Raw genomic sequence first — 144,179 nt, 5'->3', positions numbered from 1 at the left:
TCATAAATGGTGTTGAATTTTGTCGAAAGCTTTCTCTGCATCTATTGAGATGATCATATGGTTTTTCTCCTTCAATTTGTTAATATGGTGTATCACATTATTGATTTGCATTTATTAAAGAATCCTTGCATTCCTGGGATAAACCCCACTTGATCATGGTGTATGATCCTTTTAATGTGTTGTTGGATTCTGTTTGCTAGTATTTTATTGAGGATTTTTGCATCTATGTTTATCAGTGATATTGGCCTGTAGTTTTCTTTCTTTGTGACATCTTTGTCTGGTTTTGGTATCAGGGTGATGGTGGCCTCGTAGAATGAGTTTGGGAGTGTTCCTCCCTCTGCAATATTTTGGAAGAGTTTGAGAAGGATAGGTATTAGCTCTTCTCTAAATGTTTGATAGAATTGACCTGTGAAGCCATGTGGTCTTGGGCTTTTGTTTGTTGGAAGATTTTTAATCACAGTTTCCATTGCAGTGCTTGTGATTCATCTGTTCATATTTTCTATTTCTTCCTGGTTCAGTCTTGGAAGGTTGTGCATTTCTAAGAATTTGTCCATTTCTTCCAGGTTGTCCATTTTATTGGCATAGAGTTGCTTGTAGTAATCTCTCATGATCCTTTCTATTTCTGCAGTGTCAGTTGTTACTTCTCCTTTTTCATTTCTGATTCTATTGATTTGAGTTTTCTCCCTTTTTTTCTTGATGAGTCTGGCTAAGGGTTTATCAATTTTGTTTATCTTCTCAAAGAACCAGCTTTTAGTTTTATTGATCTTTGCTATTGTTTCCTTCATTTCTTTTTCATTTATTTGTGATATGATGTTTATGATATCTTTCCTTCTGCTAACTTTGGGGTTTTTTTGTTCTTCTTTCTCTAATTGCTTTAGGTGTAACGTTAGGTTGTTTATTTGAGATGTTTCTTGTTTCTTAAGGTAGGATTGTATTGCTATAAACTTCCCTCTTAGAACTGCTTTTGCTGCATCCCATAGGTTTTGGGTCGTCGTGTTTTCATTGCCATTTGTTTCTATGTATGTTTTGATTTCCTCTTTGATTTATTCAATGATCTCTTGGTTATTAAGTAGTGTATTGTTTAGCCTCCATGTTTTTGTATTTTTTACAGATTTTTTCCTGCAATTGATATCTAGTCTCAGAGCGTTGTGGTCTGAAAAGACACTTGATATGATTTCAATTTTCTTAAATTTACCAAGGCTTGATTTGTGACCCAAGATATGATCTATCCTGGAGAATGTTCCATGAGCACTTGAGAAGAAGGTGTATTCTGTTGTATTTGGATGGAATGTCCTATAAATATCAATTAAGTCCATCTTGTTTAATGTATTATTTAAAGCTTGTGTTTCCTTATTTATTTTCACTTTGGATGATCTGTCCATTGGTGAAAGTGTTAACGTCCCCTAGTATGATTGTATTACTGTCGATTTCCCATTTTATGGCTGTTAGTGTTTGCCTTATGTACTGAGGTGCTCCTATGTCAGGTGCATAAATATTTACAATTGTTATATCTTCTTGGATTGATCCCTTGATCATTATGTAGTGTCCTTCTTTGTCTCTTGTAATAGTCTTCGTTTTAAAGTCTATTTTGTCTGATATGAGAATTGCTACTCCAGCTTTCTTTTGATTTCCATTTGCATGGAATATCTTTTTCCATCCCCTCACTTTCAGTCCCTATGTGTCTCTAAGTCTGAAGTGGGTCTCTTGGAGACAGCATATATATTCATCTTGTTTTTGTATCCATTCAGCCAGTCTATGTCTTTTGGTTGGAGCATTTAATCTATTTACATTTAAGGTAATTATTGATATGTATGTTCCTATTACCATTTTCTTAATTGTTTTGGATTTGTTATTGTGGGTCTTTCCTTCTCTTGTGTTTCCTGCCTAGAGAAGTTCCTTTAGCATTTGTTGTAAAGGCTGGTTTGGTGGTGCTGAATTCTCTTAGCTTTTGCTTGTCTCTAAAGGTTTTAATTTCTCCATTGAATCTGAATGAGATCCTTGCTGGGTAGAGTAATCTTGGTTTTAGGTTTTTCTCCTTCATCGTTTTAAATATGTCCTGCCGCTGCCTTCTGGCTTGCAGAGTTTCTGCTGAAAGATCAGCTGTTAACTTTATGGGGATTCCCTTGTATGTTATTTGTTGTTTTTCCCTTGCTGCTTTTAATATTTTTTCTTTGTATTTAATTTTTGATAGTTTGGTTAATATGTGTCTTGGCGTGTTTCTCCTTGTATTTATCCTGTATGGGAATCTCTGTGCTTCCTGGACTTGATTAACTATTTCCTTTCCCATATTAGGGAAATTTTCAACTATAATCTCTTCAAATATTTTTTCAGTCCCTTTCTTTTTCTCTTCTTCTTCTGGGACCCCTATAATTTGAATGTTGGTGCGTTTAATGTTGTCCCAGAATTCTCTGAGACTGTCCCCAATCTTTTTCATTCTTTTCTCTTTTCTTCTGCTCTGTAGTAGTTATTTCCACTATTTTATCTTCCAGGTCACTTATCCATTCTTCTGCCTCAGTTATTCTGCTATTGATCCCTTCTAGAGAGTTTTTAATTTCATTTATTGTGTTGTTCATCACTGTTTGTTTGCTGTTTAGTTCTTCTAGGTCCTTGTTAATCGTTTCTTGTATTTTCTCCATTCTATTTGCAAGATTTTGGATCATCTTTACTATCATTATTCTGAATTCTTTCTCAGGTAGACTGCCTATTTCCTCTTCATTTTTTAGGTCTGTTGGGTTTTTACCTTGCTCCTTCATCTGCTGTGTTTCTCTATCTTCTCATTTTGCTTAACTTACTGTGTTTGGGGTCTACTTTTCACAAGCTGCATGTTCGTAGTTCTCATTGTTTTTGGTGTCTGTCCCCAGTGGCTCTGGTTGGTTCAGTGGGTTGGGTAGGCTTCCTGGTGGAGGGGACTAGAGCCTGTGTTCTGGTAGGAGAGGCTGGATCTTGTCTTTCTGGTGGGCAGGTCCACGTCTGGTGGTGTGTTTTGGGGTGTCTGTGGCCTTATTATGATTTTAGGCAACCTCTTTGCTAATGGATGGGGTTGTGTTCCCGTCTTGCTAGTTGTTTGGCGTAGGGTGTCCAGCACTATAGCTTGCTGGTCATTGACTGGAGGTGGGTCTCAGCATTGAGATGGCGTTCTCTGGGAGATTTTTGCCGTTTGATATTACGTGGAGCTGGGAGGTCTCTTGTGGACCAGTGTCCTGAACTTGGCTCTCACACCTCAGAGGCACAGCCCTGTTGCCTGGCTGCAGAACCAAGAGCCTGTCATCCACACGGCTCAGAATAAAAGGGAGAAAAAAAAGAGAGAAAGAAAGATGTAGATAAAATAAAATAAAATAAATTTATTAAAATAAAAAATAATTATTAAGAAAAAAATTTTTAAGTAATAAAAAAAAGAAAGAAAGAAAGAAGAGAGCAACCCAACCAAAAAACAAATTCACCAATGTTAACAAGTGCTAAAAACTATACTAAAAACAAAAACAAAAACAAAACGGACAGACAGAACCCTAGGACAAATGGTAAAAACAAAGCTATACAAACAAAATCACACACAGAAGCATACACATACACACTCACAAAAAGAGAAAAAGGGAAAAATATATATATATCATTGCTCCCAATGTCTACCTCCTCAGTTTGGGATGATTTGTTTGTCTATTCAGGTATTCCACAGATGCAGGGTACATCAAGTTGATTGTGGAGATTTAATCCACTGCTCCTGAGGCTGCTGGGAGAGATTTCCCTTTCTCTTCTTTGTTCGCACAACTCCTGGGGTTCAGCTTTGGATTTGGCCCCTCCTCTGTGTGTGGGTCCCCTGAGGGCGTCTGTTCTTCGCTCAGACAGGACGGGGTTAAAGGAGCAGCTGATTTGGGGGCTCTGGCTCACTCAGGCCGGGGGGAGAGAGGGGTACGGAGTGCAGGGCGAGCCTGTGGCGGCAGAGGCCTGTGTGACATTGCAGCAGCCTGAGGCGTGCCGTGCGTTCTCCCGGGGAAGTTGTCCCTGGATCATGAGACCCTGGCAGTGGCGGGCTGCACAGGCTCCTGGGAGGGGAGGTGTGGAGAGTGACCTGTGCTCGTACACAGGCTTCTTGGTGGCTGCAACAGCAGCCTTAGCGTCCCATGCCTGTCTGTGGGGTCCGTGCTGATAGCCACGGCTCGTGCCCATCTCTGGAGCTCCTTTAAGCAGCGCTCTTAATCCCCTCTCCTTGTGCACCAGGAAACAAAGAGGCAAGAAAATGTCTCTTGCCTCTTGGGCAGCTCCAGACCTTTTCCCGGACTCTCTCCCGGCTAGCTGTGGTGCGCTAGCCCCCCTCAGGCTGTGTTCACGCAGCCAACCCCAGTCCTCTCCCTGGGATCCGACCTCCGAAGCCCGAGCCTCAGCTCCCAGCCACCGCTCGTCCCGGCGGGTGAGCAGACAAGCCTCTCGGACTGGTGAGTGCTTCTCGGCGCCGATCCTCTGTGCGGGAATCTCTCCGCTTTGCCCTCCGCGCCCCTGTGGCTGCGCTCTCCTCCGCGGCTCCGAAGCTTCCCCGCTCTGCTTCCCGCAGTCTCCGCCCGCGAAGGGGCTTCCTAGTGAGTGGAAACCTTTCCTCCTTCATGGCTCCCTCCCACTGGTGCAGGTCCCGTCCCTATTCTTTTGTCTCTGTTTTTTCTTTTTTCTTTTGCCTACCCAGGTACGTGGGGAGTTTCTTGCCTTTTGGGAGGTCTGAGGTCTTCTGCCAGCGTTCAGTAGGTGCTCTGTAGGGGTTGTTCCACATGTAGATGTATTTCTGATGTATTTGTGGGGAGGAAGGTGATCACCGCATCTTATTCTTCCGCCATCTTGAAGCTCCTCCCTGCATATTATTCTTGTTCTTTAAAATATTTTTGGGTTTTTTTTGGTCATTAAATGTCTTCCCACTAGAAATTTGCTCAAAAGGTAAGAATTCTTTCATCCAGAAGAATTAACCCATAGGAATACAGCATTTGCATTCCTTATCTCAATAGACTGATTAAATATACCACGTATAATTTAACAACAAAAAAAAAAGTATAAACTTACTAGAACATTTCTATATGAATGACTAGCTATCTGAGTTATAATGGAGGTTCAAAAAAGAATTCCCAGAGTTTGAAAGTCCTGGATATAGGAAGTTTCATTACTGTGGAAGGTCAAAAGATACAGCCTTGTTTCTAAAATTTCAGCTGGGAAATGTAGTGAAGTACATTTGTGGATATGTGGACCTTCAAAATCTATACAGTATGTTTTCTTTCAGTTCAGAAATTGATGTTTGCATGTTCAAGTTCTACACTTGAAAAAAATTTTTCCAGTTTCAATTGGATTATTTAGCTATCAGGTGTCAGTGTTCTCTCAGCTGACACTCTATGTCCTGAAAAAAATTTATAAAATCATCTTAATATGATCAAGTTACAAATAAGCACACACTGTTGTTGTTTTAAGAACTCTAATGTTTTATAATGATTAATCATTTGTCATGTCAATCCCACCCCCAAATAAATAGTCATTTGGTGCTATTGTCACAAACTGTATTTTTAAAGTCCTTAAGAATGGAAATTTGGAGTCAGAAGAATTCTTTAGTTCTTTTCCCTAAACCTCTAGACTGGGAAACACAAATTCAAATGCCTATGGTGTCTGGGCAGGTCATATAAAAGTGAGATTTGAAGACACAATGAAGACACTGATGGGACTTCTGAAAAATTATAGTAGGTCTGCTCTAAACGGGCAAATGACCCTACTTCAGCTGAATGTTGCCATTCAATTTAATAAAACAAGCAGTTTCCGTGCTGCTGTTTTTTAAGAGAAACCAGAAAACATTATTTTTATTTTGAAATCATGAAATAATTATTGCCTACTTTTTTAAAAAAAGAAATAGCTGTGCAGTCCCAGTTCAATACAACTGCTGTCTACCAGTTTAAAAACTTCTCTAAATGGAACCCTACTGTAAATGTCATCCTCCATAGACACAGTGACAGGACGGGGCATTGACTACTTCATGAAACAGTTCCCTTAACTAACAGTCAACTCTGTCAGAAGTTTTTCCTTACCACAACTCAGAATTCTAAAGTAGAAAGGTCAAAGAATGGTTCAACTCATTCTCTTATTTTAAATGGGAAAACTGAGACTCAGAAAGTTCAACTCCTTCACCCAAAGCCATATAACTATTTAATAAGAGACCCAGGAAAAAAAAGGCAACTAAACCTACCATGTGAGAAATCTCATGGTGGATGCCCTCATATGCGTTATAATATTTCATCCTTAAACAATTCTGTGATGTCGATACTCTTAGCCACATTTTACAAATAGATAAACAGCTTCAGGTCAATTGCCCATTATTACACAGCTACTAAGTAGCAGACTAATGATCCAAACCATGCTCCTTAATTCCCAGCCTAGCTCTTTCCATATTTTGCTACCAATTGTTGCATTAAAAAAAAAAGGTAGATTTCTATCCTATGAGGAATAAAAAATCTCTTTGGTAAAAGCTTCAGATTAGTGTTTTTCGTACTATTTCCCCTTTACTACTCATATTTATTTGTATTTATAGTAGACAGGTGATTTAACGTTGTAAATGGTGGCAGACTTTTGGTTATTTCAATCATTATCTGATAGAATAATTATATTATTCTATCAATACTGATAGAATAGTACTGTAGTACTGATCTTTGGTTAAACCTGAAGAGATAATACTGCTATTTCCTGCTGGGCACAAAGGAGCAATATAGACATTTAAACCTAGTTTCTCCAAAACAGTTAGGCCTCAGAGTGCATTGCTGCCAAATGTCATTTTAGTCACTACAGCACATCCTAGCTGGGACGCACACGCGAGAGCTTCAGCTGACAACAGACACCAGTGGGAATGGGCCCACCAGTGCACAGACAGCTGTTTTCCCTGCATTCAGGAATTACTCATTGATATGACAAAATATACGCAAGGTGAATTGTTCTTTAACACTGTGTGAAGGGTTGTAATCCCTTAGGCTAAATATAGTTAACAAACCTTGGGGGTTGATATCTATTTTTACTAATGGTGCCAATCATCCTAATTAAGCAGATACCAGGTGAAACCAAAATAAGTCTAAAAGAACTAGCATGAAGAACCCAGATTTATGACATACTTAGAACAGGAGTTAAGAATAGAATTTATATGCCAAGGGTAACTAATGTGCTAAAAAACAAATTTTAACACTTCAGTAAATACATTTAGGAAAACTTATCTAAATTTAGTGACCCTACTTACTATATCACACCTCACTACTTATTTCTTTTCTTAGACATAACAATTTGCAATGCTTTATTTTGATGCATGTAAAAAGTCTCTTTTTTCCTGTTAGAATCCAGATGAGATGAAGGCAGAGGCCTTGTCTGCTTTGTTGATCAGAAAGCTTGGCACAGAGTTTAATAAAAAATAATGAATTAATAATGCAAAATGCAACATGGAAGTTGCTCTGGGATAAAGGAATGTTAAGTAATCATTCTTAATCAGAAATAGTTCAGATAGTGATAGATATATCAAAACTGATAAGAAATGAAAATTATCCAGTAAGAAAAACAAAATAATACTCAGAATTTTCAAACAGTTGAAAGAAAAAAAAAAAAAACACAAGAACAATTCAGGAAAGTAAAAAGGAGAAGGAAAAACAAGCAAACTTGCTTTGAAATTAGTTTATTTAAACTTTAAGTGGCAAAGGGTGATGGGAAAGAATAGAGTGAAAAAATTCTGCATTGATCCAGAGTAACTGGGAAGTCAGACAAAGCATGGTAATTGTCAACAGTCATATTAGGCCAGTAGGCTATATTTAATACACTTAATCCTTCACATATTACAGATTCAGAAAGAAGCTACCATACAAAGATAAATCATAATCTATAGTCCAATAGGTAGAGGAAATAGCAAAATTTCTCTTTAAGACCAGCAAATATGTGTATGCATGTTCTAGGTTTTAATTTCTCTTTTTTCAAGTTTTAAATGGTTATACACACTGCTAATTATTTTAACACCTGCCTCCTTAAAATCTTAGGGTGAATTCTAATTAGAGGATGGTTTGAGTACAAGATCCATACACTTCACTGCAAAAGCGCTAACCTAATGTAATATACTATTTCTTACCCAATGTTCCCTTAGTTTTTTCCATCTTTCTTCCAAGGTGATCTTATAAATTTTTTAAAAATTAAATGAAAATAAAAGTTGTTTGAATTGTCAGTCTCCCATCCTACTTTATTTTTTCCATTTTTCTCAAAATAATCTAATTTATTTTTATATCCAAACCCTCCAAATCTTCCAGCAATGTTTTGATGCCTGAATACATTTATCTTCATCATCTCTGTCCCAAAACTTCTCCATCTAATCAATATCTTCATCCTTTTGTAGAAGTAAAACCTCCTTTATCTAGGAGATATTTGGCTTAAGGAAGTAGGCCAGCTAGAAGCAAGACTTTTAAAAAATTAATTAATTAATTAATTTGTATTGGAGTATAGTTGATTTACAATGTTGTGTTAGTTCCAGGTTTACAGCAAAATGATTCAGTTATACATACATGTATATCTATTTTTTTCAGATTCGTTTTCCTTATAGATTATTACAAATTATTGAGTACAGTTCCCTGTGCTATACAGTAGGTCCTTGTTGGTTATCTATTTTATATATAATAGTGTGTATATGTTAATCCCTAATTCCCAATTTATCATCCCCCCTTTCCCCTTGGTAACCATAAGTTTGTTTTCTATGTCTGTGAGTCTGTTTATGTTTTGTATATAAGTTCATTTGTATCATCTTTTTTTTTTAGATTCCACATATAAACAATAACCTATGATATTTTTCTTTCTCCATTTGTCTTATTTCATTTAGTATGATAATCTCTAGGTCCATCCATATTGCTGTAAATGGCATTATTTCATTCTTTTTATGGCTAAATAATACTCCATTGTATAAATATGCCACATCTTCTTTATCCATTCATCTGTTGATGGCAAGCAAGACTTTTGTTACCTCTAGTTCCTAAGGAGCCTGGTACAAAATCCTTTTAAAAAATTCACATTCATTGTCTCCTTGTAAAGCCACGACTAAAGGAAATAGAAAAGCATTAAGTTTTTCCATCTTCTAGCATCTTATTTGATTCATGAGTTATGTGCATGATTTGTATATACAGAAAATGAATATTTATTTAACCTAGATTCTCGATCACTGTTGGCTGTAGTGACAATGAAAATGTACCACAGAGACGTCTACCTGCAGGGACTGTGATTGCAGCTGCTGCACTCTGAAATTCATCATGATGTTTGCACCAGGGAAATGCCTCTCATGGGCTGCTTCCAGCCAGTGCCTTGACACAGCAGTGATACTAAATCATGCCCACTCCTAAAGGACGAATAATCCCTCAGAAGGGCAACTGTGGCTCAAGAACTCTTCATCAGCCTTGCCAAACGGTTTTTAGAATTGCATGGCAGTGTAGGATTCTCCCACTTAACCATCCTTCCCTCTCTCCTTCAGAAGGGTCAGACCTGCATTATGCACTTGCACCTCTCTCAGATGTCCCAGGGTCCTTCTTCCTTGCGCCTCACAAGCCTTTCTCCTAATATATCTCTTGAATGTGTAATCCCACTTGACCTCTGCTCCTTAGGAGACCAGGACTATCACATTGGGCTTCTTCTTTGTGCTGTTAACATCAATATTACGTTGGACATCAATCAAATAAAACACAAATTACATACATTTTTCTCATGTGGAAAATGACTTGTGGATTTCTGGTTAAACATGATGGATACATGGATTTATCTCTGCTCTCTACTGAGCTTCTTCTATGATGGTGGCAGTTGGATTAAAGACAAATAATTAAGACAACTACAGAGTGAATGATACAGTAACAGAAGATGAGAGATGTCAACAAGACTTTGGAAATTAAAAAGTATTTGGGGGAGTGATAAATGAATAGAGTGAAGAAAACAATGTCAAAGAAAAGCATCCTTTTTACTCTAGGTTTCCAACTATAACAGGGAGTTGATAATAGTACCTACTTCTTTATGTTATTTTTTGAAGGAAGTGAGCTAATGCATGTCAATCACTTAGAAATGAGAGCATTTATCTCACTCACAGTAAATATTCAATAAATATTAACTGCTATTAAGCTGTTGTCATTCTATCCAACTCAAAAAATATCTAGTTTCCCTGCCAGAGTAACTGGTATTTAAATAAAACATATAAAGTCTCACGAATTGACGAGGAAAGCACAAGGGAAATAGAGGGTGCGTACATTCTTGGAAGGCTGGGAACTCCATAAGGTGATAATTTAAAACTTGGCATTTTTGCAAATTTTTAATCTAGATCTAGATATGGATATTGATATCCATATCTAGATCTAGATCTATTTCAATTATGCAACAAATGTAGAATTCTAAAAAAAATAATGGTAAGGCAGTAAAATATTTAATTTTCTTTACAAATATGTTAAGCTTTTCAGCAACCAAGGAAAAAACCTGAGAGCTACTACTTCTTGTAAAGAACCTTGTGAGCCATGAGAAAAACAATGTCTGCGGTTTGACTGAGAGGTTGATGTTCATAAAAACATGTTCTGAAAATTTCAAGTCTTCTCATTGACCGTGTTCTACATTCAGGTCCAGGAATTCTTTCCTCTTGTCTGCCTACCTTTACCCCAGACTCCTAAATTTGTTATTCCTGATATCCTGAAATTACCTTCATTTCATCATTGCCCCTATTGTATTACCAGTGATTCCTTAGAGAAACTTCACATTTCGTCTGCTAAATTTGAAGTACAAGAAAAGGAAAGCAGTACTTCATAACTATCAGTGAAGGCAAGGAGAGGTCACAGGCTACATAGGGAGGCGTGTTGATGGGTGGGGGAGGGGCTGAGGCAGTGCTGCAGCAGGGTTGCTCCTTACCAAGCCCATCCCTGGGTTCTCAATCAGACTCAGGTGGACAGGGAAGTATGAAATGGAAAGATGCTTTCTAAAGTTTATGATCTGTTTCCTTATAAATAACCATTTCTGAAATCATTCAAAGTAATAAAAACAGAACTGATATATTTTCTCATCTAGAGGAAAAAACAATGAATGCCATTAGCAATATGTGGTCTGTGCCCAATTATTTGATACCTATAACCTTTCAGGGTAAGAATATTATTCCCTAATTATAAAAATCAAGTGGTTACACGTATATGATCTCTACAATAACCCCAAACTGCTCTTTTTGATTATCCCCAAATCCCTAATTTGGTCAAACACATCCTTCCTGTATAGCCTATGTGGAATTGTGGATTGCCAGCCCACTCAAAAGTCTTTACGGACCTTCTAAGCCACTCTCTTACTCTCCCTTCCCACAAAAGAGGTACAAAATCCTACTGCTTTCATAGCTCTCTACTTTTTGGCTCTTCATGAGAATCAGTAAAATAGTTATGCAAGCGTTTTCGCATGAGCTCATAGGTCACAGTGAGAGCTGTGTAAACTGTGCAAACTGAGCTGTGCAGACTTTGGAAAAATCTGCCGATCTCATCAGGAGACTTGTGATGTATGTATGATAACCAGCACAGATCTTGGCACATACTTGATGTTCAACACATTTTAAGTGAACAAATTAACAAGTTTGATTGGTCTGCCTCACTTCTGCTTTCATCCTACTTTGTGTAATCAATGTCACTGCTCAAATAGTTTCTAAAGCACAAATCTAATTATGGCTCTTCCCTGCTTAATGTCATTCATAAGCTCCCCCATCATCTACTGTCCTGTTTCTCAAATAATGGTATGGCTTAAAATAACCTGCCGACCTGGTAAAATTTCAGAATCCTGAGTTTTAACCAGACCCGCTAAATGAGAATCTTTGGAGTGTAAGTTCCAGGATTTGCATTTTTAACAAACTCTCTAAGGTTATGTTTGCATGCTGAATTATGAGAACTACTGACTCACAGGAAAAATTTAAGCTGGTTAACATGTTTTGTGAGTCACACCATTGTTTAGCCCTTAAATTTCTAGTCCCAACTCCCACATTGCTGATCTGCTCTACTGATTTTATACCAACTGTACTGTACAGTTTTTATTTCTCCAAGCGAATGATGCTCTCTTCCTGTTTTTGAATTTGTTTCTTCTTTTGCCCAGACATTCTTTTTCCTTTTTATACTCATAAAAACTCAAATTTCATAATCCAGCTCAGGTATAATCTCTTTCCCAAAGCTCATCTAGTGTCCTATAAACTGTGATAGAATTGATCACTCCCTCTTATGATACTCCTGCATATTATTATAGCTGCCTGGGATTCTTATAAGGTATTGTAATTTGTTTATATTTCCTCTCCTAGACTTTGAGTGACTTAAGTCCAGGGCCTATGTTGTATTCTTCTCTTTAAACAAATCCCTAATAGACCCAGGACTTTAATACATTTCCCATGGGTATTTGGTGAATGACTACATGCATGCAGTGTTTTTCTTTTCTTTTTTCCTGTCAGAATTGTCTCTGAAACACAAATCTGTTCATGGGGAATTCTTCTTCTAAAATGCTTCTTAAATAATAATGCTTCTTAATCTTCTCATTAAGAAAAGTAGAATCCATATTGAAGAAGATACTGATTTTTACTCCCTAATACACTGGTGTTAACAAATTAGAGATTAAATTAGAAATTAAAACTTTAACGTGGAGAAGCAAAGCAAGATGTGCTAGTCATGTGTTTTCTATTCTTTAAGAGGAAAGCTGCTTAAGCTGCTTCTAAACTAAGATTTAATTTTTAATATGTTGCTCATTTTAAAAAAAACACAAGGTTAATAAGGGAAAGTAATGTTTGTTTATTCATCTATCCTCTTAAACTCTTATACAAAGTACTTCCAACTTCTCTTTACAGAGAAAATATGCCAAATGTTTCAGTACTTTAAGTACCAGATTAGCAACTGCTTTAAGAATTTAGGAGGCACTAATTGACCTGAAAACAGCCCAACATGAGCAGCAGGCGTGGTGCTATGTTTGCTTCAAAATCAAAGTCTTGTTTCCAATGTTTACCTAAAGTAAATATAAAAAAAGCAAATTGAATGGTACCATCACTTGTGTACTAAAGCCATCTCTCATTGAGCCACATTCTCCCTTGGAGCGCACTATTCCTTGGAACCTAGATAAGCGCCCAGTGAGATGGACTAACACTCTGGAGTCACTAGGGTATCATCAAGACGTTTTTGTTGATGTGTGTCTTTGGCACTGGGAAAAATCTGGCTCATCTTGTTAGTAGCAGAAAAAATGTAATGTAAGTGAGCTGCCAGGATAATTAGAGCAGGTGAGCAGTAGACAGAAATAATGCCCTGAAGAGATGAAAGAAAATGCTTAGATTCTTCTTCACCTTATTTCAGTGCTACTAAATGCTATTGGTATCTGTTTGTGTCTGTGCCTCTGTCAATCCTGGGTAACAAATTAAGCATTTAGGGAGACATTAACTCTTCCAAGCCACTTAGAGACTATTTAGTACATTTCTGAGCAGTGCTAATTGACAGAGTTGTAAATGAAAACATCACAAAAATGTGATATTTATCTAACTGATTTAAGAATGTTTGAAATTCACAGGAGAATGGTTCATTGTCATCATTTTTAGATAGAAATGCTATTCCAGATTCCTGTCAGTATTTAATTATTTGAGAACAGTAGCTTCTTGAGTCAGTAGCTTCTTATATTTGGGGAGTTTAGACTAAATACATGTTAAAGGTTTTTAGGCTAAAGAGTTTATTTTCCAAAACCTTAATAGCTCCCAAATCCATATGAATACAATCTAAAAGGTATTTGGTTGGTTTTCCAAGGGAATTGGACTACAATCTATTTAATCAATATTATTTCCAATAATCCTTCTATGTAAAATGAACCAAGGGCTCCACAAAGTCTAGCCTATCAACTCCTCCCTGAATACATTTTATGCATTTGCGTTCCTATATATTTTTGTGTGTATTGCCCTAAACTGGAAAGTTCAATTCCTCTTTTCTAATGAACAGTGAACTCCATACTATCTCTTATGTTTGGCTCAGGGCAACCAGACCAAAAAAAAAAAAAAAAAAAAAAAATCATTTGAACAATGATGCAAAAAAAAAAAAATTAGTACAATGAAACTCTTCTGTAGATACAGTAATAGTGAAAAAATAATGCTATGTATTTGTCAAAACCCATAGAACATTACAGGAAAAAATGTAAACCTTACTACATGCAAATTAAAAAAACTTATTTAGGAGGCTGGGGGGTCCTCTTGCCGAATGTGACAAGATAATTTAACTCTATTATAATTGTATGAAACAACACTGAAGGAGTCAAGGAAAAGATAATGATCTAAGTAACTTTGGAAATGAGTGGAGATTGTAAGATTAAAGGCCCAATGAACTTTATATGAGCACTCTATTCTAGTTGATAAAGTTGTTTCCATTCAGGGTTAACAATTCTGATACCACCACACATGTTTACTAGAATTAAACAGTTAAGTAAATGGATGGCATATATGTATATGGATTGGTATACACTAATGTATTTCCTTGTTCTCAGATATTGATAGAAAGGCTTAGAAGCAAAGACATCCCACTCGCAATGAGCACACCTAGTTCCCAGATATTGCTTTCTCATATCGTTCTCCAATAAAAGGAACTAAAACTCCTTGGAGAAATGGCTGATTGTAGGATAGAATAAGGCAGTATATAAGATGGGCTTAGAATATCTTGTAGTCCAGAAACTAAAGGAGTGCTCAAAAACAATACAAAAATGGTGGTAAGTCAAAGAGAAATTGGCGCCAGCTGATAGAGCCCCCAGTAGCCAAAACTGAAGCAACTCATTCAACAAAATAAGTAGTGTTGAGTTAAAACCCAAAGTATAAAATAAATAAGCATGATTCCATACAGATATAAATCAATGATATAAAAATAAATGTGGGGAAGAAAGACAAATCTACCATCAGAAAAATGTATTTTTAATTATATAGATTCTTTACTTTCAAGGAGGAGGCACATAACTCCCTAGTCATTAGTTGTGGGCCTTACATAGTAAATTCCTTTGATACAGCACAGTATGGAAAAGAATAAAATACAGAAAATTTTACAATGGAGAAACCTGGCAAACAGCATTTCAACAAGAAGATTGAGATCAGCCTCATCAGTTATAAGTAATGTTGATAGTGTATACCCTTGATATGATATGATGAAAATGGCAATTTAACTGGTGTCTTCCTCCCCAAAATCCATATCCAATCATGAGTTAAACATTAGACAAATTCCGATAGGGCACCCTATAAAATACCTGACCAGTACTCCTCAAAACTGTCAAGATCATAAAAATAAGAAAAGTCTGAGACACTGTCACAGCCAAGAGGAGCCTGAGAAAACATGACAATAGAGTGTATGTTGCCTCCAGGATGAGATCCTGGATGAGCACATTGGGGGAAAACTTAGGAAACAGGAATAAACTATTGTCTTTGTGCAAGACACTATTTTAAAATGCCATAAATTAGGTGGTTTAACAACAGAAATTTATTTCTTACAGACTGAAGTCTGGGGAGTCCAAGATCAATCTGACAGAAGATTTAGTGTCTGCTGAGAACTGACTTTCTGGTTCATAGACAGCCTTCTTTTCACCGTGGTCTCACAGAGTAGAAAAGACAAGCTAGCTCTCAGGAATCTCTTTTAAAAGGGCATTAATTCCAATCACAAAGGCACCTTTATGACTTAGTCACCTTCCAAAAGTCCCAACTTTCAGGCTAGAGAAATAACATCAACATTCACAATTTCTAACAAATGACTTACAATACTTGGGAAATTTATAGTGTTAAATATCTACATTAAAAAGTAGAAAGACTTCACACCTCAAGGAAACAAAAAAACTAAGCCCCCAAATTAATAGAAGGAGATAATAAAGATTGCAGCAGAAATAGAGAATAGAAAAACAATAGAAAAAAACCTAATAGTTGCTTTTTGAAAAGATCAACAAAATTGGTAAACCTTTAGCTAAAATAAGAAAAACAAGGGAAAAAGAGAGGAAATGCAGATAAATAAAATTATAAATGAAAGAGGAAATATTACAACTGATACACATAAATAGAAAAATCATAAGAAATTACTATGAACAATTAGCCACAAACAAATTAAGTAAACTAGGAAAAAATGAATAAACTTCTAGAAACATACCTACATAGACAGAATAATAAAGAAAGTCTAAACAGACCAATAATGAGTAAGGAATTGAATCAATAATCAAAAACCTACCAGCGAAAATCTCACTACTAGATATCTTTACCTGTGAATTTCACCAAGTATTTAAAGAAGAACTAACATCAATCCTTCTCAAAGTCTTCCAAAAACTTTAAGAGGAAGGTATACTTCCAAATGTAACTACACCACCTAAAAAAGAAAGGAAGCAAGCAATAAAGTGAAAAAGCAACCTACAGAATGAGAGAAAATATTTACAAACCATATATCTGATAAGGTGTTTGGATCTAAAAATATGTAAGGTACACTTACAACTTAATAGTAAAAAAACCAGTAATCCAATTAAAATTGAGGTAAGAACCTGAATAGACACTTCTCCAAAGGAGACATGCAAATTGCCAGCAGATATATGAAAAAATGCTCAACATCACCTATTATCAGGGAAATGAAAAGTAAAACCACAATGAGATGTTACCTCACATTTGTTAGGATGGCTACTATCAAAAAAAAAAAAAAGTAAACAAAAGAAAAAGGAAGTGTTCCTTCTCGAGGATGTGAAGAAATTGTAACTCTTGTACATTGTTGGTGAGAATGTAAAATGGTGTAGCCACTGTGGAAAACAGTATGGAACTTCTTCAAAAAATTAAAAATAGAACTACTATAAGATTTAGCAATCCTTCTTCTGGTTATATATTCAAAAGAATTGAAATCTGAACCTCAAAGAGATATCTGCATTCTTATGTGCATTGCAGCGTTACTTGCAAAAGCCAAAAATGAAAAGAATCTAAATATTCATTGATGGATGAATGAATAAAGAAAATGTGATACATAAATAAATGGAATATTATTCAGCCTTAAAAAAAAGAAAAAAAATATCTTGCCATATGCGACAACAGGATGAACCTAGAGGACATAATGCTAAGTGAATTTAGCCAGTCACAGAACGACAAATACTACATGATCCTGCTTATATAAGTTATCTAAAATAGACTCACATAAAGAGAGAATAGAATGATGGTTACCTGGGCCTGGGGAGAAGGGGAAATGGGGATTTGTTGTTCAACAGTTATAAAATTTCAGTTATTCATGATAAATAATTTCTAGAGATCTATTGTACAACATAGTACCAATAGTTAATACTGTACTGAACATTCAAAATTTTGTATTAAGAGGGTGAATCTCAAGTTGTCTTCACACACACACAAATCACACACAAACAAACAAATAAACAAACAAATGGGCAGGAGGAGAGTTTTGGAGGTGATGGATATATTTATTATATTGATTGTGCTGATGGTTTATTGACAGGTGAGAGTATATCTTCAAATCCATCAAATAGTATACATTAAATATGTCCAGTTTTTGTGTAACAGTTATATTTCAATAAGGCTGTTTAAAAAATGAGGAATGAACTCACAGCTAAGTACATCTCACTGAAACTTTATAATCTATAAAACAAAGACACTTCTAAATTATTTCTGAAGAAAGAGTGGTTCTCCTACAAAAAATAAGTTTAGATGGAAAAATGACTTCAACATCATCCATGACAAGTGGAGGAACACTTTGAAGTAAAATCTTCAAAGTGCCATATGAACAAAACCTCAAACCTATACTTTAGATCCAGTAGAAGTCTCATTTAACTGAAAGGGGAAATTATTCTGAGAAATACAAGGTATCAGAATGTTTAATTCATTATCCTCTTTGAAAATTCTTATAGAGGGTACTCATATAATTTATCATCCAAACTAGGACACTTCCTAGCATTAATTTTTAATAAGTGATAAATAATTATTAATTAATCAATTAATATTTATAATTTTACTGGTCAAAGGGTAAACTAGGTCTATCCCATGTAAACTCTGGCAAAAGATTGACTTATTTCTGGATACACACTCCTTCAAGGAGAGAAAAATCAAGATAAAAATCTATATGAGGAAAAATTATATGTAAATAGCTTGGTAAAATATTGTTTTCTACAACAGTCTGAGTGCCTAAACATTATATTGTATTTCAGAACTGAAATTCCAGACCATAGTAATGCAGCAGTAACGATGGTGGACAGAAGATGTGGAAACGAGAGGTAGGTGAGTGTGTTTTTGAGTAGTGGTTCCACTTAACTACATTTAATTTCATAAATAATCATTAGAGATACATAAACATAAGAATGACTTTCAGTAAGTTAGGGGAACCACAAGAAAAATTAGAACAGAATGCATGATTTTCATAGCAACAGAATAGTGAACCCATCCAATGAAAGACAGGAAAGGAAAAAAATGAGACAAAAATAATATATTGTATATAGAAGCAAATATGAGGGCAAAAATATGGTATATCACAATCGCTGCAATAAATTGACGAGATATACTATAAAGCCAAAAAAGAAGTCACACACACACACACACACACATATGCACACACATCACATATCTCAGAATATATAAGGCAACAACTGCCAGAGCTGTAAGATAAATAATAATAGAAACAGATAAATAGTAGTTGAGAATTTTAACAAATCCTCAGAAAATATCAGGTAGAAATACACAAAAATATTGAAAAATTTAATAGCTGAATTAATAAATGTCAACTTGAAGTACATCCAAGGACTTTACAACCAAGAGAAGAAAACATTTTTCGAGCACACTTAGAACATTCTCAATAAAATTAGTACATACTAAGCCACAAAGAAAGTTTTAATGTTTCAAATGAATTAAACCATTGCTTTCTAAGTTTTCTGAACATAAAGCAATACAGTTAAGTCAAAAAGAAAGGGTGCCTAGCTGGATTGATGCATATAGACACATATTTACACAAATTCATAGTTTTAATATCATTTTGTGGCCTTCAGTTTAAAAACTACATACCAAAACCATCCTCAATGAAATCAGTTATTGTTCTAACAAATGATTTTAATAATTTTATAACACTTTATTTTATGAGTGTACATTTTAAAACCAATCCTCTGTTATTGAATATTAGGTAGTCTGCCACTTTTTGTATATTAGAAATAACTGAAAAACATGCCTGTATACAAAGCTCTCTAAACATTGCTTGATTTTTTTTTCTTAATGATAATATCCTTGAAGGAATTACCAGGTAATTAGATATGAAATGTTGTTTTTATATTCGTTAAGACTTCTGTAACAAAAATAGTTTATCCCAGTTTGTAATTGTTTTATCATTGCTTCTTATCAATGTCAACAATGATCTTTTTATTACCAGATACAACAGAAACAGACATTGTCCATTCTTACTTTAATTTGAATTCTCAGAACATTTCAAATAATTGACAGTCGAAACACAATTTTCACTGCTTCAGTGACGTTACATGATCCAACTTTTTCTCAGACAATAAAGGGGGCTATTTCTTTGTTTACTTTCCTGAATATTACTTGATTCTTAAATAGTAAGATGCCTCATTGCTCTTTTCCCCATCTCCTCCCCATCACCCTGTGCACGGTATACGTTCTTATATGCTTATAACTCCCAAAGGCACTCTTCCTGCTAGATCCAGCCTGTGAATTCCAAAGTCACAATCCAAGTTTACTTGATTCTTCTACTTTGATGTCTCTAAGCTATGTCAAATTTAATATCTCCAAAATGAAGTTCTCCTCTTTGCCCCGAACTTGCCTCTCACCAGTTTTTCCTTACTAAAGGGCAATCAAATCCACCCAAATACCAAGTTAGGAATAACAGCCATGCTTTATTCCACCCTCTGACCCTCACATCCAATTCAATGACAATTCTGTCCTTTCCGACTCTGCAATATGTTCTAATTCATTTTACTTCTCTCCATCTCTCCTGGTAACACTCTTGTCCAAGCCACAATCAATTATTGGACCATTGCCATAGCCTCTTAACTGCTTTCTCCAGTGACTTTCTCGTACACTCTTCACCAGAGTGATTTTCGAAAAACTGTAATTTACATCATGTCAGTCAACTTTTTAATATCTTGTAAGAGCTTTCCATTAGATTTTGAATACAATCCAAATTCCTTAACATGACCTAGTGACCCAGCTCAACCTTCTTCCTCCAACTTCATCTCTGGCAGCTTCCCCTTTCTCACTGGGCTCCAGCCACAACACTCTCTGTCAGTTCCTAGAACATGCCAATCCATATCGAGCACCAAGGTCTTGCCCTGGCTAGTCATTCCTTTTACCTGGAGTATCCTTCTAGATTTTGGTCTATTAACTTCTTACCTTTCAGACATAACCTAAATAACCCAGTGATGTGATACCTCCCCATTACTTTCTGGATTCCCTGGTAGCACTTGTTTTCTTATCACTTAATACAATTTACTATTATTCTATCTAGCTTTATGTTTGTTTGTTTTGTCTTTTAATTTGCACAATTGTTTGCCTCTTCTTTTACTACAACATAGGGGCAGAAGGGTTTGTATTTACCTTGTTCCTGATTGTGAACAATTATTTACTGTTTACTCTGGTGTATGGCAGAGAATGAATGCTTAAATTATTAAATGTAATTTGACCATATGAAAGACATTTCTGTGGACTTTATAAACAATGATGTATATTTTAAAAATACTTGTCTTATAATTTGATTGTAAAAATTCTTATAAGTAGGATGGCAGGAATATAAATGTTTCATTTTGTTTTTATTCCAATTTTCCTTGAATATTTTCTATATTTATTTTCTTTTAGCTTTACTGAGATTTAATTGACAAATAAAGTAGTAAGATATTTAAAGTGTGTATCATGATGATTTTATATATGTATACATTGTGAAAAGATTCCCGCATCTAATTAATTAACACATCCATCACCTCACGTGTTATACTTTTTATTTATTTGTTGTTTTTGTTTTAGTAAGAGTTCTCTACTCTCTTAGCAAATTTCAATTATACAACACAGTGTTATCAACTATAATCACCATGTTTTACATTAGATCCTCAGACCTAATCTTACAGATCAAAATTTGTTCCCTTTCTATTATGTATTTTCTTTATTCATTTTTAAAAAGCTGACACTCTCATTCATTTTTTAATGCAAAGCTTAAATATTTTTATTATTATTTCTAAAACTTCCAATGGGAATATTTAGAAATTTTAACTTCTCAAGTGGTTTAGAAAACAAAGTAAAAAAATTTTATCTGCATCCTATTTCTTTTATTCAAATATTTTATTTCTTAAAAGTGTATAATTTCCTTATTATGAATCCTGCTTATTTCTTGCTAAATGTATTTTTAGCTACTTTATACTCTTGTTTCAATTGCACATTTTATTTTTACTTCCAAATTAATAATTTAATAACTCTTTTAACATTAATATAACATCTTCAAAGACAGCAAAATTATGCTTTCAGCTCCAAAATCTTCAATTTATTTCTTTAGATTTTGCATGTAAACAAGTATATCAACTGCAAATTATAATATCTCCTTTTCCAGTAGTTTATCTTCTAATCCTTACATTTCTGGTAATATCTCTTACCAGGCCTTGCAAATGGTTTGAATAGGAAAATATCAGTTTACGGACCTTTTCTCTTCAAGCTACATAAATGGTGCTCCATTGTTTTCTCTACTTAAATATTTTAAAGTTGATTTCTGGAGCTAAATTATTTTCAGCATATATAGGTAGTAGTACTACAGATTTTTTTTCTTATCATTAAAATCCAAAATTTGCATCAAAATGTGTTTAAGAATATTGTTAATTTATTTTTGGTAATACTTGATGAACCTTTACAGTTGTGCTTATTCAAAGATCTTCAGCTCAAGAATAGTTGACTTCCTTTTTGTTATATCTTTGTTCATTGTTTATTTCTCAGATCTCCTTTCTAATTTTGAAATATTTTTATATGTATGCTTATATCTATTTTTTATTACTTGTTCTTTTATCATCTCCTTTCTTTACACAGGTCTATAAATTCTGGAGAATATTTTATATTTTCCTTTACTGATTCTAATTATGAAATACCTAAATTATTGGCTCAATTCTAATTTTTAATTTGGCATTGCTATTTTTTATCTCTATCCTGAGTTCAGATACTATATGATTTATGACAATAATTTTATATAAAATATTTTAGTCAAATTTTAATCTAAATGTATTACTAGTTGATACAATTGTCTATGTTAAAAAAAAAAAAGTTGTCTGATACCTGACAGTTCCTTTTTCAAAAAATATAGTATTATTGCATATATCTGGTACCTTTCCTGTATTCATTCCCACAGAATAGTTTATTTTTACTGTGTACCATGATTTAACTTGATCTAAATCCTTAATATTAGGGTTTATTATTCCCAGTGCATGCCTAGGTCACACAAATGCTATTAAACTTTGATATTTATTTATATATATATTATACATATGTATGTATATATAAAATAAATTATATATTTGTTTTTCCACCAAAATTTTAGAAACCTTTATGAAACTGGGTGAGACACAGGTCTATAGTCAGTGGCCATAAGAAATAGGTCCTGAGGCCTGAAGAGTTTAAGTACCATTTAACATAGATCATGTTTAGATTTCTGTTTCCTCACTGGATTACATGAGATGATATTGCCCCCATAGAGTTTTCAAGAAACAAATAAATAGAAGGATAAAATTTTGTCCTTTGAAGTTTTAAAGCAAATTTTAGGTAGGATATAATTTTGAAAATGTAATTGATCAGAATTTTCATTCCTCCCATCACCCATGCCTTGCCACCAATAGAGTAGATAATTTAAGAGGTCTAAAAGATATATTAGAAAATGAATCAAGATTTAGAAGTGGTTAGGGCTTTTGTGAAGTAGCTCTGCTTCCTGCCCACCACCCCAATGTCATGTTTAATTCTTAAGCAGTATGATAGGTGCCAACGACTATTTGAGAAGCCAAGGACACATCAAACTATATTCCTTTCCCCTCTGGATAACTGAGAAGAAATTCAGTCAGTATCACTATGGCTTAGTCGAATAGCGGAATGTCCCAGGATACTGAAGAGGGAACAGAATTGCTTTGAGGAGAGGAACAATTGTTCTAAAGTAGTCACAAAGTTGTAATGAGGGGACTCTGTAGCAGAAGTCACCTAGATCTAAGATGGTAATATTATTTACCAACCAAACTAAGGTACTTTAGGCTAAATCAGAAGTACTATTAGTAATTAAGCTGGTTCAATAGGCATATACTATCTCAAGGAAACCAGGATATATGGTCACTCTCCCTAGACCTACAAGTGGAGAACATAGATTATTTAGTGGGGAAAGATTACTATATCTGCAAGTAAAGTGCAATGAAACATCTCAAGGCACCATAGTTGAATATATAACTGAGACTTTAATCTAGTCTTTTGCTACTCAAAGTCTGGTCCTGCCTACCAGCATAATGGGCAGCTGAGTTGCTTAGAAATACAGTATCTCAGGTCTCAATGCCTAAATGCAAACCCTTGACCCTTATGTTCAACCAGAGGAAGATAACAGGAAGAGCATGAGTCTTAACTAAGTTTTTTTCCCAAATTTTATGAGTTTACTTGAACAGGTAAGATTGATCCAATATAAATGGAGTGTCAAGACAGTAATTAGATTCAGTCAAAAAAATTGGTTTGATTATCTCAGTAATCTTATATGAATTATGTTTGGTATGGTAACTGAGAATGAAGTAGGGCAGTGTCCCCATTTTTCATGATGGAATTAGTTATCTTTGTTTCTTATTTTTGCCTGATGTGTATAGCTAGATCAAATGTAGGCCTGGAACAGGTGCTACCACAGACAATTTCAGAGATGATGGTATATTCCATAACTTTGCTGTTGATCCTCAATCCTTGGAGTTAGAACCGGACTAGTAAAGGTGTATTGGAGTGGGTATCTTCTACCCAACTCCCAAGCAATTCTGAGTAGTGGTTGGTCCATTGACTTTCCCCTTAATCTACTAGTAGCTATACTATACCTAGGAGAAATTCCTCAAATTCCTGCGTGGATGCCTCTGCTTCTTTTGCCAATGCAATGCCACTTCCCTCTCCAGTTTTATCTGCATTTCTGTATTTAGCTCAGACTTAAAGAGAAGGGTAAAATGGACTAATCATTTCTCCTTATAACCCAGACGTCATCATAAATTCTGCTTGGGAAGATATTCCAAATCTAACTGAAATACTATTGTGTTTCCAAGTCACCTTTATCAACACAAAGGAAATGAGCTTGATGGGGGCACATAGAGGACAGATGTGGATTCTATAAGGGGAAAGGGTACAAATATATAACGGGCATAGTAGGCAAAGATACTTTGTCTGAACCATATTTTTGTTGAGTTATCTCTTATCAGGCCAGCTCAGACTCTAGAGAGGTTTTGTGATGATTTTCCCCCAGCACTTATTTATAGAGGCCTTGGTAAACTGCCATACTGAATCTTACTGAAACAGTACTTGAATACAACTGGCCACATAAGGGCAGTTTGAGAAAAAAGTCACAGATTTCTTCTAAGCGTCAAGAAATATATTTCCTATTCGAGATATTTTATAGTAATATTGTGATACATTTGATCACATCAGGAGGTAAGGTGTCTTTCAAATATAAAAGACCTCCTTAAAATGAACCACATGCTATGTAAAGTATTTTGACGCTACATTAGCAAGGCCTGTCTGATGCTGTCAAAACATCCAATATTACTGAAACAGAATGCTTGCAGGAATTATAAGCTTGGATATTAAGTGCTAAGAACACTTCAGTTTAATGAGTAAAAGAATTATCTTGTCACTAAGAGAATAATTTTAAGCCAATAAGCACCATACACTGTACGTCTGAGTGAAAATAATTATTTCCTTTGAGAAAAATCAAAATAGATCCTTTTAAACTGTAACCTGCATTAGATTTTTTCCAAATCCTGCATGGATTTTTAAAATCCTCCCAAAGTAGTCTACAATTTAGCTCTTATACAGTTATAACACAGGTCATTACATTAGCCATCATTTCTGCCAACACATCCATTCAGCAAACTGAAATGAACTTTTTCCTGCCTATCCTAGACAAAATATGTGCTCTTCTGGAACTTTTTAAACAAATTAATTAGAAGTTTAATTCTACAGAGATAAGAATTTAGAGAAATGGAAACTATTGATGAGTCACAAGAGTCTATGTTTATAAGATTATAGCTGTTTCCTGTTATGCACCATCTTGCACGATATATTATCAGCAAGATATATAAGAATCTGGGTTTAAGTGTAACTGCTGAAGGAGATGGGACTAGTTACAAATTGGCAGTACTTCAGTTACTTGATGGTTAGATTTACCAAGGACTACCTTGTGTGAGCCAGTTCTCCCAAGTGTGCACCAAAGTGTAAAGGGAATTCAAGGAACTGTGCCAGGTGATGGTAGAAAAATGCACTTGCCTATACTAATAGAATGTCCTATTTTTATATTAGTAGGCAATATAAAATATTTTTGTTATATTAAAAGTGGGCTTTTACTGTTGGTGTGTATCTTACTTTTGATACCTCGAAAGACAGCAGATATTTCATAAGAGCATTGACCCATATATACATGAATGTCTTCATCTAGGCTCCTGGATTTCCAGCTACCCACTATCCAACTATTCAACGCAATGGGACCTACAGAACTTTCCTTTCAGATGGGAGAATTCAGTTACGGGACACAAGAAGAGTTGTAAAATGAAAGTAGTGTATTTGGTTAAGCACGTGGCAGCCTTAAGAGAAAGACAAAAGCCATGGAGCAGAGATAAATTGCCTGTATTAGACATAAGAATTAGAAAATTAGATCAAGGAGGACGTATGAGAGGCTCTCAGACTATTTTATATATACATTAATCAAGAGAATAAATTGAAAGGGCCTGAATTGAGTAAAAGTAATTGGATAAAGCTGAAGTTTCAGTTGTTGAAAGGAATGAAGATGGTGCTTAGAAATATCCTAAATTTCACTGACCCAAATCTTTTGATAGAAATGGGTAAAGAAAAACTTATTTTGAATATTTTTTAAACAATTATTAAAGTTTTTTTTTTTTTTTTCATGCCTACCTAACAGTCAGCATGACAGTGGTAAGCATCATGTGATTCAGAAGCAGCCCAGTAGGGTTGGGTGCTTTGTTTTGCATCTAAGCGGCCATGTATCCTCAGGCAAGTTACCTATTCATTTGTGCCTCAGTGTTCTCATCTGTAGAAGAAAGATAATTATGCTATCTACCTCAGAGAGTTGTTGGGAGCAAAGTATTTAATCTAAAATGCTTAGATCAATGCCTGGCGTCTAGAAACCATGCAAATAATAATTGGAAATATTAACTGTTATATTCATTGTATGCAATTTGATTTAACTTTAATTATTTTGATATTTAAAGGTAATTTACAGGTAGTGCTAAATGATATATTAAAGAAGTGAAAAAGAGAGAAAAGACTGGCATTTTATTGGACTTTTTATTTTAGATTTCTTTTTGAACACCTTATAAAAAGGCAACATTTGAACAGAGATCTGAAAGGAATAAATAGCAAGCCTGCACATACTTAGAGGAAGAATATTCAAAGGAGAAGAAATATTAGGTAGAAACAGTGAGGACAGAATGTGCTTGGTAAAGTTGAGAACAGAATAAACCAGAAGAATGGTGATAGAAGATGAGGTCTGGAGGGTGAGATAGATCATGTTCAGCCTTTTAGTTCAGGATAGGGAGGTGGAATTTTATTCTTAGTGTGAAAGAAAGCCTTCAGAGTTTCAGGGCATGATAGCAACATGATATTTTAAGAAGATGTCGTGAACTGTTATGTGGAATATATATTGTGATGGGAAATAACAGAAGTAGGAAGAATTATTAGGTAGCTATTGAGTAATCCAGACAAAAAATAATCCATTAGAGTGGAAGAGTGAAAATAATGAGAAGTGGGTCCTATGGGCAACAAAAGGTTGAACAGTAAAAAGAAAATTCCAAGTTAACTTGTTCAAAATTTTTATATCTTAAAATAAGAGAATATTGGGTTGCTATTTTGTGTATGTTCCTAGGTCATCATGAGCCTCAGTGTGGCTGGGATATTGCATTTAAGGATACTTTGTATGAGATGAGACTTGCGAATGACCAGGCCTATGACCTGGGATTCATTTTACACAAACTTTTGAACCAGACATTTTTGAGCAGGTTACTACTCTGGCTTCCCTATTATACAAAAAAATAGTGCTGTAGAGCAATAGTAGAAACACTGGTGAAGTGCAAATAGATTCTGGATACTAGTTAATAGTAATATGCCTATGTTATTAGGTTTTTCGTTTTAGCAAAGAAACCATAGTTATGATGGTAGGCAGAATGATGGCCCCCTCCCCCGAAGCTGTCTACATTCTAATCTCTGGAACCTGTGAATATGTGGTATTACATGGCAAAGGGGAATTAAGGTAGCAGCTGGACTTTGGATTTAAAGTGACTTTAAATTAGGGGGAGTGGCCTGGCTTAACCAGGTGGACCCAATGTAATCACAGGTCTCTTAAATGTGGAGAAGGAAGGGAGGAGAGTTAGTATCACAGTTTGCAGCCTAAGAAAGGTTCGTGGCAGGCAAGGGAAAATTTCCCCCTACCCCTCTTGTGGTTTAGGTTTTTGGGTGCTCAGTTAGTGAAGAATCTAAAGAGAGTTTGGGCTTGGATAGAAAATTAAAGCAGTAACAAGATTTGCTTATACATGCTTCTCCCTCCAAATTCCCTATTCTCTGGCGATAAAGGTATCATTCTACCTTCAGATTCAGGGAGTGCACCTTTCACAGAAGAGATTTATTTCTTGCTTTCAGGGAGACAGAAAGGAGGGTCAGAGAGAGTGTGCCTCTTGCATTGACTGTTTCTTAGGTAACTTTAGTTCAAAATAATTAATATGCCATAGAGGCATATTAATTTTGGGGCCGCCTACCCTGGGCCCGAACATTCGGCTGGTTGTTACTGTCTTTGAAGATGGAAGGGAGCCCTAAACCAAGGAATGCCGGTGTCCTTCCTCTAGAAGCTGGACAAGACAAGAAACTGGATTCTCTCCTAGAGCCTTCAGAAAGGATAAAAGCTCTGCGGACACCTTGAGACCCATTTTGAACTTCTGACCACCGAACTGTAAGTTGATAATTAGTGTTGGTTTGAGCCACTAATTTTGTGGTAATCTGTTGCTAAAGTAATTAGAAACTCATATATAAGATGTTTATATTAGAAGAAGCTGAGTAAAGAGTTTATGGAAATTCTCTGTGATATTCTTGTGACTTTTCTGTAAATATAACATTATTCCAAAATGTTTGAAAAGTTAGTTCTTTCTCTCACTTTCTCACTGATTCTCTCTCTCCCTCATCCCACCCCCATCTTCTTCAGTTCTTAAGTATGTTTTGATTTTGACTTTATGCTTTCCTTAAAAAGGTCTCTCTACTTATCTCCTACAGCATGCTGATATGACATATCATAATCTTCTTTTTTAATATTCTGTTATTCTTAAATGCATTCCCAATCAGCTTGTGTGCTCTCTCTTTCACTATACTATTTCAACCTGTAATTTCTAAAATTGACCTTAATTATTTTCCTAACCTCCATTTTTTTTTTTTTTTTTTTACGTTAACTCTTTCAAAGTCACTGTCATATACTCAATTAAAACAATCTGGAAACCTGACTATCTGGATAATACTTTCTCTCACATGTCCTCAGTATCACAATCCTCACAATGATTCCCCAAATTGCCATATCAATTTCCTTTCTCCATCCCTACACTTAACCTCATAACTGTTCCTAGAGACCCCTATGCCATTTACTTTCAATATCTCTGCGCATCTCTTTGTGTTCTCTTTATCACTGACAGTGTTGCTTTTTAAAACAACTGTTTATGATATTCCGTAACGTTAATCTGCAATGATATTTCACTACCAATAGCAATGTATTCTTTCAGGATCTCATCTTTGCTTTCTGTATACTTTTTTCTTTCTTTCTATATATCCAAACACACTGAACTCCTCTAATCTCCTTGAACATGCCATACTTTAAATACTGCATAATTTTAACATATTTTTTTTACATCTTCTTAGTATATTTCACCACACCTGCATTGTGTTGTTAGTAAAGTAATAATGGTTACAATGATGATGATGTTGAAGAATTGACATTTCCATGTTTTTCTTTTTTTTTTTTTTTTTTTTTTTTTTTTTTTTGTTTCCTTATTTATTTTCATTTTGGATGATCTGTCCATTGGTGTAAGTGAGGTGTTAAAGTCCCCCACTATTATTGTGTTACTGTCGATTTCCTCTTTTATAGCTGTTAGCAGTTGCCTTATGTATTGAGGTGCTCCTATGTTGGGTGCATATATATTTATAATTGTTATATCTTCTTCTTGGATTGATCCCTGGATCATTATGTAGTGTCCTTCCTTGTCTCTTGTAACATTCTTTAATTTAAAGTCTGTTTTATCTGATATGAGTATAGCTACTCCAGCTTTCTTTTGATTTCCATTTGCATGGAATATCTTTTTCCATCCCATCACTTTCAGTCTGAATGTGTCCCTAGGTCTGAAGTGGGTCTCTTGTAGACAGCATATATATGGGTCTTGTTTTTGTATCCATTCAGCCAGTCTATGTCTTTTGGTTGGGGCATTTAATCCATTCACGTTTAAGGTAATTATCGATATGTATGTTCCTATGACCATTTTCTTAATTGTTTTGTGTTTGTTTTTGTAGGTCCTTTTCTTCTCTTGTGTTTCCCACTTAGAGAAGTTCCTTTAGCATTTGTTGTAGAGCTGGTTTGGTGGTGCTGAATTCTCTTAGCTTTTGCTTGTCTGTAAAGCTTTTGATTTCTCCATCAAATCTAAATGAGATCCTTGCCGGGTAGAGTAATCTTGGTTGTAGGTTCTTCCCTTTCATCACTTTAAGTATATCATGCCACTCCCTTCTGGCTTGCAGAGTTTCTGCTGAGAAATCAGCTGTTAACCTTATGGGAGTTCCCTTGTATGTTATTTGTCGTTTTTCCCTTGCTGCTTTCAATAACTTTTCTTTGTCTTTAATTTTTGCCACTTTGATTACTATGTGTCTCGGCGTGTTTCTCCTTGGGTTTATCCTGTATGGGACTCTCTGCGCTTCCTGGACTTGGGTGGCTATTTCCTTTCCCATGTTAGGGAAGTTTTCGACTATAATCTCTTCAAATATTTTCTCTGGTCCTTTCTCTCTCTCTTCTCCTTCTGGGACCCCTATAATGCGAATGTTGTTGCGTTTAATGTTATCCCAGAGGTCTCTTAGGCTGTCTTCATTTCTTTTCATTCTTTTTTCTTTAGTCTGTTCCGCAGCAGTGAATTCCATCATTCTGTCTTCCAGGTCACTTATCCGTTCTTCTGCCTCAGTTATTCTGCTATTGATTCCTTCTAGTGTAGTTTTCATTTCAGTTATTGTATTGGTCATCTCTGTTTGTTTGTTCTTTAATTCTTCTAGGTCTTTGTTAATCATTTCTTGCATCTTCTCAATCTTTGCCTCCATTCTTATTCCGAGGTCCTGGATCATCTTCACTATCATTATTCTGAATTCTTTTTCTGGAAGGTTGCCTATCTCCACTTCATTTAGTTGTTTTTCTGGGGTTTTTTCTTGTTCCTTCATCTGGTACATAGCCCTCTGCCTTTTCATCTTCTCTATCTTTCTGTAACTGTGGTTTTTGGTCCACAGGCTGCAGGATTATAGTTTTTCTTGCTTCTGTTGTCTGCCCTCTGGTGGTTGAGGCTATCTAAGAGGCTTGATGGGAGGCTCTGGTGGTGGGTAGAGCTGCTCCATGTTTTTCGATGGTCTATTTTTCTACAACCTTACACAAATCAGATCAGTTAGCCACAGTTAAGTATCTTGGTGTGTAGTTCTCACATTGCATTGTGATTATTTATGTGTATACTCTCCATTCATCTCTCTATCTCTCAAAGTAGCAACCATGTCTTGTTTATCAGTGCATGCCCAATGACTACAAATAAACTCAATTATCAGCTGTGTGTAGGGTTCATTAAAGGGAGAAAAATTGGCCCAAAGGAGAAAAATTTGAAGCTTGTAACACACTGATTCTCTGTTGATCTGCACATGTCATAGTTTCATCATTTATGTAAAATAGTGTTTTGGATATGACCACATGGTGCCACAGTTTACTAATTTTATGACATATCAGCTGGACCTCATGGAAGATATGTTCTTGTTATAAAAGTCTTTGATGCCCTCCAAGTCGTAGAGGCTTTTGAACTAAGGGCAAATGAAGGGTTCAACTTTTCCATACTTTTGCTTTGCTCCTATTCAAGGCACAGGTGATATTTATCTTATCAGGACACATCTGAACACATTAAAGCTAATGGGAAGACATCATTCAGCTTAATAGATACACACTTACCTAACTCTATACACATTAACCTAACAAAATGCATCTGTAACATATTTATTTATACCTCTTGATGCCTCTCCTGGTGTGAATTCCCACTGCAGAGGCTAAGGCTCTGGTGTAGAGTAGCAGTGTGTGTAAAATGATAGCAATAGGATTTGAAAGGTAGGAACTAATTCAGTTGGTGCTGGTGGTATAATTGAAAGGAAAAACTGAATATGAACAGTGTGAATAAAGGAATCATTTGAGACTCAGGCATGGCTAAGAGGATAGTCTTGTTATTGCTAAAGAATATTAGTCACTAACGCATGTAAGTTATTTGGCTTTGTCTTGTGTTGTACTCAAAATTCTACTTTGTGCTAATATGAAAATACCTGTTAGATACTAAAAAATACTATAAAATTCCTCATTTTATTGTAAAGTAGATGAGGTGTAATGAGCCAACAAATGTACTAAAAAGAACAATGCATGCAAAAAGAGAAAAGTTGGATTTAATTTTGCTTCCCAATTAGCATCTGTATAATTTAGGGAAAGCATCTTATCTGAGACAATTTCTTTAAGTATATCTTTATATATAAATACTTAACATCATTTCATGTGAGAATTAACCTATTAACATCAAAATTATGGACATATATTTGCATTAATATATATTTCATTTTATATATTAAAATCAGTGGCAATAACTTATGTAAGATTTGGCATTACTACTATTGAGATTTAAAAATCATTATATATCTTCCTTTGATACATAGGTTACTCTTAGAAGTTGCTTACATAGTGATTTTATTATGAACCAAACTTAGGTCCTATTGGCTGCACACAGTAAAGTCAATCTACTGACAGCTGGTTGTGGTGAAGGAAAGTGAAGTATTTATTTCAGGGTCCCAAGTAAGGAGTCCAGGCAGCTAGCGCTCAAAACACCCAAACTCCCCTATGGGTTTCATGAAAGCATTTTTAAAGGCAAGGTGAGGGAGGTGATGTCCCAGGGTATGTGATCACCCCATGCACAATCCTCTAATTGATTGATGGTGAGGTAACAGGGCAGTGTCACAGGGGTTAACATTATCAATCCGTAGGGGGCAGTAGGTCTGAAGGCTACATGCTCATGGTCATCAAGTAGTTAATTTCCTCCATTTGGTGGTGGTTTTAGCATCTGTAAAACAACTCAGGAATGTGCATTAGATACTATTATCTAGTTACTTCAGAGAGGAGCTAAAGTAGAGGCTATGGAGGAGGGGTCTGTCCTGGGAAGGCCTCATAGTGTCCTGCTTGGTTAAAATTTCCTTTGTTGTTTTTATTTGAGCAATTAAGAACTATTAATGTATAAACTATAAAGATAAAAATTTTGTTTTTTAACCATATTTACCTACTATATTCATATTCTATTTTAAAAAGTCTTGCTGTTTTATGTCATAAAAAACAATGCATATATAGAAGTCATAAAACAAATTCTGGACTATTTAATATTATAAACAAAGATTGGATTCCCTTTTAATGGGTGATCATTAATTGATATTTTTAAGTTCACAGGACATTAAAGTGATACATTTTGGAAACTTCATTAAGTTGAAGACTAAACAGGCATCAGTCTTTAGGAACAAAATCTAGCACATCTACTTCGTAGGTACATACACAGCATATAAAAGGTATTAGCCTCAAATCTTTTTATCTTGAGGTTGTGTTCATGGCTCATGCCCACAGAAATCTAAAGTGAAAGAAAACACATTTTGGGGTTGTGGCATTTTGTGTGCAAATTATTTTAAACTGGATTCTTCAATAAAACATGCTTGGGAAGAGAAGGTTGGAAAGATTTTTTTTTTAACAACAGAAGTAAATTCAAAAATTGAAATGAGAATAAAAGAGAAGTTATTAAGAGTGTATTGAATACTAAGAGTGTTTTGGTCACATTTTTGCAAGTCAAAATATCTGGCTTTATTTTACCCATTGTAACAATGAGGGATTTGCATTGGAAGACCGTTAGATCCCTTTCCTACTTCATTGTTGCTGATTCTGTGCTTCCATATTCCCTTCCTAAAGTTACAATCTTGTTATGCGTGCTCTGCCTGCCTCCTTTAATGGTTACTATGTGAACATGTGGAGAAAAAGTAAAAGACCTCAGGTACTCAGATTCCAAATAACAACAGCACTTAGCAACTGTTCATTCTCTCTCTTCAGGTCTTGTGCCATGAAAATAGTGGCCTTGGGTCAGGTTAGGAATTTTATTTTTGGTCAGTAACTTCTGTCTTTATTCAGAGTTAACTGTTTTCTATAAAACCAGTTGTCTCTTGACTCCTTTATTACTTTTTTCCCTTTGCTCTAATATAAATGAATGTGTTGCATGGCTAAACATGTCTAGGAATAAAGGATGATAAGGTTTAAAAATAAAATAATCACTTTTCAAACCAATTGCATTGAATAGATATCCATTTAAGGCATCCTTCCTTATGTTCAGAGCATTTCATGAGGTGTTTTAAGGAAGAGGTGATGAGAATCTTTAAAAACTGATTAAAACAGAGCAGAGTAGAATCTCAGATATGGATAGCAGGGGTTTAAAACACTAGTCATTCACCTATTTAGTCGTATTTGTCTTACCAACAAATACATATATAAAAGGTTAAAAGCATTTATATAAGTATAGTAATATAAAACCCCCCAAAGCAAATCAATGACTGAGTTTCACAGTGCTAAAACCACACAACTCAGATTGAGATTTGAACCCATGGGCCAGGACTTGAACCCAGCTGAAACCCAGATGGGGACTTGAATTCCCTGTCTCTTAATTAATATCACACACCTGGTCTCAGGACTTAATGAAGCTCAGGTTCTTGATGTCTCCTCACAGAAAGAATTCAGTGAGAGACAAACTGATAGGTAAGAAGTGGATTTATTTAGAGAGACAAACATTCCATAGATAGAATGTGATCCATCTCAAAAAGCAAGAATGGCCCTGGGAGAAACATGCTCCACAGAGTGCGGGCCATCTCAGAAGGCGAGGGGACCCTAAATGTGGAGTGGTTAATTTTTATATGCTGAGTAATTTCATAGGTTAACAAGTGGGAGGGGTATTCCAACTATTTGGGGGAAGGGACAGAGATTTCCAGGAACTGGGCCACCATCCACCTTTTAGCCTTTTATGGTTAGTCTCAAAACTGTCATGTTGCCCGTGCCGTGTCATTTAGCATACACTTATGTATTACAATGAGCATATAATAAGGCTCAAGGTCTACAGGAAGTCAAATCTTTGCCATCTTGGACCTAGTTAGTTCTAACCAGTTTATGACTATCCTCAAGGGCTATGTCATTCTTTTTAAGGTTGTGCCCTGCCCATTCTCTCCTATTTCAGTTTGACCATTAATATGCTTAGTGACCATATGCTAGTAGGATTATAATAACTTTAATGCCCACATTACATCTAAGATCATAAAAAGCTAGCAAATGATAATGCCATAACTTACTTTGATTGTGAGGGAGTTGAGTCTTAGTATAGGGGATCTAAATTTCATCACTTTCTTCATAGACACTAATATATCTGTAGTTAGCAAAAGCAAGTTAAACAATTTGTACCAATTCTTTTCTATACTTCTAAATATTTAGATAAAAGAAAAAACAGTTCACATGTACTCATAATTTATAATATACATCTTTAGGTTACACTCTTAATGCTGTGTTAAAACTAAGTAGACAGTAAAACAAATCATCCATTTCTAAGATCCCTGCTTTGAATAGGTGCTATAAAAACTGAACAAAAAGAATGAGATACAAAAACCTATATGGCAAGATTTTCTACATAATTGTCTTTTTAAAATTGCAATGTATTTTAATTTGCATAACATAAAATAGTATCTATTATAAAAATATGATTAACTATAATGCACAAAGTATATCCCTTCAGAGGCTTGCTTCATGGCAAAGGAAATGTGTTAAAAATATGAGGCATAATTTCTTAGTAAGCCTAGGGATGTAAAAAAAAAAAAAAAAAAAGAAAGAAAAAGAAAAGGGATAGATCATCTAGAGCAAGCTCCAAAAAGGGAGTAAAATACCCTCTGAATGGTAGCATACTAAAAATCCATGTGTCTTAGAGTAACAATCCTATAACAAATACTTATGTGTGTTATTTTATGTTAGGATAATTTGGCTGTTTAATATGCAGTGGTACCCATACCCACCCCAATCCCCTTCTAAGAAGAAAATAGTCTTCTCAGAGTGCATAGAAACACAGAAAACTGAATTGAGCATTTGTTGGAAGAGATGATAAGAGTTTTTGTGTTCTTCAAATGTATTGTTTAAGAAAAGACATGGCTTCAGGCTCTACTCCTTATTGTAATTCTACAGACCCTAAAGCCCTGGTGTAATGTATCAGACTACAATATAACTAATTATGCTGATGGAGTTCATAACATAATAAATGTCTTATTTTCACTCGGCAAGTAGTCTGTTTGCTGAAATAAGTGGAAGAAAATTAAGATGACTAGAGGGTTTTCACCTCTAATGTTAAAGCATTTGGGATGAGGACATGGAAGCAATCAGAGCAAGCCCTAGTTTGCAAAGATGACCTCAATACTCCTCATTAAAATGCTCACTTCTACTGATTTGAGATGACTGCAGAAATAAATAGAATTTACTATTATGTAGAGGCTAAGTCTTCCCTGGAAAGAGTAGTGAATTTACTGTTTTCCCTGCCCACTCAATCAATACCACTGCAAGTTTTGCTCATACTTAAGAAACTGCATAAAGATTCATGTTTATCTCATAAAAATATAATGATGAGTCAGTTTTATATCCTACATCCTAGTCTTCCTCTGATAATTTAGGTTTATATTTTGGATGAGTGGGGTGAATCACCTCCCATTTGTTCATGTATAAAATAAGGTATCTCTTCTTTTCACCTAATTTTTTGGTGTGTTCTGTGGATCTTTATGAAATTTGATCTTCTCTATATAAATGGAAAGCAGTTCTCTTTCTTTTTGTTAATGTACACTGATTGTTGAGGAGGAAGAAATTTTCTTTTACTCTTCTGGGTTCTCCTGGCAGGTCTAAGAATTAAATTGACGTGAGACAGATTAACAGGAGAAAATCAAACAAGAGTTTAATAACATGTATACACAGGAGAGATCTAGAAAAACTGAGTATCTCAGGAAAATGTCCAGAGCCCTCATCTTAAATACCATCTTCAGCTAAAGACAAAAGAGGATATTGAGGGTAGTGGTTTTGGACTTCAAAGGGGAGGAATGAAATTCACATGGAGATGGAAAAACAAATTTTTGGTAAAAAAAAAAAAAAAAAAAATGTTTACTGGGCCATGCAGAGACAGTGAGACAGAATGGACTCTGATCTCTAGGCCCGGTTACCCCCACTACACCTAGCCCATATTTTTTGCAGAGATCTCTGGTGAGAGCTCTATTCTTGGAACCGGCCCTCCATCTAAGTTCTTTAGGCACCTAAGGAAGAGGTAAAAGTTTCTTCCTTTTGGGTCTTGATTGTTTCAGTGTGAAATAATCCACATGCCTGTTGACTGAAGAAACACACAACCTAAAAGTTGCAAGTTATGTTTTATTCAGGAACCTTACTGAGGACTATAGCCTGGGAGACGGCCTCTCAGATAGCTCTGAGGAATTGTTCCAAAGAGGTAAGGGAGAAGCCAGGGTATATAGGAATTTTTGCTGAAAAAACCAAAACCAAAACAAACATGTCTTCGAACATCAAAAGATTACTGCTAATCCCACAAAAAACAGACATCTCAAGTTAATGATTTAAGTGCTTTTCTATATATGGGAAGGTGCAAGAGTTTGGACTTACTGAAATTACTCCTTAGATAAGCATCTTAACTACCTAGGGCCAGTATCCTCTTTTTCTCCATCCTGAATTCCCCTCAGGGAGCACCATCAGGGGCAACTGCAGTGGCTGATGGCTTGATGGAGGGTGACATTCTATGTTTACAGGAATGGCAGGCAACATTTTTTTTGTATGCATGCCAAAAAGACATTTTGGGATGGCATATATTACTCCCCTACCGCTTATATTAGATCAGGGAAAAAGTAAATCAGATTCAGGAAAAGAATTTTGCTCATCATGCCCATGGTACTTGATATATTCTTTGGAAACTATTAAAAATCTGTATAGGTAGAAACATAGTTTTCATAGGATTTAACTCCTAAGTGTAATATGTATAATATGTAGTTACCTGTCTTTTTTTCTTTTTTTTTTTAAACCATTTTAAACCATGTAGTGGGAGAAAGCAAGGAAGAAAAATGTAACTATGGTTACCTTAATTTTTTGAAGTCAATACTGGCAGTAATATTCTATAAATTCATGTGGAGGAAATATTCTTTACTCAAAAACCCTGTTAGAATTGGAGCCTCCCTATTAGAGGAAAGAATATCAAAACTCAGGAAGCCACTCAATCCACCATGTTCATTTGGGACAAAAGTCTTGTTTAGATCACATAATATGTGAAAAGGCATTGCAAATTCAAGAATATATATATGAGAAAAGACAGAAATGCCATAAGATGCCATTGGGGTAATTTTATAAACTTTAATTTTTGTTGTGGTAAAATTATATATAACATTAAGTTTGTTCCTTTATGCCTAGCTTATTTTATTTAACATAATTGTCTTCAAGGTTAATCCATGTTGTAGCACATGTCAGAATTTCATCCTTTTTAAGGCTGAAAAATATTCCATTGTATATGTAGAGCACATTTTGTTTATCCATTTGTCTGTCAATGGACATTTAGGTTGTTTCTACCTTTTGGCTACTGTTAATAATGTTGCTATGAAAATGGGTGTATAGCTAGCTATCCTAGTCCCTGATTTCAATTCTTTTGGGTATATACACAGAAGTGGAATTACTGAATCATATAATAATTCAACTCAATTTTTTGAGTACCTGCTATAACTGACAATAAAATGATCCCATTTTCTATTCTGGGATAATTATCTGTTATTTTCATAAAATTTTGAATATATGGTTTAAGCCTTCAAATTTAACTATATTAATATGTTAAAAGGAGACAAAGGTGAACCTTTCAAGGCAAATATGTATTTACACGAGGCCAAGCTCAGAAAACTATTATCTGTTAATTTCATAATGATACAGTGAAAATGATTAATACTTAGCTCTTACAATGTAGGTATTGGTTAGATGTTTGTGGTGACCCAGCAGAGGGTTAGACCAACCCCTCACCCAAAATTGGTTTGAAAGTCAAGTCTGATGATGCCACACACACATCAAGAATATGCAAAGGTTTATTGCTCACATGAAGAGATTTTGGGGGGAGGACAAGACTGGTACCCAAACTGGTCGGGAATGTCTTGAGCAAAGAGGTTGGGGTTGGATTAGGAGTTTTTATTGCGGTCAGCAGATGAAGCTGGGCAAGTTTCCAGCTCTTCGGTCAGGGCTTTAGCAATTTGTATTTCCATCTGCACCAAGGGAGGAGGTGGGGCTTACCTATCTTACCCAAATATGGGTCTAGAGGGCAAGGGACAGAGGAGCGACCTAAAATCTGTCAGCAGTCAGACATCAAAAATGGTGTCAGGCTCTCTACTACAGTAGCACTTGTGATTAGGACTTAGAGCATCTATTTTCTCTTCCTAGTTCCAAAATTTATTGGCTATGTGATATTAAAAAGCTGATTAACCTAATTGTGATATTTAAGAGGATTCTAAAAAGACATTTTAAGTTAAAGATCTTAGAATCTTTTGAGGTATTACAATAGTTGATCCCAGGTAGTCTGTGCCCCAGAATCCATGTGCTTAAGCCTTTCATGTGCTGTCTCATGGTACCATCCTTCTCAAACATCATCGATGGCTCAGGCCCAGCTCACACTCCATCCCTTACTATGTGATCTTGAACAGCACCCATAACCTTTTTGTTCCTCAGCTTCTATATCTGTAAAATGAAGTAGTAAGTCCCTACCTGATAGAGTTATTGTGAGTATTAAATGAGTTAATATATGTAAAACACTCTGAACAGTGTCTGGCATGAAGTAAGCAACTTACAAGTGCTAGATTCTTATTTGTACTGAGGTGAAGAAAAAAACAGAGTCCCTTTTTATGAAGATATCATCTTCAAAACAAAGTAAATATTTGTATTTATAATTTCTCAGCAAAGCAGTTCTTCAGTTCAATTTATCTGTATTTTCTTAATATTTTATAATGCATTTAAGTAAACTTAACTCAGAGTAAAAGTTAAGAACTTTATATGCCATCTTAGAGCATCTTTTATATTTTTTCTGGAAGTAAATAAATCATCAAAGAGATCCTATTGGTTCTCTTTATAAATATCACTCATCCCACCCCTTGTTGTTCTGAAGTTGACAGCAGGTTCTTTAAACCTTGCAAATCTCTGTCAAAGTAATAATTACAGGCAAACTGCTTCAATAGTAATTTCAACTCATAGAAGTCCTGGGCCTACTTTTTAAAATGTGAATAACAGGTATTTGCCTTGGAGTTACCTACATTTGTGTCATAACCGGTTCTATCACTTTAATGTCATTGACACAAATTTCCTTTATTTCAAAACACAGATAGGCATTTTCACATTGTAGCAGTCAACACAAGGTTTCCTCCAAGCTTTGAATTTTGTTTTGGGGAGGTGGTTGGACAGTGTAGGGGAGCACAGTTTGCCACCCCAAAATGTCTCTTTGGCATGCGATTGGTTCAAGCTGAAAACAATCTAGATCCAAAAGACTCAGAAAGAAACTTTGACCTTCCCCTTAGCTGCCTGAAAGAATAAAGAGCTCCCTGATTAGAGGTATCACCAGAGATATCTGCGGAGAATAGGGGCTACTCATAGTGGGGGAAACTCAGCAGGGCCTAGAAATCAGTCTACTCAGTATCATTGTCTTTGCATGACCCAATAAATATTTGTTTACCCAAACACTTGCTTTTCCATCTCCATGCGAATTTCCTTCCTCTCCTTTGAAGTCCCAAACCATTATCTCCAACATCCTCTTTAGTCTTTAGCTGAAGATGGTATTTAAGTGAAGGCTTCAACCATTTTGGTGAATTACTCAGTTTTCCTGGGTCTTTCCCATGTCTACATGTTATTAAACTTTTGTTTGATTTTCTCATGTTAACCTAGCTCATGTCGATTTCATTCTTAGACCAGCAAGAAGAATCTAGAAGGGTAGAGGAAAATGGACTTCTCCCCAACAACTGTATATTGGTGACTCCCTTTCCTTCCATTGGTATTTATCAATTACTAAGGATAATCCTTGCTTGAGTTCAAAAATGCAAAGAAGATACAATAGACCTGTAAGCGCTAAAAGACACATATAAGTTTGTGTTGGGCTGCGCCCAGCAGGCCTAGAAAGGCTGTACTTGCCCAGCCTTAAGACTGAAGAAAGAGCCCTGAGTCAGTGACAGCCACACCAGTGGTTTAATGGATAGGGGGATCTTACATGTCGTGGAGCAAAGTCCTGGAGCACCACCCCAATCTTGTGCCGCAGATAGGCGAGCAGGACATGGCAGCAGTCTCCCCTCCCTGGGGGAAGAGAAGATTGCCAGTTGTAGGGGGAATTGATATCTGTTTGGCTCATGGGTTACCAGGGAAACTAGCAGAGGGGCACACCCCTCAATGCCCTTGTGATAAGAACAATCACTAGCTGGGATCTGGGGCAAGTATGTAGGAAGGTCAGTCATGCGAGTAGGGTGTGGGTGAAGCAGGCACTGGTCTAGCAGGGGGTATAGAGAGAGCAAGAGAATGGCTGCCTTGAGTAGCCTGACCATACAGTTTGGTTATTAGAATTACAGTTACAGATCAACTACCTCATGTGCTTATGAAAACCCTCACTGACAGGTGTTGTGTGATACATGAGGTCTCTGTTTAGTCTTCAAAGTTTCTTAAAAGCCCTTTCTCTCTCCTGGAACAATCCCAGTAAAATAAAGTTGTAATCTTGGTGAGATCCTTTTACCTGTCCTCACTTGACTCCACATCCTTAAACTGGGTCCATCCAGAAACATCAGTTAGGAAACGTTTGAAGAGACTTCACTTCTCCCATCAGCGTGCAGAGATAGAATTTTGACTGAAAGTGAACCTGTCTGTAGACAGCGTAGAGGAGTTCTCTTTATTTTTTTTAAAACAATTCCAGTATTACTTTAGGAACCAGAAAACAAAATGCTAACTGTGGACCTTCATGTATTCACTCAACAATGGCTCATTGTAAGTTTACTGAGCATCAGCCCAGCCTAGCCCTCTGTAGACAGAAAAAAAAAAAATGTTGCCTGCCATTCCAGTAACAAAGAATGTTGCCCCCCATCAAGCCCTCAGCCACTGAAGCCACCCCTAATGGTGCACCCTGAGGGAAATTCAGGATGGAGAAAAACAGGATACTGGCCTTAGATAGTTAAACTGCTTATCGAAGGAATAATTTCAATAAGCCCAGACTCTTGCATCGTCCCATACTAGAAAAGCACTAAAGTCATTAACTTGAGATCTCTGTTTTCTGTGATTAGCAGTAACCTTTTGATGTTCAATTACATGTTTTTGTTTATTCCAAGTAAAAACTTCTATATACTCCTCCCTTGCCTCTTTGGAACAGTTCCTCAGAGCTATCTGAGTGGCTGATTCCTGGGCTATTGTCCTCAGTAAGGTACCCAGATAAAACATAACTCTCAGCTTTTAGGTTGTGCATATTTTTTGTTTTTTGTTTTTCCAGTAGGCATCTCTTCTGTACATCTGCTTGTATAATATATTATCCTAAGTAGAGATGTGAAAAATTAGAAAAGTTCCCGAATTGCTAGTATTGTAATTGTTAAATGTAAAGTATAAATACATTTCAGAAATATGCATTTGCATATATCCACATCAACTCTGAAGAATATTTTTATTTTGAATATAATACATACATGGAAATTTATAATATTCTCAAAGCTCCTAGAATTTGAAAGTGACTAAGGATTGGTGAGAAAAATTCCAAATATAATAATGCTTATGTATTCAGTGACAGGAGCATAGCCTACCCTTAGTGGCAAAAATACACATTTATGACTCTTTCATGTTTGCCTGCAGAATTTCTGTATCTTAGAAACAAAGGTTCCCAAAGGATCACCTGGACAGCATTCCAGAAATGCTGATTCCAAAGGTTATTGACAGTGATTCAGTAATCCATGATACAGGGATTGGGGAGTTTGTAAATTAACCTTCCCAAGAGATAATGATGATCATTCAGATCTGGAACTGCAAGTCTAAAAAACATACTCAAGTTAAACGTATAAAGCATGGTGATGAACAGTTCTCAAAGTGCTTTAACATGTGCTCATTATTCACTCCACGCTGATATGGTTATACACCAAAATCGGAGCTAACTTGCTTGTGTACTTCATCTTTACTTTCTGCATCCAAAACATGGAACATGTGATTGGACATATTTACTTGGCCATGACTCTCCCATTTACACTTGTCTTGAAGAGCAAATGAAAAAGCTTTGAATAGTATCTGTGTTCTTTTGGATCAGTCTTTCATACACACACATGAACATAAACAGATATATGTCCACAAACGCAGACACACACAGGTGTGCATTTGTGCACATATGTGTATCTATTCAGAGAGAAAAATCTTCATGTCAGAATGAATGAAAGATTGATTACTCAAAAATATTTATTTATGAAAAAACATTGGTCTAGGAACTCTAGGGATAAAGTAAGGTATAAGAAATACAGGTGGCAAGACTATCAACTTAAATATATCTTAAGAATATCAATTTAGTAATCAGCTTAAATATCAATTTAGTAATCAGCTTAAAATCTCTTCTGTAAGTGCTAAATATTTGGTAGAGTTTAACATGTATTGCAACTAAGAGAAAGAAGAAAACTTGCTAAGGGCAAATAGGTGAGGCTTTTAAATGGCATTTTAATTTGTATCTTAAAAATAGCCAAGGTTTTGTCTGAAACTGGAAACATTTTTAGAGATTCACAAGTTGAGAGGCACAAAAATAGGAAATTCAAATCATTGTTGAGGAGCTTGTAAAACAGTTGGGTTGAAGCAACGCTTCAACTTGTAAAACAGTTGGGTAGTCTGAGGAGGAAAAAATGGAAAGGTAATCTGAGTCCAGACTCAGAATAGAAATGGCTCGATAAATGATTGATAAAGGGGCTGAGAACAGCACATTTTAATAATTTTAAAGGGGGATTAGAGAGGGCAACATTTGAAGGAAAGCAAACGTGAGACATAGTACTTAGCCATAGTAGTGAAGGAGGAGTCAGGGGAAACATGCAGGCTTGGAATAGGGATTATTAGGAGCCCGTTTTCTGTTATCTTTCAAGCATGTTCCTTTTCTTTTTACCAGCTACAATCATTTACCTTTTTTTCTTGTAAGCCCTTAAAAGTTCTGTAAAAAGGCAACAGTCACTCAGACTAAAAGTGGGTCCCAGTGATCTGTGGTGCCACATTTTAGCAATAGTTACTCAGAGAAGTTAGTGTATGAGAATCTCTACCAAGTATCATAGCTAAGGCTGATAGACAGAACTGGAAAGCAAGAGTATACAACTGGGGAAATGATCAAATTTTAATCTGAGAAAATAAAAAGTTAAGGCATAAGTGTCTATAATAACACTACCTACATTTGAGTGATTACTGTATGCCTCCACTATTCAGTTTTGTACTTGTGGTTGCCTTTAATCCTCACAAAAAAAGTATAAATTAAGATAATATAGTTATTCTTCATTTTAGAGATAAGAAAAACCTGTGTTTACAAGGGTTAAGTAATCTGCCTGGCATCTTAGTCTGTTCATGCTACTGTAGCAAGATACCATAGAGTGATTGGCTTATAAACAACAGAAATTTATTTCTCATAGCTCTGGAGGCTGGGAAGTGCAAGATCAAGGCATCAGCAGATTCAGTGTCTGGTATGGAAGCTTCCTGGTTCATAGACAATGGTCTTCTCACATGGTGGGTAAGACAAGAAAGCTCTCTCCGGTGACTAATCTCATTTATGAGGGTTCAATTCTCATGACCTAATCCCCTCCCAGTACTATCACATTGGGGATTGGGCTTCAGCATAAGAACTGGGGTATACAAACAGTCTATATCACCGGGGTTTACAAATTTCCTAAGAGGCCAGGTTGGGATATGAGCAGAAGCAGTCTGATCACAGATCTACTCTCTTAACTATTAAACCATAAGAAAAACATGAGGGGCTCTCATTGTTTGTCATGTATAGGTCATGGTTTTGGAAATCTTTCTTACTGACCCCTGAGGAAAGTGTAAATGTACTGTTTAAGTTATAGACAGATGGAACTACCATCAAAATTCAAGATGCTTCTTAGGATCAATTGTGAAGATATACACTCTCTGCTTTCAATATCTCAAATCAATATCTCAAGTTATAAAATACTGGTACATCTTAATCTTTGTAGAACTAGGCTAGAAATTGTTATAATGAAGTACAAAAATTCCATTCATTTACAGTTTTTCATATTAGAGAACTCAACATCGTTCTTCTAAATTTGCGCTCTTCGTATCAGTGATTTCCTGGGAGAAACGCTGACACCATTACAGCTCACATTTAAGAATGTTTGAATTATACAAATCTTATCTATGCCAAAGGGTATTTAAATGATTGGCTTAATCACACACATAACTGTAATATGCTTTTATGAATTTTCCTTTCTATTAAGGATATTTAAGAATAAATATTTGAATTAATATTAAAATCTCTGGAACCACAAAGTAAGAAATATGGTTGCTTATACAAGGTGGGAGAGTAGGATGACTGACAGAGGGGAAGAAGATTACTCTGTGTATAATATTTACCTTTGAATTATAAATATATTACCTAGTTATAGAGTACTTACTTAATTAAAATAAATGTTACCTATCTTAGTTCTATGCATAATTTGGGGGGTATAAGAATCTGCATATACTTTTGGGAGTGTTATACCCATGTATACATCAACTTGCCTGTTTTACAGGGAGTGAGGGGCTATAATCTTCTGCATGGCAGTTGTGGTAGTTAGTGCTGTTTTTTAACATTTCTGACTCTTCCCTTTCTGGGTACATTGTAGGACTACAATTCTACACCTCCTTTAAGCCAAATATGGTCTTGTGACTTTCTTTGTATAATGAAATATGAGAGATTTCAGAGAGCATAGCTATCTGGGAAGATACTGTGAATAGCTGGTACATCATGTGCCATGTTCTTTATCCATGGTCATGATGCTCAGCAATATTACACATGGTGGAAAATCTATCATCTTGTGTCCCTAAGAGAGGACCCGCAGTGAGTACTGCCACTTACCTGACCTTGCCTGTAGCATGAAAAATAAGTTGTTGTTTTCAAGCTAGTGAGATTGTTCAGGTAGATTGCATGCAACATTATCTAACTTGACTGAAAGAGCAGTTTTTCAAGTATTTAAAGATGGTTATAAAAACTAGTCTTAATTTTCTCTTCCCTAGGTTAAATAATTCGAATACCTTCAACATTTTCATGTTTGACATATTATCCAAACTGATAATGTTTCCTACCTTAGTGGCAACAAAATCTTTGAATCTCCAAACATTCCTGGATGGTTTACACCCAATCAGTTTGAAATTTTCTTCTTTGAATTTCTAATCATTACTCATAGGCTCTGTTCAAGTTCAGTGTATTTCACTTGTGAACACTTTTACATGGAGGGCAGAAGGTGATTCATAAAATGTGACTGTCAAGAGATAACTTTTTCCTGCAATGAGTGTTCATAAACTCAACTATATATTATTGTTGTACAGATCTTAGGGATTAGTCATTTCATCGGTAAGTGCACTAATCCTGAAACAAAAACAAACTATTTGAAACTTTCCATAATGAAATTTTTTGTTTTATACTCTGCAGCTTGAATCATCACTATGAATATAAAGCACATTAAAAACTAAGAGAATCATGGACAAGTTATGGGGTTACAAATAAATCAGATTGGACTCCCAGTAATATTCATAATAATCAATAACTTTGAAGTAGCTCCTTCACTTTCTTTTTTAAAATCTTTAAAAATTGAAAATTAACCCTTATTTGTGCTTTCAAGCTTGGATACTTTAATGAACTTCCAGGAAGCTCTTGAGGGACAGCCTGGATTCCACTGAGGAGACTGAACAAAATTAGTTTCCACTCTAGACTCGGACCTGACATGAATAGAATAAAAAAAAAAATATTTCAGAAAAGTTGAAGTATTTCTTCATCATCCTGTAAAAGACATCTTCAGCTAAGAATTTTGTCTAATTTTTACTAGAGATATACAAATGTGACCAGATGTATATTTTGTATCTCTAAGCCCCTCAAACATAAAATTCTATGAATATAGGATAATGTGTTGAACATATATTCTGAAATCAATTGCCATGGAATTCGGAGTGAAAATGTGGTTATCTGGCCAACAGATTTGGACAGAAGAATTTTACTGTTTTTTGATTCTGAAGACAGATGGGGTATGGAGAGTGAATGTGTTTTCTATGAATTGTAGTACAGAGATGGTGAGTGCTTGTGTTTTGGTTACAAAGCAAAGGAATATCAAATGTTTCTAACAGGCTACCCTTTAGGTGTTTTTCAGAGAAGAATAAGCTAAACACATCAGAAGCTAAACACATCAGAACGTGTTTTTCAGAGAAGAATAAGCTAAACACATCAGAACACATCTTTCAGAGACGAATAAGCTAAACACATCAGTATTATTAACTGTAAATCAGAGAAGAATAAGCTAAACACATCAAATGTGGTGACAATAGAGTAATTCTTTATTCATTTATCAAACATAAATTAACTTTGTATGAAGGAGGAAAAATCAAACCATTCCTTCCAGTATAGAATCTTAGTGTAACATGCTCCTTAGTCAATGTGGCTTAGTATCTGGTTTACACCCTTTCCTCCCTCAGCCCCCGTGGGGAACCCCATGAGGACCCAGTCTTGGAAGAAATGATTCTTCCATATCTTCTGACTCTAGATGTAAGTACAATACATAGGCATACCAACGTGTTTCTACTCCCCATCACCACGACCGTGTAACAGGAGAGCAGAGCACAGGGAGGCAGGAAGGGGTACACAAATTAATATAAACTTGTATATAATAAAGATTATGTATGTAAAAAGTTATTTTTCCTCCACACCCACATGTAAACTCAAATGATATGTATTATTATGCTGACATAATTCCACTGTTAAACATCTGCCAAAGTGACAGGGTAAAATCTCCTTTACCAGATGGGTTTAAACTTTTTTGATAATAGTTTTCAGTTTATTTTCCTAAAATTATTGAGAAAAAATAGGTCAGTGTATTAAAATATGCAAAGGAACAGGGACTTTATTTAGTTTAGGGCATAATAGGGAAATCATTTGTTTTGTAAATAGTAATGAGGATAACTGACTAATGAAATGATCATGAATTTACATCTGTACTTAATCAGTATACTTAAACTTTAAAAAATTGTTGACTTAGAGATTAAAGGAATCTGGCTGTAATATTAGTTCTGATATAAAGTAGTTTTCTGTTTTCATTTATTCCTTCCATTGGGGAATTTTTAGAATTATGGCAGGAATATTGGTCAGGTGACCAAAGTGTATGGTGAAAAGATTAGGACATTTTGTCTTTTATCTGTTTTTGAATTGTCCCTTGTAAATAAAGTAGCAAATCACTAAGGAATAAGATTGTTTGTAGGACATCTGCCCTGGGGCAATACATTGCAGAAACGGTAGCTGAACATGTGCCATCTGTGAAGGAGTCTGCCCAGCACAATCAGCAGTGTTGCACTTAATAAACATCCAGTAGCTTTGGGAGTTTCTCTTTGCAGGCATGTTACCTAAAAAGGGTTGCTCAATTGCTGTAGTTTTAAGATTCTGATTGACCTCACTTGCTGCACCATGGATCATTATTTTACTTATAATATGAAGAAAGATTTAGTCATTTATCTTGCTAGAAAAAGGTCTGTTTATTCACAAACAGATGGTAGCACAAGGTTACTATACCTCGGATGACATGTTTATTAGTTTAATAAATAACAGTAAGATATGCCAAGCAGATTTTTGTCCTGTGCCACACAAAAGCAACAACTAATAATGTCCATAAGATGAAAATACTTGGTTATTTGGAATAACCCCCTCAAATGCTGAATAATTTTCTAATTACTGATTTTTATTAATTCTCAGCAATATGATTTGTATATATTTAAAAGTATTGGATACAAAACATGGTCAAACATGATTTTTAAATTCTGTATATAATTTAATCTCAATGCATTTCTTCTTAATAGATTATAAATGGGCAAAATGAATTCATACGTAAATACTTTGCAGATACAGTAGAAATGTAGGCATTTGATTTTATATTATCTTTGGCCAACCAACTTAATGGCCAGACTGTAAAGTTACTTATTTACTTTGTAATTGATAAACATCTTGGTATAAATATTGAGCTTATGCAAATATTTTCTTTCTATTCAAATTTTGCCCACTGATTTTGTTTTTTTAATTTAAAATTTTAAATAAAAATGTTATATATTCAAGGTTTACAACATGATTTTATATACATATACACAGTAAAATACTTATTAGTCAGTCTAACTAACATATTTTCCTTTCATAGTTACCAACTTTTTTGTGTGTATGATAATACTTGAATTCTTTTCTCTCAGGAAATTTCCACTATTCACTACAGTATTATTAACTGTAGTCATCATATTGTACATTGGCTGCTAGACTTTTTTCATCCCCACTGATTTTAGCATCCCTTGGTTGACTGTGTCTGGAAAATTCATTACTGTGGTGTTCGCTTAATAGCGATTTTGGGTTTCCTAAATTCCTACATATGTTAATATAAATTTTTCTTTAATGAGGAGCTATTTCTTCTTCCTATATTTGATTGAATTATTCATATCTATACATACTCATGAATGTTTATCTTATGTTTTATAATCCAATACTATCATTAAAAATTTTTTTGGGCTCAAACCGTACCAGTTTTGGCCGCAGAATACTTCTTAAGGTTGGTTCTTGTTTCTCTTTGACCTGCTACTATCTTTTTTTTTTTCACTCATTTCCTGGAACCATTAAATACTTCAGGTTTATCTAGTATTTTAAAGTAGTTTATGATCTTCTAAATACAACAGGGAAAAGAGAACAGCTATTCAATATTAGTTTTTTTATCAATATAGGAATATGACCTAACAAAATGGAAGTTTCATCTTCTTTAGGTGTAATGGTAACCAGATACAGTTAACATCCATGAGGTTAAGTAATGAAAGATTCAAGGAGAATCAAGTAAAGTAGTAGAAGAATACTTATTCAGAGAGAGTGAAAATAGAAAATAGTTATTTAGCTAAGCCAGTAATGACTTGGTGGTATATTTTCATTCTTAGGTCAAATATTTGTTAATTAAGTTCCATGAATATGTATGGATCACATACTATATTTAAAACATTGTATTGCAGATAAATAAGAAATCTGTGAAACTCATCATTTTAACATGGTATTACTGTGAATAGAAATATAAGCATGATTTTGTGGGACACAGAAGTGAAGGATCTTCAAGTGCATGTAACAAAAACAAAAATAATGTGCTATAAGAGAATTAGAAAGTCATGTAACAGTTCAGAGGAAGCAGAGCTCTCCTCCAATTGGGAGGTATCAGGGAAGACGATTAAGGCAGATGAACATTATGAATAAAGAGGAAGTCCTTCATAATGCAATGACTACTGGCAGATGCTGGGGAAATAGAAAATGCTGAGAGGTTCACAGATTTTGCAGGCAGGTCATCTCCATAACAGGCTAAAATATCAGACTGGGACTGTAGTATAGAAGACTTTTAAAATCAAGCTGTGCCATTTTGATTTAGCCTGGTGGGCAACAGGAAAATATTGAATGTTTTTTAGCACTAAGTGTCATGATTGAAGTTTTCTCTAAAAATAATCAGGCATTGATGTGAGAGATGAATTGTTTGAATGTTGTTGGGGATTCTAGGAAGATGTCAGAATGAGTGAAAGGTAAAGACCTTTCCTGTTTCCATTTATTTAAGAATCATTTCTTGATTATCCACTGAATGCTGAAAACAAATATAATGCATATGACATCATCTGCATCACCAAGGAATTTGGCATAAGAGACCAAAAGTAAATACATGGTTATAATAATAGAAGTATGCTGAGAGTGATACACTCCATCATGAAAATGGAACAAGGATGCCTGACCTAGGTTGGAAGGGAGTTGAGAGCAAGTCTTACTGCACTGAGATTTGATAGTAGTTTTGGAGTTGAAGTGGACCATGTGGGGAGAGTGCATCCCCTCCAGAAGGAAAAGGCAAGAAAGTAACTGAGACTATGACATATATGGGGAAATTGCAATTTGAGGTCTATGGCTAGAGTTTTGGAGACAAGAGATAGAAATGAGTTTTAAAGTTAGCAAAGCCATGGAGAATCTTAAGAACTATATACTTTTTCCTGTGGCATATTTAAAAAAAAAAAGTTCAGGGGAACCCATTTTGAGCCCACTGTGGAGCAGGTAGTCAGGCAAGAGGTTGGATGTCTTATCTCTGAGCCCCTTCGAATACACTGGGTCTCTGTACTTATTTTTCCTTTGAGGCATAAAATTTTGTTTGCAGAATTTATTGTTGCTACAGAAAGAGCTTCTAAACTACTGTGAAATAATGAGAAGCTACTGGGAGTAAGTAAGCATAAGGGTAACAGTAAAGAGTCAGAGTGAAATAATTGATAGATCTATTGGTACTTGAACACCTGAACAGAAACTGCAAAATGAGAGGGAAGAAAAATTGTGCTCCACATGGTCACTTACACTAGTATTCAGGGAAATAACAATTAAAAACAAAAAAAAACACCTACCTTTTTTTCTATTGAATTAGTTAAAATGAAAAAGGTAATCAACAATATTGACTTTCATATAAGGAGCTGAGCAATATTATATACTTCTAGAAACCACACATAATGTTACATGCATTCTGAAAAGCAGACCAACACTGGTTACTAGATCATTGTAAATATTAAACTTTGACATAGTAAATCTACATTTAAATGTCTAAGGAAAATATTAGAAGTGTGAGCAAGTCTTACACTATATATGTTGGCAGCAGTCCATTTATATCATAAAAAAGTTAACCTGAAATTCAAACAATAGGCGTCTAACTAAATATGATAGCACATAAATACAGAAGGATACTGTGAAACCATTAAAATAGGCATTAGAATTTTAAGAATATGGAAAGTGCTCCCAATATTTACATCTCTGCACTTACGTCACACTATCAAGAACTCTTCTTCAGCAACACTGATGTGGAAAATCCTAGCCCGTTCCCCACAACTATCTTCCCCTTACTATGCTTTCATTTTCTTTGCATTCTGTTCTGGTATATTCATTTTTTTGTTTATTGCCTGTCTTACACTGGAAAAATGAGAACAGTTAATTTGTTTTATCAATGCTGTATTCTTGGTGTCAAGAACAACATTTTCAAATATAAACATAGAGCTACAGAATAAATAGTTCATAATTATATATAGTCAGATATCAATTATGCAAACATAGGTAAAGAATAGTAAAGAAATATGCACAATACCATAACTATACCAAAAATTCGAACTTTTGAGCATTTTTTTCTTTATAACATTTAGATATAACAAGATTTTCAAAAAAAATGAATGCCTTTGGTGGGAGAAAAAAGTAGCAAAAGTTAGACTAAGTTTTTTTCTGATCTTAGGGTGATGAGGGGCACTTTGAAATCCATTATGAAGCTTTTGTAGTTAATATTATTGAAAAATGTTGTGAATATGCGCTTAGAAATGGCAGAGAGAAAAGATAGGCTGAGAATATTGTTTGGTCCTGTTAAAATATCCATGATATTATGCAGATTCAGTGGTTTGGGCGCTGATGTTTCTTTAGTCTTCCCAGAGTTTTCCCTGCAGTTGTTGGTTGCTTTCTCTTACCCTAGCACAGAGTGGAGGAGCAGGCAGACAGCTGCCACGCCTGAGCTGTCCCCGTACTCTGTGGCATCACTGCTTTTTGTTCCTCTACCACTCATTTTCCTCTGAATCTGACGAATGTGCTCTTTCTTCAGACTGCGGTTTGTGTAACCCTAGACTTTGTGTGTGTTTGTCTGTGTTACCCCAGGCCTGCTTTGGTTCATGGAATCTTAGAACTCTCTTGCACAGAAAAATAAGACATTACCTGATTCTACCCTGCATTCAGAAATCCCACACTGGACCATGGGGCCCACTTCTAACAAAAGGACTACAGTGCTGAATCTGTTTTTTCTTGCTTTACTATCTGAATATTATTCCTTTGTGGAGCTATAGGGAGAGTAGGGTTTCCAATGTGTACATCCTGGCCAAATTCTATATAATAACAATTTGTAAACTTACAGTCATTTTAATAAGAAAGAAAACTCAATCATTTAGAAACTGATCATTTAGATATCATTTCAACCATATTTTATATCAAAGTTTTAGTTTGCTAAATGTATTTATTTATATCAGATCATTTCTTGTGAGTTATAATTTATTGGTGCAGAAGATGATATAAAGAAAGTGATGGATAAACCTTGTTCATAGATACAGATAAAGATAGGCACTTGTTTATTGTTTCAACAAAACTCTATTCATTACATATGCACTATGAGGCAGGAATAGCTTGGGTAAAGATTTGAGTCACAAGTTTGGGCACATTTGGAGAAAAACATTGAAAGCCACAGAAGAACACAGCATTGACAAACAAATGGTAGCAATATCATAATTTTGCCTCAAACCAGGCCTAATTATAAATAAATTCTTCCCCACTTCAGTACATAGACATTAACAAAAATATTTTAATAAGGTAATTAAGTTAATAAAATGCACTCATTTAGCTTAAAATTTTAACAAATAAATGATTATTTGTGGCCCACTATCAAAAGTTCTACTTGAAATGTATGGTCTTACTCAGCATGAAGCTGGTTCAAGATTGCTATAGCTAAAAAGTACCAAATTTTGTAGCATACTATCACATTGAATGATTTCTGTTACAGAAATTTATTGAGGGTAAGAAATTCTTTCTCTTGCATAATATAACCTTCAATTTTGTGAAGATGTTAAAGTTATCTTTAGATGATTCAGATAGACATGACTTGTGTGAAAGTTCTACCACCTGAAGGTATTGGTCACTGCTTGTGACACATCTCTATTTGAGCGTCTTATTAGAGTCATATCTGACAGATACTTGTCCACAAATGAAATGTTAGTGTGAAATGTTAGTTAGGAACCTCATCTCCATTACCTGAGATATTCTTCAAACAAAGAAGGAAGAGAGAACTGTCAGCACAGCCATCATTTTTAGAGAGCAAAATATTTAAGACATGAAGCAAATAGGTTAGCAGGAATACAAAATTCCCTGAGGTGCACCAAGGTAAGGGAAATCTCATTTTCCAAAGATTTCAATAGCTTTCACTGTAAATTAATATATTTCATTACTGGGAATATTTTACTTTCAAATGTAATTGGTATGGCTCATGGTTTACTGCCAGCTACACTTTCATTGTTGCATAGCTGCTGCTTATAATGACATTCTGCAAGGAGACCACTGACACCAGTACTTTGTCTTCCATAACAACACTTGGGCATATTTTTTAACACAGAATGAGTCAGGGAATCACATCCATAACTTTGGGAACGTGATGCTGAAAATTGATTCCACTGAGTTCTAACCAGATGGTTCCTCACTCATAATCTAGAATAATTTATTGAAAGAAGCCATTCACATTTATGAACTGATTATTATTTATGTTAAATCACAAATTAACATGGCTATGTAAGTAAACTTAGGAAAATAAGTGATTCTTTCACATTCTAGAAGGAATGAAAACAAAGTTAAAGCAGAAAAATATTAAGGCAGAGATAAGTCATGCCATTATCTGAAGCAATTAGGGAGAAGTAGCATATGAGGTAATATAAAAAAAAGACTTGGAGATAAAAGGGAAATCATCTCAAGAAAGATCCTGCTGTGAATAAACTTTGTGACCACGATGAATATATGAGATAAACGAGTGCTCGCTTTTTCAAAAAGGGAATTAAAATAAGACAATTCAATGTGAATGAGGTAACAAGACATACTTAAGACTTGAGTTTCCAGAGTATCTAAAGCATTCTTAATTTTTATACAAATTGGGATTGTTAAAATAACAATTGAATGTCATGAAAAAATTTGAACGTAATATTTAGCTACAGGCTACACTTGGGCTGCATGATTTGAGATAAATTAGAAATCCATTCATTCAAAAACTACTCATTATATACCTGCAAGCACTTGACTAGGCACTTGGATACATCAGAACAAAACAAGGTGATATCTAATGTTATGTTGTACAATTTTAGTGGAGATAGACAAAAAAGAATTAACAAAATAAAACAGGTATAATATAGAATATCGGAGGGTGATAAGTTCTATAAAAACAGCCAGGTAAGGTTAGGGATGTATAACTAAATAAGAGGGAAGACATGGAGGAGGGAGGTGTGGGAATGTGGCGTTATGAAGTAAGGTGGTCAGGGTATGCGTCCCTGAGAAAGTGACAATTGATTAAAGACTGAGATGGAGCTGTTGACCATATGCATATCTGGGGAAAGAATGGTCCATGTAGAGGGAACAATTAGGGCAAAGTCCCTGAGGCAGGTGCAAGCCTGGCATGTTCCAGGAATATCAAGGAAGGCTGTCTGCATACCTAAGAGAGGGATTTGACAGGTGGTAAGATAATAGGGACTTTGTTACGTAGAGCCTTGCAGACAATAAACCTGAAGTTAAATGGGGAGCCACTTCAGGATTTTGAGCAAAAGAGTGACATGCCATGACTTGCATTTCAAAAAGTCATTTGGCTGGCCTGTAAAGAATAGAAGGTAGGAGTAATGGTAGAAGCAGGGAAACCTCTTTGAAGGTTATTCCAGTGATCTATATAGCAAACTTAGTGGCAGCAGTGGAAGTGCTGAAAATGGTCAGTTCCTGGTTACAGAGAACTCTGTTGAGCACAGACGATACCAATTTCAGACCAAGCAACTGGAAGTATGGCTACTGCCTGATGTGAGACTGAAAAGGGATTAAAAGTGGGGGCAGTTTAGTAAGAAAAGCAGGAGTTCAGATGGGGCACACAGAGTTTGAGACGACTATTTGGTATTTGCGTAGCAAACAGTGAGTATGAAGCTTCAACTTGAGTCTGGGTTTGGGGAGCAGGACCTGGATTAATGGTATACATTTAAGTGATTTTACCACCTGGGTTAATTCCTGCATTTAATTCCAGGAGATGGGATGAGGCCACCAAAGGAGAGGTACAAATAAATATAGACGATAAAAAGACCAAGTTCCCAGAAGGGATGTTTCTACATCAAAATTGCCATTTCATGTATTTCTGGGTTAGAAGCTATAAAGAAATCCAGGTAGATGTCAATGTAGAGGTGCTATCTGATTATACTAAAAAAATACTTAATATTGAATAAGCCATTTCATGTGGAAAGCATTGTACAAGTCATTTCAGTAGAGTTGCAGCTCTTAATTCCATAATTCAAGAGAAGTTCAGTGTTAATGTGGATAACTAAAACACCATCAAGAGCAAGGTAAGAGTATGTTAGGAATATAATATAGATTGACTGTGTTGAAACAGAATGTCCCCTTCAATTTAAAAGAACATTGTAGAAAGTGAGAGTACCTCAGAACTATGGTTAGAATTATCTACAGTGAAATTTAACCTTTGTATTACAGCAAAATCGTAGCTGTAAGGGTAGTGAATGCTAAAAGTTAGTATCATATGGAGAAGGTATTTATTTTCATACTCAGTTCACACTCAAAAAAGATTAACATAAACATAATAAAATAAAATGTGAATATCAATATAAATTTGCATGCTGTGTCATATAGGTTTTAAATTTAAACAAAAATTATATAAAACAGTCAACATCTTTTTGCCGAAAGGGGGGAGAACAGGGAAGCAGCTGTACAAAACTTAGTATTCTGTACCTGACTTACATAGTTGAGTGTCTGTACTAAGTGAATATTTAGTGCTGCAGCTGTCATAGGTACTGATTGAAGAACTCTACTTATATCTCCAAGTACCTACTTTCCTAGAAATTTGTCTCAGTGCTTTCTACACTATTTATGTAACATCCAAGTGAATTGCCACCATTGTGCGATGGGACAGGAGACTTCATTTTAATGAAGGTAAGTCCAGAATATAAAAAACATTTGAGCTCTAAAATATTCTGATTCCCGTGAGCGTTCTTGTTAGCTAGGGGAAAAGCTGTATTTATTTTTTTAGTATCACATTTGACCTCCTGAAGAAGTTAAATCTACTTTGTAACTTCGAATTGTTAGGTAAATCTATGGCGTCTTATTCTACTTCCCAAACTATTAATACAGGAATAACTTGAATTTGTTTCTCTGAAAAACATGGATTCCTCTTCTCCTAAGAAAGCTGTCTTATCCTACAAGCAATTATAAAGATATATTTGCTCTAAGTCACAAGAATTATTATTGTGATACATGTGGTGGGAAACCAGGTACAGAATAAATATCAGCCCTGGCTTTCAAGTAACATAAAATAGAATACAATTAGCTATTACAAGAGAGCTTTTAGGGAAACTTTCCAAATAGAAACCCAGTGGCTGAATAAATTAACTTCCTTGGGATCAAATCCGTCACTGTTAAGCACCTGTCACATATAAGCATTGCCCAGAGTGAGGCTCAATAAATGTTTTGCATTAATGCCAAAATTATTTATGCCTCCATATTACAATATCTAGGGAAATAAAACATATTTGCTATATTAAAAAGAAACTTTTGTAATTGAGCTAGCAACTACTGTGATATTGAAAGAAAACAGATATTGAAAGTGAACAATGGGGGACACATACTGAACGGTTTATTAGGGGTTAGAAACATAAAGACATTTCTCTGCAATACTGTTGCCACCTGCATATATCACTATGAGATGGAAAATTCTGTCACATTACATAAATGCCTACACAATCATCTTATGACTATGTTTGAAGCTAAGCCTGAAAAACCATAAAGAACAGTGGTTTCAGAATTATTCATAAAATACATTCATTTATTCATTCAATAAAATTGGATTTCTATGATGTCCTAAAATTACATGTCCAGGTAGGTGTCACCACCCTGTTTTTCAAGTTGAAACATGTCAATTGAGTTCTCTAAAACTGAAGAGATAGAAAATATTAAAGTAATAATGCAAGCCTAGGCTGTTTGACTCTAAGCTCCATACTCTTAAACACTGCATTCTAATGGAGATTAAAATATAGAAAACAGTGGCTTTGTATCTTAAGAGTATATTCAGGTCTGCTCTGACAGCTAATTTCTTATATTACTGAGATGGTGCATAGTTAGGATATGCTTTGAGCATGGTAGAATTCAAATTTAGGAATTATGAGTTACTATGGCATTGATTCACCACAGAACTCCCTTTTCTAAACTGATATTCAAAACAATGTAACTTGATACAGCATGAGAAATATTGGCAAAGTTCTGCTAATAAGAGACATAACTGCCATTTCTACTGTCATGTGGAAAGTGGGCATTCTAGATCCATACATAGAAGTCTAGGGTTCTCTGGACAAATGAATATGTTCCTTAATTGTATATGTAAAGCATCCCATTCTTTTGTAGTTTATGTTGTTATTATGTTAGCTGAATCATTTTACAAATAGTGAAAGTTTAAGCAATATTTACCACCCACATTTTTTAGCACCTAAAATATACCTGTGTTTTATGTATATTTCAATTAATAATCAGAACATATCTAGACATCTTTATCCCACTTTTAATAAAAAGAACAAAGAGCTTAAAGTTTATTTAAATTGCTCAGGGCCACATCGGTGCTCAATAGTGGAGTCAAAATCAACTCTTATTTATGTGACTCAAAAGTCAATGCTTTATTTTATTTAGCAGGAGATTTTAGTGAATTTTTCTTCTCAAAATTTTGATATGAATCTCTGAGAAAGCATAAGCTACATCGAAGTGGAGTTTAGTTCAGCTTTAAGACATTTAAGACATTGAGACATTCCTCAATGGAATTTAATATCATGGAATTCTCTGGTAAAGTTTCTTATTAATTGAGGTGTAAATGACATAATATTAGTTGCAGATGTTCAATGTAATAATTTGATATTTGTATTAACACGATGAGTCTAGTTAACATCCGTCACTTTACATAGTTAGAATTTTTTTCTTGTGATGAAAAATATTAAGATCTACTCTCTTAGTAACATTTAAATATGCAATACAGTATTAATTATAGTCACCGTGATATATATTACATCTCCATGAATAATTTATTTTATAACTGGAAGTTTGTACATTTTGACACCCTCTACCCACCCACCTACCCCCATCTCTGGCAACCTCTAATGTGTTCTGTGTAATTATGAGCTTGTTTTGTTTGTTTGTTTGTTTTATACCACATATATGTGAGATCAATGGTATTTGTCTTTCTTTGACTTATTTCAATTAACATAATGCCCTCAAGGTCCATCTATATTGTCAAAAACAGCAAATTTCATTCTTTTTTATGGCTGAATAATATCACATGGTGACTATAGACTGCATTCTTTATCCATCCATGCATCCATTGATGGACACTTAAGTTGTTCTGTATCTGGGCTGTCATAAATAATGCTCCAACAAACATGAGGATGCATATGTCTTTTTGAATTAGTGTTTCCATCTTCTTTGGATAAATATCCAGAAGTAGAATTGCTGGATCATGTGGTAATTCTATTTTTAATTTTTTTGAGGAACCTCTATACTGTTTTCCATAATGGCTGCACCAATTTACATTTCCACCAACTGTGCACAAAGGATTCCCTTTGCTCCACACCCTCTCCAACATTTACCTCTTGTCTTTTTGTTAGGAGTCTTTCTAACAGGTGTGAGGTGATATTTCATTGTAGTTTTGATTTGCATTTCCCTGATGATTAGAGATGTTCAACACCTTAACATGTACTTCCTTGCCATCTGATATCTTGTTTGGAAAAATGTCTTTTCAGATCTTCCGCTCATTTCTTAATCAAGTTTATTTTGTTTTATTTTTGTTTTTTTTTGTGTTTTTGCTATTGAGTTGTATGAGTTCTTTTTATATTAACCCCCATGTATGCAAGATACATGACTTGCAAATATTTTCTCCCATTCAGTAGGTTGCTTTTTCATTTTGTTGATGGTTTCCTTTGCTGTGTAGAGCTTTTTAATTTGATTTAGTCTCACTTATCTTTGCTTTTCTTACTTTTGATTTTGGTTTCATATTCAAAAAATAATTGCCAAGACCAATGTCAAGGAGCTTACCACCTATGTTTTTGTCTAGTAGTTTTATGGTTTCTGGTCTTACATTTAAATTTTTAATCCATTTTGAGTTAATTGTTGTGTATGGTGTAAGACAGTGGTCCAGTTTATTATTTTGCATGTGTCCAGTTTTCCCAACACCATTTATTGAAGAGACTGTCCTTTCCCCCTCATATATTCTTGCCTCCTTTGTTGTACATTAATTAACCATATAAGCATAGGTTATTTCTGAGCTCTCTGTTTTGTTCCATTGACCTATGTGTCTGTTTTGATGCCAGTACCATACAGTTTTGATTAGTATAATTTTGTTATTTAGTGTGAAATCAGGGAGCATGATGCCTCCAGGTTTGTTCTTTTTACTCGAGATTACTTTAGCTACTTGGGGTCTTCTGTGGTTTCATACAAATTTTAGGATTGTTCTATTTCTGTGAAAAATACCATTGGAATTGTGATAGGGGTTACATTGAATATGTAAATTGTTTTAGATAGTATGGACACTTTAACAATATTAATTCTTCCAGTCAATGACTATAGATTACCTTTCCTTTTATGAGTATGCTATTTCTTTTATCAGTGTCTTATAATTTTCAGTGTATAGGCCTTTCACTTTCTTGGTTAAAATTATTCTGAAGTATTTTTTTCTTTTTGATGCAACTGTAAATGAGATTATTTAAATTTCTCTTTTTTTTTCACACACACACACACACACACACACACACACACTGTATTTTGTTTTTACAAGAGATAAATAGACTGACACCAAGCATTGTAAATGGATTCTCTTTCTTTAATAATTTATTTATCTTTTCGTTATCTATTAGTGTATATAAATACAACAGATTTTTGTGGATTTTGTATCTTGCAGCTTGACTGAATTATTTTATTTCAATAGGTCTTTGGTGGAGTCTTTAGGGTTTTCTATATGATATTATGCCATCTACAAATAGTGACAGTTTTACTTCTTTCCAATCTGGATGCTTTTTATTCCTTTTACTTGCCTATTGCTCTGGCTAGGACTTCCAATACTATGTTGAATAAATGTGGTGAGATTGGACATCCTTATATTTTTCCTGATCTTAGAGAAAAAGCTTTGTTTTTCATCATACTTTTTTAAATAAACACTTTTTTTTGCATAAAGAAAATTTCTATGAATTGCATAGATTAGATGACTATAGAATCCTTTGACATTTACAATTTTGAATGTTTTAGAACACCCACATATGCAAGTGTATCATTAATCCAAAACAATATAAAAAGTTAAAACATTCCACAAATATTTTTATAAATCAGTTTTAACAGTAAACATGTGCATTTGTCTGTGTCCTGTATATGTGTGTGTGTGTGTGGGAGGTGGGGGTGCATGTGTTAAACTTTCTATATTTTCCCTTCCACTACTGTGATTTAAAGACAATTCTATTTTTATAGTATACATTACACAAAGGAAAGGTACCATTGGCAAAACTCCTTCAGTAACTGAAGACAACTGTAAAATAGAAAAAGAGAATTAAATAATTTGATTTCATTGATTATATCACTTTCTACATTATCTTTATTTAATCTGACTTTCCTCCAGCTAAGACAATATTTTACAAGGATGTTTAGTCTTTGGAAATTTCCTCACATAATGTTATACCCTGGAAGACAATGAAGTGAGGGCAAAATTCTGCAATGCAATTTTATACAAGCTTCTAATAATTTGGGAGGAGGCATATTAAACACTCCAGTGAGCTTCTGATAGGCCATCAGCTATTTACTATTCAAACAAAACATGAAGGGTGTAAGGCTCTGAAAAGAACTCTATTATTCACTAGATGTAGTACATTAAATAAATTTGCCAAGATAGGTAAACTGTCAGAAACTGTTTTTTCATGAGTAAAATGGGTATACTAATACCTGCATCATAGTTTTGCTGTATTGAAGTGACAAAGAAGTGAAGTTACAAAAAAAATGCTTGAGAGATCCATAGTAAGTTTTCAATGAGTGTTAATAGTTGGAATAATGCTAGAAATTAATCACATCATGGTCAAAACTTAGCTTTGAACCAATTGAATAATAGGCACAAATGTAAACTGATGAGCAACATATTAGCTTTGTTCTCAGTCTGGCTGAGTTAGAGAACATGATCTGAACTTGAAGACACTTCTACCTCCAGGTCTGGAAATTATGGTCCACCTGTGAGGAGAGTGAGGTCTTGCACAGACAATCTGGGTCTGCCAAAATAGACTAAGGACAAGGAGCAAACCAAATGTGCTTGTGACCTCTAACATACTTACGAGGAGGGGAGACTAACACATGTCCAATTTTGTTCACTATTAATAAAACAAATCACCCTTCTTCCTGTAGGGAGGATCAATGGTATGCAGAGGAAAAGAAGAAACTTTTGCCAATACTACTTCTAGGATGTTCTTAAATTCTAGGCTGGCTTAAAGAAAGAACAAGGTAGCATAGTGCAGTGGTTAAGATGTCTCTCGAGCCACGTTACCTGGGTTCAGGCACAGCTCTGTCACATATTGCTGGATAGCCATAAGTGAGTCTCAAGTTCAATTCACATAAGAAGTAAGAAGTTCATGTTAGTGTAGCACTCAGAGCATAGCAGGGGAAATTATTTCACCTATAATTAATTCCCTTTATTCCCCACCTCAGTGAGGTATTGTTTACATATAGTTTTAGATACAAATATGAATAATAAAGAACAATTTACTTAACTGGGAGGAAAAAATTAAAGGTAAGTGTTTGTTATATTCACAGTCAGTGGATGGGAAGAAAGTGAAAAAAAAAGCTAGGTAGTAAAAGCAAAAGCTTTTCTACCCATATTTAAGTGTAGTAATTCTGAGTGTTATCCTATAAGATGGATAATTTTAGTCAGAAGAACTGTATAAAAATTTTTAAATTTCAGTAGGGGCTTATTCAGGTTGAGACTAAATTGGTTCTACAGGGAAAAATGGAGATGTGTTTGAACTTCTCTGATGACCTAGTGATACATGTCAGTTTGCATGAAAAGCTGGGTAGCTTAATTGGAGAGAATACATTCTAAAAGAGAAAGTCAGGGAAGCAGATAAAAATGAGTAAGTAAATAGCTTAACCCATAGGAGGATTGGCAGTGTGATTTTGGGGAGCAGTGATTGTCTATAACTTGAGTTTATCTATGGCTCAAGCTCTAGTGAACTTATGGCCCTAACTCAGGGAATGAAGGGACTACAATTAAAAAAAAATTTTTAAATAAAATTTCTTTAAGGTATCTGAGTTCAGGGAGTACTAATCCTCTGAGCAGTAGTATAACTCAAGTAGGGATTATGTATCCTGCCCTGGTTTCTACAGAACACAAGACAGCTTTGGACCCTCAACAGCTTCCACCCAACTTTGAACCTGCCCATCAACACTGAACCAGTGCTCGCAAAATTTGGCAATACGCAATGAAAAAGTCAGCCATGCTGGGAAGAGTCAGTGGGGAAATGATTTTACAAAAGTTCATCCCTAATGCAATTATCAAAGACAAAGTGTCAAAGTATATCAATCATGGATCTGACCCAACATGCTAATTTTTGTTTTCTGCATTTCTAATGCACCCCGTTGCCACATAAACAGAGTGTACACATATTTTGTTGTTGTGAACAAGATTGGGAAAGATGTCAAAGAAATAAATTAGGGAGATTTTCAAATAAAACAAGCACTCATATAAATTAATTTGACTTAGTAACACCGAAAGATGAATTCATTATCTATCTGCATGGCAAACAAAAGTAAAGGGAATATAGACCAATAATCCCTGGCAGTGTATATCACAACAAGTTTCCAAGTAAGGGTGAAAAAGTCTTTAGGGATACACTCTTTTGTCCCCCAGAGAAGATTCTGAATGTCCTCTGTTCTCAGGCTATGAAGTAAAGAAACTGGGAGTTATAGCATAGATAATATCAAACATTCTCATAGGAAATCCTGCAGTTTACTATATTGTCTGGCTCTTTACTGTTTATATAAATCTAGCAATTGCACATTTTTTCTTTGTATGATATATTTTTACTGGTTATTTTTAGACTAATGGACTTAGTTCTTTAATATATGCTCAAAAATATTTTCAAAATATTTTATTTAAAAATAATAAATGGAAATAGTTGATATATTGTGTACACCATAACAAACACCAAATAACTAAATTTTCAATTTTACTTTTTTAGTTTCTGAAGTATTTTATGGTTTGTTGTGTTTCAGCAGTGTATGGCCATTTCTAAGATTTTCAAAAATAAAGGCAAGATGAGGTATACTCATTATTATTACATAATAGATTACTTTTGCTTGATATGAAACATTTTCATGGCCTAGGAATAATTTGTCAACAGTAGATTCTAATAAACTTCAGCATGCCACATTCTGTCAGATTTCCTTGCCCCATCATAGTTTCTAGTCCTTAAAAATATTTGACTATAAAACTGCTAACTAAATATATAATATACATGTGTGTGTATACATATATAGAGATCTTTCAGAGCAACGTATATTTAGTGACCATTCACATGTCAACTGTATGTATTATGAGTCAACAATGACATGCAATGTGTTTTTCTCTAGGAAATAAAATCTGTGGTGTTTTAATACAAAAATTGAAGAACTCATTTAATGCAACATACTTAATAAGTTATAAAATAGTTTGGTCTCCAAATATTACAAAGTGAAAAGTTTGGTAATTGTTTAATATAGTGTTTAAAAAAAATCAAGATATAACTGATTGAGGAATATACCACGTTAATCCATTCATAAGAGATTTGTCATAAAAATTTAAAAAGTTGAACTGGAACAACTTAAAATTTCTGGTACACATCTTACCTAGGTCCAAGGGAAGCCTGAGGTCTAGGCATGAACCAATTCCTCTTCCTCTTGTTTAAGGTAGTGAGGGAAACTACTAAGCACATGCAACAGTTTAACCCCCTCAGGCATTATCTCTTCTACTGTTTTGCTTTGTTTTGTTTGCTTCTGGTTGTTTATGCATTCTGAGACTGAATAATTGTGCTCTCCTATTTCTTCTCCCTTTGACCTTTGTTTATAACCTGATTTATTTCCTATATTCTTTATCTTGTGTCCTTCAGCTACATTGATTTCCCTCTGGAATCTGAATCTGATTTCTGTGTTCTTGATGATCTGAGACTGATTCTTTCATTTGATAACTTATTTTTGAACAACCATAATATACAATTAGAAAAGGAAAAAATGAATGTATAAGATGAATGAGCTTTTATTTTGCCTTTTAAGAATTGTATTTGCTTCGGTTAATGATGGTTTATGCCATGCTTAATTTTGATGCTGTCAATGACCCTTAAAATATATATAGATCTCAAAGCCTCTTGCCAGTTTGGTAGTCCAGAAGTGTCTTCCTCAAGGACCTGGGAGACATCCTTTGAATTATAATGTCAAAGGAAGTTGTGCCACTACTTCCCAGTCTCTATAAGAGAGTAGGAGTCTAACTTCAATAAGTTCCAATTAGCAAGCAGAAATGGCCTAATCACATTAGATGAACTGACCACCCCACTAATGTCCTCTAGTACTTTCCCACTAGGTCACCTCAGCACTTGAAAACTCACTCACCTTTTGTTTCAGTGGAGTTGAGTTCAATCTTTCTCCCCAGTTACCTTGCCAACTTAACTCTGTCTTTTGCAAATTTTCTTTGACAGTTCTGGTGTTGCACCTCGGATAGGATAAGATTCATCATTGGACCCCAGGCCTCTCACCCAGGACTCCTGGTGTGCAATTTTAAAGCCTCTGCCTTCACTCCTGACTGATAGATCAGGGAACCATTGGCTCCTGATTCAGTGCTTCAGACATCCAACCCTTGAGGCATGGTAAGGAATTGACTTTAATTCTAATAGTGTTCTTATTGGTAATGAGGTCTTATTTGATTGAACTTTGGTTTTTTGGTAGAGTTTTTGTCGTGTTTGATTTTTTGTCGTGTTTGGTTTTAGAGTATTTGTTGTGTGCTGAGATCTTGTTTGACTTTTGGTCTGTTACTTTGGTGCATCTCTCCTCGATAGGGAATTATCACTCTTCTGATTATCCTCTGTTAAAGACTTCTGCTGATTTGATGGTGAGAGGCCGAGGGGGAGTGAGGGGCCTGGCCAGGCGCTCTGCAAGGTCAGCCCTGGCTTTGGCGAGTGGCTCATGCCTTGGGAGGGGGTGCCACTGCCAGGGGCTGCTAAAGGGGGAGTGCCAGACACTGCCCGTGTCTGGGTCCTTTTGTGTCCTGTGGAGGTCTGCGTCTGTGTGGGTGGCTCCGTGTGAATCCCTGTAAATGTGTGTCTCTGCTCGGAAGCTCCTCCCTGCCCAACAGTGAGAGGCCCTGGGGCAGGCTGCATCTGGGTCTCGGGCAGGGGATGGGGGATGTTGGTGAGCCTCATTACCCCCTTATTTACACCATGCCCCCCTCTGGCAGAGCCAGGCCTCAGTGTGCCTGCCTGTCAGCTGGCGGGTTAGCAGTGAGGGAGAATTCTCCTGGGGCCTGGAGGCCTCCGCCATCTGGCCAGACTAGTGTTGGGGGAAGTGGTAGGGGGACCTGTCACTAGCTCCAATATTTTCAGACCTGGGCAGACCATGGACTCCAATTGTTCAAGTGTCCGTGTTTCTCACCAACCTGTCGGTAGGGGGACCTGTCACAGGACGACCCTCTGGGCCCTCGGGCTTGGCACTAAGCTCATCTCAGAGAGAGATGGGAGTGTGGGCACATGGTAGTGCAGGTGTGTGGGGGCATCGCTGCGTGGGAGCCCATGTGTGTGATTTTGTGTGTGAGGTGAGACTGTGCATGGGCAGATAGGTCTGGGTGTGACCGTGAGTAGAATTTTATGTGTTTATATTTATGACTGTCTATGTTTGTGTGTCTGCATGACTGTATCCTTGTGGTCTGGGGTTTCTGTATATGATGGCGTATGTCCCAGGCTGTGAGCTAAGTGCATGAGTCTTGGGTCTGGGGGTTTTCCATGGGAAGCTCCAAGGTGGAGGCAGGAGTGGGAAGGGCCCGGTGGGAACTGGAGCTGTGGCCTTGAGAGGACGGTGAGCATTCTCAGTGAACTCCTGACTCGGCTTTCAACCAGGAAAAATTAACCTCCAAGTCCATTCCTTTAGAAACTGTTCTCATTTCTCTCCTCCTACCTGGGTGTGAGGCCCAATGGTGCTGAGTCCCACTAGAGGGGCTGGAAGTCCCTGTGAGGAAAACCAAGGAGTCCTAGAGGATGTTTGACAGTCTCTGAGCCTCGATCCCTGGAGGCAGACCCTGGGACCAGCGGAACTCTCAGGTTCCCCGGGAAGCATCCCATAGAGAATTCCCTCATCTGCCCCAGCACAGGGACAGGATACACATAAAGCCACTCTGAGGTACAGTCACAAAAATAAATAAATAAATTAATTAAAAAAAAAAAAGACTTCTGCTGACTATACGCTCTGATATTTCCTGCCTCTGGATGGAATTACCAAATTAACTTATAACATCTGGTTAAAGGGGCTCTATTACAATGGCTTAGAGAAATAAATAAATATAAATATTCCTGAACTTCTCAGAAATTAAAAAAACTACTAAGCTTCTGATTCTTACAGTACCAAAAATGTATATTCTTATAAAAATTAACCCAAATATTTAAAAACTCAAGTTCACATATATTAGGTAAAACTTTGGCAATTATAGTTTAATAAAAACAGCTATTGTTTTAATAAAATCAGCTGTCTTCTGAATTATCAGCATTAAATGTAATAAAAACATACATTTTTATTCTACTTGGGTTTACTGATCAAGTAAACTGATATTATATCTACCAGATGTTTAAGATTATAAATTTTATTCTGATAAATTTTGTTCTGATAAACTTTATTTCAACTGCAATTATGTTTTATCTCTGCTTAAAACTAGTTTCCAAAATATTTTTAGTAATGCAAAACATTAGAATTTTGCTAAGTTAAGTAATATCCATGAAATATCTAGGTCATTTCTAAGATAATCTACTAAAACCTTTATTATTAGGCATAAGTTTAAGTTTATATAGTTTTGTCTTATTTTTATGATGCAGAGGGGCTAAATATATTGAAACTGTTACTAAATATATTCTTGCTGACATATTGAGAAATTACACCATAAGAAAGTGTATATGTATAAAAAATTGTGAGATGGTATATTCATAAACTTGTCTGCTACAGAATGCTGATATAAAACTGTTCATAATGATCTATTTCCTCATTTTCTCTGTAAAATATAACCTACAAGTGGTTAAAAAGTATAATCAACTATCTAAATGAATCTACTAGAAATAATTAGGGCAAAGAGAAACAATTTTGTATGCAAAGTATATTGGGAGTGTAGGATGTGTTTTGTTAAAGAAAAGTATGCAAGTCATGTGGGGTGTGTTCTTGTTAAGGGAAAAAGAGTAATTTCATCCTAAATTAAAGTGACTGGTTGTTCTTGAGTGAGAAGAAAATGTAGGACAAAATCTGAATGGATAGGGATAGCCATAGGTTTGTAGAAATGGAGTCTAATTTTGTGTAGTCAAAGCTAGTTAAGACTGGGTTAATTTCTGTTTTCTTTTTTAATAACCTTTAGTATCAACAGTGTGCAAAACTAGAGTTTGGTTTTCTCTCTGTTAAAATGACAGAAGTTTCTTAGATTATTGGTTTGCTCATAATAAGATTGTAAAAGGTTTTCTTTTCCTTATGAGTAATTTTCCTGGAAGGTAAAGATTCTGTGTCTTATCAGAATAACTTCCTGTGTTTTATGTTGACTTGAACATGTACTTGATTTGAGCCAAGTCTTCTCACATTTAAAAGAGCTAAAGTTGTTGTTGTTGTTTCAGTCATGTTACCACCTGTATTTGCTTTTAAAATCCTTTGACACTTTGGTTAAATAGGTAGCCAAGTATTGTTTTAGTGACTCATGATCGCAAGTGCCCAAATCTTCTGACATTTTTGATAACTTCTGTTATTTTGCCTTCCCGAAATAGAATTCCAAATGAAGTTTTCTTGATCTCAAATTGACTTTGGAATTTTCCAGAGGACCCCTGGAAATTCACAAAAGATTTTTCCTTTCACCTTGTAAAAAGAGAGATATTTAAAAAAAAAAAAAAAATTGGGGTTGTTTGATATGTTGAGTTGTGTTAAAAAACATTGTCAAATAAGAAGAGATGTTTAACCTTCCCTAGGTTATTTGTATGGGTAAAATACTATTAATATAAATATTTCAGAAACTTTAAAGTTCCTAGAAATCTGTCAGCGCCCATGCTGTCCAAGATATATCCCAGTTCTGCTTTGCTGGTATTAGACAACAACAGTATAACATTATTAGATGTAATTTCCAAATTGTTCAGTGGAAAACTTTCAACACTCCTATCCCCCAGCCTCTGTGGGAGGTAGGAGACCAGCTTTGATAAGTGCCAGTGAGCACACACAGATGCCTTATCACACTGATCAACCTCTGCTGTCTTGCCCTCTAGTACTTTTCTACTAGCTCATTCCAGTGCTTAAAACCCTCCTGCCTGGGGTTTCAATACAGTTGAATCAATCCATCTCCCATAGAGAGATTTCAATAGTCTTTAATAAAATCTTTCTTGCCTATTTAACTTTGTCTGGTACAATTCATCTTTGACAAAACCTTGACACATATATAGTATAATTAATACACATCGAATTTCCTGCCTCTTTGCTAGATGCTTTACAAACACTATCTAACTTAATTCTCATACTCACCTTTAAGAGATGTACTCTATTCATTTGGAAGCTGAGGAAACTGAGGTTTAGATTCACGAACTAAATCATCCTAAGTCATTCAGCTAAGCGTGAGGACCCCTCTCATATCCAATCCCTTCTTGGCGGGGAGGATCCTATACACATTTTTGTGTTTATGGTTCTGTGATCTCTTTCTTAAAAGAGAACCTCCCAGATTGTGTGAAGGCATCACAGAACCTGCATCTGCCCCCACACGGCTGATGCATGTTAAATTCAGAATTTAAGCCTGGGAATGGCTGATTTCAATGCCTGTATGCTTCTTTCATTTCGATTAGTTTTCAGTCTTGTTTTGGAGCCCTGAGTGTTCAGTAGAACTAGCTCAGAGGCGGCTCTGCAGAACTATGGGCCGTGGGAGAAGCTGAGTTGTGGGACTTCCTCTTCAATAACTAGCAGACCAGCTCTGCCTCTCTCCCTCTCTTCATCTATTTCTCTGTCATATGAATCAAACTTATTTTGAAGAAATGATTCTGTGACCAAAATGACTTGAAAATAGTGACAATGTAAACTGCCAGGACCCTTTTTATTGAATACATGATGATGTCGGGTAGCAACTGTGGAAATTTAATTATACAAAATATATTCAATATATTTTGAGCTGAGAAGGCCTAAGAAATTATCTAGCTTAATGTCTTCCTTTTAAAGATGGGAGAAATGAGTCACAGAAGAGAAAGTAATTTACCTAAGGTCAAAGACTGGTTCAGCATAGAATTGTAATGATTAAACTCTCACCATGTATTATGTCACTAGCTTATTTTAAATATGCTTTAAGAAATCACCTAATGTAACTTGTCATTATATTGATGGTAGTGATGCTTTGGAGGTCATTGTTCACTACATACCACTTGATTCTTTTTATGAGTGAGCACAAAAGATATTTAACTTCAATCAGAATAAAAAACCAGTACTAAGCAGCTTTTTTGTTTTTTCTCTTTTAAATAACATCAGATGTGTAAGTGATTGAATTCCCTACTTTGGCCAGCTTCTAGAACTATCACTAACAAACTTAATGTCATGGACTGAATGTTTGCATCTCATCCCAAATTCATTTGTTGAAACCATAATCCCTAATGGGATGGTATTTGGAGGTGGAGCCTTCGGGTAGTAATTAGGATGAGGTTAAGTCATGAGGGCAAGGCTCTCATGATGGAATTAATACCATTATAAGAAGAGACATGAGAGCCCGATAAACATTTTTTGGTAAGCAGTCACCATTCATTTGACCTGAAGGTAGACATTAAGACAGGGACCATGTCCCATGAAGATTTTTGTGTAGTTGTATCCCTATCTCACTTGTATACAAATATTTCTCTAGTTTATAACAGTGTCTTGTACATTATAGACCTCCAACAAATATTGAATGAATGCATACAGGAATGAAGGCAAGGTATATGAAATCCATGTGAATGCCAAGTTTCTAACAACTATGACAAAGACCAGAATTGAGTCTTCTGATTCTCAGATTAATGAAGGAAAAAAAGGAAAACATTTATTTAGTTCTTAATGGTGTTTCAGACTCTGTGTGGTATACCTTGTATAAACTATCATACTGAGTAATCTTACGTGGTCAGGCTATTAACCTTAATTTAAAGATGAAGAAATCGAGACTCAGAGGGCCTAAGACCAAGTTTGCATACCTGGCTAGTTGAAGAGTCAGAATTTGGATCTTTAAATTCCATTCCCTTTTTATTATTATTAAGTATTATGTTTCATAAGATAGTATGTTTCATAATAAAGTTATGGAGAAAGTGCTACAGTAGCCTAAAGCAGAAGGAGATGATTTTTGTGTAGTGAATTACATGATGTAGCATTTAAGTTACATATTGAAATTTGGGTAGAATTTGAACCATTCGTAGAGGAGAGAGACGAATACATTGGGCCTATGAATATCCTCTGAGAAGAGAGTGCTTCATGACTATAAAAATTTGGCTGTAATTAAAGCAAATTAAGGATTCTTTCCATATCACCCTTAAGTTAAACAGTTAATTGGGTTTTGTGAATTTGCTTCGTAACTGTGGAGATTACGAAGAAATACAGACTCCACAATTGGAGAAACAGTCTGTATTACATAAAATAATAATTCAGAAGAAAAGATCTAGAGCATGAATTCTCAATTTGAAATTCAGACCCACCACTTATTCACTTGAACGTGCTGCTTACTCTCTATGTACTTTAATTTTCTTCTCTAAAGTTGAAGCTATTGCTAGTTTCTGTTTATCACATGATTGATGTACTAAATCATATAATCCTTTAAAATTCCATAGGACAATGCCTTGTAAGTGTAAATTATTTCTTTTGTCTGTTTCCAAGTACTTTGAAAAACGTATTTTCTATTTCATAAATACTTACGTTTATAAAATAAATAGTTATATTTATAAAGGCCTTTCCTTGAAAAGAAGCCATAAGCAGTTTCTTTTACATTTCTCTAGCCTTGAAATTTGTGGCATCTGATTGGTTTGAAATTGATTTCTCTGTTTCAGTTTTGAGCCTGCCAGTCAGGTAGACCTCAGTCATAGGTCCTGTTCCATTCTAACAAGCCTCCCACTATCAATTAAGTGATGTACTTTTTCTGGTATTCTCTATTTCTATTCAATCTCCTTTTTGGTCTTTGTTTGAGGATGCAGTAAAAGATCAAGGAGCCATCATGAGAATATATTTCCAATCCTCAGGGGAAATTTTACAACTCCAAGACTTAAACATTATCAAAGACTTGAAGTTAAAAACCAGAAACTGGTATATACTAAAACTGCTCTTGAACTGCTCATGCAATAAAATATGCAAAAACATAACAAACAAAAAAAAACCTAGGACCAGTTTTCAGAGTCAGCACAGTACTGATTTTCTTTAAAAGAATAGCAAAGTCATTCACTACCTGGAAAAGTACACATAAAAATATTTTAACTTTCAATTCCTTTACTAAAAATTAACACTTTAATAGGCCCAGATATTGCCTAAAGTTTGTGTGTATATTCTCCACACTCTTATTCTTCTCTAAATAATTCTTTAAATCAAAATAAATTTCCCCAATACCTAGTTAGTATGTAAAATAAGCCAGACATTGTGCTAGGTGCAAGTTTATAAATCATAAGAAATCATCCAGACCTTCAAATTAATTAGAATTGCACAAAAGAGAATTTAAAAAATAATGAATAAGGTATCCTGTGGCAAGCACAAGGCTATGGGAATACAAAGAAGATACATATCAAATTGGAAACAAAGCAAACATCTTAAATCAACATAAATCTTGGTTGGATTAAGAGCCTAATTGTGTTAACATATGTAAATACAAATTGTACCCAAAGAGAGGCATTAGCTAATTCCACCCAGCTGCCCAGCTGACTTTCAGTATATGTCTCACTCAGTCTAAAGTGCTTTTACCAGATCTTCTTTTTCATTTTCTTCTAATGACTAACATTCTCATATTCTATACTAAGAGTGAATTTTTCAACTATCTAATCAGAGGCGATTTTCCTTGCAGCAAGACAAATAACACATGCTCTTTTAAAGTCAGGTTTTCTTGTTTGTTTTTGTTTTTCAATAGCAGATAATAATCAGATGGAGGGTACAGCCTGTGCAAAGGCAAATAGTTATGATATATGACTGTTTATATAACTTTAAGTGATTTGGTTTGAGTGTGTGAATAAGGGTGAATGGTGAATTCAGAAAAGTAAGAACTTCTAGTTCTTAAAGGGCCTTATTTAGAAATGAAAGAGTCTAAAATTTCCACTACAATTTGTGAAGAGTTACTTAATAATTTTAAGAAAAAGGGGCATCATTATATATACATGATCTTGTAGCTGAAATAATTATGAAAAATTTCAAACACAGTCAAGAGCAGAAGAAGCAGTACAACCTTAGCCCCTATATATCAATAACATAAATGCAAAAATTATCAAAGCACCTAAAAATTAAAAATACTTCTTTGCTGCTTTCTGATACCCAAATCAAAATTAAGTGTTCCTAATTGTCTTAGTGATGATTTTCTATGATTCTTTTTAAACTCAAGACCCATATAAGGTGACCACATTATGTTTGATATTTATACAAGTTAAGTCTCTTGATTTACAACAGTGTCCCTTTCATTGTTTTTACTTTCTGCTGTTGATTGTTGCAAAAGCCAGGTCCTTGTCTTTTAGAATGTCCTATATTTTATATTTTTCTTTCATTTCTGGTATCATTTAAATGGTTCCTCTAACTTCTCAGTTTCATGTTAATAGAAGTTGACTCTAAAGGCTTGGCAAGGTCAGATCCTACTTTTCAAAGAATAATTTGAAATTAGTTTAGTAAAAAGTATACCTGAATTTATTCATATACAATGTAAATTCATCATTTATATTACATAATAGTAAGTGAACAAAAGCAAACAAGAGTTCATAAACCACAAGAGTTTATAAACCACTCCTTGAAACAATGAGATGTGTTCTCTTTTGTGTGTGTTTTTATTTCTTGTTCTTTGGCAAACTGATTGGCTGAAAACCAATCAGGGATAACAGTCTGCCCTAAAGCAAATTGATGCAGTTGTTAAGGAAAACAATTTCGATTATCTGTGGGTGTTTCTGAAGGTTATGATTTCAGCTGTAAAATGTGCATATTCTGTTCAACTCTGGCTAATGGCTACTGGTATCCATCTGTTAGCATCTTCAATAGTTAAACAAGGATAACAACATTTCCCTCACAATAATTCCTTTCTTTCCTTTGGGTCAAAACTCATTCCCAGAGGAGCTAAATTGACTATGAAGGCTACTGTTTCTTTTTGACATGCCATCTGCTGGATGACATCTCAGAATTATCGCTGGAAATTAATGTTTAAGCAACCGTATTAGACAGCAGAGGAAGGCAAGGATATTAACACAATCAGAAACAACTTAGGTAACATTTGGAAACTTCCTCTTAGCCAGTTTTTGTTTCAGTTTTCAGTTGGCCTAAACCCACCCAAATGAATTAATCACATAGATTAGTTTGCCAAGTTTTGAAGCCTTTTTTTACTAATTGAATACTTGACCTACTTTTCCTGAAGTGTTTACCCAGATATTTATTATACAAACGCATTTGTTGGACATGTAAATCTCAAGCTGTTTCATTGGATAATTGAGGAATAATCAGAAATAAATTATGGGTCACATGTTTTAGTGTAGACTAGAAGGCCTTAGGTGAATTAGTGTATTCCACTGGCAAATCACCACACTAGGCTCTTAATAATATACGAACAAATAGAAAATTTGTTTGAATTTTTGAAAGGCAAGATGACCATGTAATGTATATGCCATGTTTTAATGAGGTAAAAGAGTTAAGGCCATCTGATGACACACAAAAAACATAGTCTCAGAGGCTATAATGAAGTATAATAAGACAAAAGAATAAAGATGGGTTCAAATTATTCTCTAGATTTGTTAGTCTAATTGTAGAAGACAAATTAACATCTTTGGAGTTAAACTGAAGGTTTTGTAAGAAAATAATTTGGTCATAACCGGTATTGTTAGCCCTATGTCTCATTCTCTTATGCCCCCTGAGTTCCTTTGGGGTTCTGTAAAAATTGGTCATGATAGTTAATTATAGGGGCCTAGGGTTCACCTAATGACAGTCAGAGGCATCTGGGACACAGTCAACAGATGGAAAGTATGACAGCTATTTCAATTCCTTGAGAATGGTGAACTGGAAATATAAAAATGTTTAAAAGGGTAAAGAGTTGAGAGAAGGGAAAAAAATAATTATAGTGGTGATTTTTATAGTCCAGTGTCTAGAAATAACACAAGAGAAATAATACAGGAAGGATAAGGGAAGGAAAAGGAGACAAACAAAAAAGTATACCCACTTTATAGCAATCAACTAAAGTTCTTGGGAGGAAGCTGTATATAACCGAATGTTATATTCTTGATCCATAATATTTAAAAAAAAATTTTATTGGAGTATAGTTGATTTACAATGTTGTGTTAGTTTCTGCTGTACAGCAAAGTGAATCAGTTATACATATACATATATCCATTCTTTTTTTAGATTATTTTCCTTTATAGGTCATTAGAGTATTGAGTAGATTTCCCTGTGCTATAGAGTAGGTCCTTATTAGTAGGTCTATTTTATATATAGTAGTGTGTGTATGTCAGTCTCAATCTCCCAATTTATCCCTCTCCTTCCCTTTCCCTCCTGGTAATCATAAGTTTGTTTTTTACATCTGGACTCTATTTCTATTTTGTAAATAAGTTCATTTGTACCATTTTTTAAGATTCCACATATGTTATATAATATTTGTCTTTGACTGACTTCACTCAGTATGACAACCTCTAGGTCCATCCATGTTGCTGCAAATGACATTATTGTGTTCTTTTTTATGGCTGAGTAATATTCCATTGTATATATGTACCACATCATCTTTATCCCTTCATCCATTGATGGACATTTAGGTTGTTTCCATGTCCTGGCTATTGTAAATAGTGCTGCAATGAACATTGGGGTGCATGTATCTTCAAATTATGGTTTTCTCTGGATAGGGGCCCAAGAGTGGGATTGCTGGATCATACAGTAGCTCTACTTTTAGTTTTTTAAGGAGCCTCCATACTGTTTTCCAAAATGGTTGTACCAGTTTACATTCCCACCAAGAGTGTAGGAGGGTTCCCTTTTCTCCACACCCTCTCCAGCATTTATTGTTTATAGATTTTTTGATTATGGCCGTTCTGACTGGTATGAGGTGATACCTCATTGTAGTTTTGATTTGCATTTCTCTAATAATTAGTGATGTTGAGAATCTTTTCATATGCTTTTGGCCCATCTGTATGTCTTCTTTGGAGAAATGTCTATTTAGATCTTAAGCCCATTTTTTGATTGGGTTGTTTGTTTTTCTAATATTGAGCTGCATGAGCTGTTTGTATATTTTGGGGCTTAATCCCTTGTCAGTCACTTCATCTGCAAATATTTTCTCCCATTCTGTGGGTTGTCTTTTTTCTTTTTGTTTATGGTTTCCTTTGTTGTTCAAAAGCTTTTAAGTTTAATTAGGTCTCATTTGTTTATTTTTGTTTTTATTTTCCTTACTCTAGGAAGTAGATCAAAAACTCTTGCTGCAATTTATGTCAGAGAGTATTCTTCCTATGTTTTCCTCTAAGTGTTTTATAGTATCAGGCCTTGCATTTAGATCTTTAATCCATTTTGAGTTTATTTTTGTGTATGGTGTTAGGGAGTACTCTAATTTCATTCTTTTACATGTAGCTGTCCAGTTTTCTGTCTGGTTCTGGAAATTTGTTGCTTTGGGAGGTAGTTGAGTGAATTTCAGGGTTAAATCTTTCATTTATGAATGTCCAAGTTCTAAATTTGTTAGCACGTTTACACAGGGTAACCTGAATGGGTGTGTGTGTGTTCTGGAGTATAAGAGCAGGACAGTTAAAGTAACTGAAATTACCATTTTCAGTGCAGTTCTGAGGCTTGCCTTCATAGCGCCTTTTTTTCAATAAAATTCAATCTTCTAGCTGTATATCATGTAAAATTATGTCTGGTGACTATCTGTTGGAAATGTTGGTCATATATGTATACATGAATATGAGAAATTTAGTTTTAAGATCAAATGTTACATAGTGACAATGGAGGAATTAATCTAAGCCTCACCGGACATCTTATAATACTATATGATTAAAATTTACAATATGTAGATGTAATATTGTTAGAGCAAGGGATACAACTTTATGTCAAGGTTAAATCCTATTAAAATTTGGACAGTTTTTATTCTAAAATACATTAGTTTAAACTTTTGAAAACTTTGGGAAAATAGGATGTGGAAATTTATCTTTTAAAATTATATAGTAAGTTTCCCTAACACCAGAACGTATTGAAAGTATTTCCCAAGGAAGAAGAACAAAACTGGTAAGTCTTTTTGCAAGGTCCAGGTAAGTAAAAGCGTTAATCTAACCAGAAAATTTGTATACTGTTACTAAAACATATCTATCATTTCACAATTAGGATAACTGATTAAAATCCTTTTATAAATTCAAATGGTCCCTAGATGATCTGTATCTTGCCCTACTTTATAGTTTTCCTGAGTTATAATAACAGATAAGGAAAATTTTGTTCATGTTTTGAGTCTCTCAGATAAAATTTCTCCATCGATAATTTTTTTAAGTTTGTATTAACTTGATTAACTTGACATTGTGGGTGCTTTCTGTAACACAAACTCTCAAAGTCTTGATTTCAGTGGATTCCAAGTAGCCACGTTGGACAAGTCAAAGTCCATAGAAGTTGATGAAATAAAATTCTTAGAAAATAGCTTAACTCTTTTATAGATGCAGAAGGTTGTATTTGAATAAATCCTTCTGGATTCATAAAAATCAGGTTGAGTAACTGCTTATAAAATCTCAATAGGGATAAAAAACCAGTAAGCGCTGTTTGTTTTACATAGCAGTCATATACGAATTTATCTCTACCTTTTCAATTATGGTTTAGTTTTAATAGAGTAAAGTGTATCAAATGACAAATATTTCTTTAGAAACATTTTTCATGTACAATATTCCTTAAACTTGAATGTGCATATAAATAAACTATATTAAAAATTCAAATTCCTAGACCACACTGCCAGAGAATCTGATTAGGTAATTCTGAGGTGGCACCTGAAAATGTACATTTTAATAAATATTTTTCAACTCTAAATTGAAATTTATAATATTCAGCTCTCTGGGTTGTCAGAAGATTAGAGTGAATGGATTATACAGCATTTTCATTCACTTGAAAATCATTACTAGATAACTTATTTTTCAAGAACTGAATAACTTTATATTCTTAAACCATTTCCAAAATATCTCAGTTGAAACACAGTATGAAAAGGTTAAGTGCCTGAAATCTAGAGCTAGTTTCAACTATGAGTAATAGTTCTATAACTTACCAGTGGTTTGATGTTTTACAAGGTTCTTACCTTCCTATATACAGTACTTAACCTGAAATGGATATACAAGATATACTGGATAAATGGATTTCTAGGGTGCTGGGGAGGGGTTAAACACAGAGTTTATACAGCACAGTGTCTGGCTCAGAGTAACTACTCAAATCTTAACTCATTTATTATGTGAAGCACCTGCCATATTATAACAAGCAGCAAAAAAACAATACTTTCTATTCCATTATTTTGCTTCAAGTTAACTAGACTTATCTTTTGGAGAATTTCAGATCCAAGAAAAACAACTTTTGTTCTAATGGCAGCCTTAAAACGTGAATCTGTTTTTTATTATATGCTTATTCATAAAGTGCACTTATATTTGTTCATATAATAAAATATTCACATAAGGATTTCATTTTCACAAGTAATCAACATTTGCTGCTTTGGACAATTATACCTCTATGAACAACTAAATAGAAGAAAATGTAAAAATTAAGTTGATTTGTATGAAATTTTAGAGAGCTACCAAGGCAGAAATGACTGGAGGAGCCAAGGGTCACTGAGAGGTTGGAATCCCAGATATGTAACTTGATAATTATTATTATTTCATTCTGTGACATTTTCCAATGAAGAACTGACAGCTGAGAGGCTAAGAAGTTAAACCAAATATTTGTCAGTCACAAGGCCTAGAAGACAAAAATTGAACATAAGGTCTGGCAAGTTTGAGAGGCTCTTGTAAATACCATACGCTATTAGTTGTGATCTCCATAGAGCTACACTCTAAAAGCAAAAGTGAAATGGAAATAGTATAGCCCTTCCAAGTTCTAAAATCAAACATCACATCAGCACAAGGTTCTCATTGGATTAAGGCACTCTTCTTTCACCCTAATTTCTTTCAGTAAACTATGTAGGAAGAAAATATAATGCAGTACTTTAAATTATCTCTAGCCTTCTTAGTATAAAATGTTTCATACTTAAAATGCCAAGCATATGAAAAGAAAATAATTGAACAATAATATCAATCCATAGATACTAGGTATATTAGACAAATAGTTTAAAATTACTGGCCAATAAAATCAAAAAATTAAAACAAGCTGAAAATTTACAGCAGAGAACTAGAAATTTTATAATATGATCAGATGATATTACAGAAGTAAAAAATAAAATATCTGAGATTAAGTAATCAATGGGTGCGTTTAATAATTGATTAGATACAAGTGACAAGGAAATTAATGAACTGGACAAAGATAGGAGAAAATATTCAGATTAAATTTCAAAAATAACTAAATCTCAAAATATGTAAAGCAAAAGCTTATTCATTTATTATGAATAATAAAATTCATATTCATATTTTAATATATCTAACAAATATTAGACAAAGAATATGGAGATTTAAAAAAGCATGAAAAATAAAATTAAACTAAGTGCTAAGTGACTATAGACAAACAGTACCAAAACTGCTGAATTCACTTTTTAAAAAATTCTGGTCACAAAGCAAGTCTCAATAAAAATTTCAAAGAACTGCAGAGAGAGTAGATATTCTTAATACAGGGAAATTAATCTATAAATCAGATTTTTAAAATATAACTAGAAAAGAAATCTCTATACATTTGGAATTTCAGATAATATACATCTAAAGTTTCACTAGTAAAGAAATTAAAATTTAAATATTTTGAACATGTTTAGTAAAATGCAACTTAGAAAACACGTGTATTACAGATGAAGCTGCACTTAAAGGATATATATGTGTGTGTGTGTATGTATATATATATATATATATATACGCATAAATGCATATAGTAGAAAATTAAAAAGTCTGAATTAGTGATCAAAGCATCCATCTCAAAAACTTACCAAAAGAACAGAAAATTAAATACATTGAAAATATGTAATAAACACAAAAATGTAAATATTGGAACTCTATATGCAGTAGACAATATTAACAACTCAGTTCTCTCTATAGAGTAATAAAGTTTATAAATCTCTGGTAAGACTGATTAAGGAAAAATGAGAGAAGTCATGATTTGCCAAATTCAGGAATAAAATGCAAGATGTCACTATAGATTTCATAGATGTTAAAAAACTAGTATAAGAATATTATAAAATATTCCACAAAATTTTTAAATTTAGCTAAAACTGGACAATTTATAGAAAAGCACAATGAAACAGTTACAAACATTCTAACAAAAATATTAGCAAATCCAATCCAGTGATATATATTACAGCCAGTCAAATTGATACATTTGGTTTAATATTTGAGATTTTATACAGTTGATCAATCATATAATTATTTCAAAAATCCCCAAATGCCAATAAAAATGTTAAAAAAAAAAGTAAAAAGAAAAAAAAAAATTCCCAAATGAATCATGACATTCAACATATGACTATCTTATTATCTAGAAAAATTCTGTCAGCAAATTTGTAAAATAACAGAAACTTTCTACCAAGTTTGAAAAGAAGACGAACAATGCCACCATAAGCACTTCTATTAGGCTGAAGGTTCTTACCACTGCCAAAAAAAGAAATAAACATAAATAAGCTACAAGATTGTTTAAAAAAAAAGAACTTCATTAATTATAAATGACATGATTTGATTGTGCATAATGAAATTATACAATAATTTAAAGGCAAATTATTGACTTAATAAGTTTTTAGGCAATGCTACTTTAATATGGTGGTGTGCATTCTGTGAACCAGCAACAAGCAAATGGAGAATAAATGAAGAATATATAATTTACAGTACCATTTAAAAAAATCAAGTATGTAGGTATTCATTTGCCTAACAAAATATTTAGACTTTAACACAGAAAACTACAAAGCATTATTGATAGTTATTAAAATTTTTATATAAGCAGAAGAATACATTATGTTCCTGGAATTAAAGCTTTATACTGAAAACAAAAAATGTCATTTTTTCCAATTAATGTCTAGATACAATGAAATCTTTATCAAAATCATAATTGGTTTTGAGGATTGGTATGGTTGTCAGTGTGGAAGGCTTACTCTAAAATGTATATAAAAATTCAAGAAGCAAAAACAGTATAATCTTGAAGAAAAAGAGACAGGAAATGGGAGAAGGAGGAGCAGGAAGAGGAGGAAGAGAAAAATCTAGAAGGACTTGAACTACCTTTCTTTTTTTTTTTTTTTTTTATTAAATGAAGCAACCATACTGAATATTGTGGTATTGACACAAGGATAAAAATTAAGCCAGTGAAACAGAATAGATATATTCTGTATATTCACATATACAGGGACACTGGAATTTTGATGAAGATAACATTTAGAAGGTTGAAGAATGATAATCTTTTCAATAACTGGTGTTACTTCAGTTGCATATCTTTGTGAAACCAAATGAATCCTTATATCTACTTTACATTTTACATAAACATCAATTCCAGTTAGATTGTAGCTCTCAGTACAAAAGTAAAATAATAAAACTTCTAAAAAATAATGTAAGAGAAGATTGGCCTTGAGGTAAGAAACTATTTCTTAAGCAGGATGTATTATGTATTAATTATAAAGGAAAGTTTGACAAATTGGACTACATCAAACTTAAGAAAAATCTGTCCATCAGAGAGTTTAAGACAGTCCACTGAATGTTAGAAGTAATTGCAATTTATATAATAAATGACTTTAGACTATACAAATAACAGGTAAAACCTATTCATAATTTTCAAAACAAAAGAAAAAAGAACAAAATTACAAGTGAATTTCACCAGTGGTATCAAAATTGTCAAGAAACATAAGAAATGCTGTTTAAATTCATGTCATAAGAAAAATACAAATTGTAACCACAATTAGATACTATTATACACTTAGTAATGACTCAAATTAGAAGCTGACAATGTAATGATGTAGAGAAATGAGCAAGCTCATACACTGATGATAGAAGCATAAAATGCTATAATCACTTTGGAAAACTATTTGGCAGGATCAGCTAAAATTAAGCACACTCATTCTCTGTAACCCAGGAATTTCATTCCTAAGGATAATATGCTACACCAAAAAAAGTGAATATATGCAAAAGATAGGTATAAGCATGGGTTCAGAGTATTTATGTCATCTTTCCTAGTAGCAAATAATTGGAAACACCCTAAACATTACCAGCAGTAAAATAGATGAATAAATGTGTGAAGTCATCATACAATGGGAATAATATAAGGCAATGAAAATAAACTACAACTACTTATAACAATATAAGTAACATGTCTCTACACATTGACACCACCCCAAACCACCCCACTCCCACCATCTACTGTCTAGTAATACTCAAGTCTAAAATTAGCCAAAGAGTGGGAGGGGGTATGAGAAAATGGCCCAGGAAGCAGATCCTTGGGATTTACTCAAGGATCCCATAAAAAGCATTGGGAAACTGGTCTAGTCCTCTCTAGTTTCACCTGGCTGCATCTTCTATTCCACTCTTAGATACCTACTGGCCTGTGCCCAATATTTCCTAACCTCTCTTCTTTTTTCTCCTCACCACCTTCCTCCATGTGTAGCCTGATTCTGGTACCTGCACACCTCACTGAAACACTGAGACTCTTGTATGATAAAAATATACATATTTAACCAGGGGTATTGTCCATGCTTCCTAGCCCTGCTGACTCCACCATCCACTACTCCTGACTTTTCTAAGTCACTTTACTTCTCTAAAGCCAAGTTTCCTCTCTGTAAAATGCAGTTGACAAAGTTGTGGTGTTAGGGTAAGATAGTGGTTATCTGTGAAAGGCGGGGGTGGAAGAGGGCATGAGGGGTCCTAAGGTGGCAGTTATAGTCTGTTTCCTGATCTGGATGCTGGTTACAGATGTTGGTTCACTTTCTGAAAATTTGTGTTGTATGCTTATGATTTGTCCATTTTTTGTTTGTACATGATACTTCAAATAAAAAGGTTGTTTAAAAGACATTGGTTTTACTGCTCTAAAAAATATATTTTGGCTATAAATCCTGCAGTAATATATTAACAGTATGAAGAATATGAAACTGATATGCAGATAATAATTCTTTAATTCATTCACACAAATCGTACTTGAATAGCTACAAATTGTAAAGCGCTATGTTAGGTATTCACAATGTAGACATAATCCCTTTCCTTAAAAGTTTTTGTAGTCTAGTTAAAGTGCAAAAATAACCAGAACTAATAAATGCAATGAAAAGGCATTGAAAAGGCAATGAAAATGCTATTGCATTGGAGAATAAGGTCTATGAGATACTTGTAACTAGTTGATGGTATGTAACTAAAATTTTGAGGAACCATAGATTAAGGCACTCACAAACTTGAAATTTGAAAAACCAAGTAAACATTGTTGCTTAACATTGCCAGATCTTAATTTGTCTGCAGTTATGTTTTCTACCACTCTGGTTTATCCTGCTTCAATATTTGCTTTAATGGAAGGTATCTAGTTCAGCTGTTTCCTCTTTATTTATGTTTATAATTTTCAAGTACAAGACTCCCATTTCCTATATTTGAGCAAAAGAAACAAGACAAAAAATAATGTCTATTTCAATTAGATAAAGTCCGAGCAAAATGAATCTATAGTATTACTATTTTTCATAATGGCTGTCTTTGGGAAGGAGAGGAGTGGGTAGTGATTATAAAGGGTCAGTAGGTAGGCTTCCAAAGTACCAGTAGTTTTCTCTTTATTGACCTGTGTGGTGGTTACATAGGATTTCACTTTTTCTTTTGAGTTATAAATGTATAGTTATTGTTTTCTGTAGATATGTTTAACAAATTCTATATATATGTTTAATAAATAAGTTTATAAAGATGTTCATTTGAGAACCACCCAAAAGAAAAATCACATAAATGATAAAACAGTGGACTTTTCAAAACTACATATTTGGGAGGAAAAAAACAACAACAAAAGTCAGTTCCCTAATCAGTCACACTTAAATGGAAGTTGCTTTTGTATCATCAATGTATGATATTCTGTGCTTTAATTTTTAATTTGGTAAGGTAAAAATGACTCCCTAACTATGAATTTTTTCTAAGAATGTAATGTATTCCAAGTCCCATCTTAAGAGATGAAATTTCTAAAGATACTATATTTCACAGATGTGGCAGAATATGCATCTGTAATTACATTTTCTTTTTTTCCCTCACAGAAATTACTAATTCTCTAAGATGACAGGTAGTCCATAAAATTAAGTGATCTACACATGTATATTCTTGTATCAATACAAAAATTTCCATTCAGTTAAGAGGAATCCCACTGTTTATATGTATGAAGCAAAATAGCCTCACATATCTTGAATTTACAATACCATAAGTTATAGACAGTAATGAGAAATGGCTGGACTATGCTATATTATAAGCGTAAAGTTGAGAGGATTTGCTGACAGCTTTGTGGGGCAAAAGAGAAAAAATACTCTAACGTCTTTGCCTTGAGCAACTGGGTGAATGAAATTGTCGTACTCTGAAATAGAAAGATCATGTTACAGCATATATCTATATATGTAAGTATATATAGTAAAGAATTTTGGCCAGCATATTTAAAGTTTGAGAGGCCTATTAACATAAAAAAATGGAGTCTTTGAGTTGGAAAGAAAGAGGTCACAGCAAGAAATGTATATTTGACTGTTACAGCTCTGTATGAGGTGACCTGGGGTGAGGGAGGCGATTGTGCCATAATGCAGAGGAGGGACAGAATCTTAGCTCAACCCAGCCTAGCTGGGAGGGTGTGGGCATGATATTTACAGTCTATGATCACAGTGATACCTGTATTTTATGGGTTTTGTAAAGGTTGAATAAGACAACCAACGTATGTCAAGACTAGATTATGACTGGAGATTCAGATTTAAGTGCTTGACAAACACTACTTTAATTAGGCTATTAACGACTTGATGATAAGCTTCGGTATCTCCAAAAGTACCTTCCAACATCTCCCCTCAGGAAAACCACCACCAAAAAAAAAGACAGAGACTGAAGGAAATGAAAATAAGAAACAGTAAATTAAAAAAAAAAACATTTTCTAAACATTAATATTTCCTGAAATACCACCTCTAAAACGTAATCAACCAGGACAGCTGGCTAAAGAGTGTTTCCAGAGCAACACTCTGAGGAAATGAAAAGCCGATTTGGTGCTCATGTTAGTAGGAAGAAGGAGACTAAAGACATAGACATTAGCGCACATCATGGGAAGACCATTTTACCTAAAGGACTTAATCACAGGGGACATATATAACCATATGTTAAAACATTTCTAAATTCTCATTCACACAAATTGTATAATATGTGGGAAAATACTACTTAATATTAGACAAATCGCTGCAATTACCATTAACTCGTAGGCTTCTAAGAAACAGAATCCCTTATTTTGGAGGTAGAGACGGTAAGGGAGTGGCAGATATTTATTAAAATTTATGTCTAATTAATATGCTAAAAGTTTATTAATTAGGTATAAAATTATCACTTATAAATATGATAGACATTTAATCCTTATATTTCTAATGTGTTTGCATTTAGAAATAATGTCTTTATATAAATTGAATTATAGCAGTTATTCATAATTTTAGTATTACATTTTAAAAACATTTATCTGTAATAATTCCTTTTACCCTGCCCCTTTCTCCGTGTTTGTAGTTTCCCAACATTCAAGAATATTATGACACAATCCACTCATACAACCAGCTGCTGTGTTGTGCAGTGAAATATTTGAAGGGTAACTGCATGCCAGATGGAAAGCACAGGTAACAGTGCCAAGCAATGTATAAAAATAGCATATTTCTACTCTCATTTTCCAGTGGAGTCTATTAATATTTTTATGAACTCAGAGTTAGAAAAAAAAATTAGTAGTTGATTTTAGGAACTGGCTTGCTCAGAAAAAAAGTAAAAACACCAAGAAAGGGAATGTCACATAGCAGAACAGATTGTAACGTGCAAAATAAAGGAAACACAAAGGCAGAAGGTTGTATTGAAATAAAATTTCAGTACAGATAAAAAAATAATATGGATAGTGTTCTCCTAAGGCAGGTTACTAAAGTACCAAAAGTCCACGTATGATAGTGAAAATACATTGTGAAACCTTGAGTGCAATGAAGAATTTAACAACCAATATTTTGGCTTGGTCTCTCATTTTCTGAAATCAGAGATTCTTATCAATGTTTGCTTTTTACTTTTGACATTTCTCATGAGCTAAAGGAAAATATAGGATATAGAAACTCATATTCTGTGGGTAATTCTGACAGCTGCTGATATGAAAGTGATAAAAACTGCTGGAGACAGTAGCCATGCTAAAGATTGAGTGCATTTTGTCATTTTGTTGGCAAAATTTGGATGATCTTGGTTGGGAACCCAAGTAGACTCAGCAGCAGAAAATAGTTACTATAAGGGAAAGTCCAAGAAGTACACAAAGGAAATGTGACATTAGCAGACAGATGATTTTGAGGGAGGAATACTGTGTGCAATGGGTAAACTTTTGGAAGGGGAACAGATAATGATTTTCAGACATGTGGGTTACTCAATAATAGATGATCCTTTGTTATCCAGAGTTGGTCTTCTATTTTTTGGAGAATCTTAATGGAGAGAGGTTAAAGTACTTGAATTTGTATCAGAGGAGAGGCTGAGGTCTGGTTTGTTTTTCACTTTTAACATTCTTCATCACCTTCTTGGAGGATTTCGTCCTGTTTGGGCAAGAGTTATAAAGAAAATTCCATTGCCTACTAATTTTTTTTGTTGTTGAAGTATAGTTGATTTACAGTATTGTGTTAGTTTCAGGTGTACAGCACAGTGATTCCATTTTTTTCTGATTGTATTCCATTATAGATTATTACAAGATATTGTATATAATTCCCTGCACTATACAGTAAATCCTTGTTGCTTATCTATTTTACATATAGTAGTTTGTGTCTGTTAACTCCATACTTCTAATTTGTCCCTCCTCACTCCCTCTCCCCTTTGGTGACCATAGGTTTGTTTTCTGTCTGTAAGTCTGTTTCAGTTTTGTATATAGATTTGTTTGTATTATTTTTTAAGACTCCACATATAAGTGACATCATATAGTATTTGTCTTTCTCTGTCTGATTTCACTAAGCATAAATTCTCATGGTTCATCCATGTTGCTGCAAATGGCAATATTTCATTCTTTTTTATGATTGAGTAATATTCCATTGTACCACATCTTAAGCCAATCATCTGTTGATGGGCACTTGGGTCGTTTCCATGTCTTGGCTATTGTAAATAGTGCTGCTGTGAACATTGGGGTGTATCTTTTCAAATTAGAGTTTTTGTTTTTTCCAGACATATACCCAGGAGTGGGATTGCTGTATCATATGTTGGCTCTATTTTTTAGCTTTTTAAGGAACCTCCATACTGTTTTCCATAGTGCCACTGCCTACTAATTTAATGACAATGATAGCATCTCTTAATAATATCAGTAACCCTGGTCTCCATCATCATATTGATACTATATACATCTATAATCTCAGAAGTAACCCAAAATATATATATACTTTTGGGGACTCCTACAAATCTTCTAAATTAAGTCATAGAAGAGGAATTGAAAATTTATTATAATCATTCTAAAAGATTTGGATATAATGTGAATGATAGAATTACTAAAGTATTCACTAAAACCTGTGGATTCCATTGTATTAAGTTCTGAGTAGTCTCTTTAATAAACGGTGTTGGGAAAACTAGATATCCTTATGCAAATGAATGAAATAGGACCCTTATATTACACCATACACAAAAATTAACTGGAAGTGGATTAAAGATTTAAATGTAAGACCTAAAACCGTACAACTTCCTAGGCTTAAGTAGTTTTGATGCCCTGTTGAATGTCCTTATGTAATTATCCCTTAAGTCATTCCTCATCTCCATACTCCTACTGTCATTCATATATCAACACCTAGAAAATACTTAGTACATTTTACTGAATGTACAGATGAGCGAATAATAAATAGCCTCACATCTAAGCTGTTAAAATGTTTTTCTATATTGTCCCCCTTTCTAAATGTTTTCCCCTTCTAAATCATTCTGTTCCTTAAGTAATATTAAAAGAAAACAAAACCCCCAAAATCTTGATCATCCTATACAATTTTACTCAGTTATGTTTTATAACCCTTAGAGCTGTAAATTGGGAACATATTAATGAGGTGGATGAAACCCACAGGACACGCTTTAGTACTGTAGAGATGATACTCCTGATTTAAGTCTATCAGGGACCAGTTAGATACATATTATGTTTGTTGTGTTCATTTTAATACCTCACAGAAACAAAATAGGGTACCTGAACAGGAACTGCTTTGTCTAATTTTATGGTTCATGAGTATGCAAATTTACTGAGAAATTGATAATTGACAAAATTAGGGATACTGTATATAACTATTTATGGTTCTCTTAAAAGAGGAGGGTCTATGGAAATCCCTGTACCTTCCACTCAATTTTGATGTGCACCTAAAACTGCTCTAAAAATTATCTATTAAAAATTATATCTAAGTGGTGATAGATAAATGCTTAAGCTTCTGTTCTGTGTATTAATCATGATGAGTAGTATAATAGAGTAAAATATTATTTACTGCAGACTAACTGCTCTAACAAATAGTGCAGATTTGTAGAATGCCTCAAATAAAATGAAACTTATTTCTTGTTCACATAAAAGCACTCAGCCGGTGAACATATTGATGGGGTCTTACAGTCATTCAGAGTTTGATAAAAGGCTTTGTCGTTTTAATTAGAAGCTTCCAAGGTTGTGTGGCGGGATGGTTTCTTTGGATCTGGATATTCTCAGTAAATGAGAACGTAGGTTACCCTATGAATCTAGCACTATTGGCCAAAATAGTGATACCTGTTGTCTGTCCTGGACAACAGGTATCAATGCATGATCTTCACTCTCCATAATCATCTTTCAGGGCCCAGTGTTTACACTCAGCATCAGCTCTTTTACCTCTTCTTGACCGAATCTGCACCATGATATGACAAAAAACTTAACTACATCCCTAAATATTACTCTCAGTATTGTGCCTCTTGAGATACATATTACATATAAAACATATATGCTCATATATTATACATTTTATGTATATAATCAGACTCACATTATTTTGGCAGAAATTTAAAGCAAGGTAAACTGTTTTTTTGTGATATCTAAAACTAAAGCAAAACTTACACAAGCATTTTATCCATTATTTCATCTATGACTCTGTGAGGCAAACTGTAAAGATTGGGAATAAAATATTTCAATTAATAATTACATAATTTATATGGTTTAAATTTCAACTCCCATTCATGATAACATTGTAACTTTTAATCACCTCATTTCTATTCCAAATCATAGACATCCTAGGTAAATATATAATAAATGTAATATAAAATAAAAAATAAATATATAAAGTAAATATAACATAAAAATGTGAAAGTCATCTATCCCAAATGAGATCTTTGAGAATCAAAACCAACACTAAAATAGAGAGCAGGGCTGAAACCACAGCCTGTTGTACTCTTGATCTGGAAGCAGGTGGGAGTTGCCAGAAGTTCTGTCTTACAAGGAAACCATGAAAAAATTTATAAAGACCTCCATTCAAAACTTGAAAATGACTGGAGTCAGGCTCATGGATGGAAACTAGAGGTCTAGGGTGTAGTTCATATTCTCTCCCCAGCTTTAAAAAGAGGGCTTCATAAAGTTCATACTGACCTTTGCCCAGAACTAAAGCTTTTATGAAACTATAGTCCAGGCAGGTGGGAAAAGAAATTCACAAACCCTTGACCAGAGAGTGATCCAAGCCACCTGCTGTTTTTAGCAATAGATTTTCTACATCCCCAAAATAAGCACACAGCATCATCCCAAACCAAGATTAAAGACCTATTTTTTGGACATGAGGCCACAAGGGAAGAGCTAACTGGAAAAAAAAAAAAAATGCTGGATGGGATAAAGGTATGCAGAGAAATAGAGAGTAATGGAAAAATGATCAAAATACAATTTCACACAAAGAAATCTGACAGTAGATAGTATATAAAGATATCTAAGCATAAGACAGACATAAAAAAGCAGAATATATATGTTTCCATATGAATTTCAAATGTAAGGGTAATCCGAAATAGATTTTAAAGTGAGTGTTTTTGGTTTATTCAAAGAGGTAGAAGGAAAACAGGTAGAAATTTCTGCAAAAAAAAAAAAAAGGTAGAAAAACACAAAAATATCAGTTGACTGTCAACAAGAACAATTAAAATGTTCCAAGTGAGAATGAGATACTGACGATTAAGATGCAAGAGAGAGGAAGGTAAATGTTAAACAAATAAAAGCCCAATTAAAAACTATGAATGGCTAAATTAAGGGGTTTCTTTAATTGTTTAATAGAACTTTCTATAAAAGACCACAGAAACTTGGTAACTTAGGTCCTCAAACTGAGATACATTTCAGGTGCTAAGGTAGAAAAATAAATTCTAATCTGGATACATGAGAGTGAAAGGAGACTATCAGGGATAAAATAATTATGTTAAAACTAGTGCAGGCAAAATACGGAATATATACAGGGGATGGCAGTTGTCCTAATGGCACTTTCTTTAATTAAAACTAAATGGCAAAGTACAGTGACAATAAACATAAAAGTGATGAAGGAAAGTAATTGTCAGCCTAGAATTCTAAATTGAAGTAAATTTTTATTAAGGGAAATAAAGAGTCTTAAGGACACAGATACTCACTGAAAGAAGTACGAAATGTGCTTTCAAAAGAAAAAAATGCAAAGGAAGGAGTGAGGTACAAAAAACAAACTAAGCTCAGATAATGATAGGAAATGTTGGTGAATTTAATCAATAATATAAAAGAAAAAAATTAAATATATGGCTAAATGGTGTACCCTAGAAAAGCTGAAGCTAAAGTTGAGACAACTCTAACAGAAAGAGAAAAGTGGGTAGTGGGAGTAGAAGCATTGTTTAGTGAATAAAGACGCTAAGGACTTGGTCTTGTTCTGAGGGCATGAAATCAATGCACTGAAGAAGGTCAGACCTCGTTTGTAGTTATAATTCAATATTGATGTTAAATATTTACGGACATTCAATAAAAGAATTAAAAATATGTGTGGTTTCCAAATCCACAGAGAAAACTAAGGTCACATATAGAAAACTTTAACAATAGAATGAAAGGTTTCAAAGGAAAAGAGAAAGAAAATTAGGTTAAAGGATGTTAAATATGAATCTATTTTCAAGATAGCAGGATTATACCCATATATATTCAGAATGATCAAAATGATTTTATAGAACTATTAAAGCTATTTACATCTTTTGAGACATAATTAAAACAAAATGAAAATAAAAGTTTGGAAAAAAAATATCAAATGCCAACCCAAAGAAGTAGAATTTTCCATGCAAAAATTATAAAAATATATAATTTAAGTAAAATATTAAAAGAGATGATAAAATATATAATTAATAATGATAAAAGAAGAATTCCACAAAATGTATAAAAAGTCATGAACGTTTATATACCCAAAACTAGGCTTAAAAATATAATAAAAATCTCAAATAAGTCTAAGGCCACAATCATAGTAGATATTTTATTATGCTTCCATAAATATGTAAATTATTTAAGCAGTTATAAAAAATTTATAATTTCAATCTAATATACATATATAAAAGGCTATTCATTACATGTTTAAGCTGATGAAGGAGAAGGAGAAAGCAAACTCACTCATTAAAATACATGCAAAAAAAAAAAAATCACTAAAATCATTTCAACCCTTCAGGAGATAAAATATGGCAACAAGTTAATTGCTATTCCTCATACTCAAAGGTAGAATCACATTCATTTCCCTTAAAAGTGGCCTGGTTCTAATGACGTGGTTGACCAATAGAATATTGTCAAGTGATGCTAGACCATTATTAGCCTAGTCTTTCAGAACACCAACAGTTTCTACTATTCTTTGGGGACCTTGAATTGCCATATAAGAAGTTCACCTACCCTAAGGTCGCCATGGTCTGAAGAAGCCCACAACACTTAGAGGGCCATGTATAAGGGCTCCTAGTGGAGCTCCAGTTTTGTAATTATTCCCACCAAGCACCCGAATGTGAATGTGATGAACCATCTTGGACTTCTAGTTTGTTCTATCCACTAGCTGAATACCACCAAATGGTGTTGGTTGGAACAACTTGGAGTAGAAGAATTACTCAGTAGAATGGTCCCCAAATTCTTGATGTTCAAAATTTTGAAATATAGCAAAATATTTGTTTAATCTTATAGGCTATTTTATTATGCAGCAATAGATAACTGGAACAAGCAGTGTTTTAAAAAGTGTAAATCAGATCAGACCATGTTTTCTTTTTTAAACGTTCAAAAATCAATATTGGAAAATTGATTCATGTAGTCTACCACATTAAGAGATTGAATCAAGACAATAATTTTTTTCACTTCAATAGAATAAAAAAAGGAATCAGTAAAATTCATCGGTTTACTTTAAAAGTAGAACAGAGCCATATTTAATCTAACATTTTAGTAAAATGGATTGAATGCAGCCTCTTATAGAAAATAATTTTGACTGTAAATGTCAGTTTTCTTCACAGTTCAGGTTTTTCAAAGTTTAGGTGTCCAGGGACTCCTTCTCACAGTGCTCCCTTAAATCTCATGAAATGAAAAATAAATTAATAAGTAAATGCAATTCAGATTCTGCTGCTAAAGGGACTAAATTTGTTAAGTGCTCTAATCATCCCAAGATAAACAGATGGCTTCTATTCAAGCAAAGCAAAGCAGTAATTATACACATCTGTACAATACCAATAAAATCTAATATATCCAGAAGCTATTGCCTGCCATTTCAGACAACAGTCTCTGAGAATAACATTTGTATAATCATTTAGTCATTTTTCATAAAAGCTATAATGACACCCACATAATTTTTACCATGCAAAATACAAGGGATGTCTTTGATTCATTCCTTCCAAAAAAAAAAAAAATGCTATTGACTGTCAATAGGATATCAAGCTTGTTAATTTTAGTATCTCTTTGCCATATTTCTTCCTTTGTGTGACGTTAGAAATTTGCTTCTGTTTGTAAAGAAAGCTCATGTTTACTCAGTTATTTGAAGAAACTTGTATATCCCAATCATCAGGGGTATGATAAATATTACACCTCCAAAAATCATTCTAAAAATATTGATCACCAACAGAGCTGAATACTGTTCTTTGAGTTCTAAACGTGTTTTCTGAATTTTCATACACAGGCAGAAATGCCATCACCTAAAGTAGGGTGTTGTGGTTTCACGTGAAGGAACAGCAGCTCAGCCATCTGGAGAGATACTTTAAAGGTTTTTATTGTCCAGTTGGTTTCTCTAGTTCTGTATGGCAGCCTGTAGACACCCACATTTTCTGTCTAGAAGTGCAAATGAATGCTTTTATTTCTGGCAGCTCATGTAAAATACTGCACTCCAGATAGCCAGACTGAAATGCTTCTGGTAACCAAAATAATTTCATTAGCCCAGTTAGAATGACATGCATAAAATTTAGATTATACTCTGTAAAATCAATTCTCATTACTAATCTTAATGAGGCCAATATGTTTTTCTATATACAAAGTGGTGAAGAGTTTAGCCTAATTTTAGGATCAAATGAAAATGCACATTTGTGAATGTTTGTGGAGACTCTGGGGTTTATTGTAATAAAGATATTTCTAACTTACTAATCTTTAAGGGAAATGGATGACAATTGTTAACAGTCTTCAAAAAATTTAACATTCAATTCAGTTACTTCTGTCTTCCAAATTCCCTTTCGCACTTCAGTTAAATCTGTATTGATCATTGTGAGTTAATTGGTATATACTCAAATTTGCACTGTCTAAATAAGGAAAGTTAAAGCTTTACCTATGTCAGCAAAGTTAAGTTGGTGAAAAATAGCTTCTATTATTGAGAAAAGTATTACCCACTTAGGCCAATGTAATTCAACAAGTATTTATTACCATTTATCTTATGTAGCATTTTTCAATTTACTTGTAGAAACATTGGTAGGAGGTACAGATATGAAAATATATAATCCATTTTTTCTTAACAAATTACAATTCCTTTAAAAGTCTTAGATATAAGCAAACATCAGCTAAAATAATACAAAGAACTCATATGTAGAACATACAGTAAGGATAATAAACATTCAGAAAATAAAGGGATTAGTGGGTGGTTGAATGGATAGATGTTAAATAACTTCATGGAGAAAATGGGACCTTACTCAGATCTTAAAGGATGGATAGGATATGAATGGGATTTGGATTAGTAATTACATGAGTAAATGATACGGTTGTGCGTATTGGTTAGTGTTATAAAGCGCATAGTGATAAATTTGACATTTTATGAGTGGTAAATAGTTAAAATGCTCAAATGAGATTAGGAGTGATCGTGAAATGACAGGGATTGAGACTATATTGATATTTAGGGGAAAGGGAAATTGGGATAAAATATATAATAGCTAAAGTGTATAGGTGTTTGGCAAAATATGACATTTAAAGCATGAAACAAATTAATGTCATACAGAGGTTGCAACTATACACATATATATGTAGTTTCTTTCCCCTAGAGTTTATAATGAATATGTATTATACAATACATTCTTTTTAAAATAATTTTTATTGGAGTATAGTTGATTTACAACATCATGTTAGTTTCTGCTGTACAGCAAAGTGAATCAGTTATACATACATGTATATCCACTCCTTTTTAGATTCTATTCCTATATAGGTCATTACAGAGTATTAAATAGAGTTCTCTGTGCTATACAGTAGGTTCTTATCTATTTTATATATAGTAGTGTGTATATGTCAATCCCAATATCCCAATTTATCCCTTCCCCCACTCCTTTCCCCCTTGGTAACCATAAGTTTGTTTTCAACATCTGTGACTCTATTTCTGTTTTGTAAATTTGAACCTATTTACAAAGCAGAAATATATAATATATTCTTTAATTTGTTCTTTATAATGCTTATTTGTTCTTTAATGGTAGCTACATTATAGTTTTTACCTTACAAGCTATAGAATATTTGGTGAAGCACATATTCAGAATAGCATTTTGCAATAATGAGGCAGTTATTAGCATATGTGCTTTGTCCGCTGTTTATTATAATAAAGTTTGATTGCTGGACTCAGTGTTTGGTACATCAGATGAATAACGATCATGTGAATTATGTGGCACAGCAACATAATAGAATAATTGCATCTCACTTGTTCCTTATTCATACACATTCCTTTGGAGAGAGTGAATAATCACAAATAAATCAAAGATAATCTAAAATGGGGGGGAGTCTGTTTAATGTTATAAATTATATTAAACTTATATGGCAATTGAGAGCATTAAGGCAAAACTGCTCAGGACAGAATAAAAGCTTTCATCCAAGCCACACATTACAGATATTGGAGTGTGCTTATTGTGGAAAGCAAGAACATCTTTACAGATTATTTTTCAAATTAAAGATCATAACCATGGCCATCTAATTCCTACATAAAATAACTAAAAGTCAAAAACATAAAGGATTGTAGTTTGGGACAAATGATTTCCAGTTTAAAATCTTTAAGAACATCCTTCACACATGGAATATATAATCTCACATTTACCATCAACTTGGTTCATTAGGTCATCCCATGCAGATAGGAGGGTATCATGTAAAGACACTAGACATGTAATTAATCCCTAACCCAGGTAATCCCTTCTACAAAATGCTAACAGGTGGTAATCCAATAGTAAAAAACCTACAAACTCACAATTTAGTACATTTAATTTCAAAAAAGTTCTAATTGTGAGAAAATACTCCTTTAAAGTGATGGCATATTTGATTCCCTAGTGTTACTGCGTTTTGGTCAATGGTATAGCATACGGATAGATTGAATCCCTCTAGCACAAGTTTATAAAAAGAATGCATAATGATACTGTGGGTATGTTTGTTTTTTTAAGAGAACCCTTTTCTTGTGGAGTTGCATACTGAAATATACATAGATTAAATAATATGTCTTGGATTTGCTTCAAAATATTTAAGAACAGGAGGACTGCATGAGGGTAAATAAAATTGGTAATAAGATCGTGGTTACAGCTGGGTAATGGGTACATGGGGATTCACTATACAGATCTGTCTGTTTATATATATATTTGATAATAAAAAGTTAAAGAAGCAAAAAATACATATTACCACTTCCCCACCCTAGCTTCATATTTTTCTTAGGGCAAAATACTAGAGGAAATGCCGAATTTCCTACATATGAAATATCTTTGGAATGAAGAAATATTATTGATTGAATATTATGAGAACTTTTCCTGCTTCATCAAACCTAATTACTCATACTAGGAAAAAAAATTCTTTTAAAATACTGGCTGAGCTCCCCAAAAAATAAATAAAGGAAATCCTCCACTTTTGTCGACAGATAAAGGTGAAATGAAAATTACTGTTTTAAGTGTGAGCAAGTCCTGAGCTACCCTGAGGACATTCACTGATTCTAAAACTTCATCATGGATTTTTATATTCATGTGGGGATGATAGGAAAGGAATTAAACCTTATCAAAGGGGAAGTAGGAACCAAGACTTTTCCATGGAGCCCAGAGCCTTGTAGAGAAGGACTACCTGTGAAACCATAGGCTGGAAAAAAAGAAAACAAAAAATCAGCCTTATACAAAGCTGATATGTTAAATTACTTTTCTCGTTCTAAGTAGGAGAAAATCATTCTGCCCTGTGGTTGGTAAATTTAAGTATGTTCTCAAGTCGGATTTGCCCTATAAATTTGAATTTATATAACTACATGCTTGGTCTGAAATATTCTAATATGAGATGTAAATTTAAAGTGATCCTTGACAGGTGGAACCTAAGAGTGCTGTCTGAAACAAATACAAATGCTGCCTAGAATAATTTACCTTAAATCCAGGCACCTTAGAAGTCCTAAAGACAAAATTAAACCCTAGGGTCTTCAGATATAAAAATTATTGAATACTTGATTATAAAATACTTGTATTTAAAATATAAAAAGAAAACAATAAAAAGATCCAGAAATAAAATAAATATGCATGTCTATAATGATATAAATAAATAACTGAGTTTCTGAATGGGGGAGAAAGATAAATCTTTCTGACATAATCATTCTAAATAATATATGTATGTACCCCCCTCTACATGAAGCTTAATTCCCAGCCCCTCTTCCTCCTTGAGGATAGGCTAAATTAATGACATACTTTCAAATAAAAGAGTAGGGAATGGAAAAAAAAAGTTAGTAGTTTTTCAATGGAGAAATTTGGCAAAGACCACCTTAATTGACTAAGGTTTATACCAATGTCGTCTAATATCATATACACCTGATATGATGAGAAGAGCACATCATCTCTTTCCAAAAGTCCATACCTCAGTCTAATCATGAGGAAAACAATAGACAAATCAATATTGAGAAACATTCTACAGATACCTAATTAGTACTCCTCAAGACTGTTAAAGTCATGAAATACAAGGAAAGCCTGAGAAAATTTCACAGGCCAGAGGAGAGTGGGGAGATAAGAGAAATGTAAGGTGGTACTCTGGATTAGATCTTGAAGCAGAAAGAGTGTATTAATGGAAAAACTGGCAAAATCCAAAAAATGTATGATATGGAAATGTATCAATGTCAATTTCTTAGTTTGGCAAATATACCATAGTATTATAAGATGTTAACAGTGGCTTGATCAAACGAGGGCTGTATGGGAACTCTCTGTTCCACCTTTGCAACTTTTCTGTAAATCTAAGTTTATTTAACAATAAAAAGTTTACTTAAAAAAAAATTGAATCCTGGTAACATATGTTAAAAATGGCAAAAGTTTAATATATACTATGCATAAATAACTACATCATGTCACTGAGGAAAAAAACTCAATTGGAAGGGACGAAAGCTGCAAACGATAATATAGAAAGTGAAACATCAAAGGTTTATATAACAAATTATAAGATGTTCAACCTCATTAATAATCATAGAATTGCAAATTCAAACCGTGTGAGGTATATTTTCACACCTATCATGATGACAGAAAACATAATATCAGGTGTTGGTGAGAATCTGAAACAGTATTCATATTCATTTGTGGTTAGAGTACCAAGTATAAATATACATTAGGAGATGACTGGAAAATTACTGGTAATTTAAAAATGTTAAAAATTACTGGTAAAAATTTTAAAATGTACATAATCTATAAGCCAGTCATTCTGTTCCTGGTGTGTACACCAGGTAAAATCAAAAGTACACAGGATACATATACAGGAGTATCCATAGCATCGCTTGTAATAGAAAAAAAGTGGGGAGAACTATCTATATATCTATTGACAGAGAATAATAATCATATTCACATTCATACATATTCATATAATGGGACACTGCACAGAAGCAAATATAAATGAAATGGCACAACATATTAATGTTGATGAACTTTACAAACAATTTTTCTTGGAAAAAAATAAGTTGCAGAGGATATATATCATAAGTTCAACTTCTCTAAAGTTTCAAAGCATACAAAATAACAGCACAGTATCCTTATAACTGCCAAAGTTACAGAATATGAACCAGATAATACACAAAAAATGCAGGATAAAGGAAGCTTCTGTTAAGAGAATAAAGGAAGTAGATTGGGGAGGAAACTTCAATAGGATTGACAATGTTAATTAAGCTAGGTGGTGGGTATACAGGTGTATGTTGTTTTATTCCTTATACATTTTGCATGTGCTTAATGTTTTATAACAATATATTTTAATTGTATATGTTAAATTTATTCTACCAATCTAGCTGCTTCTCCCTTAACAGGATTTTGTTTAAAATCTTTCTTAAAATATTTTACCAGAACCACATATTACAATACATGTTTTAAAAGCATAAAGTCTCCTATATTAATTTATCTGTATACATTGATTGTTTAAGGTTATTAAAAATGCAATAGTTTTTTTTCCTGTCCTTTCATGTTGTGTGTTACTATCTTATTTATCTTGTCATTAAAAAATCTTTAAGCCTTTTCCTTGTGGGTTATTGTGGATTACTGGCACTATTTTTTCTATTGTTGATTTTGAGTACATGCTAGAAATAAAACTAGAACAAATGCTGACCTTGAAGAGTAAAGGACAATGCTATGCTAAGTGCTTTGCCTCCTGGGAATGGCCACAGGTTGTCCTGCAAGAGTCCTTTCATTATGCTACTCATATATTCGTGAATTTACCGTGGTTCAATATCTGACCTTCATATTTGCAGGGTCAGAAAACTGATTGTATAATTACATTCAGAATGGATCCATCACTCACTTGTGAAATAATTTAATCAAGCTCTTAAAATTGATCTATAAAACTAGAACAACAATGTATCTATTCAAAATAAAATTGGAACTCTTAAAAAGAAGGGATCTTTGACTCAGTATAAGCAGTTTATCTTCTCCCCCTAGGCAGATCCATGATGGAAAACAATAGCAGAATCAGAAAGTTGTTTTAAGAGCATTTTGTAAGGACAAACATAATTAGATGAATCTCATATTTATTGGTATCAGGATAACAACAATTAATATGTTCATCCAAAATATTAATAATTATCACCTTGCTAATGGAACATGAATATTTGAAACCCATTGGCTAAGATTCTTTCTCCCCTGACCAGGCTTAGAATGACAGCAGCCAATGTTTGCCTCCGTGACTCACCCTTTTCCACACTCCCGTGATGGATATTTCATACCTTTGATTGACATATTCTTTTTAGAAATAAGATAATGCATTCAGCCAAATTACAAGCAAGTCTTCATGAAGCTTGGGACCTTGCCTGCCTTTGAGGTGACTCTGTATAAATCTGCTTTGATACATTGTGTTGATTTTCAGATGTAACTCTCACAGGACATCTGATGTCCTTGCTCTTATTTGCATCTGATGTCTGTCATCCAGCATAATATAACAAAGTGATAGCACTTCAAGTTTTGTGTTGTCTGCAATTTTAATCATCCAAGCCATTGATAAAAATGTGAAACAGCAGGGGCAAAAACCTCTCTTGCGTGCTACTAGAATCTATCTTCTCTCTTGACAGATTTTTCAGTAATTATAGCTCTATCTGAACATGATCAACCATTGACAACTCCACCCAAATGGCCTGCCTTCCAAAAAAATGACTTCTTGTTCCCAAGGACATTATGTGGGACCTTGTGAAATGCCTTCACAAGGCAGATGTACTGCATCTACTAAGTTACCCAAACTAATAGTTCAGTAAACTTCCATGAAAGAATGAACAGTTGATCTAAAGTGATCTAGTCTTTGTGTACTCATAGTCTTGGTTAGTACTTTGAAGAGTATAACATCATTTACTTGTTTGAAACTTTATAGTACATCTTTTTTCACAGTTATTCACACACTAAAATCTGTATATTTATAAATGGCCCTTCTGACCATGCAAGCAGAAGCCTGGGCATTCTTTGAGACACTGTAGTCCCTCCTCTTCTCTGATTTTCACTCTGCCACCAAATCTGGGGTTCATCCACTCCATCCACTTCTGCTGTCTACATTTGTACATATCACCATCTACTCTGTTTTCATAAAAATCTGTAAAATAGATGTTGTGGACTGAATTGTGTTCCCTCAGAATTCATAGGCTGAAGTCCCTATCCTCAATGTCACTATTTCTGGAGACAGGGCCTTTAAGGAGGTAATTAAATTTAAATGAGACCACAAGGGCAGGTCCCTAATCCTAATCCTATAGGACCGATATCCTTATAAGAGGAAGAGTCACTTGGAGAGCATTCACACACACACAAAGAAAAGGCCATGTGAGGATAAAGCAAGAATGCAGCCATCTGCTAACCAAGGAGAACAATCTCTAGAGAAACCCAACCTGCCCACACCTTAATCTTGGACTTCCAGGCTCCAGATTTTTGTGAAAATAAATTTTAGTTGTTTTAGCCATCCAGTCTGTACTACTTTTTATGACAGCCCTAGTCGACTAATACAATAGGAATCTTATATTTAGACTACCTTATATAAAGCCATCACCTGTAATAATCATATCTTGGTAAATGTGCTAATCTCCCATTAATTCAGGGTTTTGCTTCCCACAAAATACTTGTTTATATCAGTGGCATATTTTCATACTTATCCTAAGCAGTGCATCTTGCTTTCAATTTTTGATCAAGACCAATTAGATATATTATCAGTGTGCCCTTTGAATGCCCACGAATTTTAGATAAATGTCTTGTTTCTTCATTAAAAAGAAGTCTTTGGGCTGTTATATAATAATCCTTTTTTTAATATTCATAAACTATTTCAAATTATAAATTGTTTTATAATTACTCAAGCAAAAATAATTTCCCTCTCTATTAAATGGTGATATTATTTTATTGCTCTTTTAATCATGGCACCCTTAAATATGATTATTGTAATATATTTATTTTAAGTGTTCTTCTTACCTACCTTACTCGATTTTAATTTCCTTGAGCACAGAGAGTTGGCTTTACTTATTTTTCTTTTCCTTTCAGTGTTTATCATATTTCTTTTAACTAATAGAAAAATTAAACACTGTTAAGTTGAACGCATTTAAATATATTTTGGTTTTTTTATTTTATTAAGTCATGGTATTATTTAATATTTTCTAATAATTTTAAGTAGTGTTTTCTATTTTTTCTTCCATTTTTACTGATATATAATTGACATACAGCACTGCAGAAGTTTGTGCAGCATAATGATTTGATATACATACATCATGAAATGATTACCACAAGTTTAGTGAACAACTATCATCTCATAAAGATACAAAATTAAAGAAATAGAAAAAATGTTTTTTTCCTCTGATGAGAATGCTTACAGTTTACTCTCTTAACTTTCAAATATAACATAAAACAGTGCTAATTATATTTATCATGTTGTACATTGCATCCCTGGTACTTATTTATTCTTATAACTGGAAGTTTGTACCCTTTGACTGCCTTCATCTGCTTCCCCCTCCTCCCATCCCCTGCTTCTGGTACCCCAAAATCTGATTTCTTTTTCTTTGAGTCTGTTTGTTTTTGAAGTATAATTGACCTACAACACTATGTTAGTTCCTGGTACACAGCATAGTGATTCAATATTTATGTACATTTCAAAATGATCCCATAATAAGTCTAGTTACCATCTGTCACCATACAAAGATATTGTATAATTATTGACTATATTTCCCAAGCTGAACATTTCATACCTAGACTCATTTATTTTGTAACTGAAAATTTGTACCTCTTAATCTCCCTCACTTATTTCTTTCCTTCCCCCACTCCCCACCCCTCTGGCAACTACCTGTTCATTCTCTGTATCTATGACTTTATTTCTGATTTGATGTGTTTGTTCATTTGTTTTGTTTTCTAGATTCCACACATAAATGAAATCATACAGTCTTTGTCTTTCTTTGACTTATTCCACTTAGCATATTATCCTCTACGTCCCATCCATGGTGTCACAAATGGCAATACTTCATTCTTTTTTATGGCCAGATAATATTCTATTGTGTATATACCACACCTTCTTTATCCATTCATCTATTGATGGGCAGTTAGGTTGCTTCCATATCTTGGCTATTGTGAATAATGCTGCAGTGAAGATAGGGGTGCATATTTCTTTTCTAATTAGTGGTTTGTTTGTTTTTTTTTCTTTCTTTAGATAAATACCCTGGAGTGGAATTGTTAGATCCTATGGTAGTTCTATTTTTAATTTTTTGAGGAATCTCCATACTGTTTCCATAGTGACTGCCCCAATTTACATTCACTCTAATAGTGTACAAGGGTTCCCTTTTCTCCACACCTTCACCAACATTTGTTATTTGTTGTCTTTGGGATAATAGCCATTCTGACAGATGTGAGGTGATATCTCATTGTGGTATTGACTTACATTTTCCTGATGATTAGTGATGTTGAACATCTTTTCATATGCCTGTTGGCTATTGGTATGTCATCTTTGGAAAAAATGTCTGTTCAGGTCCTCTGCCCATTTTTTAATCAGGTTGTGTGTTTTTTTAATGTCGAGTTGTATAAGTTCTTTGTATATTTTGCATATTAACCCCTTATCAGATATATAGTTTGCAAATATCTTCGCCCATTCAGTACGCAGCCTTTTCATTTTGTTGATAGTTTCCTTAGCTGTGCAAAACTTTTTTAGTTTGAGGTAGTCCCATTTGTTTATTTTTGCTTTTGTTTCCCTGCCTGAGAAGACATATCCAAAAAAAAAAAAAATTTTCTAAGATGGATTTCAAAGAGTAAACTGCCTATGTTTTCTTCTAGAAGTTTTATGGCTTCAGGTTTTCTAAAATTTCTGCTTACTTAAAAAAGCATAGTAATTGTAGAGATGGAAAGGGTTTTGTATGGCAAGTATTTCTTTGGTGAATGAAATGAGCATAGTGGATTCAAATAAAAAAGATCAGATTATCTGTAATGGAATTGTCATGTTAGTCAGTAAAGGGAATAAGTGTGGCAGGAAAATATTTTGAAATATTAATCACAGTTTTCCTCTGCAGTTTCTCTTACCCTGTGTCAATCCCACATTCATTCATCTGTTTCTCTTTGACTAATTTGTAATCATTTCTATACTCTAATTCTTTGGGGGTTACCTTGATCTTTTTCTGGCTTTTTGACTCAGTCAACTGTCATTAAACTTGTATTCAAGGACTGTAATCTTGTGAGCCAAAATATAAGAAGTCAGTACCATAGTATTCCTGGAGATGCAAGAACAACCAGGAAGAGAAGACCAGAAGGCATTAAATCAGAAGGAGCTGGATCCATTTTTAAAGCCAATGTCACAGCAACATAGAGATCCATGTGCTTGATGTATAGAAACAGAGTTTACTCCTTTTAACTGAGTATATCCAAGAATTTTTGGATAATTTATGGTAGCGATAGTGGATTTCCTGTTATGAAGAGTAAGTAAGTAGTTAGCAATTAATTACAAAAGTAGAAGAGAACTGGCCGTATTTGCTTACATTCAAATCAAGGGAATAAGATCATACCGGTTAGATTGTGTACTAGCAGCAGAAATATTTGGCATTATCTTATCCAGACTAGAGGGGTAGTCTGGTTAAAAAATTCTGGATGCAATAAAAATTAGAAGTGTCATTTATGAATGAAAAAATCTCTCTTTTTCCTTTGTAATATGGACATAAAAATGAGCTACAGTGATAAAGAAAAATGAGACAACTTTTAAAATTTTAAACCAAAAGAATATAACAAATAAATTTCCATCACTCTGTTAAGCTACCTATCCAAATTTTTCTTTATTCCCTATAATGGTTATTTATGTATATATGTGATTTAATAAAATTATATTTATAGCATAGATAATATTATATATGTCTTCCTTTAAAGTGAAAGGATAAAACTCTTCACACATTATGACATGATATTAGAGAGATTTTTGAAGACTTGGTGGCTAAGGAAAGTTACTATAACAGTAAGTGAGAAGAATGAACTAAAAAAACCCCAAAAAAACTAGAGTTCTAGATAATGGAATTGCCAATAATTAAAACAGGTTAAAATGAAATAGGTCCAAGTAAAGATGATTAATTTAATATGGAAGTGCCAGTGTCCAGTTGATACTAAGACGTCTAGTCATCCAAGTTGGAAATATCTAGTAAAAAAATGAAGCAACTAATCTAGGCAATTTCTCACATATAAATTTGTTGTTATATAAAAATATAAGGTACACATCAGAAATAATGTAGTTACTTTCAGTTGTTTGGAAACTAACTCTATGATATATATGGTATATATGTTTATAGAGTAGTCATAAGCTTTATTTGAATATAACTCAGGTCAGAGTATCTATTAATGAATGAAGTATTACTATCCCAGATAATATTGATACATAAAAATTGCAATCAATTATCATAGAATTGTTATTATATTATATGTGACTCAGAATTCTGTTCTGTACTAAAGTGTAACTTTGGCTACTTAATTCATCAGATATTAACTACAAGACGTGTGTTTAGTGGTTTCAGGATTGCCAGGTAGGGTGCAGAGTTAAAAGATAAAAAGTAGTTTGTTGAGATGTTTGACATCATACAAAGCTGGTTTTGAGGAGTTGGGCAGTTCTAAGCATTAATATTGACATAAAATTTAAATCAGGTAGTCCTGAAGTTTATTATCAAACCCAGTTTAAATGGGGTAATACAAATAGAACAGAACACTGGACATAGAGGAGTGTGTGTGTGTTTGTGTGTGTGTGTTTGGAAATGGAAAGAACACTAAGATACAAGTTTAGATATCCTAGGTCTTGTTCTGATTTTTTTGTATTTGATGATTTAACACTATAAATCATGAACATCTCTGGTTTTAGTTTCCTATTTATATACAGTGGTTTTCACTAGATGGTATCTGAATTCTCTTTTAGCTTTCAGACTTAGGTTTTAAATATTAATGCATTTTTGTTTTGAATTATAAAAGGTTTTAAAATACAAGCAGTCCACTTTCATTCCTTAGAATAAGGTGTTATTTCATACTATTTCACTTCTGCTCAGATCTAACCCTAACATGATTTATTATTTCCATGACAGATGTACTAACAATTCACTAATCAATCAGCTTTAAAACTTTAATTTTCTCAATTCAGTATATGTGTTATTTTTTAAATATGCTAAATTTAAATCATCCCACTCTAAGAGGTAATGTCTAACACACAGAATCTCCTCTATTTTACCTCCTACAGTTTAAAGAAAACTGTATAGCCTAAAAGGACACAAGATCCTTGCTTCTATCCTATTCTGAGAAAGTTTCTTTTGTTTTATCGCATACTGAGAGATTTGGCCTGTATTGAAGAGCAGTTCAGAAAATCTCAGATGAGGATAATGTCTGTTGAAGATAACTGATGCTGGCTTCCATGGAAATGCTAATTTGGTAGCAGTCACTGTCAGTCAGTCGCCCTGAGTTATTGTTCCAGCACTTCTAGATGCAACGCGTGATGGCTGACAAAAGTCCCCACTACAGTAATTAGGCTGTTTTTAAAGAAGAAGAAAGGGTCGTTAACATAGGCTAAGGTAAACAGATTCCGAGCAGGAAAAATAATCCTAAATTGTTTAAAAAGATTCAAACAGAGAAGAGCATTCAAAAATCTTTCTTGGTCTCATTTTCATAAAAGAGAGGAGCATGGGTTGAACAAATTGCAGCCTATCGTACAGTGTATAATAAACTGATTCTGGTTTGTCTATATATGTATTATAGTTATGAAACTAAAGGGTAATTGCGTAGCTCTGGAGTAACATGCACTTTACTATGGTAGTGTGGTAGTATGAGACATAAAAATTTTATTTCTCCAATGCTATGAATTGTATGTGTAAAGGTGGGCGAGTCAGTGGATACAAACATATCCTAATTATTTTTTGACTTCCCTAATTAGGAAATACAACTTTGAAAATTGGAGAAAGCTTTGGAATACTAGAATTAAATAACATAAAAAGTAAAGGAAGTGTACCTCAAATAATTAAAAAAAAAAAAAAACCTTTTGGTAATTCAGTGACTTCAGGAGCATATAACATTGATTTGCAACTAACCATTTCTGAGCCCATTAAAAGGCAGAATGTTCTGGCCTATTTTCAGTGTTTAATATAATTTTTAAAATTAAGACAATTAACTCAAAGCAATGTTTATGTAATAAGTAGATTCTTTGGAAATATTTTGAACCCATGGGGTTTAATAAATGATTCCTAAAGTCTAATACCGTCAAGGCAGACAAGGTATTTGAAGCTGGTAAACTTACAATCTGTAAGGAAATATTTTAATTTTATTTTTAAAGTGCTTTATTGTGATACAGTTGACTTCACATAGTTGAAGTGTTCAGCTTGATAAGTTTAATGTATGCATACACCCGTAAAATCATCACCATGACTAGATAATCCCTTGCTCCCAGTTTCCATATGCCCATTTGTAAATATCTCCTTCCAATTCTCCCTCCAATGCCCTCTTCCCAAACATCTGACATACTTTCTATCACCATAGATTAGTTTACAATCTCTAGAAATCTGTTCAAATGAAATCATACATACTCTCCTTTATTGGCTGGTGGGGAGGTCTGGCTTAATCATTTTGATTCCATCTAAGATAGATATATATCAACATTTTATTCCTTTTATATCTGAGTAGTATTCTATTGTATGGATACACCATATATTATTTACTCATTCACCAGTTGAAGGCTATATGAATTAATTCCATTTGTTGGGTACTATAAATAGAGCTAGTATGGAAATTCTTGTACATGTCTATATGAACATATGCTACCTTTTCTCTTGGATAAAAACCTACAAATAGAATGGCTGGATCATAGAGTAAGCATATATTTAACTTTTTACAAATTTGCAAAACTCTTCCAAAGTGTTGATAACATTTTATATTGCCACCAAAAATGTATGAGAGTTTCAGTTCCTCTACATCTTCACCAGTACTTAGTGTCGTCAGTCTTTTTAATGTTAACCATTCCAATAGGTGTTTTCTAGTATCTAATTATTGTTTTAATTTGTATTTTCCTAATAGCTAATGATGTTGTGCATATTTTCATGTGCCTATTTTCCATAAATACATCTCCTTTGGTGTAATGTCTGTTTAAATAATTTGCCCATTTAAAAAATCATGTTGTTTGTTTTCTTGTTAATGAGTTTTGATAGTTCTTATGTTTCAGACACAAGTCCTTAATCAGATATGAGATATTAAAATATTATCTCCCAGTCTGCCACTTGTCTTTTTATGCCTTTAAAGAGTGACTTTCAAGGGGAAGTAATTTTTTAATGTCATGAAGTCCAATTTATAATATTTTCTTTTGAGAAAGCTATTTTCAAATGGGTGTATAATTATATTTTGGCATTTTTTTCAATACTTCAGAATATTACTTCACTCTCTTTGCACTTACAATGTTTCCAATGAAAAATCTGTTTTAAAACTTAACATTATTCCTTTGTATATAAGTTGTTTTATTCCATTTTTTTAATAATTAAACTTTATATTTTGAAATCATTATAGATTTATATGCCATTGTAAGAAATTACAAAAATGACCTTGTTTATCTTTTATCGCTTCCCCCAATAATGACAACTTACGGACTATGGTACAATATCCCACCCAGGATATTTAAATTGGTTTATTCCACTCATCTTGTTCAGATTTCCCCAGTTTAGTTCAGTTGTTTTTACAGTTTTCTATTTATCACTGGTTTGGGCACTGTGAATTGTTGCAGTTTCCTTCATGTCCCTTCATGCTTGTGGTTTGTTGAACCTCATGGATCTATGGATTTTTAGTTTTCTACAACTTTGGAAAATCTTTGGCCATAATTTCTTCAAGTATATTTTTCTTTTATCTCTTCCTTTCCTTTCTTTTGAGGGTTCCAATTACATATGTAGTTGGCTTCTTGACTTTGTCCCATGGTTCACTAATTCTTTGTTCATTTTGTTAATCTCTTTGCTTTCTTTGTTTCATTTTGAATATTTTCCATAGCTATGTATTCAAGTTCAGTTATCTTTTCTTTTGTAATGTCTAATCTGCTTTTAAACCCATCCAGTGTATTTTTCACCTTAGACCTTGTAATTTTTATCTTTAGAAGTTGTAGACATACTTTTTTATATCTTCTGAGCCTCTTAACATTTTAATATACCGAATACAGGTAAAATAACCATCTAAAAATTCCTGTCTCCCAATTCTAACATCTGTGTCTGTTTGGGTTGAGTTTCAATTGATTAAATTCTGTTAATATTATTATGAGTCACAAGTGTCATCTTTGCTCTTTGAATGCCTGCTAACTTCTTACTAGATGGTAGAAATTGTGAAATTTACCATGTTGAGAACTGGATATTTTTATATGCTTAGAAATGTTCCTGAACCTTCCTGTCTGACACAGCTAGGTTACTTGGAAACAGCTTGATCCTCTAAAGTCTTCCTTTAAGAATTTTTAGACAGGACCAGAGCAGTGCTCTGTGTAGCTTTAATGTTCCCCACAGAGGCAAGACCCTTCTGTGTACTCTCCCCAGTGAATCATGAAATTTTCAGTCTAACTGTTGGGAATAAGCACTGCCCTGGCATCAGGCACTATTACCTCTAACCTTCAAGGGTGGTTATTCCCCAGTCTCAAGTAATTACCCTCATGTCTGCACTGATGAATGCTCAGGTGAATATTTGGGTGGTTCCATCTGTAGATCTCTAGACTCCATACTACAGTATCTCTCATCTCTCCAGTAATCAGCCTTTGGCTTTTTCTCCCTGGACTCTTGGTTTTGTCTCTTTACCTCATAGAGCCCATGGGGACCTGACTGAAGTCTCTCTTCCTGCCCTACCTCCTGGAATCTCTCTTAGGGTTGAAGGTTGTGAGAAAACATAATGCCCATCTCATTTCTTTCCCATCACTTGGGCATCATTGGCAAGTCTTTTGTTTGGTATCTTGAAATTGGAGGCAAAACAGAACAAATGTTGTAAGTTCCACTAATCATTTTGTGTTCCATCTAAGATAGATATACAACAAATTTTTTTCCTTATGTCTGAGTAGTATTCTATTGTATGAATAAACCATATAGTGTTTATTCATTCACCAGTTGGGTGAGATTGTGATACTAATCCATAAACTAATCACTAGGGCTTTAATTCTAAGTTATATGATTCAGGTCTTCTAGATACTGAAGATCCTCTAGTGAGAGCACAAACATAATATGAGTTTATTACATAAGGCAAAAAAAGGTCCTGTTCTCATTCTTATCCTGTAGAAACTCTTAGCTCTAGGGAAATGCTATGTGAATCTTTCCAAGCTGCTTCACATTTACATCTCTCTCACTAGCCTCTGAAAGCCTGTGGCTATAAGAACTGGCAAATAACTTCTCTCTACCTATATTAACTTAGATTATTAAAGACAGACATTAGTATGGTAAGTGGTTATACTACATTGTAGAAAACAACTGAATAAATTCGGTAGTAATAATCTATATCTATTAGTTTATTTCCAAACTAGTTTGCAGAACTTGAAATAGTTTGGAACTAGGCAAAAGGAACATGCAAATAATAAAACATTTATGAACATTTATTCTCATATTTCAAATTTAATATTTTTATCTAAAACAATTATATATTTACCTTAACCATGACTATGATCATTTCATAAATATAAATTATTAGAAAGGTATATATACTTTTTTTATTTTGTAAGTACTTTCACATTTGCTTAAAGAGTCAACAATGATAATGTTGGGGATAATAGTGGACAATATTTTCTGCTTAGAATTTTACTGCTCCCAGTATCTAGTGTAGCTTTTATATTCAAGCCACCCCATAGTTAAGTAGCACAAAACAAGCTTTGTGTCATGCTCACATATTCTGTGGATGAGGAATTAATCACAGAGGAGATGGCTTGTCTCTTCTCCTCATGTCTGAATCCTCAGCTGCAAAGACTCCAAGCCTGGGGTAACTGGATGAATGGACCCTGGAATCATCTGGAGATTCCTTCTCCCACATGATTGCCACCTGGTCTGGAATGATGAAACTCTGAGTTTAACTGGGACCTTCAACAGAATGTCTAAGTGTGCCCTCTCCATGTGGAATGGCTTCTTTGCAGTCTTCATCATAGCCAATCTTCTTAGTTCAGCTCTCAAAAAGGAGTAGTCAAGAGAACAGATAGAAGTTTTCTCCCTTCTATGACCTAGTCTGGAAAGTCAGATAAAGTCACTTCTATCATACTCTATTGGTCAAAGCAGTCACAAGGTTGCCCAGACTCAAGGAAAGGGGATAGAGACCCTGCAGCCTGAAGGCAGTAGAGTCAAAGTATTGTGTAGCTGTTTTTAAAATCACCACACTATTGATAATTCAAAGATGGTCAGGGTGCTTTAAGTCTTACCATAGTAGAACATTTAGTCCAAGTTCAACTCCTCTCTAACCACAGATCCTTCACTGTTTTTAATTTCTTATCTATTTTCTTTTTCCTTTATAAGGAGGTATAATTTAAAAATGGTAGAACAGAAGTATTGCCCAATGTAATCCTTATTAGAAAAAGTGAGATATCTTAATTGAATTGGGCATCTAGAAACCCAGACAAAGGTTTTTCAGCATTGACTACACTAATCTCTTATTCTCTAGCCTCATAAATATCAATGTCATGTTGTTTTGATTCGCTATACCTTGCATGGCTCAAAAAATACTGGTCCATGTAGCCACTATTTTAAAATCTTTGAAAAGTAAGTGGAGCTTTTTAAAGGGTTTAAGAAGAGATGGCTTTTGGTGGAGTTGGGGAAAAGAATAAACAGCTACAATTTCTGGTATTCTTTGTGGAAGTTTTTCTTTACTGGACCAATAAAGAGAATTTTCAAATGTAAAACAACTAACCCAACATGCTTGCAGCCATGATTTCTTACCTCATCTAACTTGCTGATAACAATGTAGTACGTTTGGCTCACAGCTATGAACACATGTGAAGATGAAGCAAACATACTGTGAGAAAAAAGAAAATAGAACTGATACTGACACATGCTCTATATCCATGACATTGTGTTTGTCTTTTCATGTATGCCAGATAGTAATCCCAAATATGTATCATTATTTCATTATTTGCACAGAAATGTTTGTGGTACCTGGTTAAGTAAAACTTTGGAAAGTAGCAGAATTGATGGTACAGTTTATAATTTTACAGTATATTTTAAATGTTTATACTCTATACCATTTTTTTCTCAAAAAATGTTAAGTATTCCCCCACCTGGTTTTTTCTTTACTATGGAACTAGTCAATGAACAGAACAATAGACAAAAAAGCAATACAAATACAACTTACCTATACAGTTGGACAGGCATTGACAAGTGCTTAATCATTTCAAAGATTCCATTCAGAGAAATATAAAAATGTGCTCTTAAGAAGACATTTTTGGTTGTCTAGGACAAGAAAAACATCATGATCAGATTAGTTCAAATACTTAATCTTCACTATTAATAATATTAGAATCTAGAGTGTCTAACCTAGAACATCCAGTATAATCATCTATTTATAAAACTATGAAGGAAAGATTGAGAAAATTAAAAATAGTACTTAAAATCAAAAGCTAAATCAATCACAGGACAGGAGCTAGAGAAGAGGTTCTCAATCAGGTGGGTTATCATAATCACCTAGAGGAATTTTGAAAACTACAGATTCCAGGCTCCATCTTTCACAGGTTCTATGTCAGGAATCTGTCTCTCCATTCCACTACTTCCTTAGGATTTAGAAAGCTTTCCAATGATTTAGTTGGCACATCATAGAGGTACTGTCATTCTAAAAGCATTTATTCAGCGGCTACCCTATGCTGAGGGTTGGGATTTGGAGTAAGTACAAGTAATGAGCGTTAAGCTTCCTGTCCTCAAGGAACTCAGCTGACTGACAGAAACAGAGAAGTAGACAAACGTTCGCAATTTAATACACTAAGTGTGATGACCGTGTATCAAGAGAGTACTTAAACTAAATTGAGGAAGAGAAGGGCATTGTGTGTTCTTGAAGGAGAGACACTGACCTGATTCTTGAAGGCAGCTGGAAAGGGGAAGGCATTTAATAAAGCTGGAAGGGAAAATGAACCTAAGAAAATGAACAAGCATCAGCAACCTAAAGACTTTCTGCACCCTTCTGTGGGAACTGGCCTTTATCCTACAGAGTAGAAGGAGCAATTTAAGGTATCCACACAGGACATTATTAGTAAGATCATTTTGTGATTTGAAAATGCTGATCTGAGTACATCATGGGGATACCATCAGAATGGTGCAAATGAGAGTTTAATCATAGGAAGATTTTATTTGGCATGAAGTAAACTACATTAGCAAGACCTTCTTTGTGTTCTCATTGTTATAGGTTGGTTATGGTGTTAATCATATCTCATTTCTGGGTTCTCGACAAATGAAAAACAAAATCAAAGTCCAGCTGTGGATCAACGTATGGCATCCATCTGATTTTAATTAATATATAGGAATTAAGAAGCTTGGCAGAATTCCCTAAGCCTTTTTTTCTTAAGCCTAAACTTTCATATCTTTCCAATCCTGACTTACTATAACCAATTTCAGACTGAGAAATTAGAACGTGGGGAGCAGAGATGTGGCTGCAGCTTTAGCTGAGCTGCTTACATGTAGATACACTGCATGTCTGAGCACAAGAATCCATGAATTAAGGTGTGGCATGCTGGTTTTGAGGGCTGACTTTTTAAATGCAGAGGTCTTACCTCTGGATCAACTTGGCCTCTAAAATTCAGGCATTCCCTCTCACTAAACAGATGAGATTCTTTTCCTCACAAAGGAAAAGAGAAACCCAAACATCCCTTCAAATATTTCTGTCTAGAATTAAGGTGAAATCTTTCAAGGCACCATAAGACCTTGAGAACCAGGCTTTTCCCTAGCTTTCTCCAAATTGTTATTCTCCTAAGATTTTTACTTTAACAACAATCCTGTAGTCAACCAATGGTGTGACGGTTCCTTTGGGGTAAGACAGTAACAGAAAATGAGGCCAGTCTGGCTTCCTGAAGTTTTTCTATTAAAACCAACTCTGCTTCTTTGTGTATCCTTTGAGACCAGCTAACTTGGGATGAATGTAATTACTTTAACATTTCCAAAGGTATATTAATGTGACCAGAATTCTCTCAGGTGTCCTCTTTTATAAAAGGTATAAAGAGCTAGTAGGCACGTTGTGATTATCACATCAGTAGACTAAAGTTTGAAAACATTGAAAATACAAGCCAATCCTCCATCATACAATTATACCCATAAAACTGTGTTCTCAAATGCCATATCTAATACATGTCAACACTGGTAAGGGTCTGAGATTTGAACTCACTTGCAAGCAAACAAATCAGCCTGCTACAGTTGCGTGAATTCAGGCAGAAGATACAAGACACCTAGGTCAGAAGAATATATTCACAGCAATGGCAGTAGCCAGAGTATGGACATTTTTTATTGCAGTTCTGCAAGCCCCAATTCCCACAGGGGGACAAAGAAAGACAGGTGATACCTACACATACAGTGGGCTGAGTTATAGAAGAATCGTGCACTTAGGGAGCCTATATCGTTTATAATGGACAGTAAGCATGACTTCCTGTTGTTCCTGAGGAAGACACTCTCTTTCAAGGTTTTGAGCAAACATGCCATTTGCTTAGAAGAGACAATTCATCTTTAAAGCTATTTTCTCTACAGACATCCTTGAAAAGTAAGTTTGGAACAAAGGACAGTCACATGTGTACAATATGTGCAGAAATGTGAGCAATACATGGAGAAGTGTCTCCCAAAATTACATATATATTACATATATATAAGAGAGAGATGCATACATACACAATACAGAGAAACAGAGCTATATATATAGATATAATGTTTGAGAGGCAGAAGAGTGCATTTTATCCTATGGGTAGCATTGAGTTATTGCTGTTGTAAACACATTTATACTGTGCTCTCCTAAGCGTCAATTCTCACCGAGATTTTCATCTTCCATGTATGACCAACAATGCTTTAAACTACTTAATTTTCATTTTCCCTTTTATTTTTGTGTTTCTGGCATTCTAATGATGAAGTATGTGTGGAATTTTCACCAGAGAGCCTGGTTAAAACAGTTTGCTTAGCTTTAAAAAAAGGTACAGCCACTTAACTTACCTTCATATTCTTCCATCATGAATAAGAACCTTGAAGGCTATTTTGGTAACACGTTCTAATGGCCGCTGTAGTCTTCTGATCTGGCATTCTGTGGGATTATAGATCTTTGCCTCCTAAAGAATGTATCATGGTTGTTTACACTTTTATTTTCCCTAAAGAATCCATCTGAGCAGATTCCAAAGCAGAAGGCTATTGTTGGTAATTATACAACAAATGCAATTAGAGTGTGTTAAGGTATAGAGATACGGGTCTGTTGAAGTACAATTTTGAATCTAAAAATATTTGGGAAAGAAATCCTTGTATCTCAGCACCAGTATTTATAATACTTTCTAAAATTCTGTTTATGTGCTATAATAATATGATTTTTATATTATGTTATTGTAAACGAAGTTTAGTATTTTCCAGACCTCCAATATCACTGAATGCTTTCAAAAAGCCTTATTACCAGAACAGAATAAGGCTGAGAATGAATTGATGGCCTTTCAGATAAAACAACTAGCTGCTCCTACCCCAGGCATTAAACACCAGAGCAGGAAGTCTCTTGAGAAAGATATTTGTAGATACTCTAAACAAAAAGACTATTAGAAAAAATTGGCCTACATGAACTAAGAAAGTAAAAGGGAAAAAAATGGAATAATCAGTGAAGGTACTAAGAAGCAATCAAACACTCCGTTTCCCATTTTGCTCTTAAATTCAGAAGGAGCAATTTCTATATATACTAAGAACAATTTTGCAAAAAATTTAATTGATGCTGGTGCTATAATATTGACCTTAACCTTACAACTGTTATACAAATTCTTCCTGGAGTTAACAAACTACTCTGGTGGTGGTTACCTTCAGTAATTCTCACACATTCCCTATACCCCAGACTATGTCCCCATGTTCACACCTTAATCAGGGAACATTCTTTCCTCCTCTCTATTCCACACCCAATAATTTCATAGGGAACAACTTACGGTATAAATGGAATTGCCATATTAAATGCTATCCTGATGATCCCTTCCTTGAAATCCCTGAGGCCTTCTCTATTCCAAATGTGGTTGTATTTAATTTGACGTTAACTGACAGGTACCCTGTATCTAAAGCCCAGATTAAATATCTCAAGAAGGTGCTGGATGACTCGAGGCAAAAGTTTCCTGTTATAGATAGGATTATTGGGGCTGAACCCCCGAAGGTTTAGATAAGTCTAACAAATCCTCTACTAAAACTTTCACAGTACACTTTAAAACCAGAAACTAAATAAAGCACTATACTTTTTAAAACTGGCAGCTAAAAAAAGCATTAAAACCAATAGTCAAAGCCTGACAGAAGAGGGGCTTATTTTATATTTTCCCAGTCTTTCTACTACTATCCTCCTAGGCAAAAACAAACCACAAACAACAGCAACAACAAAAAGAAACAAAACACTCAGACTTATTAGAAGTGCCTGTAGTAAAATTAAGACAAAACCTTATTTGTGAATGAGTTATAACTTAAAAATGAAACAGGAGAATATAAAGTAGAATAGACTCTAATCCCTTATCATAGGAAAAATCTGCCAAGGTGAAAGAGCTAAATCAAGCTCATTAGAGTATGCGTTGGTTAACTAAGGGTAAGAATAGTAATTTATATATTGACAGCAGATACGCTCTTGGAGACATCCATGATTTTGGAAAATTTTGAAAACAACAAAATTTTCTAACCTCAGCATGAACCCGATTAAAAATGATAAAGAGATTAAAGAAACTTTCTATAGTGGTGGCTATCATAAATGTAGTTTATACAAAAAGGCATAGACAAGGAAGCTAAAATATATTCCCTGGCTGATAATTTTCCCAGACAGTCTACAATAATACAACCCTAGCCCTCACGATATATCAAAAGACCAAATCTTCAAAGAAATTTAGAGAGACAGTTTTAGAATGCCCAGGATTGTCTCCTGATTAGAAGAGGGATAGTGGAAGAATCTGAATGCCAAGCATGAGAATAACACTTGGCACCCTACTACTGGAGGTTAAATAGCCCTGGAGTACCTCAAGTAGAGACTTGCAAAAAATTTACATGAGATTACCACCCCAGCAAGGAAAAACTCTCCACAGTACATTGTTGGGGAATTTTTATGGTGAAACTCCTAAACTTGTCTCTGGTGTATCTGTCACCACCACAATCCTGGTGACCTGAAAAGGTGTGGCATAGAAGAGCCCAAACCTCAGTACTCCTTCGAACATTTCCAACTGGATTTCATATAACTATCCCCAATGTAGGTTTTGAATACGTGATGGTCATTGTTTTCTTATTCTCAGTTAGCCTTTTCTTTTCAGAGAGCTGTGTCTCAAATGGTAGCAAAAAACAAAAAACAAAAACAAAACCCAAAACAAAAAACAAACAAAAAACTTGCTTTGGTATTCCCAAACTGAGGAATTCCAAGCTATCTTTCTAGTGACAGGGACACCCATGAGTGAGATTGTTATCAGAGAGTGTTGCAAAACCCTACCACTATTCAGAAACTTTACAGTTCATATAACCCTCATTCTTCAGGAAAGGTATAATGAACAAATGGAATTCTGAAAATAAAATCAGTCATACTCTCAGAGACTTTCAAACTTTCTTGGCTGAGGGAATCGTCATTGGTTTTAATGAAATTCCTATGGGAGTGCTTTAAATTTCCCATGAGTTAAGAACAGACCAGTGAAATCATCTATTCTACACTTCACATTCTTGCAAGCAGACATGGCCATATATTTCAGGAGACTTATGTAACACACCCATTGTTAGCCACAGGTACATGCAGCCTTTTCTCAACATCCATCTAAACCGCCCTGACATCTCCCAACACCTGGAGAAATGGTGTGATGGAAGAGCCAGTAGAGTATGACAGCCCTCAAACACTGATGGAAATAATCCTGTAAGATACTCTTAGCTATTTTAGTAATGAAACTCTAAGGCATTGACACTTGTATTTATGTATCTCAACTAAAGAAGAAAAAACAACCCTCAAATCACTGGAAGATGGTCGCTGCCAGTAACCTTGAGCTGAAAACTCTTAGTAACTGGAATCAGTTTCCATTGGGAGACCTCAAGTAGAGGTTTCTCTACCCAAGTAGAGGTAGTTTCTACCCAAGGTTTTTTTTTTTTAATTGATGTATACTTGATTTACACTGTTGTGTTAATTTCTGCTGTACAGCAAAGTGATTCAGTTATACATATATACAATTCTTTTTTACATTCTTTTCCATTATGGTTTATCACAGGATATTGAATGTATGTACTATACAGTAGGACCTTGTTCCTACCCACCACTTTTGAATTAGGTAGTTGGCTATAGAAGATGTAGACAACCTCTGCCCAAGATACATGGGGCAAAAAATTGTCACTCTTTAATCTTTTTTAATATTGCTTTTTGAAGCCTTGATCACTCCTTGGTATGAGTCTAATACCTAGACACAATTTATTCATGTATCGGCTAAAGCATATATTAAAATGAACTGTTGGATTTGTAAAACATTTTCCTCTGGGAGCCACCAGGCTTACTTTGGTACAATTTCCTTATGATGAATTTGTTTGTTTTCTGGTTAACTGACTCAATCATTAGGTAACTTTTAAATGGCATATACTCTAACAGGATAAATAGCCAGAAATTTAAATTCATCTATCACTTCATCATTAGAAAAGGAGTTTCCTATCCCCAGCAAAACAATACTCCAGGACCTCTTGCTAGAGCTAGCTTTTTTTTTTTTGAAAGCTATTTGGTGAATGTACTTTCATAGAAATAAAAATTAGAAGAAGATTAGAGAGTAGATGGTGTGCATTTGGAAACCATCTCCCTTTTACTGATCTTATGAGCAAGAAGCATTATTTATCTTTTGCTTTAAGTCTATTTACTTTGATACTAAAAATTTGATTTTCTGGGGACATGCCATTACTGATGAGCCGTGCCCTATTGCTGTGTACTGGGCCTCATTTTCAGAACTGAAACTAACTCTTCAAGGTAGATCTAAACAATTTTCTTTTCTCCTCAAACCTCTTCACTCTATGCTTTACAAGATGCCCAGGATATGGGAAAATTCTAAGTGATTAGGTCAGAGAAGAAAAAGGGTACTAGACCATGCCTTTGCCTATGAAATTTAACAGGCAGTGATTCAGAATAGAAGCTCTTTAGATAGCATGTTGGCCTCTCGAGGAAGAACATGCAGTGTTTTAACAGAAGAATGGCATGCTTATATCCATGCAGATCTCTCTAGGCTCTTTAATATTAATAAAAAGATCTGAGAAAAAACAGACATTTTAATTAGGTAATTTGGCTAAAATAAGTATATTGGGCTCTGAGGACACTTTGGATTGGAAACGGGATCTATTCTCTTGGTTTAATTTGAGCACTGTTGGCCACTGGCTTAGATGCAGACTGTAAACTCTGATAACAATTCTCCTATTTTTTATCTGTTGTGCACTATATAGATGTGTAAGCTCCATTGTCATACATGCTTCTGTGTAGCTGCTATACTATCAAACGTTCCAACAAATGGTCACCAAGCAAAAAGACAGGAAAACATGACACTTAGGGAGGTGAAACAACAATCCCCTGAAACTTGATACACCATTGAGACACCTAAATAATAGTGAAGAGTGGAATTGGTTATGTTCCCAGATATTAATTGTTCACCCTTCAGGTCAAGCTTTAGAATGACTACTGGGGAAGCTGAGGGTGGGGCATGCACTGTGAACTGAAACCATCTCCAAACAGTCAACTTCTTGCCTACTCTAATGGAACTTTACTATTTGGTTGCCTTCACTAACATGATTTTACAATCTACTGTATAGTGTAATATGACTTTACTAATCCTGGAAGATAAAAGTTGCAAATAACTTTATTGTTAATTTCATGAACTTTCTGAAAACCTTATTAGAGATCATGACACTTCCTATCTTTTCAATATATTACATCAAATAACCCTTTACTCCATAAGCTTGTTTCAAAACCCTCATCTCAAAATCTTTGTCTTGTTGAGTCTACCAATCCTAAACTGTTACATCATGATGCATATTCCCTTTTCAATTAAAATGCCTGAATTATCTTTTAAGATATATAGAATTCCTTGGCATGACATTCAGTTTCTCAAGGTCGGCCTCATGCTCACCTCACCAGCCTCGTACCTCATGGTCCAAGTACGCCCACCTTCCAAATTACTTTCAGGCAGAACCAATACTGGTTGTCAGTTTCATTTTCAACAGTTCACCACTTCTTTTACAAGAAATTTCTTTTTGCTCTTTGTTGATATTACCTCCTTTATGACACTTTTTCTGAAGCCTTAGGATTACTCTCATATACATATGCTAATATATCTATTAAACTGCATTTTAAAGTTGTGTTTGTATGTCTGTGTTTTGTATTATTTTTATATTTATGAACTACTTGTTAATACTCTACTAGAAATTTTGGCATCTGTGCTTGACAGAATTAAGACTGAAAACAATACTACCCACAAGTCAGTAATGATATAACAAAATCTATACAACAATGTCTCAGAGTGTCTGTAAAAGAATCCACAGTTACTGCACCATTTAATGGTTGCCATTCAACACCATGTTGTTTTTTAGAGAGAAATGTTTACTGCCTTGAATAAACTCTTATGTTCTCATGAGGCCAAGTTTCTTGCATGTTCCAGAGAACACTTTCTTTGACATTCATTTAGTTTTATGCTTCATCTCTTACCTCTGACACAAAGCAAGTTGTACCTTGCTCTGCAAACAGTGTAGCATTCATCCTGACAGACGTGGCTATAAAAATAGGTGTATAGAGTTTAGAATCAAAATACATGTTATACATCTATCAAAATGTGGCACGTAGCTGGAGAGGGTTTAGGAAACACTGCTGTGCCATGCTTTGTCATACTGGTCAAAAACCACTGTTTAAAACAGTTTCTTAAATACTGTTATATGACTTTTTATTTTTATATTCCCAGGGCTTAGTTCAGTATTTGAAATATCAGCAGATTAAATTGAATCAAAATCACTGTGTCTCACCTGTCTTTTCTATTTTCATCTGCAACAAATACATCAATAAATAGAGTTACTTTTCTCTCAACTGTGATTTTTTTTCTTTAAAAGAAGCTAGAGAACATTTGGCTGCAACAGGTAACAGGGAGCTTTTGAAAAACTCCCTTGGGCACCTTAATTTAGGTGCTTAGGAGTTTCAAATAACCAAGATTCAATTGGGGATGCAAGAGAGCCCAGGGAAATGCAACTGGTTCTTTTTCAACGAATGACTAAAACCATAGGTCTTGTTATTATCAGAGTTAGATCTTAGTTGTGAAGAACTTGATAAACTCTCTGAAAGTTTAGGAGAATTTCATCCATCTTTTGCACAAAGGCTTAATTATAGAAAATGTAATATGCTAACATCCTTATCATTTCAGCTTCACAGCAGAGGTTTACTGTCTATTACATACAAGTAATTGGGTAGGGCTAAAGAACTGTATTTTAAATTTTATTTAATTTTAAGTAACTTAAATGTACATACTCTCATGAGGTTTGTGACTGTATTGGACAGTGCAAGTCTAGATAATAAGCAATCCCTACCATATAGAATTTACTTGTATTCCTTTCAATTTAGAACTGCTATGTTTTTCTGTTTATTCACTTGCTATTTTTCTTGTCATTTGTGACATTTTTAATCTTGTTATTCTCATAACTTTTTCTTATTGCTTTTTTTCTTGTTGTTCTTTTACTTACTCTTTCTCATATATTTCTCCCTTCGTTTTACTTTTGGTTAAATGTTAATGTAATTTTGATTTTTCTCTGCTTCCCCTGAAAGCAGTTTCTCTTCCTTCAAACTCTTTTCAGCATTTCAGTAAAAAGAATCTTTTCAAAATTAAGTATTTCAGTATATAAGCAAATTTACAAATTCATTAATTATATTTTAGTAATCCTTTTTATCTTTAGTCTATTGGACAGAGCTTTACCCATAGACAACACATAAATATTGATTGAATACTGCATGGTCTATTTATGATACAGAAAGTTCTCTAATTTAAGATAGTCTTGATGGTAGAGTATAATATATATCAATTTTATTCCATTAACCCTTCTAAGATTTTTGTGGAATTTTCTTTAAACTTGTAGAAAAGTAAAAACAGATCAGCATACCCCAAAGCCTCTACTTCCTTGGTCATAAAAGTGTGTACAAAAAAGTATATCCCTAAAGAATTCCAATTATAACTTTTGGAAAAATTGAAACCTGTGTCTAAAGTCAGTTCAGGTTTGAAAATGCTTCTGAGAGTATCCATTGGACTAATTTAATCCTGAATATAACACAATTTTTGCTTTAAAAGCAGGTGGACATAACTCATTTGAGGTAAGATTTTATCACTTCAAAAACATGTATGGGACACCTGATATATTTCATGCATTTCACTGGAGATATAAATCTACTCCAAAGTATATTTCTTATGCAGGAAAATAAGTGGATTAGATGATATCATATAGGGTGTGTGTGTGTATGTTTTAATATTCCCAATTCCACCTACTTATTCTCACTTCATCTCTATTTTGGCTTTTATTTTTCCCTTTTAAAAATAATTCTAATAGGAATATAGAATATGGGCAGGTTTTGTCTAAATGTCTCATCAGCAGGAACAAAGTCATGTCTATATAATTTAATTTGCTTCTGATCAGACAATCATTCTTTCCCAATCATCCACAAAGACTAAACAGGTTCCCTAAAAACTAATGAAACTAATACTGTAGAAGCCTATTTAGAACTGCTTTCATTACCAGAAGCTCAATTACCCCAGGAAGTTTACAATCATTTAGACTTTATATATAAAACATGAAAAGCTGACCCAATTCTCCACCTCTTATCATCATTCAAACACTTCCACCGTTCTCATTGGAACATCTTTCATCATCTTAAACATTTTATATATTCCTGATCTCTGCTATGTGTTTCCCCATCACCTTCATGCTCTAGAAGAAACTTCACTTTCTCCTGAGGATACTTCTTCCCTGTATCCTTAAGCTCACTAGAGATTTTGCACATCCTGCCTTTTTTTTAAGGCATTCCACATTGCACAGGAGCTACATGAGACATAATTTACCTTCCTGTTTTTCATTGTCATTTCCATACCATTTCCCTTCTTGCTTCAAATAAATACCACAGCTCTTCTGAGGTTCATGTCATCAGATTTATATACATTTTGTAGTTGTAAACATTCACAAAACTTTCATTAAGTTCTAATTCATCACAAACGTTATCACTAGGGCAATGGTCTTCATCCTTTCAGTATGTCAGTATTTCCTCATTACATAGAGTCTTTTCAATCAGCTCCTCAACTACTTTTTGTCACTTTCAAGATCTTGAACTCACCCACCTTACCTAGCTAATAACATTATCAATAACTGAACAATCCCCACAATCTTCATGCTAATCATTCCTGACTTTCACTTCCTATCTTTCCAAGCTGCTGCTGAATCTATTACCACCTTTTAAAAGTTTCTTCAGTCTCATAGAGACTGCCAAAACTTTGACTACATCACCTATCTTTTGGCTACCTATCACCCTGAACTCATGTCATCACATATCTCTTCATTTTCTCCTACTTCTAACAGAAATTCTATCAGTGTTCTAACATAAATAGATAAATAGAACCAGTAGGATATATGCATATGTATATATGTGTATGTATGTATATACATGTATATATGTACATATGTATATACATACACGTACAAATAGTAAAAAAATAAAATAAAAGAAGGAAAAAAGAGAGTAAAACTGGGGATTCAATAAAGCTTTCATGCTTGTTAAATTTTTCCAAAATCTGTACTTAATATATTTGCTCACTTTCATACTAATATGAAAATTATGACTTTTTAGGCTTCACCTACCCAACATGACATATATACCAAATATGTGCCCAACATGCTAATTTGAGTTTCAATTTAACTTTGTATTTAAGATGATAACTGACAAAGCTTTATAAAAGAACCCCTTGACTCATCACAGTTATTCATTGTTTTCTAAAATGGGTAATTGATTCCATTTTTAGTAAGTTACCATTGATAGGGTAATTTTCCTATCAGATATTGGTGTAGTGTAATGAGTAGTTATATCCTAGTAAAATACAAAAAAGGATTTCAAATCTCTAGTTTCTCTCATCTCTAAAATTTCTCAGAAAATCACACTTCAGTGTTCAAGATGAAAAATGTGAATCTATCATAATATTTCACATAGTCTGATTGAAGTCTCATTTTTCCTGTCAAGCTACCCTCTTCTGGTGACAACACTAAGAATTGGGAAGTATGAACTCTGTGGTCTCACCTAAAATGGAGAATGGCTTCCATCTCCAAGTCAGCCAGCTTTCTGATTGAGAACTAAAGATGCATAATTAAAATTTAACTACAGAAAGTTTCCCATATTTCAAAATCTACTTCCCTCCAGTATGCCATACAACCTTGGTCAAGGGACTCGATGTTTTCATAATTATATGATGTACCCATCTAGGTGGAGCCAGCTTAGTAGAAATAAATGAAATTATTATTTTACTTGAATTTTCATGTTAATTATAAATAAAATAAGAGCTAACATTTTTTGATACCTAGTCATTTAGATAAGATTTTATATTTTTAATCTTACTGAATCATCATTAATTTTTAATAGAACCCTGAAAGGAATGTATTAATTGTAGTAAAAACAAAAAAACTAAATTACCAAAGCTTAACTCATTTTAAGTTACAGAACTAGTATTGAAATAAAAGGTTTCCAAATATAAATATACAGTTTAATCATATAGATATTTTTATATCTAAAATAGATATCATATTAATTTAGATATTTCAATGAAAATAAAATATTATAAATAGATTATTTTAAATAATTATTAAATTTGGCACAAACTAAAATATCTGTAACATATTAGGTTTGGTCTTCTCAGAAATATTCTAATAGGTGGACATTCAAATGTCAGCTAAGAAATTTTAAGAGAGCATATTTATATTGTCTTTTTATTGAAGAATACACCATATACTTGACTAAACTTATTAAAAAGGGAAAAACAAACATACACATACATACACACACATCTATATACACACATACATATATATAAACCTCTCTAAAATTTAGATTGAATATCTATAGGAATTCTTATATTTTGACATTTCTTTAAATATACATTAGGAAAAATACTTATAATATTTATTTTCTCAATTTGAGATCATGTAAACAAGGAAATATCTGTAACTGATTTGCAATTTGAATGCTTCTCTGATTTCACTGAGGTGAGAAAATAGCTAGAAGGTAAGCCAAATGACTTGAATTAAACTTACTTAAATATTAATTATTTTAATACATAAAGAGTTATTTACTTTGTCCCTATTAACTACCTGTTTGAAAGTTATGAGTATGTGGAAGAGTATAAAAAATTTAAGTTCAACTATAATCACTGTGCTGTGCATAAGATCTCCAGGACTTATTTATCTACTACTCACAAGTTTGTACCCTTAAACAACATCTTCCCAATTCCCCTGCCCCCAGACCCTGGTAACCATCATTCTATTCTCTATTTCTACAGATTTCAGCTTTTTTAGATTCCACATATAAGTGATATCATGCAGTATTTTTTTTTCTCTGTCCAATGTATCTCCCTTAGTATAATGCCCTCAAGGTTCATCCATGTTGTCACATATGCCAGGATTTTCTTCTTTCTCATGGCTGAATAATATTCAACTGTGTGTGTATGTGTTTGTGTGTGTATAAAACATCTTCACAGAAATAGAATAATCCTAAAATTTGTATAGAACCACAGAAGACCCCAAATAACCAAAGCAACCCTGAGAAAGAAGAACAAGGATGGGGCATCACACTTCCTGATTTCAAACTGTACTACAAAGCTATAGTAATTAAAACAATATGGTACTGACATAAAAATGGATGCGTAGTCCAATGGAACAGAATAGAGACCAGAAATAAAATACCACATATAGTCAACTAATATTTACAAGGGAGCCAAGAACATTCAATGGGGAAGTGATAGCCTTGTCAACAAATAATGTTGAAAAACCCAGATAACAACATGTGGAAAAATGAAATTAGACCCATATTTTATACAAACCCACAGAAATTAACTTAGAATTGATTAAAGACTTAAACAAATGACCTGATACTTTAAAATTTCTAGATGAATACACAGGGTGAAATCTCCTTAACATTGGTCTTGGCAATGATTTTTTGGATATGACACAAAAAACAAAAGCAACAAAGGCAAAATCAACAAGTAGGACTACATCAAACTATACATATTATATATTGATATTTATAAACATATACAGTCTATCCTTATTATTCACATATTCTGTATTTGCAAATTAGCTTACTTGCTAACATTTATTTGTAACCACAGAATTAATATTCAAGGTGCTTTAATGGTCATTTGTGGAATTGTGCTACACAGTGAAAAAGTTGAGTTGCCCTACACTATATAATAAATAACTAGGAGTAGAAAAAGTAGATATGGATAATTAGAAGAATAGCTATGAGTGTTACAATCCCTGAAGTCAACCAATAGACCATTACCAGCATCTTAAAATACTCTTACATGCCTTGGCACTTTTGAAAGCCCTTTGTTTCCCCAAAGAAGTAATCTCTACTTTTCCTGACCTTTGTGATAATTGACGTTTGCATTATCTTACAGATTTTACCACCTATATATGCATCTCTAAAATTTATAGTTCAGTTATGCTAGTCTTTAAACATAATAGAAATGAAAGTACACTAGATGTATTTTTGTGTGTCTTGTTTCACTCAATGATATGTTTGTGAGATTCATCATGTTTTGTTGTGGAATCATGTTTGTTGCAGTAAAGACTAATTTGTATGAATTTACCAAAATATATTAATCTATTCACTCTTTTTTTTTTTTTAATGAATTAATTTATTTATTTTTGGCTGTGTTGGGTCTTCGTTTTCTATGTGAGGGCTTCCTCTAGTTGTGGCGAGCGGGGGCCACTCTTCATCGCGGTGCGCGGGCCTCTCACTGTCCCGGCCTCTCTTGTGGCGGAGCACAAGCTCCAGACACACAGGCTCAGTAGTTGTGGCTCACGGGCCCAGTTGCTCCGCGGCATGTGGGATCCTCCCAGACCATGGCTCGAACCTGTGTCCCCTGCATTGGCAGGTGGACTCTCAACCACTGCGCCCCCAGGGAAGCCCTATTCACTCTTGATAAAACTCTTTTATAAATTTTTTTTTTTTCACACACACACATTGTATTTTATTTTTACAAGAGATAAATAGACTGACACCAAGCATTGTACATGGATGACCACAACAAAAGCAACAATGATTGCAATTACCAAACATGAAACACACTCATACTATGTCATAATATTGACATTCAGTCCAGTAATCCTCCACTGTAACAGCTCCTTTACTTTGCAGTGAAAATTGATTTGTATATTCTTTGCCTCTGAGTCCTTGTGGGATTTTTTTTTTTTTTAATTCAGACAGAAAGTCACAAAAATTATACTCATCCTCATCAGTTCACTCAGTCCCATGTAATTAATTTTTTTTTTCATCTTGATCTTTTGTTAGCACTTTTATGAGTTCATCAGTTTTTCATTAGAGTTCTGAAAACGCTTATTCATTCAGTTCAGCAGTACAGTCAGTTACCAGAAACCTGTACTTGTCAGAGTCTTTTCCATGAATTTCTTGAAGATGTAACCCTTTTATAGGAACATATTTGCAAAATCATCAGAGTACACCCAGAACTGTCTGTAAATGACAAAAGACTTAAAAATGACCACAGTTAAAGATTTGATGAAAGTTCATAATAATGCAGTTGACAAGAAAATTAGTTATTTCTGAGATATACATTTTAAAGTAATAACTAGGATTATTACTTATAACATTATACCAGAACATATAAGATTTTTAGAAATTTCATGTAATGTCTGAAACATTTATATTAACATATTTCCATACATATTTCCATACAAATACAAATATAAGATTTTTAGAAATTTCATGTAATGTCTGAAACCTTTATATTAACATATTTCCATACAAATAACCCAATGAAAGTTTAGTATTAGTTGTTTTGTTTGTTTTTTTATACTGCAGGTTCTTATTAGGCATCAATTTTATACACATCAGTGTATACATGTCAATCCCAATCGCCCAATTCAGCACACCACCATCCCCACCTCACCGCAGTTTTCCCCCCTTGGTGTCCATATGTCCATTCTCTACATCTGTGTCTCAACTTCTGCCCTGCAAACTGGCTCATCTGTACCATTTTTCTAGGTTCCACATACATGCATTAATATACGATATTTGTTTTTCTCTTTCTGACTTACTTCACTCTGTATGACAGTCTCTAGATCCATCCACGTCTCAACAAATGACTCAATTTCGTTCCTTTTATGGCTGAGTAATATTCCATTGTATATATGTACCACAACTTCTTTATCCATTTGTCTGTCAGTGGGCATTTAGGTTGCTTCCATGACCTGGCTATTGTAAATAGTGCTGCAATGAACATTCGGGTGCATGTGTCTTTTTGAATTACGGTTTTCTCTGGGTATATGCCCAGTAGTGGGATTGCTGGGTCATATGGTAATTCTATTTTTAGTTTTTTAAGGAACCTCCATATTGTTCTCCATAGTGGCTGTATCAATTTACATTCCCACCAACAGTGCAAGAATGTTCCCTTTTCTCCACACCCTCTCCAGCATTTGTTGTTTGTAGATTTTTCTGATGATGCCCATTCTAACAGGAGTGAGGTGATACCTCATTGTAGTTTTGATTTGCATTTCTCTAATAATTAGTGATGTTGAGCATCTTTTCATGTGCTTCGTGGCCGTCTGTATGTCTTGTTTGGAGAAATGTCTATTTAGGTCTTCTGCCCATTTTTGGAATGGGGTGTTTGTTTCTTTAATATTGAGCTGAATGAGCTGTTTATATATTTTGGAGATTAATCCTTTGTCCGTTGATTCATTTGCAAATATTTTCTCCCATTCTGAGGGTTGTCTTTTCGTCTTGTTTATGGTTTCCTTTGCTGTGCAAAAGCTTTGAAGTTTCATTAGGTCCCACTTGTTTATTTTTGTTTTTATTTCCATTACTCTAGGAGGTGGGTCAAAAAGGATCTTGCTGTGATTTATGTCAAAGAGTGTTCTTCCTATGTTTTCCTCTAAGAGTTTTATAGTGTCCAGTCTTATATTTAGGTCTCTAATCCATTTTGAGTTTATTTTTGTGTATGATGTTAGGGAGTATTCTAATTTCATTCTTTTACATGTAGCTGTCCAGTTTTCCCAGCACCACTTATTGAAGAGACTGTCTTTTCTCCATTGTATATCTTTGCCTCCTTTGTCATAGATTAGTTGACCATAGGTGCGTGGGTTAATCTCTGGGCTTTCTATCTTGTTCCATTGATCTATGTTTCTGTTTTTGTGCCAGTACCATATTGTCTTGATTACTGTAGCTTTGTAGTATAGTCTGAAGTCAGGGAGTCTGATTCCTCCAGCTCCATTTTTTTGCCTCAAGACTGCTTTGGCTATTCGGGGTCTTTTGTGTCTCCATACAAATTTTAAGATGATTTGTTCTAGCTCCGTAAAAAATGCCATTGGTAATTTGATAGGGATTGCATTGAATCTGTAGATTGCTTTGGGTAGTATACTCATTTTCACAATGTTGGTTCTTCCAATCCAAGAACATGGTATATCTCTCCATCTGTTGGTATCATCTTTAATTTCTTTCATCAGTGTCTTATAGTTTTCTGCATACAGGTCTTTTGTCTCCCTAGGTAGGTTTATTCCTAGGTATTTTATTCTTTTTGTTGCAGTGGTAAATGGGAGTGTTTCCATAATTTCTCTTTCAGATTTTTCATCATTAGTGTATAGGAATGCAAGAGATTTCTGTGCATTAATTTTATATCCTGCAACTTTACCATATTCATTAATTAGCTCTAGCAGTTTTCTGGTGGCAGTTTTAGGATTCTCTATGTATAGTATCATGTCATCCGCAAACAGTGACAGTTTTACTTCTTCTTTTCCAATTTGTATTCCTTTTATTTCTTTTTCTTCTCTGATTGCCATGGCTAGGACTTCCAGAACTATGTTGAATAATAGTGGTGAGAGTGGACATCCTTGTCTCGTTCCTGATCTTAGAGGAAATGCTTCCAGTTTTTCACCATTGAGAATGATGTTTGCTGTGGGTTTGTCGTATATGGCCTTTATTATGTTGAGGTAGGTTCCCTCTATGCCCACTTTCTGGAGAGTTTTTATCATAAATGGGTGTTGAATTTTGTCAAAAGCTTTTTCTGCATCTATTGAGATGATCATATGGTTTTTATTCTTCAATTTGTTAATATGGTGTATCACATTGATTGATTTGCGTATATTGAAGAATCCTTGCATCCCTGGGATAAATCCCACTTGATCGTGGTGTATGATCCTTTTAATGTGTTGTTGGATTCTGTTTGCTAGTATTTTGTTGAGGATTTTTGCATCTATATTCATCAGTGATATTGGTCTGTAATTTTCTTTTTTTGTAGTGTCTTTGTCTGGTTTTGGTATCAGGGTGATGGTGGCCTCATAGAATGAGTTTGGGAGTGTTCCTTCCTCTGCAATTTTTTGGAAGAGTTTGAGAAGGATGGGTGTTAGCTCTTCTCTAAATGTTTGATAGAATTCACCTGTGAAGCCATCTGGTCCTGGACTTTTGTTTGTTGGAAGATTTTTAATCACAGTTTCAATTTCATTACTTGTGATTGGTCTGTTCATATTTTCTATTTCTTCCTGGTTCAGTCTTGGAAGGTTATACCTTTCTAAGAATTTGTCCATTTCTTCCAGGTTGTCCATTTTATTGGCATAAAGTTGCTTGTAGTAGTCTCTTAGGATGCTTTGTATTTCTGCAGTGTCTGTTGTAACTTCTCCTTTTTCATTTCTGATTTTATTGATTTGAGTCCTCTCCCTCTTTTTCTTGATGAGTCTGGCTAATGGCTTATCAATTTTGTTTATCTTCTCAAAGAACCAACTTTTAGTTTTATTGATCTTTGCTATTGTTTTCTTTGTTTCTATTTCATTTATTTCTGCTCTGATCTTTATGATTTCTTTCCTTCTGCTAACTTTGGGTTTTGTTTGTTCTTCTTTCTCTAGTTTCTTTAAGTGTAAGGTTAGATTGTTTACTTGAGCTTTTTCTTGTTTCTTTAGGTAGGCTTGTATAGCTATAAACTTCCCTCTTAGAACTGCTTTTGCTGCATCCCATAGGTTTTGGGTTGTCGTGTTTTCATTGTCATTTGTCTCTAGGTATTTTTTGATTTCCTCTTTGATTTCTTCAGTGATCTCTTGGTTATTTAGTAACGTATTGTTTAGCCTCCATGTGTTTGTCCTTTTTACGTTTTTTTCCCTGTAATTCATTTCTAATCTCATAGCGTTGTGGTCAGAAAAGATGCTTGATATGATTTCAATTTTCTTAAATTTACTGAGGCTTGATTTGTGACCCAAGATGTGATCTATCTTGGAGAATGTTCCGTGCGCACTTGAGAAGAACGTGTAATCTGCTGTTTTTGGATGGAATGTCCGATATATATCAATTAAATCTATCTGGTCTATTGTGTCATTTAAAGCTTCTGTTTCCTTATTTATTTTCATTTTGGATGATCTGTCCATTGGTGTAAGTGAGGTGTTAAAGTCCCCCACTATTATTGTGTTACTGTCGATTTCCTCTTTTATAGCTGTTAGCAGTTGCCTTATGTATTGAGGTGCTCCTATGTTGGGTGCATATATATTTATAATTGTTATATCTTCTTCTTGGATTGATCCCTGGATCATTATGTAGTGTCCTTCCTTGTCTCTTGTAACATTCTTTAATTTAAAGTCTATTTTATCTGATATGAGTATAGCTACTCCAGCTTTCTTTTGATTTCCATTTGCATGGAATATCTTTTTCCATCCCATCACTTTCAGTCTGTATGTGTCCCTAGGTCTAAAGTGGGTCTCTTGTAGACAGCATATATATGGGTCTTGTTTTTGTATCCATTCAGCCAGTCTATGTCTTTTGGTTGGGGCATTTAATCCATTCACGTTTAAGGTAATTATCGATATGTATGTTCCTATGACCATTTTCTTAATTGTTTTGGGTTTGTTTTTGTAGGTCCTTTTCTTCTCTTGTGTTTCCCACTTAGAGAAGTTCCTTTAGCATTTGTTGTAGAGCTGGTTTGGTGGTGCTGAATTCTCTTAGCTTTTGCTTGTCTGTAAAGCTTTTGATTTCTCCATCAAATCTAAATGAGATCCTTGCTGGGTAGAGTAATCTTGGTTGTAGGTTCTTCCCTTTCATCACTTTAAGTATATCATGCCACTCCCTTCTGGCTTGCAGAGTTTCTGCTGAGAAATCAGCTGTTAACCTTATGGGAGTTCCCTTGTATGTTATTTGTCGTTTTTCCCTTGCTGCTTTCAATAATTTTTCTTTGTCTTTAATTTTTGCCACTTTGATTACTATGTGTCTCAGCGTGTTTCTCCTTGGGTTTATTCTGTATGGGACTCTCTGCGCTTCCTGGACTTGGGTGGCTATTTCCTTTCCCATGTTAGGGAAGTTTTCGACTATAATCTCTTCAAATATTTTCTCTGGTCCTTTCTCTCTCTCTTCTCCTTCTGGGACCCCTATAATGTGAATGTTGTTGCGTTTAATGTTGTCCCAGAGGTCTCTTAGGCTGTCTTCATTTCTTTTCATTCTTTTTTCTTTAGTCTGTTCCGCAGCAGTGAATTCCACCATTCTGTCTTCCAGGTCACTTATCCGTTCTTCTGCCTCAGTTATTCTGCTATTGATTCCTTCTAGGGTAGTTTTCATTTCAGTTATTGTATTGGTCATCTCTGTTTGTTTGTTCTTTAATTCTTCTAGGTCTTTGTTAATCATTTCTTGCATCTTCTCAATCTTTGCCTCCATTCTTATTCCGAGGTCCTGGATCATCTTCACTATCATTATTCTGAATTCTTTTTCTGGAAGGTTGCCTATCTCCCCTTCATTTAGTTGTTTTTCTGGGTTTTTTTCTTGTTCCTTCATCTGGTACATAGCCCTCTGCCTTTTCATCTTCTCTATCTTTCTGTAACTGTGGTTTTTGGTCCACAGGCTGCAGGATTGTAGTTTTTCTTGCTTCTGCTGTCTGCCCTCTGGTGGTTGAGGCTATCTAAGAGGCTTGATGGGAGGCTCTGGTGGTGGGTAGAGCTGACTCTCTTTTATAAATTTTACAGCTATTACAAATAATTCTGTTAGAACTCTACATGAATATGGAGGGGATGCATAAAATATGAATTTCTGTTGAATATGTATACCTAATATGTATATTTACATGTACATTTGTATATATATGCAGTATGAATTATATCTATATATATATGCATAGATTTGCAGAGTCTTAGGGAATGCTAAAATTCCTTTTTTATTGGGAATTCATATGTCATAAAATTCAACTGTAGAGTAACATTCACTGATTTTTAATAGGTACAATGTTGTGTAACCTTCACCACTATCAATTTTATAATATTTTTATTACCAAAAAGCAACCCCATATGCTTTAGCTATCTCACCACAATACCCTTATCCCACGCCTAGCTGTAAGTAACTTCTAATCAGCTGTCTCTTTAGATTTGCCTGTTCTGGAAATTTCATGAAATAGAATCATGCAGTGTGTGGACTCATGTGTCTGACTTCCTTTATTGACCATAATATTTTCAAGATTCATCCATTCATGTATCAGTACTTCATTCTTCTTACGGCTGAATAATATTTGTGTGGCTATACCACATTTTCATTATTCATTCAGTAGTCGATGACTATTTGGCTTGTTTCCACTTTTGGGCTATTATAAATAATGTTGCTATGAGCAATGCTCTACAAGTTTATGTGTGAACATACGTTTTCACTTATCTTGGGTGAAAGTTCATTTTGATTCTACTACATGGTTTTTTAGTCATTACACCAGTTTCTGCTCTCACCAACTAGGTGAGACTTTCTATTACTATACATTCTCACCAACACTTGGTATTCTGAAACTTTAAAATCTCACCCACTTGGTGAGTGTGTAGAGGTATCCCACGGATTTGTTTTATGTTTCAGTGATTTCTAAAGAAGTTGAGCACTGTCATGTGTATATAGGCCATTTGGATTTCCTCTTTAGTGAAGTGCATATTCAATCTTTTGACAGATTTTTTCTACTGTGTAATTATTTTTGACTTGTCAAAATTTTTTTAGATATTTGGAAACTAATTCTTTGCCCATGATATGTGTTAAAATAATATTTTCCCTCTGTGTTTGTGTTTCACCCTCTTTCTTTTGAGTGTTAATGTCATTCATTTCAATTACTTTAACAAATTATTTTTTTATGTTAGTATTTCCTGTGCCTTATTATGTAAATTCAAGTATACAGAATGAAGATTTATTTCAATATTACTCTTAAATCTTTATAATTTTTTCTTTTATATTTAAGCACTTTAAAGATGTAATTTATTTTTATATAAGTTGAAAGTAGGGATCAAATTTTTTTCACCAGTATTGTTTAATGATTCCAACATAATTCATTGAAATATTCATTCCTCACTGAGCTGTATTGCCATTTCTATCATATATCTAGTCCCCATTTAAGCATGGCTGTTTCAGAGTTGTTATTCTCTTACACAGGTCTATGTGTTTATACCTGCAGCAACATCACACTTTCATAATATACCTTGATACCTTACAGAGCAAGTCCCCTCATCTCACAGTTCTTTTTTAAGCAATGCTTGACTACTTTTTTGGCCCTTCATACTTGTATAAAATTGTTTTATCAACTAGTCAAATTCCTCCGTAAACTTCTTTGAATTTTTATTAGGATTACATTGAATTTACACATTAATTTGGAGAGAATATAAATTGTCAATATGAAGTTCTCCAGTTCAAGAATACTTTATAAGTTTCCACATTTTGATTCATCTTTAATCCTAATAAATGTTTTCGTATTTTTTATTAGATTCTTTTGAAACTTTATGAAATACATACCAAATTACACCTCAAATTTTTATGCTCCTAAAAATAACATTTTTTCTGAATTTAATATTTGACATGTTAACATTGCTTAATTTTAAAATATTGCTGGTATATATGGGTATAATTTTTGTATATTTTTGGTATCCACAAACCTTTTTAAACACTTCTCTGAATTTGAAAATTATTCTTTGGACTACTTGATATTCTACTACATACATACATACATATATACACATATTAACTCAATGATGAAATATCCTAAGTTGTCCTTCTGACAATTTATTGCCTAGTACTGCAATGTTTTTACTTTTCCTTTATGCTAAACATAACTAAACAATTACATAAAGTGCTTTAGCAAAATTTTTTGAAAATGCAAATGGATTTATACATATAAAATAATTTACAAATAATTACATTTCTTTTTGTTTTTAATTTTTCTAACTTAGTACTGTGTTTATTTTATTATTGTTTGCCTTATGGAACTGGCTAGATTCTTTACTGCAAAGATGATTAAAATTGATAATGATGAGCAAGGTATACCTATAAGACTTTAAAGATGTAGGCTTGCAACTGGCATACCATCATTTCTGTCTGTTTCTGTTGGTTACAAGTCACATGGCTAAATCTGAGATCAAGGTGCAGGGAAATAAATTCCACCTTTTTAGTGGGGAGGACTGGAATCTCACTGGCAAAGATTATGGGAAAAGTGTGGAATGAAGAATTGAGACTGTTAATGCAGTCTCCAACAGTATATTTCTTTTTACCAAGTTTTTGAAGATTACTTTTTCCATGATTTACCATACAGCAAAATCTTTACTAGAGGTTGTGGTTTTATTAGATAGATTGTTGTTTTATTAGATAGACTACTATTATATGCTGGTTCCCTAGAAGCAGTTTCTGAGACAAAGTTTGGCATTCAGAATATCCTAAGTTATCAGTGCAAGTGAGGACAGTTGGCAGAAACAGGATTGAGTAGAAGTGAACATCAAACTGCAATGTGACCCCAACAAACCTTGGGTGACTCAGGAGGGTCCTCTGGAGAGACATATACTATTGAAGTTGTCTCACATAGGGCTCAATGTCCAAAGTATTATACCCCTACTGTGATCAGTCATTGGATATGGACTGTCCTAGAGAAGCTGTTCCCTTGGGTTAGGCAGTTCTCTGCACTGAAGCAGACTCTGTGAAGTATCTGAGAGTTGGAGGTGACCTGCTGACAGAATTTCCAGCTGCTGGTGCAGTATGTGCTTCCTTAAAGGGGAATCAGAGCAAACCATTTCCTGGTCCATGACACCTGTATCACTTTAAGAAAAATTGTTTTCTTCTCCCAGCCAAATAGGAATGTTACATATCATCAAATTTTTCTTTCACAAATAATACATTTTATCAATGTTATTAAATTATTAGGAAGTCGTATTTTTTCTTCTTTAATCTGTTAATGCAGTGAATTGAATATTTTCTCAAATACATTGAACCTTGAATTCTTGGTACCGACCCAAATTTTTTTCTCCCACTTGTATCTTTGAGTGACATTCTGGATAATTTCTTCTTATCCATCTGCCATTTACCCAATGGTTCTCAAACAGGTATTAGCTGCAGTTAAGCATATCAAATGAGTTATTAACTTTGGTTATTGTCTTTTTTACATATAGGACTTTTTTTCCTCTGCAATTTTTCTCAATAGTTTATCTTTTCATCTAAGCATTTTCCTTGCTTGAACTGCTCAATGCTATGACTTCCTTGCAGCCTTTGGGAGTAGGGAGGATGTCGGTTTATTACTGGCTCCTTCTCATTCTGTGAATTTAGCCCTTTGTGTCCTAACCTTATGGAGCAGAGAGCATCTTATTAGAATTCTTCCTTGGATGGACCTGTATCTTGACTTCTCTCTCCCCACTTCCAGTTCCCTGCACACAATTTTGTCAAATATAAAGTTGAGGGTCATCATTTGGACAAATGCTCACAGAACAAAAAAGTTTACTTTCTCTGCTCAACATCTGGGGTACTGTTTTTACTTTGATTTTAGACCGGTGTTTTATTAGCTTTTTTGATGATTGTTACTTTTCTAATTTAAATATATGATCTGCATTTTCAGTTGTTTTTAATGAGAGGATTTTATTAAGATAGGCTTTCCAGCCATATTACTAGAAATAGAAGTCAGATTCATATATGAAAATTATGACCTAAGGATTATAAAACACAAATTCTGTGCAAATAAACTGGTGGAAAAAACAATAAACCCCTGTATCAAACTCCCTGTGATTGGGAAAACCAGTGAATTAACATTATACATGAGCTGCTTAGTAGATTCATACACACTTGTGTAAGATATTTATGAGTACAAATTAGAAATTCAGTTTCCATTTACTTCAAAGAAAGAAATTATTTTCTTTTTTCTCCACATATCAGAGCACTCCTGGAAAGGATTATTCTACATATCTTATGGACCATTGCTTTTCAAAAGTAGAGTCTCAAGGTTATGAGGTTGATTTAATATATCACAAACAGTATTTTTAATATAAGAATAATAAAAAATAGAATGAAATAGAAAATAACAGAATATATTGCACATAGTAAGTATAAGAATTGTATATGAAGTTTTTTTTCACCTAGATACAAAGGTGTATACTGGCACTTAGGGTAAAAGTAATTTCATACTCTGGGTCAAAAAAATTTGACAGTCATTGCAATAGATTGAGGGAACAGAGTGAATAATAAAAAATCCTTTCCACATATCTTGAAGAAAGACAGCAGTTCTTCTATTTCATTTAAAACTATGGAGAATAAACTAGTCTGCATTTAAAATATAACAAGCCTATGTTAACATTCTATTATTTAGAATAGTTATAAAGAAATGCAATATACGATGGTGGTATTTAATCTCAAGTAATCAGGATTTAGATTTTAAATGTCTAGATCACCTTGGCTGTCTACCTTTTCTTGATTTTTTACCTCTATCACTATGTAAGCAGTAGAAAGACTATGAAAAACCTAAACATGCAGATTTATTTTATCAAAAAACCCAAACCAAACAAAAATAATAATAATAACTTTAGTTTTTGAGAAAATTATAAAACAAGTAGGCTCAACAGAGTATTTTTGTACTCTGGGAATTTAAGCAAACAATTTCCAGTTATTATAATCAAATGAAAAAATGTTTGTAATTGATAAGATTATATACTATATTTAACATTTTCTAGTCTCAAAATTGTTTAATTTTGATATAAATGATTTTTAAGAAGTCAGAAACAAAGATGAGTGTATTTTCACAGTGATAGATATGATATACTCTGTGTATTTCACATCAGTAGTCTGAAAAGTGCTAGGAACAGCAATTTTTGATTTATTCAATATAAGTAATGACTTTGGTGATTGTTCTGTGTCCATCCAGTGCTCTGAACTACATTATATTTGTATAGCAGGTATAAGCACAGTTTATAATTTGTCAGCAGAAATACATCTTGCAATTAGTTTGCTTTACAGAGCTGACCTCATCAGTATTACCTGGAGAATGCCATCTAACATTGACAGCATTCTCTTAGTTAAAGATAGAAAGCTGTCAGGATTTCCATTAAATTTATATTCCCAGAGGTTTGTAACTCTGCTTCTAAAAATGCCAAACACGTAAACTCAGCATGCAAGATGTTAGCAAGGTAGTTTATTTTAAAAGGAAGACTGTTTGTAAACTGTGAAAATGTCCTTCAAGTTTAAAAAGGCAGCCAGACAGTGTGAATATCTTCATAAGGAATCATCTGTATTAATATCACTTTTATGTTCCTGTCAATCCTGCTGATGTTAAAACCGGAGAAGGATAATGATATAGCTACAGTTGACTGGAAATTTCATAGTGTGCAGACAGTCATTATTGTGTCCTTAGCTGTTCATACATATGTTCAGTAAGCTATTTTTTTTTAAATTGTAAGGATATCCCCGAATCAAGACATCAGAGTGGTTTTGCAGAATCTGAGATGGAACTTACCCTGTAAGAATGAATGGCATAGCTTCACAGAAGCAGAGCATAGAATGATGGTTGCCAGGGGCTGGGAGTGAGGGACATGGGAAGATAGTGATTAGAAGGTACAGACTTTCAGTTATAAGATGAGTAAGTTCTGGAGATCTAATACAGCATGTTGACTATAGTTAGTAATACTGTATTGTATACTTGAAATTTGCTGAGAGAGTAGATCTTAAATGTTCTCACACACACGCACAAAAGATAATGATGAAAAGAAAAAAAGAAAGTATGGCATATTTTAGTCCTAGATCTAACACTTACTGTCTGCTGGTGGAAATCAAATTAATATGAACATTAATTACTCAAACTGTAAAGCAAGAATAATGATAATGCCTTGCCAAAGATACATGCACTGAGTTCTGAGAAATAAGGCATGTAAAATTTACAAACTGGAAAGTACATCATTAACATTATGACTCAGGGTACTTCAAGTAAGGTGCCTCAACATAGATTTCTTTTACTTTAGTGGGAGACAGGCTCAGGTACTGATTTGTTGGAGTTCAGTGGTATCTGGTGTGAGCAGCCTAAGGCATTCCCCTTATTCTGGTCTCAATAATTGCAAGAAAGAGAGATTTTTTCTATTGGTGAATGTTTCTTTCAGAGACACTAATGTCCACACTCATTAACCTTTCAACCATATAAGTCATTTGGGGGCATCTGGCTAAAATAGAGTCACAGTGACAAGATTTACCCTCCTGACTGAAATAACCAAAAAAAAAAAAAAAAAACCAAAAAAGGAAAAAAACAAAAACAAACAAAAAACACACAGATCAAAGGTTTTCAAGATAATGGGCCTCAATAAATGAAGGAGAGTGAGTCCGTGGGGAATGGAAGTAAACAGGGTGAGTGGTACGGTTGGCCTGGCTTACTGACTTGAAAGGGCTTCCAGGCTGTAGTGCAAAATTGGGGAACAAAGGCAGAGCCTGGTAGTCTCCCTGAGTTAAGGAGATGAAACTGAGATTTGGGGGTACACAAGGCAGTTACAATCCACAAGGCAGACTATGGGAAATGAGACCAACACAGGGAGAGAAGAACCCCAAAGATCTGAGAAAATCCTTATTAAGTATTGAGAAGAATATTGACCCATGCATTTGTACAATGAAACTACATTGAAGAACCATCCAAGAAGATTATTAAGAACAATACTCAGAGCTCATGTGAGGCCAAGCAAAAGTACCTATTCCCATTAGCCAAACTAGAATATCTTAAAATTCTCACAATATTCATAAGTATTTTGCCTCTGTAGTGGGGAATAAATTAGCTCTAGAAAAGAAATTGCTCATATCTACCTAACACATTTTAAAAAGAAAAACCCAAAAGTATCAAACTGTTTCCAAGTAACTTAAGTGTATCACACAACAGTACTCAAGAATATTATGGGAGAACAAAAATGTATAACCTTCAACCAAAGTTACCAGCCGTAAAGAGGCAAGAAAATGTAACCCATAATGAAAAAAGAAACAATCAAATTGACCCAGAACTTTCACAGATGTTAGGATTAGCATGTGAAAACAATAAAACAGTTATTAAAATTTAATTTTATTGCATATATTCAGAAACTTAAGTACAGACATGGAGGATGTAAAACAAATTCACTAACTGCTAGAGATACTAATGCCAACAGCTAAGATGCAATTAAAATGGATAGAATAAATGGCAGAGTAATTATTGCAGAAGAAAATATTAGGAAATATGAACTTGAAAACAAAGCAAAGGAAACGTTCTAAAAATCAAAAAAGATGTAAAAATCAGTAAAATTGAAAAGAGCATAAGTGAAATAAAATTCTTGAAGGAGAGGGGACAGATTGATAGGAAAAAATATTTGAAGAAATAATGGCAAATTTTCCAAGTTTGATAAAAACTGTAAACCCACAGATCCAAGAAGTTCAACGAACCCCAAAACAAATTTTGAAGTAAATCGCATCACGGCACATCATAGTCAAATGGCATAAAACCAGTGATCAAGAAAAAATTTTGAAAGTGGCCAGAAAAAAAAACACATTATATACAGAGGAGCAAAGGTGGAAAGAAAGCAGATTTCTTGCCAGGACACTGTATCTGAGCAGATAATGGAGCAATGTCTTTAAAGTACTGAAAGAAGAAATTTATCAACATAGAATTCTATAGATACCTGTAATATCTTTAAATAATGAAAGCAAAAATTGACACTTTCAGAAATATAAAAGTTGAAAGACTCAATCACTGTCAGGCCAGCTCTACAAGAAATGTTAAAGTTATCCTTCAGTCAGAAAGAAAAGTGTACCAAATTTAAACATGGATCCCAAAGAAGGAAAAAGAAGTAAGAGAAATGGTAATGATGTATAGTTGCTAGCTATATACATATAATTTAAATCTCTTTTAAAATATGAACTACTGTTAAAAATAATGAATTTTAGTGTTAATACATATGTATAAGTAGAACGTATGCAAACAATAGCATAAAAATCGGAAAGGAGGGAAAAGCAGTAATATTGTTGAAATGTCTTATGTTATACATCTGATAAAATATCATTTGCATGGGGGATGTGATAAGTTAAAGATACATATAAAATATAAAGCACTATTGGAATAAAAATAAGAAATGTGGTTAATGAACCAACAATGAAAAATTGAATCATAAAATATAGTGAATCCAACAGACAAAAAAAGGAAACAAGATTTGGAACAAATAGAAAAACAATAGCAAGATGATAGACTTAACCTAACCATATTAATAACATCAAATGTAATTGGTCCAAAACCCCTAATTAAAGGGAGAGAGTGTCAGAGTGGACAAAAAAGCAAGGACAAACTTTTTGTTGCCTTCAACATGCACCTAAGATATAAAGAAATAAATAGATTAAAAGTAAAAATATGGGAAAAGTTATAATACAATTTGACTAATCAAAAGAAAGCTGGAGTGGCTATATTAATATCAGATAAAATAGATTCCAGAGCAAATAATATTACCAGAGACAAAGGAAATCTTTTCATAATGAAAAGGTATGTAAAAGTAATTAAAAATTCAAAATGTCAATGCACCTATTACCAAACTTACAAGATATATGAAGCAAAAATTAATAGAAATGTAAGAAGAAATAGACAATTCCACATTGATAGCCAGAGATTTCTATACCTTGTTTCCAATATTGGTTGAACAAGCAAACAGGAAATCAGTAAAAAATACTGAATAATAATCAAATTGACCTAATTGACATTTATACGACACTCCACAAAACAGCAGAAGAATACCCTTGTTTTTCTTTTTTCTTCTTCTTTTTCTTTTTTTTACAAGCTCACATGGAACATGGAACATTTACCAATATAACAAATATATTTTGGGTCACAGAAAGAATCTCAGTAACTTTAAAAGGATTCTATTTAGATATTTTACAAAATATATTCTATGACCACATGGGATTAAGGAGGTTCCTTAAAAAACTAAAAATAGAACTACCATATGACCCAGCAATCCCACTACTGGACATATACTCTGAGAAAACCATAATTCAAAAAGAGACATATACCACAATGTTCAATGCAGCACTATTTACAATAGCCAGGACATGGAAGCAACCTAAATGTCCATCGACAGATGAATGGATAAAGAAGATGTGGCACATATATACAATGGAATATTACTAAGCCATAAAAAGAAACGAAATTGAGTTATTTGTACTGAGGTGGATGGACCTAGAGTCTGTCAAATAGAGTGAAGTAAGTAAGAAAAACAAATACCATATGCTAATGTATATATATGGAATCTAAAAAAAAATAATTGGTACTGATGAACCTAGTGACAGAGCTGGAATAAAGAGGTAGACATAGAGAATGGACTTGAGGACACGGGGTGGGAGGGGGAAGCTGGGGAGAAGTGAGAGCAGCATTGACATATATACACTACCGAATGTAAAATAGCTAGTGGGAAGCAGCAACATAGCACAGGGAGATCAGCTTGGTGCTTTGCGATGACCTAGAGGGGTGGGATAGGGAGGATGGGAGGGAGGCTCAAGAGGGAGGGGATATGGGGACATACGTATGCATATGGCTGATTCACTTTGGTGTATAACAGAAACTAACACAGTATTGTGAAGCAATTATACTCCAGTAAAGATGTATTAAAAAAAAATCAACAGACATATCTTTGAGATATGTCTCAAATATTTAGAAAATATTTTCAACTGAATGAAAAATAACACAATATGTCAAAATTTGTTGATTATTGTTAAAGTATGCTTTAAAAGAAATTTATAGTATAATATGCATAGTAAAAATGCACATAAAGATGCAAGGTCTCATATCAATAACATAATTTATACCTTAGAAAACTAGAAAATAAGGTGCAAATGTAACCTAAAATAAACAGTAGAATGGATATTATAAAAATCAGAGGAGAAATCTATAAAACAGAATTTGGAAAAAGAAAAACAAACCAAAAACTCATATTTTTGAGAAGATAACTAACATTGATAAACTTTCAGCTAAACTACCAAGAAAAAGTAGGATGACACAAATTACTACTCTGAGAAATGAAAGATATGACATCCTAACATATTACACAATCTGAATAGCATAATAAATAATTATTATGAAATTATGGTAAGTTCTTTAAAAATGTTAGGGAAAACATAGTATTGCCAATTCCACCCAAAATCTTCCAAAAATTTACAGAAGAGCATTTCTCCGTTAATTTTATAAGACCTACATTACCCTGATACAAAAAATCATAGAAATAAATTAGATTGAGACAACCAATTACTCTTTCTTTTTTTGAGAATACTATTATTATTTTTAATTTTTTGAATTTTATTTTATTTTTTTATACAACAGGTTCTTAACAGTCATCAATTTTATACACAGTGTATACATGTCAATCCCAATCACCCAATTCATCACACCACCTCCCCCACCCCACCCCCATCACTTTCCCCCCTTGGTGTCCATATGTTTGTTGTCTACATCTGTGTCTCAATTTCTGCCCTGCAAACCAGTTCATCTGTACCATTTATCTGGTTCCACATATATGCGTTAATATATGATATTTGTTTTTCTCTTTCTGACCTACTTCACTCTGTATGACACTCTCTAGATCCATCCAACTCTCAACAAATGACCCAATTTTGTTCCTTTTTATGGCTGAGTAATATTCCATTGTATATATGTACCACATCTTCTTTATCCATTCGTCTGTCGATGGGCATTTAGGTTGCTTCCATGACCTGGCTATTGTAAATAGTGTTGCAATGAACATTGGGGTGCATGTGTCTTTTTGAATTATGGTTTTCTCTGGGTATATGCCCAGTAGTGGGACTGCTGGATCATATGGTAATTCTATTTTTAGTTTTTTAAGGAGCCTCCATATTGTTCTCCATAGTGGCTATATCAATTTACATTCCCACCAACAGTGCAAGAGGGTTCCCTTTTCTCCACACCCTCTCCAGCATTTTTTATTTGTAGAT

The sequence above is a fragment of the Balaenoptera ricei genome, chromosome 18, assembly GCF_028023285.1.
Source record: "Balaenoptera ricei isolate mBalRic1 chromosome 18, mBalRic1.hap2, whole genome shotgun sequence".
Taxonomy (NCBI): domain Eukaryota; kingdom Metazoa; phylum Chordata; class Mammalia; order Artiodactyla; family Balaenopteridae; genus Balaenoptera; species Balaenoptera ricei.
The sequence above is the reverse complement of the archived record's forward strand: the minus strand, read 5'-3'. Positions refer to the sequence as shown.